Below are 144179 nucleotides of genomic sequence, written 5' to 3'. Positions count from 1 at the left end.
TTTAATGAACACTTTTCATGAAATAAGGAAAGATAATTGCCAAGTCTACTAACATCTCAAACAAATAGAAAAAAAGTTATAAACAATTATTAGGTAACTGAAGAGTCAAAGTACCCTAGGCCAATACGAAGAAGTACAAAAATATAACTGAACAAAGAGAAATACATATTCACTACAGAAGCCAATAATCTCTGTTTAAAACATTTCTCATTTTCTAAGATTTCAATCGTATTACTTTCACACTTAAAAACAATTTTGACATTTTATAATAAGAAAAACAAGGCAGTAATCGAAAGGAAGTGGAAGACTAGAGCAGAAAGAAGTTACTACTCTAGAAATCTCCTAGATTTAACGGAACAATCACAAAACCACTTTGAGTATGGTAATAATTTAAGTATGACAATAATAGAAAGAATATTACTTTTGTGGTTTTAAAAGAGGTATATAGACCTTACTCCTAACAGCTGAAACAATTTACCCAAAAGACATTTTGCTTTCTGTAACACACAATCTCAAAAAGAAGTAAATATATTTATGTCTTGGAAGAATAGATTTTTTGAATAATAAAATTATTCTGCAACTACAATATAAGCCCATACTACTACATAAGAAATGTAATAGGGGGAGTTACATTTACCATTTTGTTCATAGGTAGAAGAATAGAAAAAAAAAAAAACACAAAAATGGGAATAAGCCAGAACTAGAGGTGGGGTAAACATCACCAACAGATCATAGACTTTGAGGTTCAGAAGAGGCTTTAGACATCACCGGTGCCATTACTTTTGAGTGAAACAGTTAAATACCACTTGGCTTTTATCATTTCCTTTCAGAAAGAAAAGAAAAGAACAGGAGAAGAGAAGAGAAGAGAAGAGAAGAGAAGAGAAGAGAAGAGAAGAGAAGAGAAGAGAAGAGAAGAGAAGAGAAGAGAAGGAGGGAGGGAGAGAGGGAGGGAGGCAAGGAAGGAAGGAAGGAAGGAAGGAAGGAAGGAAGGAAGGAAGGAAAGAAAACATCTATCTCTTTTTTGAAGACAATTCCTGTAGCTCCAGCATGGAGCGATTGCTTTCCAAGCCTACCACACAAGTGATTCCCCAAGATTTCTTTCCACTGACCTCCTGGATTAGGTTCACTATTTCTTAGATTTCATAATTACTTTTTCTTTAGCTAAAACTCCTTCTCGCATAACTTTTAAATAAAATGTGCATAAAAAGTAAAATTGCTAAGTCCATACATCCCTAGAAATATCTCTAAACTGCCTCACACTTGATAGTATCAAAGTGTCTGATGATCATTGCCTCTCAGAACCCTGTGGGACTACTCTGTGGTCATTCAACATCCAGTGTACTCGAGGGGCAGTGTGATGCCATTCTGATTCCTGTTCCTTTGTAGGTAACCTGTTCTTTAGAATCTTCTTGTTTTCTTTGGTATCTTAGAATTTCACAGAGATATAGCTCATCAGGTCTCAATCAGCCCCATCTTTTTAATAGAAAGGTTTGTGTCATCTTTAAGGTGCAGCAAAACTTTTGTTTTTACTTATTTTTTTCTGTTCTTTTTCACTGAAAATTCTATTAGATATAACGAATCACTCATGTTGATCATCAATGCCTCACTATTTTTTATCTCATATTTTACTACTTTTTGGCTTTTAGCTCATATTTTGTGATGTTTCCTTGATTGGTTTTTCTCCAGCTCTACTTTTGGATAATTATTTTTATTTCAGAACACATTTTTTTCATTTCAATACTCTTTGTTTTCTGATTATTCCTTTTTTATAGCAGCATCTGAGCTATGATTCAGATCCCTCTGTGAACTTAATTACAACTTTCTAAATTATCTTGTTTCCTGAAGTATCCTGACAGTTACATTTGTTTGATCCCTATTTTTGTTGTTGGCTTGCTGGACACATTGGAAAGATTCTTGATGGCTTTTTGTTAATATTCATCAGTGATGACTAAATTAATTGCTATCAGTGGCTGAAAGGAAACTTCTCAGCCATTATATGAGATAGGTCAAGTATTACCCCTGCATGGAAGAGCTGACTGCAACTTCTGTGATTGTGTCAGGCTATATCCTCCGGCAAGTTCATTTTAGGATGAATAATGAAGATTAAGCATGCCAACCAGATGCTGCCACTCTCCAAGCTAACATAAGGAGAACTCTATTCCACAGCACAAACTAGGAACCCTAGGCCTGGATATACACGTTAATTTTTGTGGTAGAAAGTATATCTGTGTAGTGGTTCCCAGACAGAGATGTGGGAGCAGGAGTCATGTAGTCCAGCAAGTGGTACTCTGTGAGAGAAGGAGGAAGGGAAGTAGGGGTATAGGCACTAAATTAAAAATCTGTTAAATATACCACTATTTTCACCAAATATAAATAAAAGTTAAGAAAAGATAGATTCCTGATAAATGTTTATTATAAGCCACAGAGTAAATACTTTCAAAAATAATCAAAATTTAAGTAAATAACTAATTTTCATAGGGGAAAGGCACAGAGGGTAAGAATAACTATGAAAAGAAGTAGTTAATTATGTTGCTTGGAGAGTAATAAGGGTTGCCTTATTAGAAATAATACGGTAGTTCTAAAGAAACTTTAATACATCCTCCCACTTATCTTCTTGATGTGCTTTTCACAATAAAAAATTATATATCAGAATTTTTCTATCTTAGAGGCCTTCTAGTTCTACTCCCTATTTGTTACATATTTGAACAAGTGGTTAACCAACATTTTGTTCTGGGAAATGTATTATTTTCCAAGGCAGTCTATTCCACCTTTTGACAATTCTATTTATTAAACATTTATCTCTTTTATTGAATCAGTGTATGCTCCCCATTTTTAAAATCCCACCCACTGGTTCTATACCTGGTTTCTGGAATTGCATTAGTAAGCTTCACTGTTTTCCATGTGATAACACACTGAATGTTTGCTGGCATCTAACACGGTACCCTGCCTCTCCAAGCTGTATAGTCTCAGTTAATCCTGCATATAAAGAAACTCTGAAGAAATTGATTATTATGTGCAGATTCTCATCTTCTCTGAGACCGCTAATGCAGTGGAAGAAAACTGGTATCAAGCAAAGAGGAAAAAAATGACAGTAAATAATAGAGATCCATTGTACATTTTATAAAATAGCTTTTAAATGTCAAGTTCCTGAAAACAAAAATTATTAAGTCTTCATTTATAAGAGGATCTCTTTGGTGAATAAAATATGCAATGTGAAAAGATCTTTATTTGTACAAGTAACAGTTATTGAATTATTTTTAAAGTAAATTATCAAAGGGTCTATTTTGTTCTGTATTTTCTAAAAATGTTAGTAGGAGTAATTTAGTGCCAAATATTTTTAAAAGAAAAGGGCAAATAATTTATTTAAAGTTTTCTCTGAATTAAGATCAACTTCTTAGTGGATGAAGAATAGCTAAATTATTATTAAACTCTATGTTTTTAAGTATCTGTTCCCATATAGAATGGGTATACTTTGAATCCAAAATGAACTTCTCTTCTTTGAAGAAAAATGTTAATATAACCGCTACGGTAAATTTTATTCACGAAAAGCCATGGTGTTTAGTTACATACACCATCCCAACAACAAATCCAAGAAATTGAATTTATTTATATCTTTTCAATTACATTTTCTAATAGCACACTGTATACAAGAAAAAAATAGTAAGGAGAATGATCGTTAAAAATACTTCAAAATGTACATGTGGGGCCTTATTCATCCTTCTGTCTCTGGCTTTTGGTCCTGAGCAAAGCAGGGCAACCTGATTGTCAGGTGTCTATGGGCGGAGAAGGCCTGTACCCTTCACCCTTTGAGCATACAATGTAGGGATTGCAGGATTAAAGACCATCCTCTGACTCTTGTACTCCCTCCCTTTATCTTTCTCTTGGTGAGTTATTGAGGTTTATAGTATCTGTATTTAATTTTCTCTGGAATATGAAATAAGAATATTATAAAAGAAGTGAAAGAGGAGTCAATTTGAATGCTACCATGGAGAAAATTGAAAACCATTTAAAGTGTCAAGGAGCAGAGCCAAATCTAAGTATCTATGATACTTGACATTAGCAAAGCAACCAGAGATCCATGGCTCTCTCTTTAATATAAAATTCTTTTTCTTAACATTAATACTCAACTAGACACTGATAAACAGAAGCACCTATTAAAAAACAAATTAAATTATACTGTTCTGTGATAATGAATGGATATTAGTGTCTGTCCAATTTGAAGTCACACAACTTCCCAGTTTCACAGTTTCTCAAGACTAAAGGCAGTTATATTAGTCTATTTTGTATTGCTATAACAGAATACCACAAATTCGACAATTTATAATGGAAAGAAATTTTTTTGGCTTACAGTTCTGAAGGCTGGGCAGTCCAAGAGCATGACACTGGCATCTGAAAACAGCCTTCATGTTGCATCATCCCATGGCAGAAAGCAGAAGGTCAAGAGAGTGCAAGAACAAGAGAGCAAGAGGGTGTTACTGAAACACCAGGAGTTTGGTCTAGTTCCTGCCGCTCACCTCACAGAAAGCCAATCACTGAGACAACAAGTATTGCCAAGGAAGAAGGCTGTAATCAGGTGCTGCAGGCAAGGAGATAGGAGCTCAGTCTCAAATCTATCTTCCTGATTGACTAAAACTAGTGGTTTATGTAGCAGGGAAGAAGTGTCACAATGTGTAAGAAGACAGGAACTAGGGAGGGGCGAGAGGACATCTAGTACCATGATCTGGTGAGTTTCAGATCTTTGGTACTTTTTTTGAGAGGCCTGAAAGTTCTTCCCTGGGAAAGGAACTCAAACAAAACAAATACAAGTTTCAGTCTTTAACAGCAGAATGGCCAATGTCTATGTTTATCCAAAAGAAAAGTGTATGGGACTACTGGGCCTGTTTCAAGGGGACTGAACTATCTTTTTTTTTTTCTTTCTTGAGATAGAGTCTCACTCTTTTGCTCTAGCTGGAGTGCTGTGGTGCAATCTTGGCTCACTGCAACCTCCACCTCCTGGGTTCAAGCGATCCTCCCACCTCAGCCTCCCAGGTAGCTGGGACTATATGTGCATGCCACCATGCCCAGCAAATTTTTGTATTTTTAGTAGAAACAGGGTTTTGCCATGTTGGCCATGCTGGTCTCAAACCCCTGGCCTCAAGTGATCCTCCTGCCTCAGCCTCCCAAAATGCTATGAGTACAGGTGTGAGCCACTGTGCCTGGCCTGAACTAACTTTTATAACAAATCTACTAGCAATAACTAATCCACTCTTGTAATAACAATATTAATCCATTCATGACAGCAGAGTCCTCATCTAATCACCTCTTATTAGGACCCACCTCCCAACACTGCTGCATTGGAGATTAGTTTCTAACACATGAACTTATGGGTGACACATTCAAACCACAGCAGCCGTGTTACAATATACTTTCCATGGAAATCATGCCTGATTCTTCCAATTAATAGATGTGAAGAGACTAAATCAGCATATTTATTGCAGAATGAAACTTGATATGTCTCCAACACATTTTGTAAAAAACAGAGTTTGATTTTTATCCATTTAAGTAATAATTTTTGGACAATTTTTAGTATTTATACTATTCCAAACTTGTTCCCCAGTTGATAGCTTAACAGATGCAAATGCTTAATTTGGACATTAATATTCTACGATATAATGCCTTAAAAGGCAAAATATTGTGGTCAGGGAAGAAGAAAGATTTACATCACTGAACCTCAAAGGGTACTCTCAATTTATTCTCTCCATTTCTCATCTTCTGCTTGAGCTGTTCATTCACAATTCCCAAATCAATAAAATTATAATAGAATCAATTCCCACTTACAATTCTGTGATTGTTCTGTAAGAAATCCTCCTATCATCTTCTTAAAGTAAGTCTTCTTAAGAGTATAACTGAAGAAAACAGGACTATTTCAGCAATGGTACTTAAAAGACACACTGGTTCACAAAACCTTGGAAAATAAGCAATTTTTAATCTCATAGCATTAAATTTTGTTAGGGAGACCCCACACTTCTTCTCTTTGATTTCTTCCTGTTTTTTCTTTATGATGTGACATTGACTTATTTATTCAAGTTCACTTTCTTTCCACAAGCCCTGAAGACAGTGGTTATCACAATACCCTCTTTGCTCTGCCTATTGAACATTGTAGAGAAAGGGTAGAGAAAGGAGAAAATAAATTTACAGTATCTCATTTGATCTCAACAGCAGAACTCTGAGGGAAGAAGGGAAAGAATGAGACCATTATGATCACATCCTTTTCACATGAAGAGGAAAGCTCAGAGATCAAGAGACTTGCCCAGAGCTGGAAAGCTTCTCTGAGAGCCAAGACCAGAGTCAGTATTTTCTGAGCTGTAGTTCTTGCTCTTCCCATATCACTGTGGATCTTGTCTATAAATCTCCAGATGGTTAATGTCCATTACTATATTTCTTATCCTCCTTCTCATCACAAAGGAAGGGGGAAATATTGTTTGAATCAAAATATGCAGAAATTGATATATTTCCTAAAATTTGAGGGCACACACTTTTTTTTTCTTGTTTTTATTATTATGCTCTAAGTTCTACGATACATGTGCAGAATGTGCAGGCTTGTTACATAGGTATACACGTGCCATGGTGGTTTGCTGCACCCATCAACCCGTCATCTACATTAGGTATTTCTAATGCTATCCCTCCCCCAACCCCCAACCCCACGACAGGCCTTGGTGTCTGATGTTCCTCTCCCTGTGTCCATGTGTTCTCATTGTTCAACCCCCACTTATGAGTGAGAATATGCAGTGTTTGGTTTTTCTGTTCCTGTGTCAGTTTGCTGAGAATGATGGTTTCTAGCTTCATCAGTGTCCCTGAAAAGGACATGAACTCATCCTTTTTTATGGCTGCATAGTATTCCATGATGTATATGTGCCACATTTTCTTTATCCAGTCTATCATTGATGGGCATTTCAGTTGCTTCCAAGTCTTTGCTATTGTGAATAGTGCTGCAATTAACATACATGTGCATTTGTCTTTATAGTAGAATGATTTATAATCCTTTGGGCACATACCCAGTAATGACATTGCTGGGTCAAATGGTATTTCTGGTTCTAGATCCTTGAGGAATCGCCACAATGTCTTCCACAACGGTTGAAATAATTTACACTCCCACCAACAGTATAAAGTGTTTCTATTTCTCCACATCCTCTCTAGCACTTGTTGTTTCCTGACTTTTTAATGATTGCCTTTCTAACTGGCGAGAGATGGTATCTCATTATGGTTTTGATTTGCATTTCTCTAATGACCAGTGATGATGAGCTTTTTTTCATATGTTTGTTGGCTGTATAAATGTCTTCTTTTATTTTTATTTTTATTTTATTTTTATTTTTTATTTTTTTTTTGAGACAGAGTCTCGCTCTGTCGCCCAGGCTGGAGTGCAGTGGCGCAATCTCGGCTCACTGCAAGCTCCGCCTCCCGGGTTCACACCATTCTCCTGCCTCAGCCTCTCCGAGTAGCTGGGACTACAGACACCCGCCACCATGCCCAGCTAATTTTTTTGTATTTTTAGTAGAGATGGGGTTTCACCATGGTCTCGATCTCCTGACCTCATGATCCGCCTGCCTCGGCCTCCCAAAGTGCTGGGATTACAAGCGTGAGCCACCGCGCCCGGCCTAAATGTCTTCTTTTGAGAAGTGTGTGTTCATATCCTTTGCCCACTTTTTGATGGGGTGGTTTTTTTCTTGTAAATTCATTTAAGTTCCTTGTAGATTCTGGATATTAGACCTTTGTCAGATGGATAGATTGTGAAAATTTTCTCCTATTCTGTAGGTTGCCTGTTCCCTCTGATGATAGTTTCTTTTGCTGTGCAGAAGCTCTTTAGTTTAATTAGATTAAACTAAAAATGACCCATTTATCAATTTTGGCTTTTTTGCCATCACTTTTGGTGTTTTAGTCATGAAGTTTTTGCCCGTGCCTATGTCCACTTTCTGTAAGTATCCAAAATTAGTTTTGTTAGTATAATTTGCATATGCAAGAGAAGTCAATCTACTTTCACTGTTATTACTTAAATTTGTACAAAATTATTTCTTATTTTCTGCCTAGATATCATTTAAAACATTTGGGTTAATAATATTTGAGTAGTTATGTTGTGTTCTTCACTCCAAACTGGCCATTCCTAACACAACACCACCCAGTTTTATTTATCTTATCACTTATCTCATGATTCTGAACATGCATCATGAGCTAAACCTGGATATAATGTTGTCTTTTATGTTTCACACAAAGTAACTATTACATTTGTGAAGCATCCTTTATTTATGCAACCTTATTCAATAATATTAAAGAGATACACGGTTTATGTGCATACAGGTCTTAATTTGGGTGTACATCAAGTATTTGAAGTACACCTGAAATTTACTTTCTTTTTATTAATGATAAGTATGAACAACCTAGAGCCATGAAATCCTCGAGAAATGTAATCTGCAGCACTAGACAGACACATTTACACGCTGGCACTACCAATAAGCAGAGTCTCAAGCCCATAATATCAAGTATTTCTTCATTTTGTTGTAATTCACAGCTTAATCATTCAGAGAAACATTACTTGCACATTATTATTTAGCACAATCTCATCAACTTTATCATTTATCAGTGGCCTTTGATAAGAAATTAAGCCATTTTGAAATAGCATTTTGTAATTATTCTATTTTCATAAGATTAACATGTCAAATATCACAAGAATACATGTAACAGTCATTTGAAGCTTAAAACCACCTGTTCACATTTCACTTAAAACCATAAAAAGCATTATCATGATGTCACCAGTAGAATAAAAATTGCTAGGTGGCCACTGTGTTTTATGTTCATTCCCTTATTCATTCATTTAACAAATATTTATTAATACGTCCATTTTCCAGGCATTACAGTGACAGGGCTAAAACAACACAGAAATAAGGTTAAGTCCTGGTTCTGAAGGCACTGACAATCTAGAGGGTAAGACAGACTTATTTTTTAAAAAATAAATAAAAGTTACTCTGATAGGCTATAAGACACATGAATAGCATTAGAAGTCTTAAAAGCATAGCATGAGGAACACCACAATAACACACAGAAAACAAGGAAGACTTCAATAGGATAAAACGTGCCCCACACAGAGGCATAAAAAATTATCACATGTTCTAAGAATTATGAGCAATTTAAGTAAAACATGTGAAACACTATCTAACACTTCATCCTTTCTTATAAAGTAATGGCAAAGGTGAGACTTTGTTCAGAATGTTGGCAGAAAAGACGTTAGAAAAGCAGATCTGGCCCAGATCATGTAGGGACTTGTAGCTATGCTAAGAAGTTTTGGAGGAGATTTGGGCTTTATCTAGGTGATGAGAAGACACTCAAAGTGTCTAAGCAGTGAAGGCACATGATCAGTCACATAGTTAGAAAGATGAGCATTGTGACCAGTGTGGAAAATGGACTGTATGAAAAGATACTGGAGCTAGGGAAACTATTAAACTAGCCCTAATAAACACTTAAATAAAAATAGCAGTTGTTGCCAAGGCAGTGTAGGAGGAAAAGTGGGGACAAATTCAAAAGATATTTACAGTATAGATTTCAAAGTAATAATGAGTTAGTGAGTAACTAAGCATAAATAATGAGGGAGAGAGTGATCCCATGCTTTCTGACTTAAACGGCTGCATGAATTAACTACCTTTGAGATGGGGATGCCAAAAGCAAAATTGGGGGGGAAAAAAGTGTATTTTGAAAGAGAAGAATTCTAGGGACATTAGTTGACAAAACATTAGGATATTCAATGAAGGAATTGTAAATTCAGGGGACAGATGTGGAGAGCTGAAAAAATGGAGGGAGTATGGCTAGAAATAGAGATCGTGGAGACCTTAACAAATACATGGCACTTGCAGTTACATAACTGAATAACATTGTCTAGAAAGAGCATTTAAAGGATAAATAAAATATTAAATAATCTTTTAGTTTCTCTTAAAATATCTACGATCCTTGCCATGTGAAAGATTTTAATCAAACAGGAAAATATCCAATATTTAATACCCTCACTTGTCTAAAGCAATGACAAAATTAAGTAAAAATGTATGCAATGCTACAGACCGGGTTGAAGAGGAGATAATTCTAGAAAATATAGAAAGATATGATGCTGTTAATACTTCGATTGTTTTAAGAAGTTATATAGTAGGATAATAATAATAGTAGGTTCCATTTCTTTAATGTTACTAGAGTAACATCAAACACTCTGCTAAACACTTTATATATATTAGTTCACTGAAACCTGTGCGTTAGATATTATTATAATTCGCATATTAGACATGATATAACTAAGGATTATGGCAATAAGTACCTTCTCTTAACCACTGCATTATAATGCACCACTTCTATTCAATATTGTACTAGAAGTTGAAGCCAGGGCAATTAAGCAAATAAAAGAAATCAAAGATACCAGATTTGAAAGGAAGAAGTAAACCTCTTTATTCAAAGACAATACGGTTTGTATATAGAAAATCCTGCCCAAGTGTAATACATGCACTTCTAATCCCAGCTACTTGTAATCCCTCTAGAATAGCATGAGGCCAGGAGTTCAAGACTAGCCTGGGCAACTTAGTGAGACCCAAATATCTTTAAAAAATTTTTAAAAATAACAGGCACGATGGCACACACCTGTAGTTCCAGCTACTTGGGAGGCTCAGGTGGGAAAATCACTTGAGCCAGGAGTTCAGTGCTGCAGTGAGCTACGATTGCACTGTTGCACTCTAGCCTCGATGACAGAGCAAGATCTTATCTCTAAAAAGAGAGAGGAGAGGAGGAGGAGGAAGAAGAAGGAGGAGGAGGAGGAGAAGGAGAAGGAGAAGAATCCTAATGAATTCACTAGAATTAGTAAAAGACTTCATCAAGGTCACAGTACATAACCATACAAAAATCAATTGCATTTCTATACACTGCCAGTGAAGAGTCTGAAAATGAAACTAAGGAAATAATTCCACTCTCAATAGCATCAAAAAGAACATAATTCTTAGTATTAAATTTAACCAAAAATATGTAAGACTTGTATTTCAAAAAAGACAAAACAGCATTGAACAAAAGTTTTAAAATCTTAAAAAAATGGAAAGACAATTTATATCCATGACTCAGGAAACACATATTGTTAAAAATTCAATACTCTCCAAATTAATCTACAAGGTCAACACAATTTATCAAAATCCCTGCTGGGTTACATGCAGATATTGACAAACTCATCCAAAAATTCATGCGGAAATACAAAGAACCCAAAATAAACAATCTTGAAAAAGAAGAATAAAGTTAGAAGGCTCATACTTCTGATTTCAAAACTTACTACATAGTAGCCAAGAAAGCGTGGTACCGGCATAAGGACAGACATATAGATCAATGTAATATAATTGAAAATGCAGAAATAAACCCTTATTTCTATGGTCAATTGTTTTTTAACAAAGGTAGCAAAAAATTCAATGAAAAAAGGATAGTCATTTCAATACATGGTGCTTGGACAACTGGATATGCACATGCAAAATAATAATAATAATAATTTGGACTCATAACTCACACCTTACACAAAAATTAACTCAAAATGAATTGTAGACCTAAATGTAACTGCTAATACTTTATAAGTCTTAGATGAAAACACTGGAGTAAATATTTGTGACCTTGGGTTAGACAATGGTTTCTTAGATATGACAAATGACACAATCATTAAGAAAATGAGAAGACAACCCAAAACACTGGAGAAAATATTGCAAGTCATTCACATATCCAATAAAAGTCTTACACCTAGAATGTAAGAATATATAAAGAACTCTAACAACTCAATAAGAAAAGAAAATGGGCAAACAATTTGAATAACATTTCTCCACATAAGTGATACAACTAACCAAGAAGCAAATTACAAGATGTTCAAGATCATTAGTCATTATGGAAACGCAAATAAAAACTATAAGAGATACTTCACACACAGTAGAAATGAAAACACCCACACAAAGACTTGTACACAGATGTTCATATCAGCATTATTCACAATCAAGAAAAATTAGAAACAACTTAAGTATACATCAACTGGTAAATGGATAAACAAAATATGGCACATTCATATAAACTAAATTATTTAGTCATAAAAAATGAATGAAGTACTGGGGGCTGGAGGGTAGGGCCAAATGCCCTTCCTCAAAAAAAAAAAAAAAGAGGAATAAAGTATTGATTCATGGTACAACATGAATTAATCTTGAAAACATGTTCAGTGAAAGAAGCCAAGCATAAATGGCCACACAGTGAATGATTCCATTTATATGAAGTGTCCAGAATAGGCAAACATGTAGAGATAGAAAGTACATTAGTGGTTGCTGGAGGCTGGAGAAAGAGACAATGGAGACTGATGCTAATGTGTATAGATAAAGGTTCTTTATTTTTTAATTGTAAAAAAACATGAGTATACAAAATGTACCATCTTAACCATTTTTAAGTCTACAGTTCAATGGTATTAAATATATTCACATTATTGTGCAACCATCATCAACATCCACCTCCAGAACTCATTTGGTCTTGAAAAATTAAAACTCTGTACCCATTTAATGCTAACTCCCAACTTCCACCTCCCACCAGCCCGGTCCCTGGCAACCATCATTCAACTTTTTGTCCCTATGAATTTAACTACTCTAGCCATCTCATATAAGTGAGATCATAGTGTATTTTTTTGTGAGATGGCTTATTTCATTTAGCATAATTTCCTCAAAGTTCATCCGTGTTTTAGCATATGTCAGAAATTCCTTCCTTTCTAAGGTGGAATAATATTTTATTGTATCATATACCACATTTAGTTTATCCATTCATCTAATGATGGACACTTGGGTTGCTTCTACCTTTTGGCTCTTGTGAATAATGCTACTGTGAATATGGGCACACAAATATTTCTTCAAGACCCTGCTTTCAGTTCATTTGGATATGACCCGAAGTGGAATTGCTGGAAAATATATGATAGAGTTTCTTTCTAAGGTGATGAAAATGTTCAGCAATTGAATAATGGTAATGGTTGCACAACTCTGAATATACAAAAATCCACCAAACTACACACTCTTTTAAAAAGAGAAATTACATTTCTCTTTTGAGAGAGTCAAATAGGTCTTCATGAATTTGCTGTTTAACTATAATTCAAGTGAGGCAGTTTATCCATTAAATTCAACAAGCAAAAAATGCTTCAGTTTGTAAGTAATAGGATAAAGAGGGAAGGAAAAAATCGAGAAGGAAGAACAGAGCAAGAAATAACAGAGAGGAAGAACAAGAAAAACAATTTGATAGGCAAAAAAAAATAAATAAAATAAAATAAAAATGGACGTGGACCCATATACAAATTTGCATAAATGTGTAAACAATCAAAATTCTCTCAGCCTTTTCTGAATCTTATCTCCCATTAAGATGCCCTTACACTAACCACAGCAACCCTCTTTCTCATCTCAAATTTCCTTCTAACATAAGCATGTAAATATGAGCTAAAGTGCTACTGTTATAATCTCCAAGTCACTTAACTTATGTGGATCAAAGTAAATTATCATCTATTAAGCAGAACTGTTTGCTGGAATGAAACCTGATTTAGGAGTCAGAAAACTTGAGTTCATTTCAATTCATCTATTTTCTAATCTCACATGCTGTCAAGTTGAAGTTCTGAATATAGTACTTACGGTTGAAAACTCTGAATTTCTCATCATATTAGTAGTAATTGATTTAAAGATCTAATAAAATGCACTGAGAATTCAAAATACCCTTTATGGTTCATGTCAAGATGTGCCAACTACAAAATGCTATGAAATCAATACAACCTTGGAAGTAAAACTGTGGTTTGCTAAGTAAATTTCAAGAGATTTCCACAACAGAGGTCACAAATTTAGTGACTTCTTGACATAAAATAAAAGAAATGAACTACTTTTCCTTAATACACAATGGATTTTAAATTTTTTTTTGGAAATATCATGAACACTTCATCTGTATTGATATTTTCATTAAACAAACATGGGACTTCTTGAGTTTTACTGTTTACAGTCTAAGCATATTCTTAAAGGCTGGAAGGTAATGTGAAGGAAATGTTAGCTAAAATAATTTTTTAACATTTATTTAAATATGTCCTGATAATTTAAGATCTTCATATGCTATTGTTGTTGATTCTGTAGAGTTTATGTGATGTTTACACACACCAAAAAAAAAGCAAAAGAAAATAAGAGAGTGAAAATGAATAACTGGCCGGACACCCCAGATTTTACATTCTCTAATAAGTTTTCATTCTTATAATCCTTATCACTCACTATTCACATTTCAACATTTCCAGAGAAACTCTATACAAAAAGCTGACTAGGTTTTCAGATTCAAAAAAGAATTCAAAATCTTACTTTTGAATCTGAAAAGATGATATTGCTTCCCAGAAAGCTCTAATTCATGGCATATACAGTAATTATTAAAGATCATTATTCTCTGAGGAGAGCAGCGGACCTCCCAACACAGCGTTCGAACTCTGCTAAGGGACAGTCTGCCTCCTCAAATGGGTTCCTGACCCCCATGTATACTGACTGGGAGACACCTCCCAGTTGGGGCCAACAGACGTCTCACACAGGAGAGATCTGGCTGGCATCTGGCAGGTGCTCTGCTGGGTCGAAGCTTCCAGAGGAAAGAATAGGCTGCAATCTTTGCTGCTCTGTAGCCTCTGCTGGTGATACCCAGGCAAACACGGTCAGGAGTGGACCTCCAGCAAACTCCAGCACACTGGCAACAGAGGGGCCTGACTGTTAGAAGGAAAAGAAACAAACAGAAAGGATTAGCTTGTCCACTCAAAGACTCCATCCGAAGATCACCAACATCAAAGACCAAAGGTAGATAAATCCACAAAGATGGGGAAAAACCAGCACAAAAAGGCTGAAAATTCCAAAAACCCAAATACCTCTCCTCCTCCAAAAGATTGCAACTCCTTGCCAGCAAGGGAACAAAACTGGACAGAGAATGAGTTTGATGAACTGACAAAAGTAGGCTTCAGAAGGTGGGTAATAACAAACTTCTCCGAGCTAAAGGAGCGTGATGTAACCCAATGCAAGGAAGCTAAGCACTTTGAAAAAATGTTAATCGATTTGCTAACTAGAATAATCAATGTAGAGAAGAACATAAATGACCTGATGATGCTGAAAAACACAGCACGAGAACTTGGTGAAGCATACACAAGTTTCAATAGCCGAATCAATCAAGCAGAAGAAAGAATATCAGTGATTGAAGATCAACTTAATGAAATAAAGACAGCAGACAAGATTAGAGAAAAAAGAATAAAAAGGAATGAACAAAGACTCCAAGAAATATGGGACTACGTGAAAAGACCAAATCTACGTTTGACTGGTGTACCTGAAAGTGACAGGGAGAATGAAACCAAGTTGGAAAACACTCTTCAGGATATTATCCAGGAGAACTTCCCCAACCTACCAAGAGAGGCCAACATTCAAATTCAAGAAATACAGAGAACGCCACAAAGATAATCCTCGAGAAGAGCAACCCCAAGACACATAATCGTCAGATTCACAAAGGTGGAAAGGAAGGAAAAAATGTTAAGGGCAGCCAGAGAGAAAGGTCAGATTATCCACAAAGGGAAGCCCATCAGACCAACAGTGGATCTCTCTGTAGAAACCCTACAAGCCAGAAGGGAGTGGGGGCCAAAATTCAGCGTTTTTAAAGAAAAGAATTTTCAACCCAGAATTTCATATCTAGCCAAACTAAACTTCATAAGTGAAGGAGAAATAAAATCCTTTACAGACAAGCAAACGCTAAGGGATTTTGTCACCACCAGACCTGCCTTACATGAGCTCCTAAAGGAAGCACTAAACATGGAAAGGAACAACGGGTACCAGCCACTGCAAAAACATACCAAATTGTAAAGAACATCAACATTATAATGAAACTGCATTAACTAACAGGCAAAACAACCAGCTAGCAGCATAATGACAGGATCAACTTCACACATAACAATATTAACCTTAAATGTAAACAGGCTAAATGCCCCAATTAAAAGACACAGACTGGCCAATTGGATAAAGAGGCAACACCCATCAGTGTGCTGTATTCAGGAGACCCATCTCACATGCAAAGACACAAATAGGCTCAAAATAAAGGGATGGAGGAATATTTACCAAGCAAATGGAAAGCAAAAAAAAAAAAAAAAAAAAAAAAAAAGGCAGGAGTTGCAATTCTAATCTCTGATAAAACAGACTTTAAACCAACAAATATCAAAAGAGACAAAGAAAGGCATTACATAATGGTAAAGGGAACAATGCAGCAAGAAGAGCTAACTATCCTAAATATATACGCACTCAACACAGGAACACCCAGATTCATAACGCAAGTTCTTAGAGATCTACAAAGAGACTTAGACTCCCACACAATAATAGTGGGAGACTTTAACACCCCACTGTCAATATTAGACAAATCAACAAGGCAGAAAATTAACAAGGATATTCAGGACTTGAACTCAGCTCTGGACCAAGAGGACCTAATAGACCTCTACAGAACTCTTCACCCCAAATCAACAGAATATACATTCTTCTCAGCACCTCATTGCACTTATTCTAAAATTGACCACATAATTGGAAGCAAAACACTCCTCAGCAAATGTAAAAGAACAGAAATTATAACAAACTGTCTCTCAGACCACAGTGCAATCAAACTAGAACTCAGGATTAAGAAACTCATCTCATTAAACTAAAGAGCTTCTGCACAGCAAAAGAAACTATCATCAGAGTGAACAGGCAACCTACACAATGGGAGAAAATTTTTGCAACCTACTCATCTGACAAAGGGCTAATATCCAGAATCTACAATGAACTCAAACAAATTTACAAGAAAAAAACAAACAACCCCATCAAAAAGTGGGCAGAGGACATGAACAGACACTTCTCAAAAGAAGACATTTATGCAGCCAAAAAACACATGAAGAAATGCTCCTCATCACTGGCCATCAGAGAAATGCAAATCAAAACCACAGTGAGATACCATCTCACACCAGTTAGAATGGCCATCATTAAAAAATCAGGAAACAACAGGTGCTGGAGAGGATGTGGAGAAATAGGAACACTTTTACACTGTTGGTGGGACTGTAAACTAGTTCAACCATTGTGGAAGTCAGTGTGGCGATTCCTCAGGGATCTAGAACTAGAAATACCATTTGACCCAGCCATCCCATTACTGGGTATATACCCAAAGGACTATAAATCATGCTGCTATAAAGACACATGCACACGTATGTTTATTGCGGCACTATTCACAATAGCAAAGAGTTGGAACCAACCCAAATGTCCAACAACGATAGACTGGATTAAGAAAATGTGGCACATATACACCATGGAATACTATGCAGCCATAAAAAATGATGAGTTCGTGTCCTTTGTAGGGACATGGATGAAACTGGAAAACATCATTCTCAGTAAACTATCGCAAGGACAAAAAACCAAACACCGCATGTTCTCACTCATAGGTGGGAATTGAACAATGAGAACTCATGGACACAGGAAGGGGAACATCACACTCCAGGGACTGTTGTGGGGTGGGGGGAGGGGGGAGGGACAGCATTAGGAGATACACCTAATGCTAAATGACGAGTTAATGGGTGCAGGAAATCAACATGGCACATGGATACATATGTAACAAAACTGCACATTGTGCACATGTACCCTAAAACCCTAAAGTATAATAAAAAAAAAAAGAAAAAAAAAAAAGAAACTCACTCAAAGCTGCAAAACTACATGGAAACTGAACAACCTGCTCCTGAATGACTACTGGGTACCTAACAGAATGAAGGCAGAAATAAAGATGTTCTTTGAAACCAATGAGAACAAAGACACAACATACCTGAATCTCTGGGACACATTTAAAGCAATATGTAGAGGGAAATTTATAGCACTAAATAACCACAAGAGAAAGCAGGAAAGATCTAAAATTGACACCCTAACATCACAATTAAAAGAACTAGAGAAGCAACTGCAAACAAATTCAAATGCTAGCAGAAGACATGAAATAACTAAGATCAGAGCAGAACTGAAGGAGATAGAGACATGAAAAACCCTTCAAAAAATCAATGATTCCAGGAGCTGGTTTTTTGAAAAGATCAACAAAATAGATAGACTGCTAGCAAGACTAATAAAGAACAAAAAGAGAAAAATCAAATAGACACAATAAAAAATGATATAGGGGATATCACCACTGATCCCACAGAAATACAAACCACCATCAGAGAATACCATAAACACCTCTACACAAATAAACTAGAAAATCTAGAAGAAATGGATAAATTCCTGGATACATACACCCTCCCAAGTCTAAGCCAGGAAGAAGTTGAATCCCTGAATAGACCAATAACAAGTCCTGAAATTTAGGCAGTAATTAATAGCCTAACAACCAAAAAAAGTCCAGGACCAGATGGATTCGCGGTCAAATTCTACCAGAGGTACAAAAAGGAGCTGGTACCACTCCTTCTGAAACTATTCCAATCAATAGAAAAAGAGGGAATCCTCCCTAACACATTTTATGAGGCCAGCATCATCCTGATACCAAAATCTGGTAGAGACACAACAAAAAAAGAAAATTTCAGGCCAATATCCCTGATGAACATCGATGGGAAAATCCTCAATGAAATACTGGTAAACTGAATCCAGCAGCACATCAAAAAGCATATCTACCACGATCAAGTTGGCTTCATCCCTGGGACGGAAGGCTGGTTCAACATACGCAAATCAATAAATGTAATCCATCACATAAACAGAACCAACGACAAAAAACACATGATTGTCTCAATAGATGCAGAAAAGGCCTTCAATAAAATTCAACACCCCTTCACGCTAAAAACTCTCATAAACTAGGCATCGACGGAACACATCTCAAAATAATAAGAGCTATTTATGACAAAGGCACAGCCAATATCATTCTGAACGGGCGAAAATTGGAAGCATTCCTTTTGAAAAACGGCACAAGACAAGGATGCCCTCTCTCACCACTCCTATTCAACATAGTGTTGGAAGTTCTGGCCAGGACAATCAGGCAAGAGAAAGAAATAAAGCGTATTCAAATAGGAAGTGAGGAAGTCAAATTGTCTCTGTCTGCAGATGACATGATTGTATATTAAGAAAACCCCATCGTCTCAGGCCAAGACCTCCTTAAACTGATAAGCAACTTCAGCAAAGTCTCAGGATACAAAATCAACGTGCAAAACTCACAAGCATTCTTATACACCAATAACAGACAAACAGAGAGCCACATCATGAGTGAATTCCCATTCACAATTGCTACTAAGACAATAAAATACCTTGGAATACAACTTATAAGGGATGTAAAGGACCTCTTCAAGGAGAACTACAAACCACTGCTCAAAGAAATAAGACAGGACACAAACAAATGTAAAAACCTCCCATGCTCATAGATAGGAAGAATCAATATTGTGAAAATGGCCATAGTGCCCAAAGTAATTTACAGATTCAATGCTATCCCCATCAAGCTACCACTGACTTTCTTCACAGAATTGGAAAAAACTACTTTAAATTTCATATGGAGCCAAAAAACAAAAAACAGCCTGCATATTCAAGACAATCCTGGGCAAGAAGAACAAAGCTGGAGGCATCATGCTACCTGACTTTGAACTATACTACAAGGCTACAGTAACCAAAACAGCATGGTACTGGTACCAAAACAGACCAATGGAACAGAACGGAGGCCTCAGCAATAACACCAGACAGCTACAACCATCTGATCTTTGACAAACCTGACACACACAAGCAATGGGGAAAATATTCCCTATTTAATAAATGGTGTTGAGAAAACTGGCTAGCCATATGCAGAAAACTGAAACTGGACCCCTTCCTTATACCTTTTAAAAAATCATCAGAGTGAACAGGCAACCTACAGAATGGGAGAAAATTTTTGCAATCTATCCATCAGACAAAGGGCTAATATCCAGAATCTACAAGGAACTTAAACAAATTTACAAGAAAAAACAAACAACCCCATCAAAAAATGGGCAAAGGATATGAACAGACACTTCTCAAAAGAGACATTTATGCAGCCAACAGGCATATGAAAAAAAAAAAAGCCCATCATCTCTGGTCTTTAGAGAGAAATGCAAATTAAAATCACAATGAGATACCATCTCACGCCAGTTAGAATGACAATCATTAAAAAGTCAGGAAACAACAGATGTTGGAGAGGTTGTGGAAAAATAGGAACGCTTTTACACTGTAGCTGGAGTGTAAATTAGTTCAACCATTGTGGAAGACAGTGTAGCCATTCCTCAAGGATCTAGAACTGAAAATACCATTTGACCCAGCAATCCCATTACTGGGCAGAATCCCAAAGGATTATAAACTGTTCTATGATAAAAACATATGCACACGTATGTTTATTGTGGCACTATTCACAATAGCAAAGACTTGGAACCAACTGAAATGCCCATCAATGATAGACTGGATTAAGAAAATGTGGCACATATACACCATGAAATACTATGTAGCCATAAAAAAGGATGAGTTCATGTCCTTTACAGGAACACGGATGAAGCTGGAAAACACCATTCTCAGCAAACTGTCACAAGATCAGAAAACCAAACACCGCATGTTCTCATTCATAAGTGGGAGCTGAACAATGAGAACACATGGACACAGGGAGGAGAACATCACATACCAGAGCCTATCGGGGGCTGGGGGCCTAGGGGAGGGATAACATTAGCAGAAATACCTAATGTAGGTGACAGGTTGATGGGTGCAGCAAACCACCAGGGCACGTGTATACCTATGTAACAAACCTGTACATTCTGCACATGTAACCCAGAACTTAAAGTATAATAAAAAAATATATATTAGCTAGGCGTGGTGGTGCACACCTGTAGTCCCAGCTACTCAGGAGGCTGAGGCAGGAGAATTGCTTGAACCCGGGAAGCAGAGGTTGCAGCGAGCTGAGGTTGCAGTGAGCCAAGACTGTGCCACTGCACTCCAGCCTGGCAACAGAGCGAGACTCCGTCTTAAAAAAAAAAAAAAAAAAAGGAATGAGGAAATTTGACATTTGGAACCTACATTCAAATCCCATTTGCTAGCTGTGAGACCTTGGGTAAGTTCATTAACCTCTCTCTGTGAGTCCTTCATGGAAAAGGGTCATAGATCCACCCATTACTGGGGCCATGAGGTATACATGAAGAATAATGTTTATCTGGAAACTCACAGGGTGAAAGACCACAGACTCCAAAGATCCCCTGTCCTCATGCCACCTATGAGCTGGGTTGGACAGGGGTGGCTCGTGCCACAGTCTGGATATGGCAAAAGCTCATGTTGAAATTGGATCCCAGTGTGGTAGCATTTGGGAGGTGGGGGGCTTTGTGGGAGGTGTTTGGGCTCCAGATCCCTCAGGAATGGCTTGGTGCTGCTCTCAGGGTAGTGAGTTCTGGTTCTCTGAGACTGGATTAGTTCCCATGGGAATGGGATTAGTTCTCACCAGAGTGAGTTGCTATAAAGCCAGGAGACTCCTCAACTTTCCCCCTTCACTCATGTCCACCTCCCTTTGACCTTCTCTGCCATGTTGTGACATGGCACAAAAGCCCTCACCAGAAGCCAGGGCCATGCCCTTAAACTTCTCAGCCAGCAGAATTATGAGCTAAATAAACCTCTTTTCTTCATTAAAAATAAATAAATAAATAAATAAATAAAGATCATTTGCATCTGTGATGGTTGAAATACTTTGTGAAAGAGGTGGTCTTTGGTGGTTAACACTTAAATAAATGGAAAAAATTGGGGAATGAATTCCAAACTGCATGAATAGTATGAGCAAAGGAAAAATTTAACGTGGCATGTCCAGAAGTGACAACAGTTATACCAGTGCATTTAGAGCTGAGATTTCTTACAATGATGTTTCAGGGCATGATCTCACTAGTTTGAGTTCAGCTCAATCTCTGCCATCTTAGGTGATTTCTAACCTTACTGAGCCTCAGAATTCTTATCTATGCTTTCATCAAAGTATAATGAATATTAAACCAGATCACTTAGCAAAATGCCTTGAATAAAATGGGTTCTCAATAAGTATTAACTAGGATTGTCTCATGAGGGAAGTGTGAGCCAAGATTGGAGACGTGGTTAAGAGGCATATTGTAGACGATCTAAAGATCGAAGCATGCCTGCAATTTCTGAGCAAAGTCACCCTCAATAAATCCATACTCACATAACCTGTAATTCCACAGTGTAAATAAACCACCACTGTGGACCCATGGTCTCGTGTATAGCAATTAAATATACAGGTTCCTGTACTCAAACAGAGATTTAACGAATCAGATTCTCCAGAGCTGGGACATGAGAAATTTACCTGTGTTTAAATGATTATAATGGATAGCCAGGTTTGGGAACTACTGTCTCAGACCACAAAGTCGGGTAGCCAAGACATGAAAATGAAGAACTAGAGGGGGAAAGCATTTAATAATAGCTAGATATTTTATTCTACTAAAATTAAGGACATTAATAAAACCAATCTTCCCCAAAGTCACTCCTTGTATCTTGTCATCACAGAAACTTCACTACTTCTGCAATGAAATCAAACATCTCCATTGCTCACAATGACTTCCTCCCATCCATTGTTCATGTTCATCTACTATGACTGTTTGGGAGCTATATTTGTTTGCTGAGGCTATTGTAACAAAATATCACAGTCTGGTTGGCTTAAACAATAGACATTATTTTCTCACAGGTCTACAGTCTTTTCATCCACAATCCCCTCTCTGAACTTATTTCCCTAATTAACCCTTCTCATTTTGGGATCTTGGCTTAAGCACCACATACTCAGTAAGCCTTCAAGACACAGTCTAGGTCTTTGCTGTTGCTCTAATAAAAATATGTGTCTTCACTTAAAAGCCCAACTCAGTTTGTAATTAAATACTTTTTGGAGTGGTTGTGTGATTAACATCTACCTCCTGTGCTAAGCAAAAATTCCATTTATTTAACACTATTAACTCCTTGACAGCAGGGACAATGTATATTTTTGATCACTCTTGATTTCTGTTGTCTAGCTCCTGGCACTCTTAAGGCACTAAGTATTTGTTGAATAAACAAAAGCAAACATAGATTTCTAAATAAAATGGCCTTGCCCATAGCCATTGAGCAAGAGGCAGGCAACCACATTTTGTACCATAATGCCAGCAAAATACTTAGCATGGCTGATTTGACCAAAAGTAGTAGATTAGCACCTTAAAACTTAGTGGTTTTAAACAACAGCCATTAATTTAGCTCATGATTATATGGGGCAGTAATTATTTGTGCTGGACTAACAGGTTGACCTAACTGAGCTGGACCAGGGTCAGCTGATCTTGGTTGGGCTCCCTCATGCATTTTGCAGTCAGCTGCCAGGTGTCTGGGGGCTGCCTAGTCTCAGATGACTCAGCAGGGACTGCTTATCTCTGTTCATCTGGTCTCTCCAAGAAGGCTAGCCCAAGCATATTCACATAGCCTGTTTCCAAGTGCTCAAAGCCTCCAGAGGACCAAGCAACAACTGCACATCACCTCTGCTCCATTATATTGGCCAAAGCGAGTCATTAGGCTGGCCCAGATTCAAGGATAGAGAAATAGACTCCATTTCTTGGTGACAGGAGCTGCAAAGCTACACTGCAAAGGTGTGGCTACAGGGAGGGATGAGGAATTATGACTCTTTGCAATCTACCATACCATGAACTGGAAGGCCAATGACTTATGGCACGATATGGAATACAAAGGTGGGCTAAGACAATAAGATTCATATTCTCGGGAATCTGAAGAATGCAGAAACACAAGGAGATGGAGCAATTTGTAAGACGTGAAGCTAAAAGCAGTCAGGCAGGACAACGTCAATGAGCTCTATGCCAGCCAGAACTATAAAGAAATTAAAGATCCGAATAAGCAAGGGAAATTGGCAAAGAAAGAATGGCTCAGACACAGAACCAATTCAGAGATGCTTTGAGAGAGACCCTGAAAAAGATGGAGAAACAAGCTGGAAATTTGAGCTGTTTTAGCTCCTCTTCACCAATATATAGTTCCTATAATTGATCCCAATTTCATTCAGGCTGAATTCTTCACAACCAAAAGTCTAACAAAATCAATATGTGATAAGTATATATGAAATCTTTTCTTTTTCTTTTTCATTCTTTCTAAATAGAACTATCTCACCCAACCATCCACACACACACACAAAAAAAGGAAAAAAGGCTGCTTCTTTGAATGCATAGATAAATTTTATGACAGAGAGAAGCAGAAGTTTGATAGCACAAGCTTCCAAACAGCACAGTAGAGTAAATAGATGCAAGTGACAAAATAAGATTAATTTTCATGAAAGAAAATATTCAATGGTCACACTGGAAAAGGTCGATGTTCATACATAGGTGTGCCACAGATACCCCTTTTAAGTCCATCTTGCATTTCTCCAATGTTTTCCATTTGAGAATCACTGATACAAAGAAACATGGGTTTCATTACAAGACCTATGAAGAAAATCATATTACAAGCTAAATATTACCCATTTGAATTTGCAGCCAAGCTACAGTCCACTAAATCCTAAGTACTTTTTTTTCCCAACTAAAGCTATATTGCATTTCAACTCTCTTGTTAGAAACTGATGCTAGGAATTGACAAGATAATAGGATGGAGAAAGTTTTCGGATCTCATTTACAGCAGATCGGAGAAGGGTCAGTTTCTCAGGTAATGAAGCATTGTCTGGTTGCCCCTAAATCACTCCATACTATTCCCAGTCCCCAGAGGCTTAGACAGCACCTGCATTATCACTGTCCTTCAGAGCTTTATTCTAATACCTCAAAAAAGAAAAATTATAATAAATGATCTGGGATTTCAGAGACACAAATGCCAAACTTCAGATTTGACTTAAAAAATAATAATCTACAATCTTTCTTATAAGAAAGACACTTAAAACTTATAGAAACAGCTTTTAATTTATATCTGACACTAGATCTTTCTGTCTGATTTGTTCTTTCTCAAACTAATGTGTCTTGAAAGCGCCCCCTGACAACTTGTTGCTAACAAAACGCAGAGGAGAATAAAGGTTCACTACCTCAGCCTCGCATTGCAATTTTTTTCTCATGACTCCAGGCCTCAATCTATACATATTTTCCCTCTACTCTTACCTTACAAAATAGTACCTGACCCTGTGAGGGATGTGTTTGGCTTCCCTGAGAATGCAGGGAACATTATATTGAAGATTAATAAAGGAGAAAAATAGTCCTTAATATTTATTTCAATTTTAGTAACAAATAGCTGCCTTTAGCCTCATGCTTAATTCAATTAATCCCACACACAATCTCCTGACATTTTGAGGGACATAAGGCTTTTATAGAGTACCCAGGGTTTCTAGAATGACATTTGGTATACTATGATAGGCACCTAAATAAGGGACTCACTTGTCAGGCTCACTTGCATTCACAAAAGTAAGGAGAAGCAGTATTTATCTGCAAACATCATTATACTCCAGAAAGAATGTTCTAGTAGAAGCCATTATGAATTAGTCCAGAAACTTCAACTCAGCAAAAATTCATACAAGTTCAAAACTTTTTACTCAGCCTTTCCAGGCCTTTATATCATAAAATCATGATATAAAATCAGGAGCCACCTATTCAACATAGTGCTGGAAGTTCTGGCCAGAGCAATCAGGCAGGAGAAGGAAATAAAGGGTATTTAATTAGGAAAAGAGGAAGTCAAATTGTCCCTGTTTGCAGATGACATGATTGTATATCTAGAAAACCCCATTGTCTCAGCCCAAAATCTCCTTAAGCTGATTAGCAACTTCAGCAAAGTCTCAGGATGCAAAATTAATGTACAAAAATCACAAGCATTCTTGTACACCAATAACAGACAAACAGAGAGCCAAATCATGAGTGAACTCCCATTCACAATTGCTTCAAAGAGAATAAAATACCTAGGAATCCAACTTACAAGGGATGTGAAGGACCTCTTCAAGGAGAACTACAAACCACTGCTCAATGAAATAAAAGAAGATACAAACAAATGGAAGAACATTCCATGCTCATGGGTTGGAAGAATCAATATCGTGAAAATGGCCATACTGCCCAAGGTAATTTATAGATTCAATGCCATCCCCATCAAGCTACCAATGACTTTCTTCACAGAATTGGAAAAAACTACTTTAAAGTTCATATGGAACCAAAAAAGAGCCCGCATCGCCAAGTCAATCCTAAGCCAAAAGAACAAAGCTGGAGGCATCACGCTACCTGACTTTAAACTATACTACAAGGCTACAGTAACCAAAACAGCACGGTACTGGTACCACAACAGAGACATAGATCAATGGAACAGAACAGAGCCCTCAGAAATGATGCCGCATAGCTACAACTATCTGATCTTTGACAAACCTGACAAAAACAAGAAATGGGGAAAGGATTCCCTATTTAATAAATGGTGCTGGGAAAACTGGCTAGCCATATGTAGAAAGCTGCAACTGGATCCCTTCCTTACACCTTATACAAAAATTAATTCAAGATGGATTAAAGACTTAAATGTTAGACCTAAAACCATTAAAATCCTACAAGAAAACCTAGGCAATACCATTCAGGACATAGGCATGGGCAAGGACTTCATGTCTAAAACACCAAAAGCAATGGCAACAAAAGCCAAAATCGACAAATGGGATCTCATTAAACTAAAGAGCTTCTGCACAGCAAAAGAAACTATCATCAGAGTGAACAGGCAACCTACAGAATGGGAGAAAATTTTTGCAACCTACTCATCTGACAAAGGGCTAATATCCAGAATCTACAATGAACTCAAACAAATTTACAAGAAAAAAACAAACAACCCCATCAAAAAGTGGGCAGAGGACATGAACAGACACTTCTCAAAAGAAGACATTTATGCAGCCAAAAAACACATGAAGAAATGCTCATCATCACTGGCCATCAGAGAAATGCAAATCAAAACCACAGTGAGATACCATCTCACACCAGTTAGAATGGCCATCATTAAAAAATCAGGAAACGACAGGTGCTGGAGAGGATGTGGAGAAATAGGAACACTTTTACACTGTTGGTGGGACTATAAACTAGTTCAACCATTGTGGAAGTCAGTGTGGCGATTCCTCAGGGATCTCGAACTAGAAATACCATTTGACCCAGCCATCCCATTACTGGGTATATACCCAAAGGACTATAAATCATGCTGCTATAAAGACACATGCACACGTATGTTTACTGCGGCACTATTCACAATAGCAAAGAGTTGGAACCAACCCAAATGTCCAACAACGATAGACTGGATTAAAAAAATGTGGCACATATACACCATGGAATACTATGCAGCCATAAAAAATGATGAGTTCGTGTCCTTTGTAGGGACATGGATGAAACTGGAAAACATCATTCTCAGTAAACTATCGCAAGGACAAAAAACCCAACACCGCATGTTCTCACTCATAGGTGGGAATTGATCAATGAGAGCTCATGGACACAGGAAGGGGAACATCACACTCCGGGGACTGTTGTGGGGTGGGGGAGGGGGGAGGGACAGCATTAGGAGATACACCTAATGCTAAATGACGAGTTAATGGGTGCAGGAAATCAACATGGCACATGGATACATATGTAACAAACCTGCACATTGTGCACATGTACCCTAAAACCCTAAAGTATAATAAAAAAAAATAAAAAAATAAAAAATTTAAAAAAAATGGAAAAAAAAAAAAGAAAAAGGAGAACTCTGATAGGACAGAAATGGAACTGGGGAGGGGCCAATTACGGAATAAAAGCTGGTCACTCCCCCCACACCCCCACACCTCCACCCACCCCTACCGCCCACCCACACCCACACCCCCCCACCTCCCCACGCCCCCACCTGCAGCGTTAACCCACTCCGCTGTCTTTCCGTGCTGTGGAAGCTTTGTCCTTTTGCTCTTCACAATAAACCTTGCTACCACTTAAAAAAAAAAAAAAAACAGGAGCCAAACAAATACCATACATACTACCATTGCGGACCATATTTTACATTCTATTAAATTCCTCATTGCATCAGCTTGATTTATTTGAGTCCTGGTCTATGAGCCTGTGCTAATTTATAGTAATTAATTCACATCCATGTCCTTATTTATTCCAAAAACCTATCCCCACTTCCTGATACTTTACACCAGTTTGCATGAACCTCTCTTCAGACAAGCATTCTTTTGGATTTCTGTACAGATTTGTGTGCATGACCAGAGGAAAGGAAAATAATTTCAAGACAGAACGACCATGGTAAGGTCACTAAAAAGACATATATATTCATACATACAGGTAAGGTCTCTTAAACAAAGTATTTAGCACACAAGTGAGAATATTCACTCTCTCTTTCTTTCTTAAAAGAAAGACTTTAGGCCAGGACATCGAGCCTCATGCCTGTAATCCCAGCACTTTTGGGAGAACAAGGTGGGAGAATTGCTTGAAGCTGGGAACTTAAGACCAGCCTGAGCAACACAGCAAGACCCAGTCTCTACCTAAAATAATATATAAAAATTAGCCAGTTGTGGTGGCATGCCTGTAGTCCCAGCTATTCTGGAGCCTGAGGTGGGAGGATCCCTTGAGGTTAGGAGTTGGAGGCTGCAGTGAGCTGTCATCAAGCCACTGCACTCCAGCCCAGGCAACTGAGTAAGACCCTGTCTCAAAAAAAAACCAGTGAATCGGACTCAAATTTAACTCTTTAAATTTATTGCTATTTTACAGCATAACAGAAATAGTGGCATTACTATTACCAGGACCACCCAGAGCCTGACCAGGAGGACCCAGCCTGGGGCAGAGAAGGGGCTCTGGGACTAAAATAGGAAGGTCTGTGGAATATTCACTGTATATTTACAACATTCTTTCTACAATTATATTAGAACCAAAAACACTGTCCAGAGGTTCTTCTGAGAAGAAAGCTATAATGAATGTATTCTTAAGATGGACAGTAACAACTAAAATAGTTCAATTGAGCGTTATTTTGTTTAGGTTTTGGTTTTGGCTTAATTTGGTTTGGGCAGCTTTAATTCTGTCCTTCTGCTTCAAATAATGTACAAGCCACTCTATGAATTAGCTTCCAATTTTCCTGCAATCTTATCTATGTTTTTTCTTTTTCTTGAGACAGAGTCTCAATCTGTCACCCAGGCTGGAGTGCAGTGGCTCAATCTCAGCTCACTGGAACCTCCACCTCCCGGATTTAAGGGATTCTCCTGCTTCAGCCTCCCACGTAGCTAAGACTATAGGCATGTGCCACCACACTCTGCTCATTTTTGTATTTTTAGTAGAGACAGGGTTTCACCATGTTGGCGAGGCTGGTCTTGAACTCCGGACCTCAAGTGACCCACCTGCCTCTGCCTCCCAAAGTGCTGGAATTACAGGTGTGAGCCACCGCATCTGGCCTTTCCATTTACTTTTACTTACCTATCCTCTTCAGTAAACTCTTAATACGATTATAAATACACCATACATTAATGTTTCATTTAGTATACAAGAACTCACATATCATATTAAGTCTTATAATAACTCCATGCAATGTATATTACTGTTACTACTCTAAAAATAAAGAAAAAGGGATTAAAATAACCGATTTATTTTTAGTCCTGGTAACAGCTAACATTTATTGAGTACTTGTAATGAGCAAGGCCTTGTGCTAGGTGCCATATCAGCACTGTTTCTTAATTCTCTCAATGACCCAGTGAGGTAGATATTATTAACCTTCCTTATGCTACAGATGAGAAAACATAATTTCTAGGAAGCTTAAGTAACTTGCGCACCATCACATAGCTAGTAATTGGCACAGCCAAGATTTTCCTGAGGTTACATAACCACCAAACAGCAGGCCCAGCACTAGAACCTAGGTTTTCTGATTCTGAATCTGGGGCAAACCTATTACTGTTCTTTTCTTTCCACTTCAAGCTCTGTATTACGGCAAAACACATTTGGTTGCCTTCTTTGGTTCAAACATTCTAAATAAAAAGTGTTGGAAGGCATCCTAATAAACAGAAGTATTTTCTCTAGCAGTTATGCTTCACACACAAGAAGGAAGAGCAGAAAGAATTAAAAGACATCACTGAACTGATTTACCCTGTAATTTATCTGGTGCTATAAAAATGAACGACTTCTTCAGTTTCCTGACGGCTTTGCCGTCTTAAAGGCGAAATGTCCTCTGGGTTCATAAATAGGTTTTGTTCTTTTGGAGTGCTCAATGTTCCCAAGTGTTTTTTATCTTTAAAATATTAAGTAAACACTGCATAGTATTTAAATGGGCTCTGGGGATATTTCTGGTTTGATTCTGGCCCTTCAGCAAAGCTACTCAAGAAGAGTTCTGAAGAACTAATCAAAAGAAAACTAAATCACAGCAGTCTCTACATATTTTATAGCATAACGTTTCAGTGTTTCACCTGCCTGCCGCCTCTGCTGATTTGTGAGCGGCTGCCCTGTGACCGTGGACTATGCTGCCTTCATGGATGCTGTGTCCACAGAAGTCAGACCCAGCAGCTAGAGACTGGCTGAAGAGAGGAAGATGTCAGCACCTGCCTGCTGCAGCCTCCTTTTTCTTTTTTGACTTCCCCTCTGTAGGAAAGCACATTAGGAGCTGCTTGAGATGAACAATAATTTGCCAGGTTTTCGTCATTCCTCTGGCAGCAGTGTCTACAAGGAGCACTTAACACTGCACAGACAAAATGGTTCCCAGCCATTGACTTCCTCCCCGGAAGGAGCCAACCATTTCACAAATGGGGACTTGGAGAGTAGCAGGGATATTCTGGCTCAAACCCTGCCCTGCTGCTGAGAAGAACAAAAACAGCCACTAAACACTTAGTTTGCCAATGGGATGTGTCAGTAGCATCACCATCTATACACGAAGGCCTTTTAATAGCAATTCTAGATGAAACTCCAACACATTTCCCACCTATATGAACTCTCGAAGTTCCAAGAGCAACATCTGTCACGGGATTTATTTTTAAGGCATGTCCTACACTCAATAAAAGAAAAATAAAGCTGGAAACCTTTTTCCAGACTAGCAAGCAGTCATGCCTGTGTGCACACACACACACCTAAAGACAGACATTGTGATTTTTTTTCTGGGCCCCAGCTATACTTGCCATCAATTTAAGCCACTAAAGTGGGTTCTTACAGTGGCTTAGAGCAGCAGTCCCTAACCTTTTTGGCACCAGGGACTGGTTTCATGGAAGGCAATTTTTCCTTGGACTAGGGGTTGGGGGAAGGTTTTGGGATGATTCAAGCACATTACATTTATTGTGCACTTTATTTCTATTATTACTATATTGTAATATATAATTAAATAATTATAAAACTCACCATAATGTATAATCAGTGGGAGCCCTGAGCTAATTTTCATGCAACCAGACGGTCCCATCTGGGGGTGATAGGAGGCAGTGACAGATGATCAGGCACTAGATTCTCATAAGGAGCACGCAACCTAGATCCCTCACGTGCGAGGTTCACAATAGGGTTCACGTTCCTGTGAGCATCTAATGCTGCCACTGATCTGACAGGAGGTGGAGCTCAGGCAGTAATACAAGTGATGGGGAGCAGCTGTAAATACAGATGAAGCTTCGTTTGCTTGCCCGCCACTCACCTCCTGCTGTGCAGTCAGGTTCGTAACAGGCCACTGACCAGTATCAGTCTGTGGCCCAGGGGTTGGGTACCCCTGGTTTACAGAATGTGAACTTCATTTCTCTACCTGTTTCTCCAAAGACCTGAGCTACTGCAGCATAGATAAAGGGAAAAAAACCACAGAGACCTCAAACGCACAACATTACTCCTTTTCTCCAAAATCCATATGTGCACTAAGAGGTTCCCATCTACTCTGGAAACATGAGACTTAAATCCATCTGACATGTGCAGTTGGTCCATACTACCTAGGATCTCTTGACGTCCAGACTCACAGGAAGGTTGAGATGCCTCAGAAGCAAGGAACTCAAATGTGGCCCAGGACTGGAGTTCAGACATAAATGGCATGTGCAACATTAAAAAAGGGATAGAGGGGAGCAGGCAGGCAGGGGTGAGGAGAAGAATGTGGTAAATTGCCTGGGAGCTATGCAGAGTCCCTGGGAAAGAAATCATTCCATGTGAAAAAGGTATCTAACATGATGAACCAGACTCAGCAACAGAGTCTACCGTTGAGGAAAGTGGCAATTGTGAGTACCTAGAAGTGGCTGTTTGGCCCCGCCCCTACCCAGAAGAAAGGTGAGACTTGGCCGCATGGAGTTGCAGCAGAGCATCATGGCCATCTACAGCAGGGTAGATGGTGTGGCACCCAGTAGAGCAGTGCCACCCAGTAGGGCAGTGCCACCAAGTAGGGCAGTGACAGCAGCCACTTACCCATGAGCATGTGTGGACACCTCCTAGGAATGCACTGAGAAGCTAGAGTCTGAGGAAACTCCAGGGAGTACAGTTGTCATCCTGCCTTGAGGTCTCTGTTTTGAGAGCAGCCAGAAAAATCATGGAACTACATATTAGTGGATCATATTTATATCTTCTGGATGCTTCAGGTTACTAAAGCACAATTATTCAATTTTCAGATATGTATTTTTAAGTAGTTATAAGCTAGAGGTATACCAGCTGCTTAAATTCCCAGTATAAATTTTATATGGGAGCCCACCTATATTTTTAGCTTCTCTGTGTTCTTATTGAATCTACAGCCATCATTTCAGACAGGTGGTGTCTGAATATCAATACATACAAATAATATCTGAAGCCCAAGTTCGTATATGCCAAGGCATCTACCCAAACATCTCCACTTAGAGTAATGTGGAGATTTCTAATATACAAAGTGGTCAACAGTTTTGGAACCTGTATTTGCAATTCTGTTAATTTTATCTTCAATGTGACCCTAATTTTCAGAAATAAATGCAAATTCTAAAGAACACATGGTTTTTGCTTTGAATAGAAAGTATATTTGGCCAGGGATGGTGGTTCATGCCTGTAATCTTAACACTTTGGAAGGCCAAGGTGGGTGGATTGCCTAAGTTCAGGAGTTCGAGACCCGCCTGGGCAACATGGTGAAACCCCGTCTCTACTAAAAATACAAAAAATTAGACAGGCACAGTGATGGGTGCCTGTAATCCCAGCTACTCAGGAGGCTGAGGCACGAGAATCACTTGAACCCAGGAGACAGATGTTGCAGTGAGCCAAGATCATGCCACTGCACTCTAACCTGCGTTACAGAGCAAGGCTCTGTCTCAAAAAAACAAAACAAAACAAAAGTGTATTTGAGCTGACTTATTTCTTGACAAAGTCTTTTGAGATGTGATAGTGGAGAATTTTAATGTACCTTGCAGTCCAAATATTTTATTGATATACCTTTCAAATGAATTATTTTTAAAGTAATTGCAAAAAATTTCAAACTTATGTGAAAAAGCAGCAGTCGTCCTATTTTTCTGGCCCTCTTTACAACAAAACTGCTTGAAAGAACTGACTTCACTTTTTCTCCTCTCATTCTTTCCTGAATGCATTCCAATATGTTCTGTCTCTCACGCACTATGTTGACAAATCCAATGTCAATTCTTAGTCTTTTTTTACTCAATCTATGAGCAGCAGTTGACATCTATGTACGTTCCTTTTTTCTTAACTCTTAAATATATTTCTCTGGTATGGACCTCTTTTTTGAACTCCAAACTTATATATCCAACTGCCTATTTCACGTCTTCACTTGATAGCTAAGTTGTTTCAAACTTAACATAGAAAACCTAAGTCTTCATTTCTTCTTACTCTACCTGGTTCTTCCTCCTAATTCAATAAATGTCAACTCCATCCCTTCATAGGCAAAAAACCCTGGAGTCGCCCTTGACTACCCTCTTTCACTCTCACTCCATGATCAAATTTGTCACAAATTCTGTATGATTGACCTTCAAAATATATCCCAGTTCTAACTACTTCTCGCCGCCTCCATCACTGCTACCCTCATGTGAGTTTACATAATGTCTCATCTGGATAATTGTAATGGTCTCCTAACTGGGCTTCCTGTTTCCACCCCCTTGTTCCCTAAAGTCTTTCTGCACACAGCAGTCCATCACAATGTCTCTGTTAAAACATAATCAGATTATGTCTGCTCAAACACCTTGCTCTCTGTCACAGGGTGAAATCTAAATTTCCTACCAGGTCTACAAGACCTGACCTAATTTGGGGCTCACCATCTCTTTAATGTCATCTCCTACTACTCACTCCCTACTACTCACACAGCAAGGCTGACCTACTTGCTCCTCCTTCACCACCTTAAACATGTTTCCATCTGAGAGCCTCTGCACTCACTGTCCCCACTGCCCGGAGTTATCCTCTCCCGTCTTAATAGCTCATTCCTTCCCTTCCCTCTGGTCTCTGCTTAAATATACCCTTACCAGAGAGGCCATTCCTGCTGGCCTGACTACTCCATATAAAGAGAACCCTTCCCACTTACACTTGTCACTCTTCTTCCTCTTTCCTGGTTTTGTTTCCCCTTCAGAGCATTAATGGTTACCTGACATAATCATTTGTCCCCTGCCACTAGAATATGAGCTCCATGAAAAGAGAGAGACATTATCTGCTTTGACCACTGGCACAACCTCCATCACCAGAACATTATCTCACACATCTAATATGTTAGTTCTTCCAATTAGTATTTTTTTATGTTTTAACATCTCTAAATTGGGGCTGCATCTTGTAACATGCAACATTTTGTCTTTCTTAGCAGCCCATAAAACAGTGGTTTGTATCATAAATGACATCTTAGACACAATAAAATATGGTAGTTTGCAATTAAAACATATTTCAAAAGACCAAAGAAATCCCATTTATTATATTTTCAGAAGAAGTATGGGGCTCCGGTTCTTTCCAGAGAGCCCAATGATGATCAATCAATACATTAATTACCCCAGCCAAGACCAAAGGAAACACCCAGTTCTTGCTACTAAACTATAATGCAATATACAACTTAATCTACTGGTTTTGAATGTTTATCTGATTGATACTTAAATAGTGGCTGTAGAACAAAAAGACATAGATTAAAAGTATCAAGAAAAGGATATTGTTAAATGAGACATCTTAGAGTAAGGAAGACCTAATAAAGACAAGAGAATCATCAGAACTTATTTAAAAGTCTAAGGTAATAACTGAAGCAGACCTACATAACTCACTAGCCCCTTTGAGAAACTTTATATTAACATATAAAGCAAAAATTGTTCATAATGATAACCTGAGACCTAGTCATCAAAAAAGGAATAAAATACGTAGTATGCTTAGTTCAAAAGGCAGAAAAGTAGCACATTTGTGTTAGGTTTACTTCAAAGAAATGGTTTAAATATACATAATTAATTTGGCTTTTAAAAGTGATAACATTTAATAATCTGGAACATCCACTTCTGTGGCACACGTATGGCTCTTTTAATAATGTCATGCTCATCACAGTGGTTCTCCAAGAAGTTCTATTGGTATTCACAGTGCATTTGAACCAAATTTCAAGACCAAAGATGATCATATATAAGAAGACAACGTGGGGAATCATAACATTCTGATTTTTACAGGAATTCTAATCTTACTTCTTATTTTGATAGATGCTCTGAATTGAAATGTGTTGGAATATCACTGATCATTTTCTTGTGCTTACATATTTTATGCTTCCACAAATGAACTTACTTTTACCTAACTTGTATACTTCTTGCAAGATGATAGATAAAAACGATTTCATAATTTTCCAATTATAATCTTTCTTTCTACTGTGTTGTTTTTACACACTTTTAAGTTCTGCATATCATCATAAATTTAGAAAATTTTACATCAAAATAAGGAAAATACGAAAATAAAGTCAACAGGCAAACCATGTGGTATAGGGGGATCAGGGATGGGGGTTGCAGTGGGGGCAGAGTTAGAGTGTCTATTTCACCTCCAAATAAGTGCAATCTGTTAATGCAGGCTTGGGTTGCTCATGTGAAGGCATTATCAATAAAGCAAATTTCCCACATCTCAATTATTAAAATGTTACCTTCTTTTAACTTCAGTTCCCCAGCTGTTACATAGGAATAGCAATTTTTAAAAAAGTAATTATGAGGACTAAATAATACCATAATTCTGGTGAAGAAATCTGAATAATGTCTGTTACATAGAAAGAATTTGATAATTATTATTACCACAAATCAATTCATTGTTGTAATTATTAAGGAATTAGAAATTTAGGCTAAAACATCCTAATCAAGGATCAATCTAGGTAACAAATCTAGAATCAACAGAATGTCCCTCTTTGGGCTGTTTCTATGAAGACTGTGGGTTTGAAAACAGGGTGAAAGGTAACGCCTCACTTAAATAATCCAGAAAATGAGGAGAAAAGACTGTGGAGGATTGCTTGCATTAATTCTTCACCCTCTTCTTAGATGCATGCCTTTGTCCTGCAACTTTGTAGTCCTCTCCCTCTCTGGGCATGGCACTCTATCCCACCCCTGGTTTCCTGGCTCAACCAAGTGACTTGCTTCAGCCACTGGGATGTTAGTAAGCCAAAAGCATAAAAAAACACTCACACAATTTCACTTGTTCTTTTACTTGTCTGTCTTTGCCACAAAAATAAGGTCAGACAAGCCTGCTGGGGAATGAGATGTGGAAGACAGTCAACAGACCCCAATCATCCCGGCTAAGGCCTTTCTACACTACGCAACCATGATCCAATACCCAAATATGTGAAAGAGTCCAATCATGATCAATCAATACATTAACTACCCCAGCCAAGACCAAAGGAAACACCCAGCTCTCCTGAAAACTCAAGAGCTAAATAAATTGTCTTTAGCCACTGAGTTTTGGATGGTTTTTACACAGCATTGTTGTGGCAACAGATAACTGATAGGGAACCTGATACGGGGCTGAGTGGAGACAGTGAAAAGAATGATGCATCAGGTCCTTGGTGAAAAAGACTATAGTGATATTCAGTAAAACTGTTATAAATATCAAGGGCTTGGTGCTTGCTTTCCAAGGCAATAAGGAACTAAAAACTCTGTCCCACTCCAAGTTAATCTTCGAAAATCCAAGGGAAGAAGTGAGCAGTGTCAGTTTGAAAGAGGAAAGGAAACCAAGCAGAAGTCCTAAGTGTGCAGTAAGCAGGAAGCAATGGGAGAAACTGGCCTGGCCCTGAGAAGGATTGTGCAACCTAACCACCTTCTCGCTGACTCTTTCCCCCAGGTGAGAGCTCTTTTGTAATAATAATAAGAGAAAGTCATAATTTAGCTGCCACTGGAGGAAAATTGTTGGTGCCCATGTGGCTTGCAACGGGAAGAAGCTTAAAAGAAGACAACTGATTGGATGGAGAGGGCCAACCTACCCCAGTCATGTGAAAGTGACTTACTTAGCACATTCAGGCGCTGTCTGTCTGCACAGACCATATTTTGGTTGCTCCTATTATTGCTCCATGCAAATATTGTAAATTTGAGCATCAACATAGCACCTGAATTCCATTTAAAGATACATCTTAAAACATGATTTCTCAGTGACTTTAATAAAAACCTGTGGTTTCTGATTAGAAAACGAGCAAGTTTCCACAGGAAAAGACTAACCATTCTTTGCCCAGATCACGTCAGCCCCCAAAGGGATAAACTTAAAGGACTGAATGATTGTTATTAGAAGCATTTGGTTCCAGTTTTGTGGGGGAAACTTTGTCTTTCAACTTTGTAGTCTGATCTGTTTGTTTGGTGTGGTTTTTTTAAATTTGATTTATCCATTCATTGTTCCCACCAGACCCACATGGAATTGACCCTAATGCTTTTTGGAAAGGAATTGTACCACACCACTATAATCAGTCAGAAGGACATCGTGTGATTTATTACTCCCTCATCTCCAACACTACATGTGGTCCTGTGAAGCTCAGGCTGCTGCTGTCTGAGCCAACTTTTTGTGCAGCTGCCAACAGTACCTGCTTTGTTAGACGTTTACTGTATATTCTACCTCTAATGGAGGACAGAAGAGATTATTTTTTTCAACTAATCATAGATGGCCTTTGATTTACTTGATTACAGCCCCTTTTTTCCTAAAAGACAGCCCTGCTGTTTAATTTCTACAAAACCTTCTGTGTAAGAACTAACAACACCAAGTTCCCAGGAAGCTGGGCCAAGGGTTGATTCAGGTGATGTTCCCACTGTGTCACACTCTCAACCCTCCTATAGCTGTAAAAGAACTCACTCCTTTAAATCTTCTCCCACCTCAGAGTGGATGAGGTTTGTTTCCCAGGATGCTCCGTCAATATTTAGAGCAACCTCTTTTTTTCCTTTCTCATTAAACAGTTATAAATCTAGTGCCTGGGAGCCAAATCATCAGGTCCAAGGTCCCCACAGCTATCTCCTAGGATTCTTCGGAGCCCTTCAAGAATTGGAACTCCTAATGCCTAACAGAATGCCCCCAGAATTTATGAGATGGTTAGGCAAATTTATGTGCACCTGAACCTCACTGTATAACCATCAGTGTCAAGAATATATCAACAACTAGTCAATCGTAGGTGAATATGATCATACACACACATTTAAAACTATTTTGATACTGTAATGTGTTTAATCTTCTTAGTTCTAAATATTTGACCCAAGTCATCTTTCCCCTTAACTTTTCTTAAGCTAAAACACTTAGTTTTTTACATAGTTTTTTGTACAATTTACAATTTCCTCTAGAACATTCAAGTTACTGTGCTATGTAGGGTACTCCTAACAAAAGAAAAAAAAGGCCTACAACAAGACAATCCTTTATTACTGTAATACAATTCTGATTTCAATCTATTCTTTAAAAAAATCACTGCAGTTTGCCACTAGAAAGCACCAGCGAAACATAACATGTTAACTGTAACTCATAGTGCCCCTAGGCATACATAGCAGTCCTCCTTCCCCATAACAGTGTTGTGAGCCAATTCCTTCCTAACAGACTTCTGAATCATTCTGATGAATAAGAACATCTCCCTGGAAGAGTCTCCCAATGTATTCACGAGACAGCTCTAGTTATCACCTGCGTTGTTCCTGCACCTTGAAAAAAGTAGAGCCAGCTCAACTTCCTCCATGAAAATACTGTGGAAAGAGCTTTACTAATTACTGCTGTGTCACAACCAGAATTAACTTTCATTTTGTATACATAATTTTTTATTTAAAGTATCACTGTTAATACCATAGCATCTCATGGCACTTTTGTGGAAACTTCTGAATATCCTAACGTTTCTAAATTTACCATCATGAATGATATTGTTTGACTATGTCTCCACTCAAATCTCATCTTGAACTCCCATGTGTTGTGGGAGGGGCCCAGTAGGAGGTAATTGAATCACTGGGGCAGGTCTTTCCTGTGCTGTTCTCATGATAGTAAGTCTCATGAGATCTGATGGTTATTAAAAGGGGGGCCTTTTCCTCCACAAGCTCTCTCTTTGCTTGCTGTCTTCTATGAAAGATGTGACTGGCTCCTCCTTGCCTTTCACCATGATTGTACAGCTTCCCCAGCCACATGAAACTGCAAGTACAATTAAACCTCTTTCTTTTGTAAATTGCCCAATTGTGGGTATGTCTTTATTCAGCAGTGTGAAAACAAACTAATACAGTAAATTGGTACCAGGAGTGGGGTGTTACTGAAAAGATACCTGAAAATGTGGAAGTGACTTTGGAACTGGGTAACAGGCAGACGTCGGAACAGTTTGGAGGGCTCAGAAGACAGAAAACTGTGGGAAACTTTGAAACTCCCTAGAGACTTGTTGAATGGCCTTGACCAAAATGCTGATAATGATATGGACAATGAAATTCAGGCTGAGGTGTTCTCAAATGGAGATGAGGAACTTGTTGAGAACTGGAGTAAAGGTGACTCTTCTTATGTTTTAGCAAAGAGACTGGCAGCATTTTGCCCCTGCCCTAGAGATTTGTGGGACTTTGAACTTGAGAGAGATTATTTAGGGTATCTGGTGGAAGAAATTTCTAAGCAGCAAAGCATTCAAGAGGTGACTTGGTGCTGTTAAAGGCATTCTGTTTTATAAGGGAAGCAGAGCATAAAAGTTCAGAAAATCTGCAGCCTGAGAATGTGATAGAAAATAAAAACCCATTTTCTGAGGAGAAATTGAAGCGGGCTGCAGAAATTTGCATATGTAACAAGGGGTCAAATGTTAATCCCCAAGACAATGGGGAAAATGTCTCCAGGGCATGTCAGAGGTCTTCATGCCAGCCCTTCCCGTCAGAGGCCCAGAGGCTTAGGAGAAAATAGTTTCATGGGCCTGTGCCAGAGGTCACCATGTTGTGAGCAGTTTAGGGACTTGGTGCCCTGCATCCCAGCCACTCCAGCCATGACTAAAAGGGACCAAGGTATAGCTTGGGCTATTGCTTCAGAGGGTGGAAGCCCAAGCCTTGGCAGCTTCCACATGGTGTTGAGCCTGCAGGTGCACAGAAGTCAAGAATTGAGGTTTGGGAACTTCCACCTAGATTTCAGAAGATGTACGGAAATGCCTGGATGCCAAGATAGACTTTGCTGCAGGGGCAGGGTCCTTATGGAGAACCTCTGCTAGGGCAGTGCAGAAGGGAAATGTGGGGTTGGAGCCCCCACACAGAGTCCCTACTGGGGCACCACCTAGTGGAGCTGTGAGAAAAGGGCCACTGTCTTCCAGACCCCAAAATGGTAGATCCACTGACAGCTTGCATTGTGTGTCTGAAAAAGCCACAGACACTCAAAACTAGCCTGTGAAAGCAGCTAGGAGGAAGGCTGTACCCTGCAAAGCCACAGGGGTGGAGCTACCCAAGACCATGGGAATCCACCTCTTGCATCAGTGTGACGTGAATGTGAGCCAAAGGAGATCATTTTGGAGCTTTAAGATTTGATTGCCCTGCTGGATTTCAGACTTGCATGGGGCATGTAGCCCCTTTGTTTTGGCCAACGCCTCCATTTGGAATGGCTGTATTTATCCAATGCCTGAACCCTCACTGTATATAGGAAGTAACTAATTTGCTTTTGATTTTACAGGTTTATAGACGGAAGGGACTTGCCTTGTCTCGGATGAGACTTTGTACTGTGGACTTTTGGTTTAATGCTGAAATGAGTTAAGACTTTTAGGGACTGTTGGGAAGGCATGATTGGTTTTGAAATGTGAGGACATGAGATTTAGGAGGGGCCAGGGGTGAAATTATATGGTTTGGATGAATGGGAGCCATATTAGAGGCTGACTACTCCAGTCTGCCCTCTGGCCCGCTATGATTCATGTCTTCCCCACATGCAAAATTTCCTCATCCTCTCTCAAGGCCCAAGAGTTTCAACTCACTATAGCATCAGCTCAAAGTTCAGAATCTTGTCAACTATATTAGGTCAAAGCATTGATGAGGTTTCTCAGATGAAGTTCCTTAAGCACAGCTCCTCAAATACAATTCCTCTTGATCTATAGACCTGAAATTATAAAAACAACTTTTATCTATCCCACCCCTACACACACACACACACACACACACACACATACACACGCTTACACACACTCAACATGCAATGGAGACAGGCATTGGAAAATGGCTGCATACAAACCTGTCAAAAAAAAAAAGAAAATTGAGTATGAAAAGGAGTCACTGATCCATGGCAGTTCTGAAATCCAGCTGGGTTAATGTTGGAAGTTCCTTGATTAGATTTTGGTGTCTTGGAATAATTTTTCCTCATTTAACTCTACCTTATCAAGTTCATGTTTCTACCCTCTGTGTCTTCCTTCCTTGTTGTATAGGATAGCATGTGCTTATGGCTAAACAGCTATCACAGTCTCCTTCCTTAGCAGGTCCAAAGGTCACTGCTAATGCTGTACTGTCTGTTTCCTCAGGTCTAAGGTGGTTGTATTCCTGCATATATAACTCTTTAAAGAACTGTGCAGATCTCCTATAAATCATCCTGGGGTTGACTTCCTTAGACAAATGTCCCACTTGCAAATCACAAGATAAGCTCTTCTCCCTCTCTTGAGCCTTGGCTGAGATATCTGAGAAAGAGCTAGACTCAATCTCTACTGAAACAAACAAACAAAAAAGCTCTAAAGCTTTCTAGAAGCATTATTGTTTCATTCGGAGGATCTGTGAGACACACCATTAATGTTTATAAGGAACCCTTTGTATGACTGAAAGTATCCTGGGGCATGAAGTTGATGTTTCTAAGATCTTAACAGAAGTTTTGATAGTCACATCCTTAGCTTCATCTTTATACTGTCATTCTCCTGTGAGTGCTCTGGATCTGATCTTTAATCAAAAGCGTTTTAAAAAAATGTTGGCACCATTTTCCATCTGGAAAGAATGAAAATTTGCAAAACTATCACATCTTGATGGCTTTTTATTTCACAGTTCTTACCTCAATTCCTTCTTTCCTCTCCTATTTTACTATAAGCAACAAGAAGAAACCAGGCAGCACCTTCAACACTGTGCTTGGAAATCTTCTAAGCTAGATCACTTCATTCATGAAGCACATTTTCTACTTTCCACATTACTATAGGCAAAATGTCACTAAGTTTTTTGCTATTACCAACAAAGACTCCTCCTTCCTTAATTTACTGCCTATATTTACCCTCAGCCTTACAGAAGACCAAGAGGCTTCTATTTACAACTTCTTAAGGACACTATATAGTGTCGATAACACTTTGCTCAAAACCCAGGGCCCAGTTCCAAAGCCATTTCTACATTTTAGGTATTCATCATGACAGCACCCTACTTCCAGACCCTAAAATCTGTATTCGTTACCTTTTGATGCATAACAAATTACAACAAAAATTACCAGTTTAAAACAATAAACACGTATTATCACACTGTTTCTGCGAGTCAGGAATCAAAAGCAGTTTGGCTAGGTAACTTTGGCTCAGGATGTCTTATAAGGTTGTAGTCAAATTGTCAGCTGGGACTGCAACCATCTCAAGGCTCAACAACTCAACCATGAATGACAGATAAACTTCCAAGTTCACATATTTATTAGCAAGTTTTAATTACTTGGGGGCTTTCAGATTGAGGACCTTAGTTTCTCAAAGGCTGTTGGGCTGAGAAACTCAGTTCTTCCCCACACCATGTACGTTTCTGCATATTGCTGCTCAAGACATGGCATCATGCTTCCCCAAACACAGGTGTTCTGAGATAGAGAAATTGCACATGCTCAAGATTGAAGTCACAGTCTTTTTTAACATAATCTCAAAAGTGACATCTCACTACTTCCACCTTTAAAAATGGGTCAGTAAGTCCAGCCAACACTGAGAGCAAGATGATTATATAAGTACATGAATACCAGGAGTGTTTGATCATCATGGACCATCTTAGAAGGTCATCATGGACCATTTTAGAAGACCCTGAGATGACAGGTAAAGATCATGCAGCAAGACAGAAAGAAGAACTACCTGATGAATTTCTAGTCTCATGAGACCTGGCTATTTCCTCAGTTGTATTCTATAATATTGTGAGATTTCTCTGAACAACGAAAATAAATGCACCCACTGTTAATTAAGCTTGAAAGAATTTCTGCTCCTTATGAAAAAAAATTCCCAAAACTATATTCTATTTTCCTCCTGAGTCTGTACTCCACCTTCATGAGACAGAAAGCAACTATAATGCCCCTCTCTGCAACCTAAACAAGACTCAGAATATCTGAGCTGACCTGCCGATATTGTAGATCAAGCATGTTCTGTATTCTGCTGACCCTGTCAGCAAAAAGTTTTCTGCCAGCACATTAAGGACAGCACATTTATATTAGAAGCTGTGCTTAATTTCTGTGACGTGTAATGAAGCAGTCTCACTAGCCAGAATATTTTATTAGGTCATAATGTGTTAAATGTGGTTTAATCAAGAGGTACCATTAGATAGCTTCCAAATGAACTTTAGATGTAAGGTGATCACACAACAACTCATCTATGGAAACCCCCTGAACTAACGTTAACAAAGATGGGTCAGCTCTACAATATAAGTATTTATATCCTCATAAGTAATAATAATAATTAAAATAGCTAACATTTATTAAGTACACACATAAGATTCTCTTAGAACTCAAGATGTCTATACTGGGAATGCCCATAAGTTTTTTTTACTTTCCATACGCCCTTTTTTAGAAAGCTTACAATAAGAAAATAGAGCCTGCCTATATTGTTTATCTGAAATAATACATTTAATATTTACAACTCTAAAAGGCAATTGTCATATTATCTGCATTTCAAAGCTAAGGAAGCTAAAGATTAGCAATATTAAGCAACCAGTCCAAGGTCAAATATCTTGCCACCTAATCCTCATACCCTTGGGTAGTCCCTTCTCACATTATATTAGAGATGGTTTGTGTCATCAATCATCATGGCAAACATGACAGTGTGTGACTTCTGGTGCTACGTCATAAAAACCACTGCAGCTTCTTTTCTTCTCTTGAATCACTCATTCTACGGGAAGCCAGATGCCATACTCTGAAAACATTCAAGAAGTCATAGAAAGAGGGCCACGTGGCAAATAACTAAGACCTCCTACCATCAACTTGCCAGCAATATCAGGGAGCCATTTTGGAAGTGAATTCTCCAACTCCAGTCAACTCGTGAGGTGACAGTATCCCCAGCTAGCATCTTGACTGTACCTCATGAGAGACCCCAAGTCAGAATCATCCAGGCGAAGTACCCCCAAATTTCTGTCACCCAGAAACTGTAAGATAATAAATATTATTGTTTTTTCAAGCCATTAAATTTCTAGGAAATTTATTACTCAGCAATACATAGCTGATGTAGCAATAAAGTTTGGTGCCTCTCCCTTAAGTTCTCTTATAGACTGTACTCAGGATGTTGGCCAAATGCTATAGTTTGTATGTTTGTCCCCCAAAAATCTCATGTTTAAATTTGATCCCCAGTGTTGGAGATGGGGCCTAATTGGGGGTATTTGGGTCATGGAGTTGGATCCCTCATAAATAGTTTGATGATGTCCTTGTGGTAATGAGTGAATTCTCACTTTATTAGTTCTCGCGAGAACTGGTTGTTAAAAAGAGCCTGGCACCTCCCCAACCCTTGCTCCCTCTCTCACCGTGTAATCTCTGTAGATTCTGTCTCTCCTTCACCTTCTGCCATGAATGGAAGCAGTCTGAGGTTTTCACCAGATGCCCAGTGTTCTATCCAGCAGAATAGAAGAGCCAAATAAATCTCCTTTTTTTAACCTAACTTCAGGTATTCCTTTAAAGCAACACGAAACAGACTAAGACCAATTACTCATGTAGCTGTTGGCAGAATTCCGTTACTGGCTGGTTATTTGTCAGAGATCTCCCTCAGTTTCTTGCCTTGTGGGCCTCTCCATAAAGCAACTCAAAACGTGGCAGCTATCTGACTTACTTTAGAGCAAGAAAAAGCGAGCAAATGGGGAGCAGCCAAGAAGAAAGTCATAGTCTTTTTGTAACCTACTCTCAGAAGTAACAGTACATAAAATCTGCCATATTCTATTTCCTAGAAGGAAGTCACTAAATTCAGCCCACACTCAAGGGGAGAAGATTGGACGAGGATATGAATACCAGGAACTGGGGATAATTAGGGACCATCATGAATATTGTATACCACACTGGGATGTGATTCCAGTGGTCTGAATTAATACTCTCCATCATTATACTCTAGGCCTCCCTTGAGTATATCCACACAGGTTATGAATTCCATTTTATATAAATCTAACCCAAGCATTAGTCTTACCTGTAATCAAAGCACACACCTCCAGGATATTTGGGGGGAAGGTGATTAGTCTCAAGACCATTCCTGAGTCATCCCCATGTTACAGCTCTCTCCAGTCATATTTCTACCTTGGGTCACTGTTTGATCTCTGTCCTCAGACTCAATTTCTTTTTTCCTTCTATTTTTGAGACGGAGTCTCACTACGTAGGCCAGGCTGGAGTGCAGTGGCACGATCTCGGCTCACTGCAAGCTCTGCCTGTCAGGTTCACGCCATTCTCCTGTCTCAGCCTCCCAAGTAGCTGGGACTACAGGTGCCCGCTACCACGCCCGGCTAATTTTTTTGTATGTTTAGTGGAGACGGATGTTTAGTGGAGATGGGGTTTCACCATGTTAGCCAGGATGGTCTCGATCTCCCGACCTCGTTATCCGCCTGCCTCGGCCTCTCAAAGTGCTGGGATTACAGGCATAAGCCACAGCGCCCGGCCCAGATTCAATTTCCTTATTCCTCAAAGTATCACCAACTCAAAAATTCTTTCACAGACAACTTTACTGATGGCTCCAGGGAAACTGAAATGATTATCTTGTCTCTCAGCAGATGACTTTAAAATAGGACATTACCCAGTCCTGTCTAAAATTATTCCAGCCCCGTAGGAATTGGCAGCTTCTCAGAGATCATCTTTCCCAAAGGCCCCATCTACTACTTTATTTCTTCCTCCTCAGGGCTGCCACATAGAATTGTGCAGGTTGTTTACTACACATAGGTGTTTGGCTAAATGGGTGAGTGAGAGGCTGAAATTCAGCCCATGCTCTGCTTCATAGCCTTAGGAGGCACATATCCTAGGACAGTTCTATATGGGCTAGTTGAAGCTCTGTACCCTTTTCATACTGCTTTTCAGGGCTCCTTCTCTCATTTCTAAGATATTTTGGAAATTCCTAAGACAAAAAAAGGAAGAAAACCCTCTTATTATTTATAATTTACTCATCTAGGGGAGGAGTCCTACAAGTTAAAGAACTCTTTGCTTATTGAGCACACTATTTTTAATGTAATGACCTACATACTTGAAGATAAAGTTCAGTGAAGAGTGTGAAGATGCAAAATTAGAAAAACCTAGGCAAAGATAAAGTGCTTTACTTAAGAAAATGGATATGGGGGAGATGGCATCATCAAGATGGTAGAATGGGAAGCCCTAGATACTCCTTCCTTCATGAATTAACAATAATACACAGACCAACTGCCTTTGTGAAAAATTCAGAAAGCAGTTGAGGTTCTTATGAAACCCTGAAACCCTGTTTTCTTTTTTTTGAGACAGAGTCTTTCTCTGTCCCCCAGGCTGGAGTGCAGTGGTGCGATCTCGGCTCACTGCAAGCTCCGCCTCCCGGGTTCACGCCATTCTCCTGCCTTAGCCTCCTGAGTAGCTGGGACTACAGGCGCCTGCCAACACGCCTGGCTAATTTTTTGTATTTTTTTTTAGTAGAGACAGGGTTTCACCGTGTTAGCCAGGATGGTCTCGATCTCCTGACCTCATGATCCGCCCGCCTCGGCCTCCCAAAGTGCTGGGATTACAGGCTTGAGCCACCGCGCCCGGCCTGTTTTCTTTCTGGAGAGGGAAGGGAGTAGAATGTACATTCAATGTTCTGACTTTTAAAAGGGATGCTCAAGAGATAGGTCTTGCCTAATACAAGCACTGACAAGAACAGGAACATGGTGACACCAGGTTCAGGGCCTGTGACAAGAAAGGTGATCAACATGCACCCATGTCTGCAGTACCAAAGGTAGAGGATACATCCTTGCAAAAGATTTGAAAGGTCTCTGGCATATCTTGCCAAGATGAGGGGAGAAAATCCTTGCTGTATAAAACCAGACTGTAAAGGATAGGAGAGGTGGCTGATTTTTCAATTGCCAAAATCCCAACAGAAGATAACAAGACACCCAAAGAAAGAGAGAAATAAGGTTCATTTAAAGGGTTAAATTAAATCTTCAGAAACTTACACCAAAGAAACAGGAACATATGAAAAGCTCACAGACAACTTCGTACTGAATGAAAGCTTTTCCTGTAAGATCAGAAACAAGATAGGGATGCCTACCACCACTGCTATTTAACATAGTACGGAAATCTTGGCCAGAACTGTTAGACCAAAAACAAGGGGAAAAGGTGGCATCCGAATTAGAAAAGAAGTAAAATTATCTCTGTTTGCAGATGACATGCTGTTACATGTAGAAAACTCTGAAGACGACACACATGCACACACAATATACAACTAATAAATGATTTCTGCAATGTCAAAGAATACAAAAGCAACAAACAAAAATCATTTGTTTCTATACACTAACAATAACCAATCTGAAAATAAAATTAAGAAAAACATCCCATTTACTATAGCATCATTCTAAAATTCATATGGAATTCCAAGGGACTCTGAAATAGCCAAAACAATCCGGAAAAATAAAGTTTGCGACCTCACACTTTCCTGATTTCAAAACGTTATACAAAGCAACGGTAATTAAGATGCTGTTGTACTAGCATGAAGACAGATATATAGACCAATTGAACAGAAAATGAGCCAAAAAATAAACTCTTGAATATATGACCAAACGATTTTTGACAAAGTTGTCAAGATTACATAATGGTAAAAGGACGGCATCTTCAACAAATTGTCTTGTGAAGACTAGATAACCACATGTAAAAGAATGAAATTGGACTTTTATTTTACACAACATGCAAAAATTAACTCAAAATATATTAAAGACCTAAATGTACGACCTAAAACTATAAAACGCCTAGAAGAAAACATAAAGAAAAAGATTCAGTATTTTAGATTTGGCAGTGATTTCTTGATTATGACACCAAAAGTGCAGGCAACAAAAGGAAAAATAGACAAATGGGACTACATTACATTTTTAAACTCCTGCATATCAAAGCAAACAATCAACAGAGTGAAAAGGTAGCTTACAGAATGGGAGAAAATATTTGCAAATTATATACGTGATAAGGTATTAGTATCACGAATATATAAGGTATTCTAAAACTCAAAGATAAAAAGTAAATAACCTGACTTATACATGGACAAAGAACTTGAATACTCCAAACAGGATATACAGGTGGGCAAGAAGGATATGAAAAGATGCTCAACATCACTCATTAGGAAAATACAAATCAAGACCACCATGAAATATCACTTTATACACAGCAGGATGACCACTATCAAAAGAACAGAAAATAACTGTTGATGAGGATGTAGAGAAATTGGAGCCCTGTACACTCTCAGGGGAAATGTAAAATTGTGCAGTCATTAAGGAAAACAGTGAGACTCCCTACAAAGTGAAAAATAAAATTACCATTTGATTTCACTTCTGCATATATATTCAAAAGAACTCAAAATAGTATCTCAAAGAGATACCTAGACACTTCAGTTCATCATAGATTATTCACAATAGCCGAACGATGGAAGCGCCACCTTATGTCCAGTGACAGACGAATGTTATACAATGGAATAATATGCAGCCTCGAGAAAGAAGAAAATCCAGTCACATGCTGCAACACGGAAGAAACTTGAAAACATTAAACATTATACTAAGCAAAAGAACTCAGTCGCAAAAAAACAATATATGACTTCACTCATATGAAGTATCTAAAGTATCAAAATCTTAAAAACAGAAAGTAGAAAGGTGGTTGCCAAGGCTAAGGGTAGAAAACAGGCAGAATTAGTGTTTAGTGGGTATAGAGTTTCAGTGTTGCAAGATGAGAAGTCAGAGTTCAGAAAGGTCAAGTAACTGCCACAAGGTAATAAAGTAAAAAGTAGAGTAAACAGAAATCATATCCATATCTCTCCGATATTGCAGCCCTGCTTTTGTTCCCTACAGCATATTATCTCCATACAAATAGTTTGGTCTCAGGTACAGCAACATAAATTGCTTAAACTCCTCAAACCAACACATAATGAGCATGCTTTTGATCAATGCACCTATTTTATGTGCTTCAAGATAGATTGAAAGCTTAGCAGAATATTATCAGGAAGCACTCATCGGCATCCAAATTCTTCTATACGGCCTCTTAGGGAAATCAAAAAGACCAAAGTTTTAACACGCTCAATCCCTGTCCCCCATGGCACGCTTAGCACTCACTATGATAATTTACATGAAACAGAATGTTTAATTTGGGAATTTCAGCTAAGGCTCTAAGATAAGATAGACATCAGATACCAAGTGATTTTTGAGAAAAAAGCATATGCTGATTTTTAAGACATTATCCAAAAACCAGATCACAGTCTGAAATTGGTTTGTACCCACAGGGAGGTATAAAAGACTTGAGAAAGTAGATCTAGTAAGCCAGGCGCAGTGCCTCACTCCTGCAATCCCAGCACTTTGGCAGGCTGAGGCGGGCGAATCACCTGAGGTCAGGAGTTCGAGACCAGCCTGGTCAACATGGTGAAACCCTGTCTCTACTAAAAATACAAAAATTAGCCGGGCATGGTGGTGGGTGCCTGCAATCCCAGCTACTTGGGAGGCTGAGACAGGAGAATCACTTGAACCTGGGAGGCAGAGGTTGTAGTGAGCCAAGATCATGCCACAGCACTCCAGCCTGGGCAACAGAATGAGACTGTCTCAAAAAAAAAAAAGAAAAAGAAAGTTGATCTAGGGAGAGGACTTAGTGAGAAATATGAGGATGCTATGTTGTGAGCTCTAACTTATCAGATCACAAAGAAACAAAATGAAAGTTTTCTGCTCTTTCACCTCCAGCCTAGAGGCAGGGTGCTTCACTGGGACAATGTAGAGAGCCAACAACAGTTGGCTATCTCCCCAGGAAAACTGGGGAGCTTCTTTGATGGCAAAGTAAGTATAGGCTGTTGCTGCATGAAAGAAGTAGCTGTATTTGCAGCAAACCATGCATGATGAGAATGGACTGTAGACCAGATGTGGATCTCATAGGAGTCAGCTGAATGCCTGGCTAATTCAACCCCCTGGAGGGGTCAACAGGACTCCAACAGGAAGGAGAAAATTGTATTCAAGATCATCGTGCAACCTGTGCAGTGTCATGGAACCCTGCACTCAGAAGGGCCCTCCCCTTACACCATGCTTGGTTTAACACTCTGTATATTAAAATTCTTAATAATTGTATGAACTTGTGTTTTGTAAGTCCAATAGGACAATGTGTGCCTGCCATTCCTTGCTGCCCCATTTGCATATAGCATTCATGATGTCCCATGACACTGAATTCCAGCAGACCCACAATGCCAAGGAGTTCAGCAAGACTCAAAGTGAGTATGAGGTAAATGCATTAAATCTTTAACCTAGTAAGCAAGAGTAAATGCATTATATCTTTAACCTAGTAAGCACTGCCTGCTTACAGGCCCCACAGGCCACATTATGCATGTGAATCAGAATTTGCTTTCAGTAAAAAGAAGACAATAGCATTCTAAGAAACACAAACAACCAAGGAACTCTATCACATAGGTTGTAGTTGTTCCTTCTTACTCATTTCACTTTTCTGAATCAGCTAACCATTTACACTAAAAATGATAACACAGAAGGAAAGGGAAAGACAGAGAAAGTCATAATTCCTTTTTCTTTCAATCTTTCCTTACTCATTGATAAGCCCAAGGGAGACAGTGTTGGTAGGATGTACATGTATCAGGAAGTGGAATAAAACAGTGGAGTTAGTTTTGGACACTGTTTCCATGGTTCTATACATGTATGTCCCAGCTGCAAAATGCAAGCTGTATAATTTCAGTAACTGTGCATACAAGTTAAGTGCTTTTACATTTGCTTTGAAAATAGGCATTGCAAAATATAAAGACGAACAGTAAAATAACACTAATTTAATTTTTTCTTAGGATGACATTAAAAAGCAAAGAAAAATACCAGGTAAAATTGAGACAGACTGTGATAGACAAGAAAAAGCTTTATATTTGAGTACTTTTAGGGACATATTTTTCCTTCTTTTTGAACAACGGACTCTACATATCATGTTTGTAATGGGCCCTGAAAATTATGTAGCCAGTTCTGACTGCATGTAAAGACTGTATTCCTTCCCCTTAATTCCCTCTGCCCCTGGAAAAGTCAAAACACAGCAAGCTGGGAAAAATGGAGAAATATTATAGGGTGGGAACGACAAGGTCCTTCCCATCGCAGTACAACGGGACCTGATGGGAAAAAAGAGAAAATGTAACATTTATGTTTTGATGGTTGGGAAATCGACATTCTAATGTTTGAATTGAGACTGGTTTTGACCTAAAGTGATATTGGTACAGTCTTTTACCTATATGTGAGCAAAAAATTAATGGAATCAGCTCTCTACCCAGGAGAAAAGGGATTTACTCCACTAAATAAATTTTAAAGGAGCAACAGGGGACAAAAGTGAAGTTGCATTTTCATCATATCTCATGAGTCATGTTTGTTCAATACCCTAGTTACAAATGAAACATAAAGTTCAAGGAAGTCTGATCAGACTTTTGTATCTGAAAACAAAAAACGAAAAAAGGAAAAAAGGCTTCTTTTGGTTTCAAACGCTTCAGTCACAAAAATCACATTGAAAATGATTAGACTCCATAGCTGACTTTACTTCACAAATTACCCATATGTTCCAGCTCATGTTACAATTTCTTTTGGGAGCATTAAAATGACTTTTCAATTTTCTCACTCAGTTTCTTCTGTCTCTCCTGAAAATAAGAAATGACATTGTATGATAAGAGCAAGTCTCTTTAAATTAGACCAACTGGACTTTTGCCTTGCAGTCAAAGAGAGATCAAATGTGTTTTTCCCCAAACCCCCCAAACATGTGAAAAATTCATAAAGCAGTGCTTCTTACATTTTTAGAAACACAAAAGTTTGTTTTCAAATTCCTCTATTTTTAATCTTCTGTCACAGTGATAAGCTGTGAATTTTAATTTATCACTTTACCACTTCTTCAAAACAAGAAAAAAGCCAAGGAATTTATTTCTGAAGGATAAACACAATAAGGTTTCTGTTGTAATACGCATCTTTAAAATGTAGAACTGTAATTATTTCAAACAGTGTACCAAAATTAGCACTTACTGGTCAATAGATTTTGTTTCTGTTAATTTTTTTCTTTAAAGTAGAATTTCATGCAGAACTTACAAATACATGTAGCAAAGCACAAATGCTTTTAAATTATTTCAAGAAAACGAATCAATACAAGAAATTCTATTTTCAACTGAAATTCTAAAAATAAAATTAAATTTTACAAAGTTATAAAACATAAATATTAGGTTTAGAGCAAATAATGAATACAATAAATTATGAACTCAGTGTGTTGAAGGATTTGCTGATGAAGTAAACTGTCATTAATAAACAAATATGAACTTTATGAGACGTGTCTATCAAATCATGCTCTGTTTCTGAAATTACACAGAAGCATGAAATAGTTAGAAATTCTGAGCCCCTCAAGAGTCCCTTACAGCTTCTTGATTGGGATATTTTTCTTAATTTTCCATCACCCTTACAGTGCAGAAGTGTTTTGGATGACATTTCACTGACTACTTAATGAGTGCCTCTTATGTGCCAGATATTGTGCCAGGTGCTAAGAAACACAAATATTAGTGCCTTCAGACTTACATAGGGTTGTCAGAGCGTAGTACTTCCTGTTAAATTTGAATTTCAGGGCCAGACGCGGTGGCTCATGCCTGTAATCTCAGCACTTTGGGAGGCTGAGGCGGGAGGATCACGAAGTCAGGAGATCGAGACCATCCTGGCTAACATGGTGAAACCCCGTCTCTACTAAAAATACAAAAAAAATTAGCCGGGTGTGGTGGCAGGTGCCTGTAGTCCCAGCTACTCGGGAGGCTGAGGCAGGAGAATGGCGTGAACCCGGGAGGTGGAGCTTGCAGTGAGCCGAGATCACGCCACTGCACTCCAGCCTGGGCGACAGAGACTCCATCTCAAAAAAAAAAAAAAAAAAAAAAAATTGAATTTCAGATAAACGATTTTTTGGTGTAAGTATGTCTCAAATATTTTATGGGATATATTTTTATTTGTCAAAGCTGGCAAACCTAGACTAGGGAAATTTTTTTTTTTATACTTTCAGCATTACCAAATCACTACTTGACAATCCGGACATTGACAGCTGAGCTTTGCCCCTGCCAACCCTCTACTGGTGCCCTCCCTTCATCTTTCTCCCGTGTTTTATAAAAAATGTAGCCTATTTTTCCTGAGGCTTATCTCTTCCTCCTTTTTGGAATAACAGCTTTCTTTGATGAAATATATTTTCAAATAACTTCCCTAAGTAATGATGTGTGGGAGGTAAAACTTTCTAAGTTCTTCCAGGTTTGACAGTACCTTTATTCTGCCATCACATTTGATTGATACTTAATCTGAGTACAGAATTCTGGATTAAAAATGATTTTTCCTCAGAACTTGAAAACATTGCTCCGTTGTCTTACAGCACCCAGTATCACTAACGAGAAATCCAAGGTCAGCCTGATTCTCCTTCTTTTGTAGATAATTTGCTTTGTCTTTGTTTTCTGAAAGTATTTATGAATTTCTCTTCATTCTTGGTTGTATTTGTTTGCTAGGGCTGCCATAACAAAATATCACAGACTGGGTGGTTTAAACAGTAGAAATTTATTTTCTCACAATTCTGGACGCCAGAGTGCAAGGGCAAGATGTCACCAGGTTGACAGTTTCTCCTGAGGCCTCTCTCCTTGGCTTGCAGATGGCCACCTTCTCACTGTGTCCTCACATGGTTATCCTTCTGTCTGTGTTGTCTGTGTCCTGATTTCCTCTTCTTTTGAGAACACCAGTCATATTGGATTAGGTCCCAACCCAGTGACCCTATTTTAAATTAATTACGTCTTTAAAAGCCCTTTCTTCAAATACAGTCACATTCTGAGGTACTAGGAGTTAGGACTTCAACATATGAAATTTAGGGGACACAGTTCAGCCCATGACATTGGTATTTTGAAATTTCACAGTGATATCTCTGGGCATTAGCCATATTTTTCATTTATTGCTGTTGGTCTCTCACTAGACTCTCTCAATATAAAGATTTGTGTCTTACAACTCTGGGAAATTCTCTCCTATTATCTATTTTAAAATTCTCCCTGTCTTTTTGTCTATCCTCTCTTTCTGGAACTCATTAATCAGTAGTTGTACTAGCAGGATAGGCTAAACGCTATAGCAAGCAATGCCAAAATCTTAGTCACGCAACACCACAAAGGATGTTTTTCTCACTGATGTAACAATGTAATGTGTATTGGTGGAGGAGAGAGCTAGCATAGTATCTCCTAGCTATCTCCTCCACCAATACACATTACGGGGTTGGGGACGTGGGGTCTGCACCAGTTAGTGACTCAAGGACTATTTTTAATAGCCCTAATAATTTTTAATCCAACCAGTAGTGGTTCCTTTGACCTAGTGGCTTTGTATCACCCAGAGCCTTAGAATCGTTTTACTGTATTCTCTGCACTCACCTACTATATGCGAGAGGATGAAGGATTTCACAGGACATGTTAGGGTTCCATTATAAAAAGGAGCCTTTATCACTTTTACCAGAACTCCGAACTGCAATAAAGGCTAGGAAATGTAGTAGAGCAATGAGCCAAAGGAAGATAAGACTTTACAGATATTGGTGAGCACTGGCAGTCTCTGCCACAGCAAACCATATGGAGCCTTTCTGCCTCTTGTTTCTAATAGTTTCTTCTTCTTTTTTTTTTTTTTTTTTTTTTTTTGAGACTATATCTTGCTCTGTCACCCAGGCTGGATGGAGTGCAATGGCACAATCTCAGCTCACTGCAACCTCCACCTCCCAGGTTCAAGAGATTGTCCCACCTCAGCCTCCCGAGTAGCTGGGACCAGAGGTGCATGCCACCACATCTGCCTAATTTTTTGTATTTTTAGTAGATATGCGGTTTCACCATTTTTGTCAGGCTGGTCTCGATCTCCTGACTTCAGGTGATCCACCTACATCAGCCTTCCAAAGTGCTGGGATTGCAGGCGTGAGCCACCACGCCCAGCCATCTCTAACAGTTTCCATTCCTTTGTTTTTTGTTCCATTATTTAGGAGATTCCTTCCATTTCATATTCTAATTGTATATCTTATGTTTTTATTTTTATGTATAATTTTCAACTTCCAAGGGTTTTTTCCTTATTCTATTGTCTTTTACTAGCATCCTCTTCCTGTTTGATGGGAGTGTTATTTTTCCAAGTCTTCAGCAATACTAGTTGTAGTGCGTTCCATACTCTTTTTAAAAGTTTGTGCCTTGCTCTGTTTCCTCCAACATATGTTGCTATTTATATGCCCTGGTTATTTTCTCTCAGTTTGCCAGCTTCCCATAAATTTCTAGTGATCCTTAGATACCGATAGTTATTTACGAGTGGGTCAAGAGAAAAGCTGGCTGTGAACACTGAGTGGCCAGAGAATGTGAATATGGGGGGCCTTGATAATTGCCTTAATTTTTCTCCAATGTGTTCAATTTCTATAAATAAATAAGGAAGGAAAAAAGATCTCCTTGTGTTTTGCAGTATGTTGGGCAGGTCTCTCTAGTTCTGTGAGCAAATCTTTTCCCTCCTTGGCAGCAATTATTTTTATCTAATGTCTTGGTGGTGCTTCCTCATCTCTGCTCACCAGGCAGTGTGGTCAATCTGCCTTCATTGAATTCTCTGACCACTAATTGCTCCTCCTCTCCTATCCCTTTTGTTTTTGTGACTTGTAGGTTTTCTTCTCTCTTTCCTGTTACTTTAATGGAGTTCCAGGAAGGACTCCAAAAGGAATTCAACAATTTCACTTTAGGATAAAAGAACAATGAAATAATGTCTTGCTAAAGTGCCAGAAAATCCTTAATAATCTTTATTTTGTTTTTGCTGTTGTTGAATTATATATTTGAAGTCAATCTATGGCAGTGAACATTTTGGGGATTATATATAGATTTGGTACCGTAGAAGTTAACTGAAGTTCTTATCAAAGGAAAAACTAGGTAAATAGGAACTAGCTGAATTTTTAAAAATACTGATGTGGCTGCTGAAATGTGTTTTGCATGTAGAAATATGAGTCACAGCAGTGAAAACATGAAAAAAAAGTGTTGATTGTTATGAATGTTTCCACGAGGCATACTGAACCTAACAGCATTTTTCTTTCTTTTCATTTGGCTTCCTCCTTGGATGATTTTCTAGGATTTCTGGTCGTAGGCTCATTCCACTTCAGCAAAACGTAGCAACTTCTTCCAAATCAGTTTTCTCAACCAGAGAGTGCATCAGATCACCAGCGAAGCTCATTCAAAATACACATCCCTGCCACGGCCCGCTCCCAAGGCTTATCAAACTTTCTCAGACGGGGTGCCAAGCAACTGTACTTTGAAAAGGCTCCCAAAGGGATCAGGGTATTCTGTTTTTTATGTCACATCAAGCCCCCACCTCCTACACACCGTACGCACACGTAACTACAAACAACTGTTCTAGAGGGCAGCTTGCTCCCAGTATAATCACCGAAAACATGCATTCTGCATAAAACAGAATAGGGTGATCATTAAAAACTCAGGTTCTGCAGTCGAGTTGGGCTTGCACTCAGGATTTTGTATGTGTGACCTTGCCCAATTCACTCTAATTCTACTGGTAATAGTAGTAGATACAAGTAACACTGAGTGTTTCCTGTGTTCCAGGCACTTTGCTAAACACTAAACATGGATTAATTCACATAATTCTGCAACAAACCTATGAAGTAGGTGCTGTTCAAGGAAATTAAGACTTAGAGAGGGAATAAGTAATTGTTAACCTGCTTAAATTATATAGCCAATGAGCGATGCAGCTGGAATAACACCTAGGTCATCTAACTCTAAAGACTATGCACTTGGCCACTTCATTGTATTGTCTCTGAGAAACAGAAAGGCAAAGAGAAAAATCTACAAAGAAAAAAACAGGAATTAATGAATCTAAGATAGAAATAGTTCAAAATGAAAATCTGTGAATGGTATTAGCCTGAGAATGTGCTAGAACCTAGCAACCAACTGAAAAACAGGAATGGGGATAATGTTCCAAGGAAGACTACAGGGTGGCAGCCCATAAAAGCATTGTGTAGATTCAAAAGGAATTCCCATTGATCAGCTTTTCCCCAACCACCAACTTGATAGATGAAGAATGACAGATGTGATGTCATTGTCATATCTGGTCTTTTAATAAACTTCTCCTGAAAGCACCAAATGGAAGCCTCAGTATGACAGCTGTTCAGCAGGAATAGAAAGTTTCAGGTTCAAAACTGGAACGGAAGACACAGAGCTCTAGAAGGAAAGTTTCCAGAGGGGATGAAACAAAGGAGGACTAACAAAACATCGTATTTTGGAGAATTTTGGGGGAAGATTGAGACAAAAAAATACAGACTAATTTTGAAGACACACACAAAAGAAAGATCTTTTTGGCTTTGTGGTGAACAATATCCAATTATAATTGTGTGAACACTATGATGGCTTTCAGCTTTTTGAATCAACCTATAGACTAACCATAGAAGACCTAACTGTTGTTGCAAAAGAGAATATAACTATTATTATGTAAATTAGATTTGGTTTAACCGTGAAACCAAATAACTTTGGCTTAGTCATGACAGAAGTCTATTGTCCTTTGATGTGAACAGAGTCTGCAGTAAGTGGTCTGGAGCTGGTGTAGTGCCTCTCACCCACAGGCATCTAGGCTGCTTCCCGACAAGACGTCCACCTCAGGACCCACGATGGCTGCTCAAGCACTAGCTAAAATATCCACATTACAGACAGCAGGAAAGATGAAGACGTGGAGAAAAATGTGTCCTCTCCCTTTAAGGAGCATTTTCTGGAATTTATACTCAACACTTTGTTTACATCCTATTGGCCAACCAGAGAGCCAGGTATAGTCAGAGACATTGGAAAAGGTAGGTTCTATTTTGGGCAACTATATGTCCAACTAAAACCAAGATTCTATTACTAAGGAAGAGGGAGGAATGAATGTTGAGTGACAACAATCAGTCTTTGCCACTGTTAACATCCTTGACAATGTAAAATAATAGATAGCAGAAATAGAAGATGAAAATAAGGAAGAGAGCTAAAGAAAAGAGTATAAGTCATTACAAAACAAGGAGTTAAGAAACACTGTTTACAAAAAAAATTAAAGTGCAAGTAAGAAATTTGGTGATATAGCTATTTGGCAGAGACAACGGTGGGGAATTAGTACAAGGAAAGTTTAATTATAACTGTTTTGTTCGCTCTAGAAACAGATCTAGGGAGAGAAGAGAAGGGATGGGAAAGGGGGTATAAAATAAAGATAAAGAGATACAATGAGATTCAACTTACTGAGAGAAAAGAATCCATGTATATAAAATATAAAGGATCAAAAATTAAGAGATAAATTTTCATTTAAGGGTACAGGCAATGTCACTGGTTTCTGACTTAGACACTTGCGCATTTATTCCATTTATGAAACCCCCTCCTCTCACCAAAAAAAAAAAAATTAATCTATCCATGGTTCATATTCATGGAAGAAGTAACAATGATATACATTAAGAAATAAAAATTGAATTATACATAGAAAAGATGAGGTACATTTTACCTCCAAATTCCTTAAAACTGCCAAAAGTCCTTTTCAGAATCTCCTCAAGCTTCTTTATCCATCACTTCATCTTCTAGTCAAACCTCCTTTTCCATAGGCAGTACTATTTGGAAAAAAGTTTAAACTACTTTTTTCCTTTCACATATCTACTTGATTTTTCATTATTAAAAAATGTCATAAGAGTATTGTCTCCATTTAACACATTTTATGTTTATGTACACTCTATGATACTTAAAAAGCGATGTCACAGTGTTGTCTTGTATTTTATTTAATATGTTTGGAATTTCAGCCGCATTACAGGTTAATGCAGCTTGGGAATGTAACTATCATTTATGCTATAGTTTTTCTATGAGAAAACATGTTCTTGGTGCCAAATAACTGACTGATGAATACTTCTGAAACACAAACCTATACTGGAGAGACTGGTTTAACTCTTTAATTCATCTGACCAATGAAATTCTAGGTTTACAAAAGCACCTGAAAAGTTGATGTCACGGTGATGAAAGGGTGAACTGATAAATAAGATAAAAATTAACACCAGATGTGACTGTTTTATTGGATTACTTTGACATACATATATTTCTAAGAAAAATAGCATACATTTCTGGAGCAATGCCATGTCTGAAATCCTTCAGTTTTGTGTAACATCAGCAGAATAGAGCCTAATGTCGGCAGTGTTTTCTTGGGCTAGTCATATCTCATGGAGGGAGGATGTCAGCTTGCCAAAGAGAATATTATATGCCAAGCACTGAAATATAATCTACTGAATATTCCCATTGAACAGTGTGGAACAACATTCAGCCATGAGAGGTGGTGACAAAAGGAAGTTATCAATTTCATGGGCGATTTCACAAAGCTTATCTATTATGAAAGATTGGGTTTCTGTGGAGATAATTTAACAAATAGCTTTTGTCCATCCAACAGACCTCTAAACTTTAAGCATTAATATTGAAATATGTGAAAACAGGCATATACCCTATCACATTGAGTTTCCAAAAAAAAAAAATTAAATTTTTTTCCCAATTAAAATTAGCCCGTGTGACACATGCCTCTAAACTGAGAAGTTTTAGAAAGCCCAAGATTACAGTAGCAAAGCTTTTAGTTGACTCTTGCCTTAGTAATGATTAAGTTTCTTTGTTCGTGTAAAAGGTCAGACTTCTTTAGTAAGTACAGCCATGCAAAGGTGTTTACTTGGGGAAAGGATTAGGATTTGTCTTTTTCTTTTTTGAGACAGGAACTTGCTCTGTCACCCAGGCTAAAGTACAGTGGAGTGATTGTAGCTCACTATAACCTCAAACTCCTGGGCTCAAGCAATCCTCCATCTCTGCCTCCTGAGTATGAGTAGCTGAGACTACAGGCACGTGCCACCATGCCTGGCCAGTTTTTTAATTTTTTGTAGTTGCCGGGCAAGGTGGCTGGCTCACACCTGTAGTCCCAACACTTTAGGAGGCCGAGGTGGGTGGATTGCTTGAGCCCAGGAGTTCAAGACCAGCCTGGGCAACATGGCAAAACCCCTTCTCTACAAAAAATGCAAAAATAAGCCAAGCGTGGTGGCACCCGCTTGTAGTCCCAGCTACTGGGGAAGCTGAGGTGGGAGGACACTTGAGCCAAGGAAATGGAGGTTGCAGTGAGCTTGATAACACCACTGTACCCCAGACTGGGTGACAGAGGCAGATCCTGTCTCAAACAAATAAATAAATTTTTTGTAGAGCTATATTGCCCAGTCTAGCCTTGAACTCTTGATCTCAAAAGATCTTCCCGCCTCAGCTTTCCAAAGTGTTGGGATTACTCTTAGCCACTGTGCCCAGCCAGAAGGATTTTTATCAAACAGCAAAGGACTAAAGAGAATTTTTACAAACAACTCTCCTCAGGAAAATTTTGTTATTCTTTGTTTCTTTTCATTATATATACTTTGTTCCACTATAATAAACAGGAAGAAGTCTGCCCTTCAGAACACCTAGGTTTATTCAGAATTGCTGACTTCAGAATATTTCATGTTATCTCATGATTATTAGAACAAAACATTTTAAGGAGTAAGTTTATTCTGTAGAATTCTCTGAACTTGGACTGTTTCTCTTTGGCATATTTATCCACAGTTTAGATATTTATCTACACTTTAGAATTGTTCTGACTCTATTGGATAAAATTGCTCTCAAAAGAAACATGGTCCTTGAAGAGACTTCAGTGTTTGTATTACACCTCATTCATGCCTTTTTACTTTTTCCTTATTTCTACTTTGCAATTTATAGATCGTATGTGAGGTCACAGTAAGCCCCATATTGTGTATGTACAGTCTCTTCTATAAGAAATCAAAACTGTCTTGTGGTTTTGTTTGCTTGTTTGTTGTTTTTGTTTTTGTTTTTTGAGACCATCTTGGTCTGTTGCCCATGCTGGTGTGCAGTGGCACAATCTCGGCTCATGGCAACCTCCATCCCCTAAGGTTCAAGCAATTCTCATGCCTCAGCCTTCCGAGTAGCTAGGATTACAGACATGCACCACCACTCTGGCTAATTTTTGTATTTTTAGTAGAGACTAGGTTTCACCATGTTTGCCATGCTGGTCTTGAAAACCCGGCCTCATGTGATCGACCCACCTTGGCCTCCCAAAGTGCCAGGATTGCAAGTGTGAGCCACCACGCCCAGCCTGTCTTGTGTTTTTGGATGAAACTTCACTCCTTCATTTCAAGATGACACTTTAAATATTTAGAATACAGTTGGTGAATGATCTCTCAGGCTTCAGTGAGAAAATCTACCTCTGAAAAGCATCTCCCTCAGCTTCCTAAGTTTTAGAGTTGCTGTTGTGTACTTCTCAGTTTCTCATTCTTACTTTAATCAGTCTTGCTGTAAATTGATCTGACATACGTTTGTAATGATATCCTTTATGCAAACAACTCCACAATCTACTCCAGCAACCACATCTCTCCTGAACTCTAGTACCATAAAACTGCCTACTGGGTCGCCTGCCTCAATGTCCCAGAGATTCAAAACTAAACTTATATCTTTCCCTTACATTTTATACCCCCTGCTGTGAGCCTTATATCAGTAAATGACACTCCCATCACCTAAGCTAGAAACCAGATGTAGAAAATTTATCCTAGAGAGTAACTTCCAGGAGGCAGAGCAAGATGGTGGAATAGAAGTTTCCGCCAATCATCTACTCTGCAGGGACACCAATTTAACAACTATCTATACCAAAAAAAGTACCTTCATAAGAACCAAAAATCAGGTGAGCTCTCACAGTAGCTAGTTTCAGCTTCATATCGCTGAAAGAGACACTGAAGAGGTAGAAAAAACAATCTTGAACAGCGGACGTCACCCCTCTCCCATCCCCCTGCAGCTGTGGTCTGGTGTAGAGAGCAATTTGTGTGCAGGGGAGAAGCTGAGCACAGTCATGGTGAAGCACTGAACTCAGTGCTGCCCTGTTATACAGCAGAAAGCAAAACTGGACCAAACTCAACTGATGCCTCCCAATGGAGGGGCATTTAAATCATCCCTAGTCAGAGGAGAATCACCGATCCCAGCAGTCTAACTTCAGTTCCCGCAAGCCTCACCACCATGGGCTAAAGTGTTCTGAGACCTTAAACAAACTTGAATGGCAGTCTAGGCCATGAGGATAGCAATTCCTAGGTGAGTCCTGGTGATGAATTGGGCCCACAGCCATTGGATTGGGGTCGGGGGGGACACATAACCTACTGAGACACTAGGTTGGGTGCCTAACAAGGGGCTGGCATCATCCATCCCCTAACCCCAGGCTGCACAGCTAATGGTTCCTTTCCTCTACTTTAGGAGAGGAAAGAGTAGGGAGGACTTTGTCTTGCAAAGCCTGTGCACAGCTCAGCCACAGCAGAATAGGGCACCGGTCAGAGTTGTAAGGTCTCCTTTCCAGACCCTAGCTCCCAGACAACGTTTCTAGACACACTCTGGGCCAGAAGGAAACCTGCTACCTTGAAGGAAAGGACTCAATCATAGAAGCGTTCATCACCGCTAACTGAAGAGCGCTGGGCCCTGAATAACCAGCACTAATACCCAGATAGAATATCATGGGCCTTGGGTGTGCCTCTGAGATTTGCTGGCTTCAGGTGAGACTCAGCTGTGGTGGTTATAGCATGAGACTCCTGCTTAAGAAAAGCAGAGAGAAAAGTAATGGGGAATTTGTCTTGCACCTTAAGTACCAGCTCAGCCACAATAGGGTAGAGCACCAAGCAGGCTCTTATGGCCCCCGATTCTAGGCCTTGAATCCTGGATGGCATTTCTGAACCTGCCTTGTGCCAGAAGGGAGCCCACTGACTTTAAGGGTGAGTCGTAGGCCAAGCAGCATTCACATCAGTCTGACTGAAGAGTCGGTAGGCCTTAAAGGAATATCCACAGTAGTCTGGTAGTACTCCCCACAGGGCTGTGGTGGTGGTGGCCATGAGGTAAGGCTCCTCTGCCTTTGGCAAAGCGAGCAGAGTGAGGACTGTGTACTGTGGCCTGGGTGCCAGTTCAGCCACAATACAGTAAAAGACCAGGTAAACTGTTAAGGTTTTTTACTCTAGCACCTGGCTCCCAGATGGTACATATGGATCTGCCTGGGGGGAACTCATCTTCCCTGAGGGGAAGGACACAAGCCTAGTTGGCTTTGCTACTTGTTGATTGTATAGCCCCAGGGCCTTGAACAAACATACTGGTAGCTAGGGAGTAGTTATAGCAGGCCTGGGGTAAGACCCAGTGCTGTGCTGGCTTCAGGTCTGACCCAGCACAGTCCTAGTGGTGGTGGCCACAGGGGTGCTTGTGTCACTCCATTTCCAGCTTCAGGTGGCTCAGAATAGAGAGAGAGACTTTGGGAGAAAGCAAAGGAAGAGAACAAGCGTCTCTGCCTGGTAATGCAGAGAACTCTTCTGGATCTTGTCCACACCATCAAGGCAATACCTCTATGAGTCTTAGGTCACAGCTTAGATGAGAACACCAGTCCTTTTGAATTTCTGGAAAGTCTTCCCAAGGATGAGTACAAACAAGCCCTGGCAGCAAAGACTACCATAAATACCTAACTCTTCAATGCCCAGAGAATGAACACATCTACTAGCATCAATACCATCCAGGAAAACATGATCTCACCAAATGAACTAAATTAGGAGGCAGTGATCAATCCTGGAGAAACAAAGATATGTGACTTTTCAGGTAGAAATTTCCTAAACAGATACAACTTAGAAGATTGAGCCAGGAAAAAGTCCAAAACTTGATCAAACCAATAACAAGTAATAAGATCAAGGTTGTAATAAAAAAAATCTCCCCATAAAGAAAAGTCTGGCACCTGATGGCTTCACTGCTGAATTCTACCAAACCTTTAAAGAAGAACTAACACCAATTCTACTCAAACTATTCTAAAAATAGAGGAGAGAATACTCCCAAATCATTATACAAGGCCAGTACCTAACACCAAATACCAAATTTGCTTTGGGTAGTATGGACATTTTAACGACATTGATTTTTCCAGTCCAAGAACATGGAATATCTTTCAATGCTTTTCTGTACTTTTTAATTTCTTTCATCAGTGTTTTATAATTTTCATAACAGAGATATTTCAAATACCTAATACCAAAACCAAAGATACATCATAAAAAGAAAATTGCAGGCCAATATCTCTGATGAATATTGGGGCAAAATCCTGAAAATAATACAAGCAAATTGAATCCAACAATACGTTAAAAATATTATTCATCATGACCAAGTGTCATTTATCCCTGGGATGCAAGAATGGTTCAACATACACAAATCAATGTGACACATTCATATCAAGAGAATGAAGGACAAAAATGATCATTTTCAATCGATGCTGAAAAAGCATTTCATAAAATTCAACATCCTTCATGATAAAAACTCTCAAAAAACTGAGGATAGAAGAAACATGACTCAACCTAATAAAAGCTATATACAACAGACCCACAGCCAGTATCATACTGAATGGGGAAAAGCTGAAAGCCTTTTCTGTAAAATCTGGAACATGACAAGGATGCCCCTTTATTACTCAAAATAGTACTGGAAGTCCTAGCTAGAGAATCAGACAAGAGAAAGAAATAAAGGGCATCCAAATTGAAAAAGAAGAAGCCAAATTGTCCTTATTTGTAGGTGATATATTTGGAAAAACCTAAAGACTCCACAAGAAAATTATTTGAACTTATAAACATATTCAGTACAGTTGCAGGATACAAAATCAACATACAAAACTCAGTTGCATTTCTATATGCCAACAGCGAATAATCTGAAAAAGAAATCAAAAAGTAATCCCATATACAACAGTCACAAATAAAATTAAGTACCTAGGAATTAACTTAACCGAAGAAGTGAAATATCTCTATTATGAAAATTATAAAACACTGATGAAAGAAATTGAAAAGGGCACCAAAGCATTGAAAGATATTCCATGTTCATGGACTGGAAAAATCAATGTTGTTAAAATGTCCATACTAACCAAAGCAAGCTACAGATTCAATGCAATCCCTATCAAAATACCAATGACATTCTTCACAGAAATAGGAAAACAATCCTGAAATTTATGTGGAACTGCAAAAGACCCAGAAGAGCCAAAGCTATCTTGAGCAAAATGAACAAAACAGGAAGAATCACATTACCTGACTTCAAACTATACAACAGAGCTGTAGTAACCAAAATGGCATGGTACTGGCATAAAAACAGACACACAGACCAATGCAATAGAACAGAGAATGCAAAAAACAAACCCACTTACTTACAGTGAACTCATTTTTGACAAAAGTGACAAGAACATACACAGTCTCTTCAATAAATGGTGCTGGGAAAACTGAATATCCATATGCGGAAGACTGAAACTAGACCCCCTATCTCCACCATATACAAAAATCAAATCAAAATCAATTAAAGACTTAAATCTGAGATCTCAAGCTATGAGACTACTACAAGTAAACATTGAAGAAGCTCTCCAAGACATTGGTCTGGGCAAACATTTATTGAGTAATACCCAACAAGTACAGGCAACCAAAGCAAAAATGGACAAATGAGATCACATCAAGTTTAAAAGCTTCTGCACAGCAAAGGAAGCAATCAACAAAGTGAAGAGACAACCCACAGAATGGGAGAAAATATTTGCAAACTATCCATGTGAAAAAAGTAACAAACAGAATATTTAAAGAGCTTAAACAATGTCATAAGAAAAAATCTAACAATCCAATTTTAAAATGGGCAAAAGATGTGAATAGACATTTCTCAAAAGAAGACATACAAATGGCAAACAGGTACACGAAAAGGTTCCCCACACCACTGACCATTAGAGAAATGCAAATTGAAACTTCAATGAGATATCATTTTACCCCAGTTAAAATGGCTTATATCAAAAAGTCAGGCAATAACAATTTCTGGCAAGAATGTGATGAAAGGGAAACACTTGTACGCTATTGGTGGGAATGCAAATTAGTACAACCACTATGGAGAACAGTTTGGAGGTTCCTCAATGAACTAAAAATTGAGCTACCATAGGATCCAGCAATCCCATTACTGGGTATAAACCCAAAAGAAAGGAAATCAGTATACTGAAGAGATATCTGCACACCCATGTTTGTTGCAGCACTGTTCACAATAGCCAAGAATTGGAAGCAACCTAAATGTCCATCAACAGATAAATGGATAAAGGAAATATGGTATTTATACACAATGGAGTACTATTCAGTCATTAAAAAAAGAATGAGATCTTGTCATTTGCCACAACATGGATAGAAATGGAGGTCATTATGTTAAGTGAAATAAGCCAGGCACAGAAAGACAAACATTGCATGTTCGCACTTATTTGTGGCATCTAAAAATCAAAACAATTGAACTCATGGACACAAAGAGTTAGAAGGATGGATACTAGAGACTAAGAAGGGTAGTGGGGGTGGTGGTGTGGGAGTGAGGATGGTTAATCGGTCAACAAAAATTAATTGGAAAGAATAAAACCTAGTATTTGATAGCACAACAGGGTGACTGTAGTCAATAATAATTTAACTGTACATTTTAAAATAACTAAAAGAGTATAACCGGATTGTTTGTAACACAAAGGATAAACGCTTGAGGGGATGGATATCCCATTTTCTATAATGTGATTATTATGTATTGCATGCCTGTATCAAAACATCTCATGTACGCCATAAATATATGCACCTACTATGTACCCAGAGAAACTAAAAACTAAAAAAGAGTAACTTCCAAAGAGAGAAAAAGAGGCTTATGCTAAATTTTTCAGTTTTTCTCATTCCCCAAGCATCCAAGCAGAAAATGAATCCTGTGGATTTGTTATATAAGAATGGCCCCAGCAGAGTCCAGAAGAAATATGATACGAGGAGCTGAAGATGTCTCCAATCCAGTCTCCACTCTCACCTCCTACACATATGAGAATCCATTTTTCTTAAGCTTCGGGGGTAGGGGGCGGATTTCATTGAAAGAGGAAGGACATGGGTCCCAGGACTCAGGAGAGACAGTGAAGTAGTATGGAAATAATGGAAGTGTCTATTTGCCACCCAAAGAGCTAGTCCTGAATCTTGATACAGAATGGGATGCAAGCAAAAGCCAAATGGCAGGTGCTGTTTTGATAAGGGTGATACTAAGACATTCAGTAGTTCTGGTCTCATCACTTCACCCCAGGATAACCTGCATTTGCCTATTACCTGGTTTTTCTCTATCTCATGACACCCCTTCAATTGACCCTCCACAAAGCTACCAGAGTAGTCTTTCCAATGAATTAATTTAATAATTTCATTCTCCTGTTCATGAGACATCAAAAGCTGTCCATATCTTTACTGCCGTATCCAATTTACTATCCTACTCTTCCTGTCAGTCCCAACACTTGGCTACATTAAATCACTGGTAGTTACTTGAATATACGCTACTATTTCATGCCACCATCATTTCACATAGCTATCACCTTTTCTTGGGTCATCCTTTTTCTTCCCCACACAACCAATATGCTAACATTTATTTGTTGTTTAAAATTATTCAGGCATTGCTCTGCAAGGAAAGCCTTTCCTGGTCCCTAGAATGATTTATATACCCATCATCTGTGTCCCCAAAGCACCTGCATTTACCTCCACCACTTATCCACTGTTACTTTGCTCTCACCCCCATGAGAATGTAAGACTGTAAAGGTCTTTGAGAAACTATTAGTCATCTTTCTTTAATCCCTGTACTGCCTGCTACATAATAAATACACAATAAATTTTTCTGCATAAGCAATATAACATTGTTTTCATAGAAACATATTTTCCTAGTTGCAAACAAATTGATATACAAATATATTTTGTGAACTCAATCTGTTCATAAGTTTTATAGGCTCTATTATGGAAAAATGAAAGTCACTTCGTATACTACACATGAATAATCAGTTGTCAAACAGAACACAATCAAATACACCAACTCCAAAACTGAGGCAAATATAATTTAACTTTTATTAATTCGGTACCTTTCTCATATCTTGGGATGCCTCATAGGTATAATCATGAATATCAATTTCCATTGTATTGTACATAAAATATGCTTACGTAATGATAAAGATTTTTAGCCTTGATGCCAGAACATTTGGTGTATTATCATTTATTATTTTGCCAGAATTAATGCTAAGTTGCATGCCACACATTTCACAAAGAACGATCTTAGCAATCTATAGCTGCTACCAAAGCAAACCTTCCAAGAATCTTAAAACAAAATGTATGGTGATATCACAGACACCAATACAAACTCATTGGAACTGCAATGAAAGTCACCTTTCTTTTGTCAAATTTTAATTTAGGTAAATATTTCTCCAATGTGAGAAATCTCTGTGCTGTAAAACACATAGAAATTTCATAAAATGCCCTCCAGAGCTAAACTTTCTAAAAGTGCACAACATATCTACGTGTTGAAGATTACTTGCTCAACTTGCTAATGGCTAATTGTTTAAAAAAATTAATATGCAGGTCCAAAGGACAAGAAGAGTCCTTTCTCTGCCTTGCTAAGCCTCTCCTATTTTCAGAAATATTGGATATATATTTTTCCAAATAGTTGTAAAAGAGTTCTTCCTAAACATTGTGCTAGACACACAACGTCTAGTAATAAATAATTACAATTATAGAAAAATCCTTTATTTCAACAAATTGTGTGTGCCCTGTGCTCAATTAACTGTCTCTTCATATTATGATTTGAAATGCCTTTCACATTGAGGCATGTGTTATTTTATGTATGAAAATGAGGCTATTGAGATGCCAACAGCGTGACTTGCATTTTGCGCTATTTTTCCAAACACTAATAATAGGTTTTCTCTTAGCCACCCATGTTTTGGTCAATGACAAGTATGTGTGAGATGGCTACCTGGAATTCTAGCATTGTTTATAGCCACATAATAGAGATTTATTCTGCATAATATAGTGGATTTGAGAGGACAGAATATTTTAAAGGAACAAATCTCAGGAGAGCTCACTCGCTATCCGAGGACAGTACCAAGGGGAATGGTGCTAAACAATTCAAACTGGATCTCAGGAGATCCAGGAGACCCTTTAAAAGCAGGCTTCAACCAAGATAGCTAGCCTTAAAGATACAGTAACTGTTTCAGTCCATTTGGGCTGTTATAACAAAAATACCATAGACTTGGTGGTTTAAACAACAAACATTTATTTCTTACATTTCTGGAGGCTGTGCTGACAGATTGGGCATCTGGTGAGAGCTCTATTCCTGGTTCATACACAGCAGTCTTCTTGCTGCATCCTCACATAGTGGGAGGATTGAGGGAGCTCTCTGGGGTCTCTTTTATAAGGACACTAATATGGTTTTGATCTGTGTCCCTACCAAATATCATGTCGAATTATAATTCCCAGTGTTGGAGATGGGGCTGGTGGGAGGTGATTGGATCATGAGGGCAGATTTCTCATGAATGATTTAGCACCATCCTCCTTGGTATTGTCCTCAGATAGTGAGTTCTCCTGAGATCTAGTCCTTTAAAAGTATGTAGTGAAAGTATGCATGGTCCTCCGCCCTCTCTTGCTCCTGCTCCGTGCATGTTAAGATGTGCCATGTAAGATCCGCGTGTAAGATGTGCCCCTTCTTCCACCATGATTATAAGTTTCCTGAAGCTTCCCCAGAGCAGAAGCCACTTTGGTTCCTGCAGAACCATAAACAATTAAAACCTCTTTTCTTTGTAAATTACCCAGTCTCAGACATTTTTTTGTAGCAGTGTAAGAACCTACTAATACAGGCACTGATTCCAGTCATGAGGGCTCCACCTTCATGATTTAATCACCTCTAAAGGTCCTACCTCAGGCCGGGCGCGGTGGCTCACGCCCGTAATCCCAGCACTCTGGGAGGCCGAGGCAGGTGGATCACGAGGTCAGGAGATCAAGACCATCCTGGCTAACATGGCGAAATCCCATCTCTGCTAAAAATACAAAAAATTAGCCGGGCGTGGTGGCGGGGGCCTGTAGTCCCAGCTACTCGGGAGGCTGAGGCAGGAGAATGGCGTGAACCCGGGAGGCGGAGCTTGCAGTGAGCCGAGATTGCGCCACTGCACTCCAGCCTGGGCGACAGAGTGAGACTCCGTCTCAAAAAAATAAATAAATAAATAAATAAATAAATAAATAATAAATAAATAAATAATAAATAAATAAATAAAGGCCCTGCCTCCAAATACCATAACACCAGGAATTCAGTTTTAATATATGAATTTTGGGAAGGACACGCACATTTGGTCCAGAGCATTAACCATAACTCAACAAAGCAAATTGTGCATTGAGAATGCACAATTCTGAATGTGATGTGAATGCTCCCATATCCCAGTGATGTCAATATCATAATCATGGTTGTTCCAAAGCTCCAGTCATCAGTAAATGCTGACAACTTCTAAAAGAGCTAAGCCAAAAAGAACCATTAAATTAGCACATACTTCTACAGTGTGAACACTAGTCCTTTGATGCGCATGAAAGTTTGGATGTTATTTGTCACCATTTAACATTATGTCCTCCCTTTTCAGGCTGTTTTTTCCAGATAAGACTTTTTTTTCACACTCCACAATTTTTTTATTAGCACTTCTCCATGAAATGGGCCTTTTTATTTTTAGCTTTGCCTAGATTAAATTCCCTTTGATGTATATTTCAACCTTCCCCCTTTGACTAGCTCAGCATTATAGACCTCACTGAATCCTTATTCAAATGGCAGGCACGACACTGCTCCCTTCTCTAATTACAGCGGCCATCCTCTAACAGAAGCTATTCCAAGGCTCCTGGAAAAAAAAAAAAAAAATCATGTTTAATCTGTGAGGAGAAATTTAAGGTGGCAGGATTTCATTTCTATAATGTACATACGTGTGTATAAGATACAAGAAACACAAAAAAGTGTTGCTTGAAGCTTTTTTGTTTTGTTACAAAAGCAATACATAGGACCCATGTATTGAATTACAATTATTCTGGCTTAATTTGACCACTGTGGGTCATGGAATGTATTGTCTAAGGAACACCTACAAAAAGAAGTCAAATGAAGGACTCAGATCTCAGACAAACACAAATTGGGAGGTAATGAAATAGCAAAATTGATAAGATTACTCCAGCCTTCATCTCTCTATCAATAGAGAGACCTTTATTTACTTAACTTGCTATTTTCAAAGGAAATATTATGAGAGAAAATTAAAGAGCTATAAACCTATAAAAAAAGGGATTTTCATCCAGATAAAGGGAAATAGAAGCACCTAAGCCCTAGGAGTTTGAATAAGTATTTCTTCAAACTTATGCTTTATGCATAGTTGACAATAAAAACTCAGTCTAAGAAATATATATACACCAAAAAAATGGTTTCTTCATCCTCTTCATGTTAGATCTTATTTCCAAGTCAAAAATTAGTATCTCCAATAGGGGCTTAGGTTTTAACTCAGCACATGTCTAATGCATCCAAATTTACTCTTCAATTAAACATTACTCTTCAAATTATAAACTTGGCACCCAGCTATCTCAAGGATTGGCAATAGATGCCCTAGGGAGAATGAGTATGTATAAAATAGTCGTTGCTGACTGTTCTTTAGATCCTATGAATAAGACAGCAGTCACTGATTGAATTTATAGCTTAATGGGTGAATGAGACATGTAAATCAATATACGTCAAGGCAGAAGAATAGGAGCTAGATTGGAGGCATAAAGTACTATAAGAGTCAAAGTTGAAAGAAATTCCAACAGATTAGGGAAATGTTAAGATTTTCCTGAAAAAAAAAAAAAGAGTAATCGAGATGTATCTTAAAAGTTCACTATGAATTGTAAAGACACACATAGGGAATCTGTAAGATATAAGAGAGATGAAGTAAAAAGAAAAGCATGTCAACGGCCTGAGGTACGGAGAGACCAGTAATAGCAATCTGATTTGATTGAACTGTAGAGTTCCGGAGAAAAAAGAGAATGGGAAAATAAGTTAGAAAGAGGTAAGCCAAGGTAATTCCATGGGAAGCAAAAGAACGAATTTGTACTTTCAGAGAAGTACAGAATTTTATAGTTGAAAGGAACTATAGAGCCATCTAGAACAACCTGCTGATTTTTCAGTTGTAAAAGCAGAGGCCCAGACAGATAACGTGAATGACACCACTCGCTAGTGGCAAAGCCAAGATAAGAATAAAGGTCTCCCAGACTCCCAATTCAACGGTCCTTCCACTCCTTTGCTTCTGGATAGAGAGGAGACAGGCTTAGAAACATGTTAGGCAAAGATCACCTCAGCAGCATCTGAAGAATAGATTGAAAATGAGAAAGAAAAAAAGCAGAGATTCTATTTAGAAGACCTAATAGACTAGTCCAGGTGGGAGATAACAAGAGCCTGAGCCAAAGTGAGAGTAATGAAAATAGAAAGGAGTAGACGGATTTGAGTAGCATTTCTCAAGCCGATAATTCTGTAGGGTTAATAAGTAATGGGAGGGGGAAAAAATTGTTCTTGTTCATTTAATTTTGCAAGTGCTAGGTTAAACCAAGACAAATATCTTCACTATAGGATTTCGAAAAGCCTTTACTATGCTAATGTGGACTAAGAACCTCCCACATTGAGACAGAGAAAACAACGTTGCCCAAAGTGTTTTAAAAAGAATTTTTAATAGAATACTATTAACATGAGTTTTCAATGAAAACCCAGTTTGTGAAATACCATTAATATATGATAAACATGGAGGATTTTGTGAATGATTATACCAATGTGGAAAAATTGACTCTTCAGATTCAAAAGCCTAAGTGCAGAAGGAAGCTGGTTTATTTTGACATCTCTATTATTGACTATAAATCAAAGAAATATATCCCATCAGTGTCTATAACAAGAACCCAGTTTGTCTTAGCCAAAATGTCTTGTTGTTATACCATTTCAACCAGTTGGAAGGTAATCTTTCTAAATTGCTTGGGAAAACATAGTTGTTTCCTAAATGGGTGAATGGTTTTAGGTCCCAGGAAGATTTTAATATTAATATTGAAGTATTTAAGAGAACTAAGAGTGTAGTATTAATATTTGTTTGCACATTGGTTTATATACACTTATCATTTAAGAATATTTGGCCTATTTAAATAACAGTTCCAACTTGTAATCCCAATTTAAAATGTTTAAATAATTGCAGACTGGTGGTTTTAGTTGGCATATTACTCTTAAGAGATATTAAATTTCACCACATTAATATGTAGTCTTTTTTTAATTTATAAGCATTAAGAGCCTGAGAAACTTTTTATAGAAATAGATGATTGTAGTGTTTATGAGACAAATTAAAAATATTAAATTTCTAAATACAAGTTGAAATGTTTGAGTTCAATTAAAATTGTAAATGTTCCCAAATATTTAATACTAATTAAAGGCCCCTTTAATAATAGCTAAAATGTGTTGATTTATAAATAGAATAAAACTTATAAGCTGAACCTGAGACCTAAAGGAAGAATTATTGTTTTGTTTGTTGTTTGTATTTTTTATTTGTAACTTCAATAAATTGTATACTAATTTTAAATATCACAGTTCACATTGATGAACTTTGAATAGTGTTTTCTGCAGAGAAACCTCCCTAAAGAAAGTAAACCTCACATTAAACACAATTACAAAGAAGTCAGTGAATTGTTGGCTGATGGGTAGATTACAGACACCTTTGAGAGAGTGGGTTGGGCGCAGTGGTCAGAGCAGAGGGTGGAAGATGCTAGTGGTGAAGATATGGAGACAGTCACAGACCATTGTATTAGTTTCCTATTGGCTGCTACACAAATTACTGCAAACTTAGTGGCTTAAAATGACACAAATTTATTCTCTTACAGTTCTGGAGGTCAGATATCCAAAATGGGCTTATAGGGCTAAAATCAAGGAGACAGAAGGGCTTTGTCTCCTAGTGTGTATAGGCTGCTTTAACAAAATACCATAAACTAGGTGATTGACAACAGAAATTTATTTCTCACGGTTCTGGAGGCTGGGAAGATCAAAGTGATAGCAGATTCAGTGTCTGGTGAAGGACTGCTTCCTCATAGATGGCCAACTTCTCACTGTGTTTAGCCAATATCTTTCTTTGCCCTCTGCCATGGCAATGTTCCACATAGTGGCCGCCCATCAGCCTGGGTCTGAGACAAAGCGATGCAAAGCCCGCAAAGCTGCCCCATGATATACATACACCGTGAGTGGGAAATAAACCTTTGTAATTTTAAGCCACTGAGATTTGGAAGTTGTTTGTTGAAGGAGCATGAACCAGCCTCTTGTGATTAATATAAAGGCACTAAAGAGTTTCTACACTTCCAAAAAACATTTGGCCTGACCTATAGTGCTTAAACTCTGAAGTGCAAGATGCAGATTACGTATTCAGAAGTATTTTCTCAGTGACACAAAAATCACAGAATGTGGTGCCAAGTAAAGCTGTACAATTGTCTTTGCAGGCAGTGTTTCAGAAAAGTGTCTGATCCGGGTTAGGTTTCAAGCTGCCTAATGATAAGGCAGTAGATTATATAACCATTCAAATTTCCTCCAAGCCTTATGGTTTTACACGCTTTAGTATAATGCCATTCTGGAAAGAAGTAGGTTACAGAAAAGAAACAATATGGTTCATATTCTAGGTTACTCAGCAATTTCTATAGAATGTCAGTTATTTTAAGATTCACAGGGACTTCAATGCTATTAAAGTAACATTGATGAACTATAACAATGCCTTATATAAATTACTTGGAAAAATGAAAGACCACAGCAGTGGCCAAAATGTACACAGTCAGAGTAAACTAAACACTTTTTATTTTACTCAAAAACATACATTAATCGCTTCCTAAATTCCAGGCACTAAGCTAGACCCACAGATAGAAAGATAAATAGGAAATAGTCCCTGTCCTTCAGGGCTTACAGAAGCACAGTAAAAAAAAAGTAATCACAGGGCAACGTGTTAAGTACTATAGTCGAGGGATAAATAAAGCTTTAAGTGATCACAGAAGATTAAGTAATAATTAACAAAATGTGTCAGAGAAAGCCTCTAGGAAGAAAAAAACTTCCATGCCATTAATTGTTGCTGAAATTATATATACATACATATACATATATAGTGACAGAGAGTTAGGATATACATACATACATGCATATATATGTATGTACATATACAGATTTTAGCTACTTTAAATGCATAATTTATGTCCTCATTTACCTAAAACGTGAAAATAAATTGAATATTTTGGAAAAGAAATAGTAAGCCATAGAATACTTAGGATTATCCATTTTTAAAAGCCACCCTAAACATAATGACCTCTATCTTTGATGATTCAAAGAGAATTGCAGGATAATAAAAGGCCATGAGTTGTTACCTACAGCAAGTGACCTTAGCCTCCAGCCTCAATTTCTGATCTATGAATGGTGATAAAGCCTTCCCTGCAGGAGTATTCTGAGGATTAGAAATAACACAAAAAAAGCACCTGGCAAATAATCTGTCTTCAATAAATAGTAATTGTTATGGTTACAATGTATTTGTTACCACCAGCATTAGGAGGCTACACAGAACCTGCTCTGACCCTAAAACATGCTGTGGCAGTTATGCTTTTGAAGGCCTATTAAGATTTTGTTATGCATTGTTTTTCTTGTAAAAGTGTAGTATAAACTTAACCTCCCCCCCAAAAAAATTCAGCATCTGGGCTTTTTGATTATTTGAATTCAGAATCAATAGGAGTTCATAGGTTTTGACGAAATGAAGAGAAACAAAAACATTGTAAAGTAGGAAATATATAAGGAAATGAAGGATTCAAAGATATCTGGCAACTCCAGTCATCAAATAAAAATATTCATTGAGCTATGACTACTGCTGGAGGATTCTTTCAGGCGTAAAACATTACAATCATCTTTAACATTTCTTCTCCACTATACAAGGAAAGCAAACTATGACGTAGCTAAATAAATGCCTGGGTGGTAATTATTTTACCTCTTGGTTACATAAATTACTCAAAAACAGTACCCATGTTTAGTAAATATCTATGCAATACTTTAAATAGTAAGGATATAGTATAATATGAAGAAACAAGAGCACATATAATCTCTAACAAATTTTTACATGCATTTCTTTTTGGAGCGTAAAATAAAATAAGAATACAGTCAAATGATAAAAATAACCTTTCTTTAGTGTGTGATCACAGCTGATTAGGAAATGAAGATTTAGCAATTAGATAACTAATGTTATACATAAAATTACATTTATACTTAGAAACTCAAATCTGTATTACATACACATATTGGGAGAAAATTTTCCATGGGTCTCTTATGTTTCTGCATGTCTTACAAGCAGTAGCACTGAGAGTTTTTGTTCCAGACTTTTTTCTTTTACAATGTTTCTTAAAAATGATTTATCTCTTTTGCAGTATTCTCTTTTTCCATCTTTACTGAGGCATAATTAACAAGTAAAAATTATATATACTTGCGGTATACAAGTTAATGTTTTGATATAAATATGAATTGTGAAATAATTCCACAAAATCAAGTTAATTAACGTATCAATAACCTGACATTGTTACCATTTTTTTTGGTAGACGTGGTGAAAACGCTGAAGATCTATACTCTTAGCAAATTTCAAGTATACAATACAGTATTGGTAACTATATTCCCATTGCTGTCCATTAGATTTTCAGAACTTACTCATCTTGTGTAACAACTTCACTTCTGGCATATATCCAAAGGAAATGAAATCATTATCTAAAGGAGATATCTGCATGCCCCTGTTCATCACAATATCATTACAACATTACTCACAATAGTCAAAAGACAGAAACAACCTAAATGCCCACTGATAGATGAAAAGATAAAGCAAATGTGGTATATATACATAATGGAATATTATTCAGTCTTTTTAAAAAAAATTCTGACCTTGGTGACAATGTGAATGAACCTGGAGGGCATTATGCTAAATGAAATAAGCCAGACACAGAAATACAAATACCACATGATCTCACTTATATGTAAAATCTAAAATAGTCAAACATAGAAATGGAAAGTAGAACAGCGGTTGCCAGGGGCTAGGGGGAGGCAGAAATGGGAAGATACCGATCAAGTGGTGCAGTTTTAGTTATGCAGTCTACTTTTTCAAGGCTGTTTTCATTACAGCTTTGAAAAATGGATCTAGAGTCTCCCTTGGGAACAGTGGACAGATTTATTTGCTGTCCAGTATAAGAATGTCTCCTTCCATGATAAAGACTGAGCAGTTTTGTTTGCAATTCATTATGAAAGATTGGAGTACCCTAAGCTCAGAGTTCCTTAGCTGAGATGCACACCGTGATAGTTAATTTTATATATCAACTTGACTGGGATAATGGATGCCCAGATAGCTGGTAAAACAGTATTTCTGGGTATAACTGTGAGGGTGTTTCAGGAAGATATCAGCATTTGAACTGGTAGACTGAGTGAAAAAGATCTGTCTCACCAATGTGCGTAGCCATCATCTAATCCATTAAGGGCCCAAATAGAACAAAGTTATGGAGTAAGGGAAAATTTAATTCTCCTTCCTGAACTGGGACATCCATCTTCTCCTGCCCTTGGACCTCAGCCTTCTCTGGTTCTCAGGCCTTCAAACTCAGATTGGAGCTTACAGTATTGGCTCCCCAGTGCTCAGGTCTTTGGGCTTGGACTGGCGCAGTGCCACCAGCTTTCCTGGTCCTCCAGCTTGCAGATAGAGGATAGTGGAACTTCTCAGCATCCATAATTCCATGAGACAATTGTTTATAATAACTCTCTTTTTATATATTGGTCTATTTCCTACAGGTTCCTATTGTGCCATGAGTAATAGTTGTTGTCTTTTTTCTGGCCCAGAGGTTTCGTGACTTTGGTCAGCATCCCTGAAACTATGACAGGTTAACTTGTTAACTTGTTCGTAAGGTAAACTCTCAAACCCTTCACAGTTCTCGATAAGGCATGGCTTAAAGGTTAATTATTCAGTGACTTAGGAACACAGTTTAGAAAAAGGGTAACTTTCAACTGAACAGATATTTATTGAGAACCTAGTGTGTACAAGGTATGCTGCCTCAATTCTCAAGTTCCAAATTATATTTATGTCAATACGGGCATGGAGCAGGAATGCCGACATTAGGTTCTTTCAAAAAAAATAAAAGTTTTTAAGACTTGAAGAGACTAAAGTAATAATAAATTCCACTGATATGTAGTTGCAGTGCAGTGGCCTAAAGCAGCCCAATTCTAGTGTGTGTCTCAAAAAACTTTAAATTCTGACATGCCTGGATCTTCAAATGTCAGGTCTATAAAAACCTCAAGTCTAAGTTCCCACTGATAGACTTGAACCCTGCCCTCAGGATTCAGAGGGAGGAAATGGCTCAATATTTCATGTCCCTTAGCCAGTACTAAACCTACTAGTATTACATCCAATCCATCCTAAGCTTATCTAAGAACACGTACTTTTTTAAAAAGAGAAATATCTTTAACTTCAAGGTTCACTGTAGTTAACAGGACCATATAACTTACCTTTCAACCAGGGACACTTTTGGGAAGTAAAAAGGGGTGCTATTAATAATTATACTGAGACAACAGACATAAATCAGGACTGACTGAGGCAAACTGAGACATATCATTAGGCTGAATACACCACCTACATTCCAAAGAGTTCAAAAAACCATTCCCTTAGCAAAGCCATTCAGTAAGCTTGGAAGAAAATGTTTTTGTATGCAGCTCTAGATGCTAAGCTTCTCTCACTTTCAGGTTGGTTATAAACTTATAATTAGAGCAAAGCTAACCAAAATCTAACAAATGCAAACAAAAGAGCTTTGCAAGCTATTTTTTAAAGCATTTTCTGTGACTGGCTCAGCACACATTTACTTCTGATAGAGTTATTTTATTTTGAAATGACTTGCAAGATTTCACTCAGTGTCATCCCTGCAGGGGACACAAACTCCAACTAGCATCAAGAAGAGTTGTACTGCTAATTCCCTGAATACCATACTGTTAATTAATCTCAGTGAATAAAAGGATTTCTAATATAAATTATTCTGATGTCATCCATTGCCTAAAGGTATTTCTGATGATCTCTAAAAAATGTCAAAAGATACGCTTTAGTCATCATGTGATAGAGAATTTGGACAAACAAGCAAGAAAATCTGGTTGAACTGAAGTCAGTGGTAGCTAGGTCAACAGAAGCCTGTTAAAGAACTTGAAAGAATTTCATTTTCCCAAGAGTTGTTTTCTCTTCCTAAAGAGCAATTATGATGAAATCAGAACATGAATTTCACTAGGAAGTGACTATGAGGGACAATGAGTAACGTAAAACAACTTGGGCCATTTCTCTTCAAGGCACATTTCCAGAGAGATCTGATGGCTTGTTTCTTAAGCATTGCAGGTAGTTGCTGAGGAATTCATTTTGGTGTTGTCTTTGCCCTTTGAGCATTCTGAAGAAAATGACTTGTACTGTATATAATCAATATTTAACGATCCAAACATTGCTGCTATTGCCTCTCAGTTTTCTCCTTTCTTTCCATGTTGTCCATCATTGCTATATAGAAACTATAAATCAAAAACACAAGGCCGTGGGCAAGATGCTTATATCCTCCTCATCTGGTTGATTCTTCCAGGAAAGAATTCCAAGTTCTTTGACATTCTTCCTTGATTTCTTCAATTCTGAACATCAATTTACTTTAAAAAGTACAGGCTAGAGAGCTACAAAAAACTTTGGTGTCTTTGAAACAGCACACTTGTGATAAAAACTGTTAATTGCCCTTCAATATCCATTATCCCTTTTTTTTTTTTTTTCTGAGACGGAGTCCCTTTCTGTCATCAGACTGGAGTGCAGTGGCACGATCTCAGCTCACTGCAATCTCTGCCTCCTGGGTTCAATTGATTCTCCTGCCTCAGCCTCCCGAGTAGCTGGGACTATAGGCACACATCACCACGCCCAGCTAAACTTTTTTGTATTTTTAGTAGAAACGGGGTTTCACCATGTTGGCCAGAATGGTCTCGATCTCTCGACCTCGTGATCCACCCACCTCATTCTCCCAAAGTGCTAGGATTACAGGCGTGAGTCGCCGCACCCGCCCATCCCTTTCTTTCTTCTAGTATTGCCACTCCTCAAATGTTAGGGGGGTTGTATATTATTACCCAGCTAGAGACTGTGTTCCCAGGACCTTGCAACTAAGTGTAGGCTAAGTTCCCCACCATCCCCTGCAGCCAATAGGATGGCCTAAAGTAATGTGAGAGCCGCTTAAGCCAGTTGCCTTCTACTTCTTCTTTCCCCCTTTCTTAGGTCTGGAACCCAGGTGTGTTAGTGATGAAGCAGCTTAGAACAGGCAGCCAAGATTAACACTAGACTGTGGAGCAGTGAGTGAGATGATGCCTGGGTCCATGAGATGACCTGTGGAGTGGTCCCACCTTGACACACTGGATTGTCTTCCAACTCAGACTTTTATATCAGAGAAAAATTTCCAATTTTATTTAAGCCATTTTTATTTTGATCTAAAAGTAGCCAGCTAACATCCTAATTAACAAAATATTACAAACTAATTTATTTTAGGACTGTCCTGCTTCTTATTTATTTCGGATCACTTAAAATGTCAGCATGTGCCTGGTAAATGTCTCTGTTAAAATGCAAAATCTACTCCAGGGATGCATTAGAGAAAAATTTTGAAAACTCATTTGGTAATTGCATTTCACTGCCCATCAGTTAATCTACTTATATATTCATGCATCCTGAGAGAAAATTTACTGAATTAAATCCTTGGAGCTCAAATTCAGTTACTTAAAAACAAAGTAATTTTTTTTTCCAAACAGCAACTTGAAAGTAAAATTTTAGGCCTCCCAATTTCACTTTTATCTATTTATTGCTAGTGTTACATAAAAATAAAATATGTTACTAACACAATAGTATAGCAAACATACAAGGTATTTATCAGCCATATACACTAATGAAATAGCAAAATGTCTGTCTGTTGGGAATTTTGCTTCAACCACATCAAGAACTCACAGTGCATGCCATCATTCCTTTAGTCTTCATTATTCAAACAGTGTTCACTATAACATCATCAGTGAAGAAAAAACAAGGCTTATAACTCTATACTGGTAAGATTCACTTTATAATTATTAACTGGCTTTTGTTGTTTATTTTTCTCTTGTGTTACTCATTGGGAGTGAAATAAGAAAGAAATTTCACCAGAACGCTTATAATAGAAATGTGGTTACCAGTGTTCAAAGTGGGGTGGGTAGTGAAATAACATGATGTTGGTCAGAGCACAAACTTGCAGATGAAGTAAGTTCTGGAGACTTACTGTACAGCATGATGACTATAGTTAATCATAATGTATTGTATACTTAAGATTTGCTAAGAAAGCAAATCTTAAGTATTCCCAGCACACATAAAAAAGGTAATTATGTGAGGTAATGGGTATGCTAATTAGCTTGATTGTGGTAATCATTTCACAATGTATATGTGTATCAAAACATCTTGTTTGACACCTTGAATATATATAATTTTTATTTGCCAATTATACCTCAATAAATCTGGAGGGAAAAAAACAGAACAGAAAAAGATGATCTTGAATTATGACATAACATTGTTATCTTCCCCGTGGCTTTTCTTTGTTCATTTAGTCTTGCATCCATTTATTGTTTCATTCAACAAACCTTTATTGCGTGATGTGTGAGCCTGGGAGATATAACAATAAATAAGATACATTCCCCCCTCCAAGGATGCTAATAGACTCAGAGAAAAAGGTAAAGGAAATAATGAAAGGAGTGGATGAAGAAAATGCCAATCCCCAGAATTTCTTTGGGGAAGGGCACTGCTTTGTGGGGAAGAAGAACGTTGTTATGCCACATTTGGGTGATGGGTGTGAGTCCCAAATTTCATGTTTCAATTTTTTGGGTTATAAAGAGTATGTGTCCTGCTAACTGATTAAATTAGTAATGTAAATAAGGAACTGCAGCAAGACTGGTTTCTTATGTATAACAGAAAGGACAAGCAAAAAAGAGGTTGCTTTTGACTATCAGATCTCTTTAACAGGCCTTTTCTGGAATATAGTGAGAAGTACAGACTGGAAGGTAGAAATCAAACACAGTGAGGGGCAAGGAGTGGAAAGAAATCAAGAAGTCTTGGTAGGTTGGTCCTAAATTGTGAAGAGTCTTCTGCACTGTGTCCCGCAGTTTAATTTTAGAGAGAATAGAATTTTGAGAACGTTACAGGGTTTTCTGCAGTGACAGCAATCAAAATGAGGTTACGAAGTAGACTGGACATAAGCAGCACACTTTGGATGTCACTGTCTCCCATCACCCTCAGATGGGACCGTCTAGTTGCAGGAAAACAAGCTCAGGGCTCCCACTGAGTCTACATTATGGAGTTGTAAAATTATTTTGTTACATATTACAACGCAATAATAATAATAGAAATACTATGCGCAATAAATGTAATGCGCTTGAATCATCCCGAAACCATTCCCCCCAAACTCCACCCACCCCTGATCTGTGGAAAAATTGTCTTCCATGAAACCGGTCCCTGGTGCCGAAACGGTTGGGGACTGCTGATCTAAATCACTGTGGTGTACCTCATCTATAATACATAAATACAAGCCTTTCCTGAAACTCTTCTATGAACGTTTTACAGTGAAATAACTTAGATATTGGTAAAAGGAAAAATAACAATTATAAATAAACAAATCAAATTGATTTATTTCTCAAAGTCAGATGAGTTTCAATCTTGTTAGCCACAGAACACAGTTTTGTTCTTATCTAGGAAAACCCTTTTCATTTGTCACAGGTTCTAAAATACAAACAATATGCATATATAATTGGGTATTATTATTGCTACCAATATTAATAAATTTTGCTAAAAATACCTTTTACAGATTATTTCTGTCATAATTACAACTTTTTACTATAAAAGAACTTTTTTATAATTACTATAAATTTTGTTTTATGTTGGAAGTTATTTACATATTTGCAATTGTTATATTTTTTATTTATAGAATTTTTTAAATTTTAAAGAACTGGTAGATAGTATGGATATCTTTCAGCAATAAGGATACAATTTCAACTATAAGGTATAAAACAGGAATTTTTAATTGGTGAAAAAAAATTTTCAAGTTAAACTTCTCTGAAATACAGCATGATATTTTTTAGCTGTAGGACTTTATAAACGAGTCATAAAAACCTTGTAAAACAGGAGGATGGATAATGGTTTTTCCAAATCATCTTCAATTATTAGTGAGCTGTTCCAATTTTGTAATTCCAGTCTCAAGGAATGAGCTCATCCAGTTTGGAGTTACCAGGTTAGCTGTATGCACATCCAGCACCTGTGAAAACAGGATTTAATGCAGCTTCCCTGACCATCCAATCTTCCTAAGCAGGGGAGAAAAAAAGCAAACTAACGTGATTCAAGTTATGTTGTTTCAGATTACCTACAGAAAAAAAAATGCTTCACTTTGTTTTGAGAGGCACCTGCTTCAGGCAGATCTCTCAGACTTCTCTACTCCTATTGGTTTTCTCCCCCTTAATTTCTTGTTTTTGCCTTTCTCCCGACTGGCTCATCTCTTTTCATGAGCAAAGGTAGCGGCAAAATCACATCAATAGCATCCACTAACAGCCTGATCTTTGAAGTGCACTGTGCCCCCAGCTTCGGAGATCCAGAGACCTGGTAAATCCATTTCCCTGACATCCTCCTCTTCTAGAGTTGCCAGGTGATAGCTTTTAAGCCCATCTCCTGGCAGAAATCAGTGGGACAGGGCAATCAAGGAGAGTTGAAAATAAAAGAGAGGGAAAGGTCTTTACTCAGGTGAAGGATTACATTTTACCAAATCCCTTTTTGTTAGCTTATCAAGCATTTTTGTCTCACTGAGTGGGAGCCCAGATGCTGTTAAGGCCAACAATATTCCACCTTCTTTCCATGCGCCCTATTCCTCTTGGCAACTACTGTCTTTGATTGTGTCCCCAGGGGCTTTGTTTTAGAGCTGCGGTGCAAAGAAGCACTTGTTGGCTTGGAGGTGGAGAAAGTTGGAAAAGAGGAAAAAATGAAGACCACTGGGAACAGGTAGAGCATTTTTTTCATATGAGATTTGTGAAGATTATGCCTAAGGGGCTTACATGGAGAACTGTTCAAGACAGCATTTCTCGGCCCAGGCAACAAAGTGTGACAGCAGAAAAGAAGAAAGAAGTTAGACTTCCCACCTCAACAGAGCATCCAGGGATTCTCTGGCATGCCAAGGAAGCACTTTGAGACACCACTCTTGACATGGATATTGGCATTCTGAAAATAGGCACAGTCAGTGGGAAGCCTTCCCCAAATGGCGACTGGACTGTGCATGTCTCAGCGTCTCACAGAAGTAACTAGTGGGCATTAGGAAGGGGCTAATTGGGGGCAACTTGTCAGTAAGGCTTCTAACTACCATAATTTGGTTATTAAAAGTAACTGTAATCATATGTTATGGCCACAGACTTTGTGAATCTGGGATATCATGCTATATAACTATATGTGGGCTTATTTCCCAATTAGCATCAGTTGATGTGTTGATGTCATTTAGCAATACTGATAGCTATTTTTTTCTGAGTTCATTCTGGGCTTCATCTTTAAAATCATAATAATTTAATAAAAATTATTGTCTTACAAAATGACTGAATTCCAGGGTTTTCTAGGGCAAGTGGTGGTGAGGCCAAAATAGTGGCCATAGAAAGGTCATTTCCGCAAAATGTCAAACTCAATTTAAGACCAAATGTCAAACTCAATTTAAGAGGTAAGGACGGAATTGAGGAATAAAGCCATATCATTACCCAGGCATCAGAACAGAAGCCTTTGGATGCCCAGAGAAGGATCAGGATACAATAGCCAAAGGCAGTAAATGGCAGAGGCAAATGAGCAGAGGAGACAGGAATTGAAAAGACTCAGCCCTATCCAATCTAACTGCTGGGTACAGCACTTTATAGCCAAGGTGGTTATTAAGAATACACTTTATCAGGCACCTATTAGAATGGCTTAAAACTATTGTCTTTTACCTGAGACTTTGTGTCTCATGACCCTTGTGACTGAGGGCTGTATGCACCCTTGCCTAGTTTTATGAGGATGCTGCTTACTACACTGTATAATTTAAAGACATGCTGAACTTGGTTCCCTGACCCAAAATATCAACCCTATCAAGGAAAAGTAAGTGGTTAGTGATTATCAGCCAAGGCCCTGGTTCTTCGAGATGAGCAGCCACTACTGCTCTCTGAAACAATTAAACTTAATATTTACTGACTCTGGAAGACAGACCAGATCAATATCTTAAAGTTTTGTGGGCAGTGGGCTGTGACTCTGCCCTAGGAGCCAGAGATGTCAGTGGTAGATACCCTCTGTAAAAGGCAGAAGGCCATTCTTTGGACAAAACTATATCAGTAATGAGATATGCAACCAAATATCAAAAGTAAGGGCAAGCGGATCAAGTTCAGAACAGAGCAGAAGCTGCCACTACTGGTTTTGTTGACTCAGCTCTGCAAGGAGGGCCTTTCATCCCCAGGAAGTTGATTGTTATCTGGAAACCAGAGAGAGGGACATGCTGATAGGAAAGGACTATGCTACATCATTTTGCCTAGGGTTGACCCTCAAATTACTTATTTTCTTTAAAAAGGGAGGAGGGCAGGGCCTTAGCCCCTAAATGACACTTATGTCTTTTAAAAGTGATCTAATAAATCATGGCTGGGCTTGGTGGCTCATGCCTGTAATCCCAGCACTTTGGAAGGCAGGCAGATCACTTGAGCTAAGAAGTTTGAGATCAGCTTGGGCAACATGGCAAAACCTCGTCTCTAAAATTTAAAAAAAAAAAAAATTGTGAAACAGAGTCAAAACTAGGTAAACCAAATGCACAAACTTTCCATGCTTAAAATATATCCAAACATATCTGTAGAAGTTAAAAATAAATTCAAAGAAATTATCTGGGATCAATTTTAAAAAAAAAATTGTACTGAACCACTTAAACAGTCAAGGAAGATTTATTCAAGATGATTGCAATAGGAGAGAGAGACTATTATAACAGGAGAAAAATTGAACTCAACTCTACTGAAACAAAAGGCAGGAGGATTTGTAAATACTGGAGCGAGCTAACGGAAAAGTTCTGACAGACATTAGTGGAGCTGTTGGTCAACATGATTAGGCCATCTGTGTTTACTAATTGTTGCTTACAGAAGTTAGGCTCCTACTCTCCCACAGCTAGACAAGAATTCCAGCTTTCTTGATGATTAAATTTCAAAGGGTCCTTGGTCCTTGAGAAAATATTTCTGGATTGTAGAAGATTTACGTCTCAAAGGGACAGGGAAAGAATTTATAAGTTTTCTGAGTAAATGTTTTAAGAAGAGGGAGATCAGGAACCAATGGTCAGTAAGAAGCCTGTTTAAAGTTTAGTCAAGCTGAGGGAATGTTAAGGTAGGGAAAGAATATGCTTAGAACTATTTGCATCTGATGCAATAAAGATCCCCCCTCCTTTTTCCTGGTTCAGATTCTATTTTGCAGGTTAATTGCTTCACTGAAAGATTATTCATAAAGCAAATGGCAATCATACTAAACTGCTCTTTGCAAACGCTATTTTCCACTTTCAACCTAAATCTTCCCTGGGGACTTGCTGCTCCCCAAACATACATTTAAGGTTTAAACTGATAGTACTTTCACACCTAGGTAAATTTTTCAAAAGGTGAAGAGCTCAAGTTTAATCGCCCACAGTTGGCCACTGGAAAATCTTTTCTGCAAAGGATATTATATGTAGGAAGCTTCTGACTCAACTGGCATCTCAACTTAAAACTTACACTTCCTTCACGTGTGTATCAGTCACCTGTCACGCAGTGGGTCTCGAGAGCAGGAATGAAAGATTTCTGACAACTGTTCTAACAAAAACATAATGAAATTCTTCTGATGAATCCCATTTTAACAGGTCATGGCATCAGATTGACGGGTCCAGAAATTCATTTGGTTACTGGAGCTTTGCAGGGGAAAATGAGGTCTGAGAAAACCAGCTAATAAAAAAGCACAGCAAAGGTCGAACAAATCAGAGAAATGATCAGCCAAATGAGCCGCAAAATTATTATTTGCTTGTAAAAAAGGAATTAGCCATACTTTGTCATATATAACCAATACCTGTCTTACTTGATGGAACACACGATTGCCCAGACAAAAAGAAACAAGGTAGGGGTATTCATGTGTGCAGCCTCAGGGGGGACTATTGGATTTTTATCAATTTGAAAACACTGGAGACATACTGAGAGCCAAAATAATTAGGAAATCATTGTTGACTGAATCCAGTATCTTGTCTGATGGGGCTTCCAGCTTGTTAAGGTGGTTACTACACAACAGGGAATGAAAGCACTGAGTCCAAGTTTATTTGGTTATTAGGCTTCTACTTACAGTTCATGTCCATCAGAATGTTCCTATGCTTACCTTGCTACTTCATCCTCCAGCTTTCAAGATAATCTCTTCCCTCTCTAAACGAACATTAAAGACCTGCTTGTTTCTCTTGGCTAACTGTAATCTTACACTATTTTCTTGCATGTTTCTTTCCCCTACAATATGGATTGCCATTAAAACTCTTGTTCTTCATGAGAACACATGGACACAGGGAGGGGAACATCACACACTGGGGCCTGTCGGGGGTGAAGGGCTAAGGGACAGTAGCATTAGGAGAAATACCTAATGTAGATGACGGGTTGATGGGTGCAGCAAACCACCACGGCATGTGTATACCTATGTAACAAACATGCACCTTCTGCACATGTATCCCAGAAATTAAAGTATAATAATTTAAAAAAAAAAGACTCTTGTTCTTTTTCTACGCACAGATCATCATTGTTCTAAACACAGGAAATGCATACTCTATGTGCTGTGTTCCATCCATAGAACAAGAGAGTACATATACCCACTCCTTTGTCCACTAATCCAGTGTGGTACAGATGCGAGATGCAGCTTTATAGAGCCCAGTGAAGAGAGTTGCTTCTCCTCTCCTCAGTGTGGTGCTTACCCTATGTTTCAGTTCAGCATCCTTTTGACAACTTGATTTGGTGCTGACAACCAGTGGCATTTTTCTCACATAATTACGAGTCACTATAATCCTCCAAAAGAGAGCAAAATACATCGTAAATGACCAAAGACATACTAAGTGTGTATACTATAGAGGGAGGGAGATCTTTGACAAGCAGCATTAAAACAGAAACAAACCGGGTGTTGTTTTTTAACTGTTCATTTTTAAAATAACAAAAAGGAAGTTATAAAACTTGTACATAGGCTCCCTTGCACCCTTAAACTAATTTCCCCCAAAAGTGACATCTTATAAAACTGTACTACAATATCAAAACCAGGAAATCGACATTGGTAAAATGCTGTCAGCTACACTATTAACTAGACTACAGAATTTATTTTATTTTCACCATTTTTACATTCATATGTTTATGTGTGTTTGTGTGTGTATGTATAATTCTATATAATTTTTCCCATGTATAGATTCATGAAACCACTGCTACAATCAAAATACAAATCTGCTCTATCAGCACAAAGGAACTGCTTCATGCTACCTATTTATATTTGTACCACCCATCCACCACACACTTTCCCTATCCTATTCCCTGGAACAACTAGTCTGTTCTCCACCTTCATAGTTATATAAATTGTAATCATATCAACCTAACCTTTTGAGATTGACCTTTTTCACTAAGAATAATACCCTTGATATCCATCCAGGTTGTTGCCTGTATCAGTAATCTGGTCCTTTTATTGCTGAGTGGTATTCAATTGTATGGATGTGCCAGAGTTTGTTTAATCATTAAATCTCTGAAGGATATTTGGGTTGTTTCCAGTTTTTACTATTACAAATAAAACTGCTATGGAAATTCATCAATATGTTTTTGTGTAAACATAGGTTTTCATTTCCCTGGGATAAATGCCCAAGAGTGCAATTGCTGGACCATATGGTAAGTGCATGTTTAGCTTTGTTAGAAACTGTCATATTATTTTCCAGAGTGGCTGTACTATTTTACATTCCAACCAGCAACATATGAGAGATGTAGTTTCTCCACATTATTACCTACATTTGCTATTATCACTATTTTTTATTTTAGCTGTTCTAATAGGTTTATAGTGCTATCTCCTGTGGTCAGAATGTATTTTTATACAATATGTTCCCATTAATAAGTTACAGCCTTCTACATTTCCCCATTGCTCATCGTTATGGATGCACTTCACATCCACAAGCCTAGTTTTCTCTTCTCTCTCCTACACAATCTTCTCTCTTCTATAGACACGCAACAAATACTCTGTAAAACAGCCTTCCATTTTGTTCTTATCTTTAATCTAAACTCTAGAATGTTGTAAGACTAGCTAGACAAGTGAAACTGACTTGGCTTGCATTTAGGAATGAGAAAGCAAAGTCAAGTGCCTGAAGACGTCATAAAGTATGCACCTTATGAGTCTGATTTTTTTAATCAAATACAGGATTTCAGAGTCAGAAACTGTAAAGACTGCTTCCCATAGTCAGGCTAGTAGCTATGGATTCCATGTCCTATCAAAAAAGTGAGGGTCATTATATTCCAGGAGCTAATTTGGGACTGAGAAATTGAACTAATTTTATTTGTTCAGATAAAGGACTAATGAACATATGAGATCTAGCTGTGGTGAAATCAAAACAGACACAAAGATTTGATTTTCATGGCTGCTGAGTAACCCACGAAATCAATTACCTGCTGTGCTATCAAGGAGACCTTTGTGGCTATAGCAGCCCCAATTACTGGGACTTGAGCTCATACCATGTATCTTAAATGAAAAGCCTTCAGTACGATCTACCCATTTGTTTTTACTGTCTTAACAATGTATCGCCATGGGATCAGTAAGGTTGCAGAACTAGTTTTGATTGCAAAAATAATTTTGAAGTACAGAAGAACTGGCACCTATTTTCTATATCACATATAAATACTTTTATAATATTCAACATACTGCTAAAAAATCCAGATAAATTTATCCAGTAAAAAAAATTATTTAAAAAAAAAAAATTATTTAAAAACCTGTGTGCTGAAATTCCTCAAGGTTTTACTATTCAGGAAGAAGGCAGGGAAAAGTGTGAGCACATCCATCAGTGGTTTTAAATCAGAAAAATAATGAATCTTATGCTGACTACCACTTTGGCCGAGTTAAAAAGAAAAAAAGTCATGAAGAAAAGGTGAAAAAAAAGGTGATAATGAAGGTACCATTTCAAACTGGAAACAACTAAAAGATTTTTAGATTTGAAAAAACCATAACCGGATCAAAATATTTATATCAAAGAAAAAATCCTAGTCAATGAGTTAATATCTGCTTTTCTAAGAATAGAGCTTAAAACTTAGCAATATGGGTTGTCAATATAGAATTTGCTGTGTAACAAACAACATGATCTCATTTGAAACCTGATACTCAAAATCAATTCAAACAGATTGGGAACAATTTTGTTACTTTTAAAATTATGTGTGCATGTGCATATGCAGTCATTACTGATCTTATAGCCAATCTCAAGCCTCACTTGACACATCACATCTGGCAATTAGGAAACTGGTGAAGTCGTATTACTCTCTATCACTACATTACAAACAGGCAAGGATAAACTTCAGAACTTCAAGAACGTAATTGTTAGAGAAAGAGAAATGTTGGGCATGGGTGGGAGAGTGGGAGATAGCTTCAAAAAAGAAGCAAGAAAAAAAATTGTGTCTTCAAGGAAGATACGTTTTTTTCCTCCAGAATTATAAAATATGCTAATCCCAAGAGGATAAACTCCAAAGGTATCATATGATGCCATCTTAACCAACCACTATCATCCATCTTGCTGTTATTAGACTACCACCATGCTCAAGCTGAGATCTTTTAAATAGCATTTAATAGTCTTAAAATTACAGAATTAAAAATGAAAGCTCAGTTACACTTAAAAATTACGGCTCCACTTTGGGAGGCCAAGGCAGGCGGATCACGAGGTCAGGAGATGCAGACCATCCTGGCTAACACAGTGAAACCCCATCTCCACTAAAAATACAAAAAATTAGCAGGGCGTGGTGGCAGGCACCTGTAGTCCCAGCTACTCGGGAGGCTGAGGCAGGAGAATGGCGTGAACCCGGGAGGCGGAGCTTGCAGTGAGCCGAGATCGCGCCACTGCACTCCAGCCTGGGCGACAGTGCGAGACTCCGTCTCAAAAAAAAAAAAAAAAGTAGAGCTCATTTACATTTTAATACAAATTCTAAACATGTATTTTATATATATATATATATCTTCAGATATTTGGTTGCAATTATAAAGCATGATTTGAGGACTGACATTTTTCCCTAAAGTATAAATTTAGGAAAACTAAATACAAGTTTTCTTTCTGAATTTTGTAGAGAAAGAATAGAAAATTTCCTTCAGTGGCTTGGCTGAATTCTACTATTCATGTGTCTAAGGCAGCATGACACCACTTGGATCGTTTTTCTTCCGGTAGTTGACTTGTGAAAGTTTGAGGATAAAGTAGAGATCCATATAGGCACTCAAGACCCATGTTTCACATTGTTTATTGACAGTGAACTTCAGAGATGCGCAATATCGCTGATAACTCTGAGAACAGAGTACTTCAGTTATCTATTTCTGGTTTGTTTGGGGTTTTTGAGGAATACGCTGAAAGATTCAATGTGATCATGTGCTCAAACTTATTAAAGTGGAAATTCATGCTTCCTATTTCTATGCATTTTGTTACTTTGAAGTGATGGGTTTCTATATTGACTGAAAAGTTTCTTCACATAATTATACTAAACCATAAGTGACACCTTAACCTTTACAGTCAAAATGTTGAGAGATAGATATTGGAAACTTGTACTAAAAGATAGTGCTGGTGAGACAAGTAGAACAGCCTGCAATTAATATAATTTTTCACTCCCTTCAGATAAGATGTTAATAGTAAAATTAAGAGAACCACAAAACTGTTATGATGATGACTTTATTTAAAAAGAAAAATGGCATTATGCTGATATTTAAAGCATTATCATAGAAGACTACTTTATTACAAATATATATACCCCTTTAGGCATTGTTCTTTTAGCTGTCCTAGGCTATTGCTCAGCCAAACTAATAAGTCTGAACTGTTTTCTAATTCCTGTGTAAAGATGAAGGTATTGAAAACTTAGCATGAATACTAAAGAAGAAATATATGCACTAGGGAAAATGCACCTGTGCATTGCTATTCTCTGTCTGACTCTCTAACTGCCACCATTAATATTTTTTGTGTTTCTCACAGCTGTCAGGACGTGCTGGCTTCTGCTTTATTCTCAGCTCTTAAACACATCTTTTCAAGTTACATGGTTTGCATGCTAATATTCAACCAAGGCATATTATTCAGTCTGATTTTGATCTTATCAAACGTAGGACAAGGATTTTAAATGCAAGAACCATTCATACTAATTAGAAAAACTATTTAACAGCCAGTCTTAGGCTTCTGAAAGACTAAGGCAAAAATTTTAAATGAGCCTCAAAATTAAAATAATAGCAATAGCACAGAAATTTTTTAAATGTTCACATTTGTCTTGTTTTAAATCCAATTGAGTGCTATTTTCAAATAATCAGAAATGTGAGACTATTCCATTTATACAAGATATGATCAAAGAGTTTCAAGTCGAATACTATCTTAGAAATCATTTAGCACAACTCCATAACTTCATGAATGAAGAAGCCTGGAGAGCATGGAGAAATTTGCAGTCTTTCCCAAAGTCACACTGCGACCTAACCACAGAGTCAAGACTTAAAATCATACTGCTCTGTCTCCCACCATACAAGATAAGCTGAGATCAAACAGAAAAAAAACGCTAAAGCATTTTTAAAATTAAAGTACTTAAGAGATATTTTTAAATTGCTTGTTTGATGTAGAATTTCTATTCAAGTCAAAATGATCAAATTTCCTTACAAGTCTTTTAGTTCTCCTTTTTAATCAGAAGTGATCACATCGCCTCTACTAGATGCTTTGGTGGGAGTTTTCACATTTACCCTGTCAGAAGAGCTGCAATTGATCAACATGCCACTTTTCAAAATCTCACACTATCCTGGTGTGGCCTTTTTCCACTTTATTTGGAATACTGATTGACTCAATGCTTACAGAGGCATAGCTTTCCAAACCAAACATTCCTCAGGAGACACAACTTGACTCACTCAAATGAATATTTGGACTATTAACTAGCTCACCATTATTTAAATGATTTAGTCTACCTGTAGGCTTACAGCCTACCCATAGGCTATCCACACAAAGTACATATCTAGGCCAGGCACAGTTGCGCATGCCTATAATCTCAGCACTTTGGGAGGCCAAGGTGGGATCACTGAGGTTGGGAGTTCAAGGCCAGCCTGACCAACATGGCGAAACCCCATCTCTACTAAAAATATAAAAATTAGCCAGGCGTGGTGGCCGGTGTCTGTAATCCCAGCTACCAGGGAGGCTGAGGGAGGAGAATTACTTGAACCCAGGAGGCAGAGGCTGCAGTGAGCCGAGATTGTACTGCTGCATTCCAGCCTGGGTGACACAGCAAGACACGTTCTCAAAAAAGAACTCTATAAAGTACACATTTGGGTTTCCAAGTGCACAGCCCTCTACAATCTTGAAACCCATGTTCTCACTTACAAGTGGGAGCTAAATAATGTGTACACATGGACATACAAAGTGTAATAATAGACTCTGGAGATTGGAAAACGTTGGGGGAGGAGGAAAGTGAGGGATGAGAAATTACCAAACGGATACAATGTACATAATTTGGGTGATGGTTATACTAAAAGCCTAGACTTCGCCATTAAGCAATATATCCACATAACAAATATGAACTTGTACCACCTAAATCTACAAAAATGAAAAATATGTAATTTTTTAAATGATCAAATCTGAAGGCCATACTGAGCACACCTGCTACTTTCATCATATGGAAGAGTCCACATGCACAAGAGAAGGAAACAGATCAGGTAGGACTGCTTTGAAAAAGTTCCCAAAGCTGTTCAAATTAGTCATTTTATCTGCTGAATATGCTAAGTAGATTGTTAATAAGATAGGCTGATGAGAACTTGTGAACTTTCCGCAAGATATGGGGAAAATGTATAACTAAGTATTATTAACTAGAAATTTTTTCAGCTATGAAGACAGAGTGAACCTCTCAAACTAATGAGATAAATTTTTAATTACTCATACCTATATTAACTGGAAGTCTGAAGTTAGTAAAGTACCGCCAAACTAGTAGAAGTCAAAAGATGCCTTATGTTAGTAAATTGACACATGATTTTTGAGGCTATGTCACTAACTTCATTATATCGAACTACTTAGAGTTAGTTATATATGAAAATGTAGGAATGTATAAACAAAATAAAACTTGAGGGAAAAATACAGAAAAGAGGAAGGACAGTAAGTAAAATACAATTGAGTAATTGACCATCATATACCTAATACATATGAGAATCAATACATTTTGCGTTTGCCTTTTGGTCTGATCCCTGTGAAGCACGAAGAGAAGTAGAACTTTCACCTGCATTTCAAAGGAAGGGGTATAATTTTCCTGTTCTAAGACTAAATTGTATTCCAGATATCAAGCTTCTTGAGAACCAGAATGAAAATATCTTTTAAGCCTTTTGCATTACACATTCACTCCTATAATCTCTGTTTTTTAATAGTCAATAAACAGTAAAAATCAACACAGTCTCCTGTTTGGGGAAAGAAGGCAATATGTAGATATGTTTAATTGGGAGAGAACCATGGCCTACAAATTCAAAGGTCTTTTGTACATTAATCTCTCCCTTCTTAATCATCACACTAATCTTGTAAAGAATCACAGAGATCCAGAAATGTCAAAACACGTAATTGCTGTATTTTGTAATTGTTGAGGATTATATCCTGAACACAAAGACAGATGGGAAAAGGCTTTTGGCCCCATTTCTACTGTGTGCTTGGGGAACAATCACAAGATAAGCAGAAGCCTGTTTGCAAATAGAGTAGCAAAGAATAACATACCCTTTGAATGAAATGCTCATTTAATGATATGACATTTCCTTTAGTGATCTAGAAATCAATTAGTTTTAACCCATTTCACTGTACTGACTACTAAGATGAACACAAAAGATTCAATGAGACTTCTTTGGCTTACACCAATGTGTCCTCCCTTCAAAATAAATTCACTTGGAGAAACTTAAGATTCTACAATGTGAAGTTTCACAAAAGACTTTTTTTCTCATATAATGGAAATTGTTGTATTATACAGTGCACTTCAAGCTTTCCAAGGCGCATTTCAGTGGTTCTGCTTCACAGCACCCACATCTTCGTTGCAAGCAATGAAGTCTGTGTTTCTGTTATGGCTGTCACTGTTATTTTGACTGCCTTTAACCTGCTTGGCAACTTGAGAATCGTTTTGTCAAGATCTGCACCCATAAAGTGGCCATGGCGTGGCCTTTGTTGATAAACTGCTCTCACTTCACTGACAGATATTTTCTGATGTCTTGAATATAGCAACAGTGATCCCACAGTGACAGCTAACACTGGAAAAATTCTACAATGCAATTTAACTACAAGATGTAGAAGAAAACACACAAGACATAGGTGAATGGAATTGACGGGTCAAAGGGTACAAAGACAAACTCCTTCCAGGAATGTTTGAGAGTTCCTGGTTGTGTACATCCTTGCCGATATTAGGTATTATGATACTTCAAAATCTTTGTCAATTGATTTAATTAAAAATAATATCTCGTTATAATTTGTGTTTTTCTTATGAATACAACTTCATATTTTCATATCTTAATTTCTCACTGCTATTTTTCACTGTTCACTTTCTCTGCCTGTTTTTCTATTGAGGGCATTGTCTTTATTGAATTGGAAGACCACTTTATATACAGAATACCAATACTAAAGTTGAGAATATATTATGGGATAAATGACCAATATCGCTCTGATCTGAAATGCCTGCAACAGGATAGAGAAAATGTTATTCATTGAAATTCCAGAGGAGTTAGTAGGGGGGAAATATATTTCTCTGCAGTCTCTACATGAAGAAAGAGTTGTTTTTGAAGCTTTGATTTTCGGAAGCTTGAGGCATACAATAGGCAAGAGAAAGACAGTGGAAAGTATGGATGTGTGATATGAATGGAAGCAATCTCGATGTCCAGCAATAGAAGATCATTAAGTAAATTATAATATAATACACATAATGAGATGCTATGCATTTGTGGTCGGCAGCTTCTAAAATCATCCACAGTGACACCCAGCCCCTGATATAAATGCCTTTGTATTATCTTCTCCCCTTGAATGGATCTAATGACTTGCTTCTAACAAACAGAATATGGCAAAAGCCATGGGATATTGCCTCTGAGATGAGGTTACAAAAAGATTCTGTTTCTGTCTTGGTCATCCTTTCTTGCTCTCTCACTTCCTCTGATTGTATCCAGCTACTATGCTGTGAACTGCCCTATCAAAAGGCTCATGGGGCAAGGAATTAAGGGAGGCTCAGTCCAGTGACCTATGAGAAATGCAGTTCTCCCGGCACCGTACGTGTGAGCTTGTAAGCAAATCCTTCCCCAGTTGTGCCTTGAGATTTCTACAGCCCCACCCCACATAAAAGTTTATTGTTTTAAGACACTAGTCTTTGGGGTAATTTGCTATGCAGCAATAAATAACGAATGCAGCAGCCATTAAAAATGATAATGCAGATGTGTGGTTTGTATGTACAATGGGCGGACAGATGTGTGGGTATGTGCACATGTCATCTGTCCTGCTGCAACACGCTTCTGTATATATACTTAGTAAATAGGGGAATTATGGCACTATAAGTTGGAGTTGTGCTGGTTCATATATGACTTTTTCTGGATAAGCAAAGCCAAAATAGGAGGACTGGACTTCTAACCATCAGCAGGAAAGGAAAAACCCTCTGCTCAGCAGCTGCATTGACAGCAGGAGCCCACTGGCTATGTTTTAAGAAATTTAAAACAAGTGCTTAAAAATATAAAATATAGACAAGGCTATTTATTAAAGCATGATTTGCAAGATTTATAGTAAGAAAAGACTGAAAAAAACCCACATTCCATCAGTATAAGATTGATTAAGTAAACTATGGTATACCAACCAATGAAGGACTATGCAGATACAATAAGAACCGATGAAAATTCTTCAAGGTAATGTAGAGTAATCTGCAGGATTTAGCTATTAAATGACAGACACCAAGAAACTGAACAGTGAACCTCATAACAGAAGGGAAATATCAATATGTATAATATTTGCTAATATTTTCAAAAAAACTTACAAAGATACCCAAAAACTATTTAAAAACTTAATACCAAATCCAATTAATGGATTTTCCTTGAATTCCGATTTGAAGAAAGGAATGACAAAAAGATTTTTTTTAACTGGAAAAACTTGAACATGGATTTGATATTAGATGGTATCAAAAATTTTGATAAATTTTGTTAGGTGTGAAAGTGACATTATGTTTATAGGTTTTTAAAGTTTTTATCTGGTAGGAATATATACTGAGTTATTAGCAGGTAAAATTATAGATAGCTGCAACAGGATGTAAAAATATTTCTAATTGTTGAAGCTGGATTTTGAATGCATTATTCATATATATATATATATATATATATATATATATATTTTACTTTGGGGTATGCTTAAAATTTTCCATAACAGAAACTTGAAAAACAAATAAATAAATTTTAAAAGAAGGTTTGTTCGCGGACCTTTTTACTCAGAGAGACACAGCCCCAGAGAGGCGAGAGAGGTGCAGCTCTCAGCTCATGGCAGATTTCACCGTTGCCAATGCCTACCTTGACGGTAGCCCCAGTGGCTCAGAAATCTGGTTCCGTCTGTATCGTGCATACTCCTGCTGAGTGTGCTCCCTTCCTATTTTTTTTTTTTTTTTGAGACAAAGTCTCGCTCTTGTCCCCCAGGCTTGAGTGCAGTGGCCTGATCTCTGCTCACTGCAACCTCCACTTCCCAGGTTCAAGCGATTCTCCTGCCTCAGCCTCCTGAGTAGCTAGGATTACAGGCACCTGCCACCATGCCTGGCTAATTTTTGTATTTTTAGTAGAGATGAGGTTTCACCATGTTGACCAGGCTGGTCTGGAACTCCTGACTTCAGCTGATCCACCCACCTCAGACTCCCAAAGTACTGGGATTACAGGTGTGAGCCACTGCGCCTGACCCTTCCTGTTCTAATTAAAGGGTTGATGGCATTACCACTTTATTGTCCTTGCATTTTTTAAATCTCCAAAATACCAGCCTGCAGTCATGTTGAATTGTCTGTCTGGCAGTCTATCTTATCTACCCAGATACTAGCAATTGTTTTTGCTGGTTCTCTGGCTGCAAGTTTGCTTGGACTTTGAATACTCTGCCCTAACCTTATTTTCCAATTTATCCTTGTCATTTTTAGTGTACAATTTTGCCAAATATAAGGTTTTTTGGAAATGCATACACTGCATTTTAGCAGAAATGCCTATACATGCAAAAAATGTACAGATAAGAGCAACTTAGCAAATAATTTTTATATAGCATAATTTGGATTTTGTTAAAACACATATATATGCATAAGAAAAAAAGATTTTTGTAGTTGTTCATATGAGTTCTCTAACTTTTCTACAAGCATTTTTGTGGGTTTATAAAAGAAATGATAAGAGTTTTTAAAATTAAAAAGCAACTGATAGCCCAGCATCTGACCATTTATACAACTAGAAAGGTCAGATTCAAGGGCAAAGAAGTGAAGATGGAGTAAATTCTGTAATTGCCTGTGGCTTAGAGAAGTCTCAACACTGTTCTGAGTGTCTCTGGAAGAGATTACTTCACAAACCCCACACCAGCAGAAGTTAAATTGACCTGTGCCAGGGTGAAAAACAGAGTGGGCTGGGGGATTTGGGAGGGTGGGGTCGACTATTCTGAATCTTATTTTGGCAAAGGCTTCTGAAAAGCCAAAAATCTGGCAGTTATCAAGATGACATCTTAAACTGAAAGATATTTTAAAAACTCACATTTATAAAAAACCGCCTTCTACTGTGATAGCCTCCTTTAATATATCATCTTCACAATATTTTTCATATATGTATAGCTCTCTTCACTTTACAGACAAGGAAACACTCAGATATCTAACTAATTTGATGAGGTTATGAAGATGGTAAGAATAGAGAAGGGAATTCATTCTACCTCTCTCCTTAAAGTTTGTATTTCAGAGAAAATCACACATACTGTTACTAATCAAATTATTTTATAGGCAAGCTAGTGTCTCAAAATTGGACTATCTGGGTGACTTTCAAAAATATCAGTTAATACTATCATGGTAAATTAATGCCTAGCATCATAATTCAGTTCCATCATTCTGATTACAACCAAACATAAACATTTGCCCAGAGATATGTAGTTAATTCTGATTATCTTTACCCCTAGAACTGGAGGAAGGGGAGTTTATGTGAATAAGGAAGCCCACTTGCCCAATGGCACACAGAAAACTGGAAGCCAGGAGTTAACTGTTTCTGTCCCTTCCTGAGAATGGGCACTGGGGCAGTGCCTCTTAGCGCAGGCTCTCTACAGGATCCCATAGAGCATAGCACATATAGTGGTCTGTCTTCTGATCTTTCTCTTTCCCTCTACTTTCTCACCTGGGCCGTAAATATAGTTGACATTTCCTCCTGAATAAATCCATACAAATTATGCCATCAGTCAAATCATTACATTTGCTGTTCAGGTTTAATTTTTTTAACTTGTTAGAAATCTTAATCAAGGCCTTATATGGCGTTGCAAAGTTAGCACCCTAAGGACCTCATAAGAGCCCTTTCTCCAACCTTGTTAGTGTTTTGCTTTCTCTTCCAAATTGCCAACTTTCACACTTGCATAACCTGCTCCTTCGAACACTCCAGTGAATACACCCTGATTTGCTGTAGCTGCTGAACTATTTTCTCCTCTTTTGATTCTGCCGCAAACATTCATTTCCCTCATGTTTGGCCCTTAAAACTCTCCTTGCTGTCCATTCTACCTTCTCCTAAGGTCAGTCTTGAGCACTGAAGAAAGGTAAGGGGCACTGAAAACACTAGAATTCTGTCCACCAGGCCTTTCACATACCTATAACACAGATCACTGGCATTCCTGATGGAAGCTCTGAAGTCCCTGCATCACTCAATGCCTACTAGATTACAAAAAAAAATCAGTTATGGAAATATTAATATTAATATTGAGTAATGTGATTCTATTCTGGTATTTAAAAATTAATAATATCCACCTGAGTCCAGGAGTTCGAGACCAGTCTGGGCAACATAGCAAGACCCTATCTCTACAAAAGATTTAAAAAATTAGCCAGGCATGGTGGCACACACCTGTAGTTCCAGCTACTTGGAAGACTGAGTCAGGAGGACACTTAAGCCCAGGAGTTCAAGGCTACAGTGAGCTATGATCGCCACTGCCCTCCAGCCTGGCCAGCAGATACTGGCATAAGTGTTAAATCTTGGCTCTTCATAATTACATAATCCATTTCCCCAGCAGGCCATCTAGCACAGTGGTCTTCATTGTGCTGAGTTGAAAATATGCTTATGGAACAACACAGCCAACCTCTATCCCCTGCAGAGTCTGTGTGTAAGATTTCAAGGTAGCCAAAAAGGCTTCACATGGAGCCAAAAAGCATTTAACTTGTTAAACGCATTCCTGGGAAAGAAAAAATTCTCATCCTGTGGAATTAGTCAGATCACTTTAACACCTGCTTCTCATATTCTTATTTCCCATGATCTTGGCTATTTCCCCAGTTTCCAGGCTCTCTTGCAACCCTGGCTCGACTGTTCAGCTCTTCTTATTTTCTGATGACTCATGTCTTCAACCTTGACTGCTCCCACAATCATATCTATTGGCACCCAGCTTCAATCTGATGCCCACTTGGTGCTTTATGGTTTTGACCCATGTTTGAGCTCCCATCCCTAGGTAGTAAGGGTGTCATACTAGACATATAGAAAGCTGTCTAATTAATGAACCTCTTGGAATATTATTAGGAACAGTCATATTAAGGCCCTGTTAAAGACAAACAATTATTCTGGCACTTGTTGAAACGGCAAAGAAGACTTTATTCAAGCCTATTGCAATCGGTGTCAATACTATTACAACAGGAGAGAGAAATTCCACTCAACTCCAAACAGTAAAGTAGTTGGGAATTTATAGCCAAGGAGTAGGAAGTAAGGGGTGTCAATGGATAGAAAATTACTAAGAAGAGGCATCAAATGTAGGGGAATTCTTGCTAAACCATCTTAACATGATTCCTGCTGAAGTTAGTTCAGGATGATCAGATATCAAGGGTGTGGGATGAGAAATACGATCAGATATCAAGAGTGATCAGATACCAAGAGTGGAGAGACATTCTGTAAACTGACTTAACAGGACTCTTGCTAAAACCAGACTCAGTAGGCTGGAAGACAGAGCCCTAGGTGAAAGAGGTTTCACAGAAGCCTGTCTAAAGTTTGGTCAAGGAGAGAGTCTTTGTCAACCCACAACAGCATTTGTAAACAAAAGAAGGAAAGGGAGAAGGAAATTAACACACTTTTAATGACTGTTTGATTGTGACCCTGTGCCACTTCATGGCACTGCATATACATATTATATTATTTAATCATAAGTATTACGAGGAAGATATCATTATCCTCACTTTACATGTAAAGAAACTAAGGGTCAAAGAAATTAAATAATTGACTGTGATATCAGAAGACCTGATTAGATGTTGACTTTTTACCCTGATATCTCTAGTGACCTTAAACAAGTCACTAACCTCTGTCAGTCTCAGTTAATTGCAAAATTGAGATAAGACACCTTCCTCCCAGAGCTTTAACAATTATCTTTGTGAGGATGACACCAGAATCTCTCTCTCTCAACTCTTATTTCCAAATTCATATCACCAACTGTCTCCAACACAGATATTTTAAAAAACTAACAACCCAAATTGAACTTATTATCTTGCTTCAAAATACCTTGCATTTCTTTCTAAATTCTTAAACTCATTAGATAAGACCTATATCATTTTGCAAGCTAGAAACATCAGAGTTATACTCAGCTCCAAGTACTCATGACCCCTGCACCCAAACACACATACTTCCACAAGCAAATGCCTAGTTCTAAGAGAAATATTTCCCAAAGCCACCTTCTCAATTATGTCCTTATGATTACTCCTTCTGCTCATGCTCTGATCATCCCACCTGGGCTGCTATGAAAGCCTCCCGGTGGTCTCCTTACCAACAATCATATCTGTCCAAGTCCATCCTCTTAATTGTCATTGCAGTTATATCCATGAAAGCAGAATTTAGTTATATCACTGTGCTGCCTAAAAACTCTGTAAGTCCTTCACTGCCTACCAGTAAGATCCAAAATCCTTAGCGAGACATACAAGGCCCTTCACAGTCACCCTCAACTTTTTGTCAAGCACCACCTTTAACTGTCCCTCCCCACTGAGGGTCCATTCAGGGAACTCTCCCTCTCTATCACCTGTTCCCTCTCTGAATGTCCATCCCTAATCTCTCATCTGGTAAAATTCCTTCAAGCTCCATGTCAAATGTCATCTTCTTCCCTCAATCTCTTTGGCACCATCCACCCTCCTCCAGACCCCCACGGCTCTTTGTTCACACCTCTAGCATAAACCCTATGGTCTGAATGTTTATGTCCCCCTAAAATGTATATGTTAAAAATCTTAATCCCCAAAGTGATGGTTTTAGGAGGTGAGACTTTTGGGATGTGATTAGGGCTCTGGCCTCATAAATGGGATCAATGTCCTCATAAAAGAGACCCCAGAGAACTCCCTTGCTCCTTCTGCCATGCAAGGACACAGCAAGATCATGGTGGTCTATGAATCAGGAAGTGAGCCCTCGCTAGACACAGAATCTACCAGCACCCTGATCTTGGACTTCTCACCCTCCAGAACTGTGAGAAATGAATGTTTGTGGTTTACAAGCTACCCAGTTTATAATATTCTGTAGAGCGTCCAGAAAGGACAAAGACAGCCCTTAGCTACAAAGGAAGTAAATGTCTCAGACATGTTTCTCCTATCAGACTAGAAGCTTCTTGAACACAATAACTATGTGTGAGTCACACTTATGTCCCCTGAGCCTTACTTAATCTGAAACATCATTATACCTACAATTCATTTTCTAAACCACAAAATCATAGAAAATAAAACAGCTCTCTTTATCCATCATTTAAAATAAACAAAAATGAAGACAACTGCAACTCAATGTGCAATGTTAATTTAAACTCAATAAGGTTCCCATTCATTTAAAATTAAGGAAGAATAAGATCCAAAATACTTTTCCCCTAGGATTAAAACACATTATTGTATAATTATAGAGAACATTTGAAAAACTGAAGTGTGTTGCTTCTTTAGGGACCTGATTTCTTTCATTCCATTTACTATTTTTATGGCATTATGATAAGCACCCTAAAGTCATTTCCTAAGTAGTTACAAGAATAAAAGAAACTTTAAATTAAATACCTTAAAGTTTTTCCTTAGGAATAATAATTCATCCCTGCTGATGACTTCCCAACAAATTTCCCGGGTTACTACAATTTTAAATTAAAGAATTAAATTCTGAAATAAAAAAATTAAAATTACTCTGCATTTAAGTAATTCTAAATGAATCAATAACAACTTAAAGGCATACAAACTCAGTATTTCAGGTATTTTTATCTGTTTTAGTTATCAGATGAGCTACAAATATTCTAAATTGTTAATGTTTACAAAATATAATTGTTTTAATTATTACATAATCTACCCTGCCAAATATTAATTATAAATATTAAATAATAGACCTTAAATTATATAATCTAAATAATTATTATATAATTTATCACCATATTTTATAGTCTATACAATCCACACTGACCTATCTAGAATCACTATGAATTATAACTTAAATCTTACAGTTAGAACTGTTTCTGGGCAATGTCAACAGACACAACCACGTGGATGTTATATAAATTGTTCTTTGGTGTAGAATTTAAGCTGTCTTCTTTGCTCTAGTCTACATTTGCACAATATTAGAAAGAGTATTTTACTTCCATGCTTTCTAAAAACTTGAAACATAATTTCCTGTAGATAATTTTCCAAACACTTCCTCCAGGTGACGTGGCCTGGTCAATTTCATTTCTAAAAAAGGCAGATAAAAATGTTATTTACCTTTTAGGTATATTTTACTCTGTCAGAGACTGCTGGTTGCCTACTCTGTATCCATTCTCCCCTTCTTCACTAACGGAATTCCAATGTTGTTGGCTCCGAAGAAAGAAAAAGCAACCCCCTTGGCAGATGGGGGTGGCCATGGGATATAGAGCAGGCCAGTGCTTGGACGTGAAAGTTGGGTGTTTGGAGAAGCTTCAGAAAAAGGGAATATGACTCATCTGACAGTCATTTTTGTCCTTTTTTCCCCTCCATTTTCCTTCTTTAAATCTTAAGGGCTGAAAGAATTGCAGACATTGCAGCCCCGACACCCTCAGCCACTAAGCTAATACCAGCATCATTCATTACATAAGAAAAATAAGCCCCTATCTTGTTTAAGCCACCGTTATTTCGGTTTTCTGTTTCATGCAGCAGAACTGAGTGCCTAACATAAATTTGTACCAACACAGCAGTGTCTTTTACTACGATCACTCAGTGCACCTATCCACACAAAAGAACAGCACTGCTTTTCACACATGGATTTTGTTAAATTTTAAATTACAGCACCTTATTAAAAGTCATTAGACAAATTCAATTTTACCTATATATGAAAACCTTTTGAGAGACTGGGTCCCAAACGAAGAGCTGAGTATAAAATAAAAAGCAAGACAATGACGGAAAAGAAGGTCAGCATCCTCAAAGACAGATTCCTTTACAATAGAGCTCTGAACAAAAATTAGGCAGAGTCCAACAGAGCTGTTTCTGAAAATAATGGCTATGTTAGAAAAAAAAAAAAAGAAAGAAAGCCTGAAGAAGGAAAAGACCAGAACAGCATAGCCTCTGAAATGCATAGAATGTTACAAAAATAATGATTTGTTCTATATATCTGTTCTTTAAATGGTAGCTTCATTATTTTTTTCTGAAATGCCTTTATTTCCAGGACATCAGACATACCCATAAGTACAAAGTCATATATAAAAGATTTTGGACTCATTTTCTCATTCACTGAATATTTGTTAAATGCCTACTATGTGTCAGACATTATTCTAGGCCCTATGGAGATGGCTGTAAACTCGATCTTCAAAGCTTCTGTCCTGAAGGCGCTCACAGTGTGAAGGGGAGGAAGACCAATGTAAACCAGTGTAAGAGTGACAAGCAGTGAAGAAGAGAAGGAGGGAAAGAGTGTGAGGTGGAAGGAACAGGTGCAATTTTAGAAAGGAGAGCGAGGAAGCCTCGGAAGCCTCGCTGAGATGATGACATTTAGTAAAGATCTAAAGGAGGGAAGAAAACAACTATGTTGATATTTAGGGAAAGAACATGCCAGATAGGTGGGGGTGGGGTAGCAGGAGGGAGATGACAAAGTATTGTTGTGGGGCTGCAGCACTTACCTGGCGTGCTCAGATCCCACACAGTTAGAGTGATTTGGAACAATGTGATGTTGTCACAGTTTAGGCACCATTTATCCATTTATTCAACATTCATCTATAACGTAAAAAACTTACATTTGACCCTCATAGTTTCTAATCACATTTGGGGAGTAGAGTGAAAATTGTTCCAAACAGAATATAAACATCCAATTTTCTTGCATAATGACTGAAAGACTAAAGTTCTCAGCTACGTATGTTTTTTTAGACAAAAATTATTTATTGAATAATAGTCTGATTATCAGAGTCGGTTACAATGGATCGTTTACATTAAGTGTTGTTACTCAGCATAAACTCTTCTTACAATGCTCAGTTACATTTTAAAACCTATACTTACCAAGCTTTTAAATGGGCAGTGTAACAATATTTTTAGAAGGGAGTTTCCTATATGTAATGTTTTATAAAACAATAACAACAATAGAATTCTTGATATAGCATAAGAAAATTTGCTTTTATGACAAATGGGATCTCATTAAACTAAAGAGCTTCTGCACAGCAAAAGAAACTACCATCAGAGTGAAGAGGCAACCTACAGAATGGGAGAAAATTTTTGCAACCTACTCATCTGACAAAGGGCTAATATCCAGAATCTACAATGAACTCAAACAAATTTACAAGAAAAAAACAAACAACTCCATCAAAAAGTGGGCGGAGGACATGAACAGACACTTCTCAAAAGAAGACATTTATGCAGCCAAAAAACACATGAAGAAATGCTCATCATCACTGGCCATCAGAGAAATGCAAATCAAAACCACAGTGAGATACCATCTCACACCAGTGAGAATGGCCATCATTAAAAAATCAGGAAACAACAGGTGCTGGAGAGGATGTGGAGAAATAGGAACACTTTTACACTGTTGGTGGGACTGTAAACTAGTTCAACCATTGTGGAAGTCAGTGTGGCGATTCCTCAGGGATCTCGAACTAGAAATACCATTTGACCCAGCCATCCCATTACTGGGTATATACCCAAAGGACTATAAATCATGCTGCTATAAAGACACATGCACACGTATGTTTATTGCGGCACTATTCACAATAGCAAAGAGTTGGAACCAACCCAAATGTCCAACAACAATAGACTGGATTAAGAAAATGTGGCACATATACACCATGGAATACTATGCAGCCATAAAAAATGATGAGTTCGTGTCCTTTGTAGGGACATGGATGAAACTGGAAAACATCATTCTCAGTAAACTATCGCAAGGACAAAAAACCAAACACCGCATGTTCTCACTCATAGGTGGGGATTGAACAATGAGAACTCATGGACACAGGACGGGGAACATCACACTCCGGGGACTGTTGTGGGGTGGGTGGAGGGGGGAGGGACAGCATTAGGAGATACACCTAATGCTAAATGACGAGTTAATGGGTGCAGGAAATCAACATGGCACATGGATACATATGTAACAAACCTGCACATTGTGCACATGTACCCTAAAACCCTAAAGTATAATAAAAAATAAAAAATAAAAAAAAAATAAAAAATAAAAAATAAAGAAAATTTGCTTTTAAATAACTGATTGTAAGGAACTGTATTTTTATATTGTCACTAATTTTTTAAAGTGATACCAGTCATGTACTTCTAGCACTTTTTAAATCTCAGATTTTCAAAAATGTGCTACACATACTAAGTACCAGTTTTAACCTTTAGAAGATTTTTATTCTGTAATACAAGTAATTTTCTGAAAGAGTATTGCTTTTGTGAAGAAAATTAAGCACCTGTCTCAATTTCAGAGTATGTCTGAAAGAGTATACCTTAAAAGGGTTATGTTCTTAGGGGTCAGAAATAGTGGATTGAGGTTTGTAATGTGTATCAAAATGCAAATTTTATTTTGATAGACTTTATGTCACTCCAATTGCCCCACTGGAATTTCTATATGAAAATACTAAAATCTACTGCATCAAAATGTTAAAATGTTGCTCTAAAACGAATATATCTTGACGGCCTATGAGCTTGGGGTGAGTCATTTATCCTATTATTCTCCCACAGGGAATCTGATTGCATTCAAACTACCCAGTTGGAGAATTCAGCTACCTTTGGAAAAGCTGCTATCAAAGAAGGAAGAGGAGCTCTCCTATTCTGCAAAGGAGTTTGAATATGGCCTGCGGTGGCCATCGTCACCTCTTCACAGCTAAGAATGCCAGAGTAGGTGTGGTGCCACCTTCTTCAGATACTTTTAGCATTTGTGAATTCACTATTGCAGAAGATGAGAGAATGGATTTTAGCACGTTCATGCTTTTCAAAGTAAAACCATTTGATTTAGCCTACTTTATAGGTCCACAGTATTTTAAATAAATAAATGATGACAATTGTCTCTTTTATAGATCTTTATCTAAAAAACTTATAACATATGCTTCTATAATACTTACATAGCAGATATTGTTTCAAATACCCTAAAACTATTAATTCATTCAATCTACCTGCCAATCCTAGCAGGTAACTGTCATTATCACTTTACAAGAAAACTAAGCAACATGAAGCTAAGTAATCTGCCCAGCATCACACAACTGGTAAGTAGTAAAACCAAGATTCAGACCTGACAGTGTGGGCTCCAGACCCTGGACTTTTAACCATGATATTATGCTGTTTAACGCAAGTTCTCAGTGCTATGATCTCTTCAAATGAAGCACGGCTAAAAATGTGAATCTGTTATTCTACAGATATGTAACTGTGCATAAGCAAGGCACTGCCAATGACAGGTAGCCAAGGCACTTACCCGGTGATAGGAAATGAAAGACATAAATCCACAGAGGCATATTTGGCACTACTGACTTGTAAACAATAGTCAAATAAGCCAAATGTGTAGAACAAAAACTCCATGAGTTAAGAAGAAAAACTTCTAAACCAAGGTTATTAGCAAACGATTCAAAGTGAGAGGGGGATTTGAGGTGTCCTTGAAAAAAATGAATAGGATTTGAGAAAAAGAAAGGCATAGAAAGGTCAGCTTGAACCAAGCACATGAAGAAAGAAAGCAAAGTTCTGTTAACAGAACAGCAAGTCACATCAACTGCTGGAGAAGCAGATTCACCAGTATCAACAGATGGTCCAAGCATTTATTTCTCTAAATATATAATGTTCTTTGAGTATCTTGGAAAAAGTATTTAAATTAAGCCTGAAAACAGAGTAAAATGCAAATCCATCCTACTTTTATTTTTCATTTGACTCATTGGATATCAAGGCCTTTCCTGGGCCTTTTAATTCTGTAATCTCCAAAATTCTACACAAGCAGTTTCTGTGTAACAAAGGATATCTGCATCATTCTTTTGGTTCCTTTTATGTATTTCAACATCAAAATGCAAGCTTATGGTTTTAATCCCCAGTTTTGTTTTATAAGCGATTATACAAGTGTCATTTTCAGATGTGTACTAGGCTTATTCTGTCAGAAGTGGCTTAGGGAGTATCAAAATGTAGTTATCCCTAACTTTTTAATTTACCGTAACAACAAATAAAACTAAATGAACTTAGATTGCTAAGAAGTTTTTGCCTATGAACAAACTGTGCAATCACATGCTACAGACCAAAATCTGTAATATTTTGTGGCAAACTCCCTCTTCTCACATATGTATAGATATTATAATCCCTGTGCAGGAAATGGCAGTAACTGTAGATGTGAGTTTTAGATGTGCTAATATCCATGCTGAGTGAGAATACTATCTATTAGATGGGCACATGTCAAGCATTTGGGACCCTGATGTGTGTGAACTGAGTGGTAGATAGGCTATAAAAGGAAGAGAAGTCTTAAGAAAGGCTGAAAGTTGAGAAAAATAAAAATATTAAGGTCTACAAAACTATTTTGCAAAAGACTTCATGAAAGCAAAGAAAATACTTTAGAAGCACTGGGTTCCTTCAGCATGTGCTTTGAGTCACTTTTGTCTGTATCCACCTGGGCACCTTAATTAGGGACGAGCAAAAGTGCTATGCTAAACTTTATGTACTACACACAGAATTCGGAAGTCAAACAGTCCTGGCTCTGTCACTTAGCTGTGTGATCTGGCAGGTTATTTAACTGCCTTACTCTCTATTTCCTAATCTATAAGAAATTGAAGGATATATCCCAGATTAAAAAGGCAACTAAGTGCCCAATGTTAGGAACAAGCCACACATACACACAAACACACACACACACACCCCAAGACTCGACACTGAAATTCAGAACACTGATAAGCTCATAAAAGGATCCAGAAATATATACACATACATCTATATATATGTGTGTATATATATATATCACAGGAGAGACGACAGCTCCTTGCATGTTATTGTCCCTGAAGACCTTCCAGTGGGACAAGATGTGGAGGTGGAAAACATGGATATTGATGATTCTGATCCTCCGTATTTGTATTAGTCCATTTTCATATTGCTATGAAGAAGTACCTGAGGTTTGGTAATTTATAAAGAAAAAGAGATTTAATGGACTCACAATTCCACATAGCTGGGGAGGCCTCACAATCATGGCAGAAGGTGAAGGAGAAGCAAAAGCACGTCTTATATGGCGGCAGGCAAGGGAGCATGTGCAGGGGAACTGCCCTTTATAAAACCATCAGATCTCATGAGCCTTATTCACTATCACAAGAACAGCATGGGGAAAACATGCCCCCATGATTCAGTTACCTCCCACCAGGTCCCTCCCATGATATCTGGGGATTACGGGAGCTACAATTCAAGATGAGATTGGGGTGGGGACACAGCCAAACCATATCAGTATGCCCAGGCTAATGTGTGTGTTTGTGTTATTTTTGTTTTTTTAACAAAAAAGTTTTTAAAAAAATAATAGTAAACAAATAAATAATTTTAAAATGGAAAAGGCTTATGAATAAGGATATAAAGAAAATATTTTTGTATAGCTGCACAATATTTCTGTATACCTGTACAATGTGTTTTAAACTGTTTTTACAAAACAGTCAAAAAGTTTTAAAATATTTTAAAACTTTATAAGGTAAAAAAAAGTTATAGTAAGCTAAGGTTAATTTATTACTGAAGAAAAATATTTTTTACAAATTTAGTATAGCCTAACTGTACAGTGTTTATAAATTCTACAGTAGTGTACAGTAACATCCTGGTCCGTCACATTCACTCATCACTCACTAACTCACCCAGAGCAACTTCTAATCCCGCAAGCACATTCATAAGTGTCCTATACAGAGGTACCATTTTTTATCTTTTATACCGTATGTTTACTATACATTTCCTACGTTTACATGTACAGATACCATTGTCTTCCAATTGCTTACAGTATTCAGTATAGTAACATGCCATATAGGTTTGTAGCCTAGAAGTGCTAGGCTATACCATATTGTCTACATGTGTAGTAGGCTATGCCATCTAGGTTTATGTACTATGTATACTCTATGACGTTCACACATGACAAAATCATCTAACGATTAATTTCTCATAAGGCATTCTTCCCATTAAGCAATGCATGACTGTACGTATATGTCACATACAAGGCATAGGAAACAGAATGGCATGTCTTAATACCAATGATGGAACTATAAGGAATCAACGTTTTCAATATTCTGAGGCAGATACCTTTTTAATACAAAATGTTATATTGAACAAAGCTATTAACCAAATTGAGGGTGAAAGAAATTTTCAGATGTGCAAAAAAGCATAAAAACTTATTTCTCAAATATCCTTTCTTAAGCAGCTACCGAAGAAGTTTTTTTCTTCAGAGATACAAACAATTCCACCAAAGGAAGTCAGGGGACACAGAAACATCAGACTGCCAGCAACAGAAAGTTATTTCCAAGCCATAATTCAGAAATTTTAATTTAAAAATAGAAAAAAATACACTAAGTATAAAATAATTTATTCAAAAAAAGTCTTTTGACAAATCAATTTACCTATTTCTTATACTGTATTTCCTCCACTAAAATCACCTCTTTGTTGTGTCAACTCTTCTTGAAGCCAGTTGAATAACAGACAATACAAAATGTCTTTTCAAATACGAAAAAATCTTGGAATTTCTCACCCAGGAAATATTGATGGTTTATTGTTTTCTCCAATAATTTGAACTTTTTAAAATTCATTTTTCACATGTTTTCTGACTTGTAAAATTGGTATGTGAGACCAGGGATTATAACTCATTATTCACTGTAACTTCAAAAGTCCTCAACATATGGTAAGTGCTCAATAAATAGCTGTATAACCCAAATGATATTACATGCATAATAATTAAAGTGTAATTAATCTACATGAACTGCCATTTCAGGTATGAAGATGCTTAATGGTGCTACAGAAGAAGCTATCAAAAAACTGCACAATAAAGACACAGCAAGAGTAAATGAATTAAGTAGAGCACCAGCATTTTGAAGAAAGTAGACCCTCCCTAAATATGAAGTGACAGAGACTTATTACTATACTGTGAGCAAATACTAAGCAAAGACTATGAAATTTCTGTGATTCTTATTAGGGTTTTAAAACAAAAAGCTGACAACCCAGAACAGGTGGCATGAGAAATGTAGAAGTGTGTCCCTGGAATGAACAGAATAAGGTAAAATGGTAAGAAAGGAGGTCATTTGGAGAGAGGAAAGGAAAGACAGTTGAAAAGGAAAAGGAAGGGAAAGGGAGAAAAGGGAAGGGGAGGGGGAGGGGAAGGGGAGGGGGAGGGGAAGGGGAGGGGGAGGGGAGGGGAAGGGGAGGGGGAGGGGAGGGGAAGGGGAGGGGGAGGGGAGGGGAAGGGGAGGGGGAGGGGAGGGGAAGGGGAGGGGGAGGGGTGGGGGAGGGGAGGGGAAGGGGTGGGGGAGGGGAGGGGAAGGGGTGGGGGAGGGGAGGGGGAGGAGAAGGGGAGGGGATGGGAAGGGGAGGAGAAGGGGAGGGGAAGGGGAGGGGGAGGGGAGGGGAAGGGGAGGGGGAGGGGAGGGGAAGGGGAGGGGGAGGGGTGGGGGAGGGGAGGGGAAGGGGTGGGGGAGGGGAGGGGAAGGGGAGGGGAAGGGGAGGAGAAGGGGAGGGGATGGGAAGGGGAGGAGAAGGGGAGGGGGAGGGGGAGGGGAGGGAAAGGGGAAGGAGAGAGGGAGACAGAACGGGAGGGAGGGGCAGGGAGAGGAGAGGGAAATTCTAATGGAATAAACTTCTCAAAATTATTCTCTTACTGGTACTAAATAAAAGTAATTATTAGTACCCACAGAAATTATCAGACTTCACTTTTTCATGCATTTATTTAACAAACATATACTGTGACCCTGTGTCAAGTACTGTGCTAAGAATTAAGGATTCAACAATAAACATTATACCATGATAACTCATCCTGTGGAGGTTATAATTTGTATATAGACATATGTATACCAATAAAATGTATACTTTCTCATGGTATTGTCTTTCTAACTTTCAACATATCCTTTCATGTTTTCATTAAAATTCAGAATAAATAAACCGTTATGCCCTAACTGGATTGGTCTCATCTAACTACAGTCAGGATTTGGGGGCGAGGAAGATGTCAAAGGTATAAATAAGCAACACTCTACAGAATCATATTTTACTGAGACATTTTTTCTGGATATACAACATATTAGCTGATTTGTTTGTATTGCAGCTGTTGATGCTAAAGGGGACATTTAGAAACTAGGGATTAAAAGTTTTCAGCTCCACACAAGCTCAGGGTTATAGCCCCAGACCTTACACAAGTAACCTAATCAGTTTTGCTAAGATTCTCATTAATAGAGTCTGTAGGATCAAGACAGGTGTGTCAAGGGTATCTTGTACCAAGATATATTTTTAAAGCGGCAGTCTTTTGGCATTCTGTTCTCCCCTGCAGCCCACTAAACCACTGGAATACATTGAAGCAGGATTTCAATAAACAGTACCCTTATATTTTACATGTAGAATTGGAACCAGACAGAAAAAGCCTTGAATTCAGTCATAAGCAAGTGTTCAGACAAGTTACTTTATGCAACTTTTCTACACACAGACTAGAATCTGTATCTCTACAACTGATCCCACTGGGACCTGAGGCAAAACATTTTGCAGGATGAATACATTATGCTAATTGCTTTACTCTATCCATTTGTTCCTCATCCTTTCCTGGTTTCCACTTTTCTTCTTACCCTTGCCCTTTAATAATCTCTCATGAGAGGGAAGTTATCTTTTTTTTCCCTTTACAGAATGCAAAGGAAATACTCATAAGCAAGGAGTCATCTGAAGTAAGAACTAAGACAAAGAATACATTCAAGAACAGAATCCTTTTTTAAAAAATGCTTTGTATTGGGGTATGCTTTCATTCACCAGCTTATGCAACTGAATGCTTGCAGGGGATCAGAAAAAGTACCCCAATCCTTTTACGGAATACCAAGCATGAATAAGGCCATTCACCCCTTTGGCTCTCTCTCTGTTACTTAAGCCATCCTAATAAAAAAGTGAATTTCCCTTTCCTCTTTCTATTTTCACTGTGTGTGTCAAAGCCTCAGATGCACATTTTGTTATTTTGTAGTCCTTGTGGAAAAAGATATTTGAAATGTGAGGGGCATGTTAAGAAACCATTTATAGCTTTTACAACAGAGTTTTAAAAAGCCCAGGGTCAGCACAGCAGTGTCCATTTCACCTAAAGCCAAATTTTTAAGCTAAGGGAAAAAGAAATAGTGCTTTGAGTTTTATTTACTACATACTGATAATTCAGACAAACAAAAAAAAAAAAAAACGAAAATAGCATTAACTAAGTGCACTACTATTGACTCATTAATACAAAACTAAATGATTTCTGAATATACAAAATGAAAAACTTAAAAATTATAATGCTTAGAAATCGTTGTTTGACAATAATTTTGTGTCCTGGCCTCAGTTTAGAAACATCTCTGGAGCCAGAACTTTTCCAACATAATATAAACTTCTTTATCCTGAAGAACCTGGTTTCTAAACATCTTAATGATTATTATAAAAATTTACTTTCAAAAAACGTAATTTTTACCAAAAGACAACAGAATGAAAAAAAACAGTATTTGGTTGTTACTAACTTGAAGCGTAACTGTGATACTCAATCTTTGATACTCAGCTTTTGAGAGATTGAAACAGCAGTTTAAGGACTTAAAAACATTCTCTTAAATTCTATTAATCCTTACCTTAAAAGAATCTGTTTACTGTCTGCCTTTGGGCAAACTAGGAACCCTAAGGTATCCAATTGTAAACGTTTCCATGAAATCCCTCAGAATCACATTCAGAAATAGATAGCTAAGTAAGGGGTGTGCCAGGGTATGGGATCTGGGTGGGAACTAATGCATAAACAGGTTTGCAGAAGGAAGACAAAAAATCAGTGGGAGAGGGGAACTGATGGGTACTTAGGAGAAGAAGGATGAGTCCAAGTGGGATAGGTATATTTCTAGGAGGTGACTGAGTGACTGACAGAGCCACTTCTGTAACCTGTAAATACAGCTTCAATCACTTTTCAATGAAGCATTCTGTGCCTTCAAAGGAAACTGGGGTCAGGAAAAGAGAGAAAACACACCACACATGAAAGATTGCCACCTGTTTTGTTCACGTCTTTAACTTCCACTCCTCCATCCATTTTAGAAGAAATTCTCCCCACCCTGCTCCAAAGACATAAAGAGTTATTTTATTGAATTAACCCAAAAAGATCATCTTCTTAGAAGAGCTGCTGACCACAGTGGCCATTAGGTTTGGGAGGGCAGTTATACTATTTTTGCAACCTCTGAGCCAAGTCTAGTGAGCAGCACCTCTAGGCTCCTCCCACTCCAACTAGGGGCTCTGACAACAGTAACCTGTACTAGGGAGGCAAAGGGATTGCTGGTGGACATGAGTCACCTGCTGGGCTTGAATTCCAGCTCTGCTAACTACTAGCTATTTTTTCAACACAAGCAACTACTCATCTGTAGAATGGGGTTGCTGATGATAGTATCAGTATTTATAGTGTTATTTATGAGGTTTAAGTAAGTGAATATTCATAAAATGCCAAACTGCTTAATCACTGCTTGGCTCACAGGCGATGTTAAATAGCTTGTCGAATAAAGTTTAGCTAGTTAAATAAAGTTAAATAGCTAGTCAAATAAAGTTAAATACCTTGTTAAATAAAGTCAATTCAAACAAATGAATTCATTTTAAAATTGTGATTGTAACTTATGTATCACTCCCATTTGTGATTAAAATAGAGTCACCTTCATTACTTTACCTTTTTGATTTTTACATTTCTGGAACTGAAATCCCTGGGCCCTTATTCTTCTACTTCATACAATGTAAAATAAAACTCAAAATTGTGCTTTATGCAAGCATCTTGTCTCTCTCTCTTTTTTTTTTTCCTAAACACTATGGTACCTATCAATAGAACTTAAACTTGAGCGAATTATTACAAAAATCAACACTTTCTTAACATCCTCTCTTGTTCTCAATGATATAGGGAAGCCTATATAGTATAGGTTATTCACCTACGGTTTTGTCATTTGCAGGCAGTGCTTCCAAGCATGAATACAACAAAGCAGAAAAAGAAAGAAGAAAAAAATACATTTCAGTCACTGAACCCTGCAAGTCACTACAAAAAGATGCAGTTAAAGGTGCCATTTTCCATCCAAATAGGTATCTTGAATGCAGTTCTTTGTGGTATTTTCAGTTTTGGATGGTATTTTAATGGAAGAAAATGGAAAATAAGGCCAGTCTGAGCAACTATATCATACACTACGGCCATGAGCTCAGTGTAATTTGATTTACCCAGGTTCAATACTAGCTTCACAATGCATTCAATCATGAACTTCAGATTTTTCTTTGCAGTAAAACCCTTCTGAACCTTGATTTCCAGCCAACATTCACATCACTTGTTGTTATTCTTAATTAAAGCAGTGTTGACAAAAATACTAAGGGCCAAAATTTTATACCCATTCAGAAGAAAGTCAGTCCAGTGCCCTCACTTAGGGAGGAAGTACAGAGAAAGCACTCAAAAGGAAAATAAATGTGGATTATTTACTGATACCAAAAATGAAGACTCCCGGAAACATGATATTTAAATTTTTCAGCCCAATATGAGTTTAGAGTCAGAGTTGCAAACCTGAGGACAATAACTAATCAATTTAGCCACAATTGTCACCAATAGCATTTGTAAGGTTGAGGCCAGAAGATCATAGGTCTGCTACAACAGATTTATCACTTCTTAAATCACGTTTCTGTCCATCATCCTCTGCTCAGGTTCAAGCTGTGATCAATGAAAGGATGTCCACCTACAGCCCTGAGATTTGATATACGGATGTTCCATAAAATTCAGCACTTTAAAAACATGTATTGATATAATTCTAATATAAAAGAATAATTTGATGGTAGAGCCTTCATATCACAAAACTAGAAAGCTATTTAAAAGGCAGATGAATATATTTATGAAGAAATTGCCAAGTAAAATTCCCAAAAGAAAAGTTTGAGACCATAACGTAGGAATAGTTTAATTGGGCATTCGCTGTCTAATTAGAATTATGTGATTTCAATAATGTTTAACATTCATAAAATAAACCAGAATCCTTGGACTATGCAAACTCACATTAAAAAAAAAAGATAAACAACTCTAAAAGAATCAATCAAAATAGTAAAGATGTAGAATTAAAAGCAGCAGTAGATTCTACAATATCCCATATACCACTTTGCTTTCATGGTTAACAAGAAAACAGACTAAATATGAACGAGACGTGACAAGCTGTTTTCAACAATGAAGAGGGTAAAGACAGTGCCTTCAAATATGTTGACCCACACAAAACTCAATGCCCTTAATTAGAAACACTAAGTCGGAACTTTGTTGAGAAACACTTGGCCAAAGCCTCATTGATCACCCTCAAGTTGCCTAAGACAGTAACCAAGATTTTTTTTTAAATCTTACCTTTCCTTTGGAGATAAAACTGCATCTTTTCAGCTCCCTCCTGCCTCCGACACAGAAACACACGCCATGAATTGTTAACAACACTGAAGATGTGTGAAAACAGATGGCAATAATCAGATTTTCTAAATAAACATAAGCATTGAACCTAGTTTAAAAAATAACGCGTAAAATTCTTAAAAATATAAATAGCTTGTGAGATTTTTTCTAATTTATAAACAATATACATTACTTATATGTTAAAAAAAGAAAAATAAATAAAAGCACAAAGAAAACAAAAGTCAACTATTACCCTATCACCTAAAAAAGAAACTACTAACTTTTCGGTGTATTCTTCAGGCATATATAACAAAAGAATTAATTACAGTTAGTTGTTATAAAAGATTTGTTTTATAATGCAATTCTTCTAAACAAAATGTGGTATATTGATTATTTTTAGATGTTAAAAAATAAAACAGAACTACCTATCCAGAAATCTCATTATGAGAGGTGACAGCATGCTGGCGGCCCTCGCAGCCCTCGCTCTCGGTGCCTCCTCGGCCTTGGCGCCCACTCTGGCCGCGCTTGATGAGCCCTTCAGCCCGCCCCTGCACTGTGGGAGCCCATTCCTGGGCCGGCCAAGGCAGGAGCCGGCTCCCTCAGCTTGCCGGGAGGTGTGGAGGGAGAGCCGCGGTCGGGAACCGGGGCTGCGCGCGGGCGCTTGCGGGCTAGCGCGAGTTCCGGGTGGGCGTGCGCTCGGCAGGCCCCGCACTCCGAGCAGCCGGCCGGCCCTGCCAGCCCCGGGCAGTGAGGGGCACCTGGGCCAGCAGCTGCTGTGCTCGATTTCTCGGGCCTCAGCTGCCTCCCCGCGGGGCAGGGCTCGGGACCTGCAGACCGCCAGGCCTGAGCCTCCGCCTCCCGCTCCCGCCCCCGCCCCCGGCTCCTGCGCGCTGGATCCTCCCCTACGTGCACCGCCCCCTGCTCCACTGCGCCCAGTCCCATCGACCGCCCAAGGGCTGAGGAGCGCGGGCGCACGGCGCGGGACTGGCAGGCAGCTCCGCCTGCACCCTTGCGGGATCCACTGGGTGAAACCAGCTGGGCTCCTGAGTCTGGTGGGGACTTAGGGAATCTTTATGTCTAGCTAAGGGATTGTAAATACACCAATCAGCACTCTGTATCTAGCTCAAGTTTTGTAAACACACCAATCAGCACTCTGTGTCTATCTCAGGGTTTGTGAATGCACCGATGGACACTCTGTATCTAGTTAATCTGGTGGGGACTGGAGAACTTTTACGTCTAGCTAAGGGATTGTGAATGCACCAATCGGCACTCTGTATCTAGCCCAAGGTTTGTAAATGCACCAATCAGCACTCTGTGTCTAGCTCAGGGTTTGTAAATACACCAATTGACACTTTGTATCTAGCTAATCTAGTGGGGACTTGGAGAACTTTTGTGTCGAGTCAGGGCTTGTAAATGCACCAATCAGCACCCTGTCAAAACAGACCAATCATCTCTCTGTAAAACAGACCAATCGGCTCTCTGTAAAATGGACCAATCAGCAGGATGTGGGTGGGGCCAGATAGGAGAATAAAAGCAGCCTGCCTGAACCAGCAGTGGTAACCCAGGTCACCTTCCACACTGTGGGAGGTTTGTTCTTTTACTCTTTGCAATAAATCTTGCTACTGCTCACTCTTTGGGTCCACACTGCTTTTATGAGCTGTAACACTCACCGTGAAGGTCTGCAGCTTCACTCCTGAAACTAGTGAGACCGTGAACCCACCAGAAGGAACGAACAACTCCAGACTCGCCCCCTTAAGAGCTGTAACACTCACCACGAAGGTCTGCAGCTCCACTCCTAAGTCAGCGAGACCACAAACCCACCAGAAGGAACAAACTGCCGACACATCCGAACATCAGAAGGAACAAACTCCAGACACGCCACCTTTAAGAACTGTAACACTCACCGCGAGGGTCTGTGGCTTCATTCTTGAAGTCAGTGAGATGAAGAACCCACCGATTCTGGACACAATTACACGATATATATCCAAAAGAAAATAAACCATTCCACCAAAAAGACAGATGTACTCCTATATTCATTAAAGCACTATTTACAATAGTGAATGTAATGCAAAGATGTGGAATAACCTAGGTTCCCATCAACAATAGATTAAAGAAAATGTGGTATATATACACTATGGAACACTATATAGCCATTAAAAAGAATGAAATCGTCCTGTACAGCAACATGAATGCATCTAGAGGCCATTATCCTCAGTGAATTAGTGCAAGAACAGAAGTCAAATACCACATGTTCTCAATTATAGGTGAGAACTAAACATTGGGTTCTCAGAGAAAGGTGGCAATAATCGATAATGTGAACCACTAGAGTGGGGAGAGAGGGAAGGGGGCAAGGGTTGAAAAATTAACTATTGGGTACTACGCTCACTATCTGGGTGATGGAATCATGCATATCCCAAACCTCAACATCACACAATGTACCCATATAACAAGAAATGTACCCCTGAATCTAAAAGAAAAGTTGAATTATTTTTTAAAAGGTTCATGGAAACACATGAAAAAACTACGCATGGAGTTAAAATTTCTTTGCACCAAAATAAACTTATACCAACTTGTTATAACATGTATGAACAGGAGCTAGTTTGGGGCACTAAGAAGGATAAGACATCAGAATAGAGTTCCTATCAGAGCAACATGAATTCTGCTAAAATTAAAGCAAGAACAGACATCAAATTTATGGTGAAGTTTGTGTGGGAAAAAAGTGAAATCACTGATGCTTTGTAAAAACTTTATAGGGATAATGCCCCTAAAGAAATCAGCAGTTTACAAATGGATAATTCATTTTAAAATGGGATGAGACCGTGTTGAAGATAAAGCCCACAGTCACAGACCATCCACATCAATTTGTGAGAAAAGAATTAATCTTGTTCATGTCTTTTTTTTTTTTTTTTTTTTTTTTGAGGCAAGTTCTCGCTCTGTCACCCAGGCTAGAGTGCAATGGTGTTATCCTACTCACTGCATCCTCAGTCTCCCAGGCTCAAGCAATCCTCCCACCTTAGCCTTCTGAGTAGCTGGGACTCCTGGCTGATTTTTGTTTGTTTGTTTAAGTAGAGATTAGGTCTCCCTATGTTGCCCAGGCTCTTGTTTGTCTCTTAATTGAAGAAGACTGATGATGAAAAGCAGAAACGATAGCCGATGCTATAAACATTTCGCCTGGTCCAGCTTATATAATTCTGACTAAAAAATTAAAGTTGAGCAAATTTTCTACTCGATTGGTGCCAAAACGCCCAGATCAGCTGCAGACAATACCAGAGCTTTCAAAGGAAATTTTAAATAAGTGGGATCAAGACCCTGAAGCATTTCTTGGAAGAACTGTAATGGGAGATGAAACATAGCTTTACCAGTACAATCCTGGAGACAAAATATAATCTAAGCAATGGCTACAAAGAGGTAGAAGTGATCCAGACAAAGCAGAAACAGACAAGCCAAGAGCAAAGGTTATGGCAACAATTTTTAAGGTTGCTTAAGGTATTTTGTTGTTGACTTTCTGGAGGGCCAATGAATGATAATATCTGCTTAGTATAAGAATGTTATAGAAAGTTAGGCAGTGGTATAAGAATGTTATAGAAAGTTAGCCAGTGGTATAAGAATGTTATAGAAAGTTAGCCAGTGGTATAAGAATGTTATAGAAAGTTAGCCCATGGTATAAGAATGTTATAGAAAGTTAGCCAGTGGTATAAGAATGTTATAGAAAGTTAGCCAGTGGTATAAGAATGTTATAGAAAGTTAGCCCATGGTATAAGAATGTTATAGAAAGTTAGCCAGTGGTATAAGAATGTTATAGAAAGTTAGCCAGTGGTATAAGAATGTTATAGAAAGTTAGCCAGTGGTATAAGAATGTTATAGAAAGTTATCCAGTGGTATAAGAATGTTATAGAAAGTTAGCCCATGGTATAAGAATGTTATAGAAAGTTAGCCAGTGGTATAAGAATGTTATAGAAAGTTAGCCAGTGGTATAAGAATGTTATAGAAAGTTAGCCAGTGGTATAAGAATGTTATAGAAAGTTAGCCAGTGGTATAAGAATGTTATAGAAAGTTAGCCAGTGGTATAAGAATGTTATAGAAAGTTAGCCCATGGTATAAGAATGTTATAGAAAGTTAGCCAGTGGTATAAGAATGTTATAGAAAGTTAGCCAGTGGTATAAGAATGTTATAGAAAGTTAGCCAGTGGTATAAGAATGTTATAGAAAGTTAGCCCGTGGTATAAGAATGTTATAGAAAGTTAGCCAGTGGTATAAGAATGTTATAGAAAGTTAGCCAGTGGTATAAGAATGTTATAGAAAGTTAGCCAGTGGTATAAGAATGTTATAGAAAGTTAGCCCGTGGTATAAGAATGTTATAGAAAGTTAGCCAGTGGTATAAGAATGTTATAGAAAGTTAGCCAGTGGTATAAGAATGTTATAGAAAGTTAGCCCGTGGTATAAGAATGTTATAGAAAGTTAGCCAGTGGTATAAGAATGTTATAGAATGTTAGCCAGTGGTATAAGAATATTATAGAAAGTTAGCCAGTGATATAAGAATGTTACAGAAAGTTAGCCAGTGGTATAAGAATGTTATAGAAAGTTAGCCAAAGCTTTAGCAGAAAAACAGCCAAGAAATCTTCACCAGAGAGTTCTTCTCCACCATGACAATATTCCTGCTCATCCTTCTCATCAAACAGGGTAATTTTGGAAGAGTTTTCATGAGAAATCACTAGGCATTCACCTTATAGTCTTGATTTGACTCTTTCTGATGTCTTTTTGTTTCATAATCCTAAAAAGTCTTAAATGGCATGCATTTTCCTTCAGTTAGTAATGTAAAAAAACTGCATTGACATGGTTAAATTCCTAGGACTCAGTTCTTTAGGGATGCTCTAAATGGCTGGTATCATCACTTACAAAAGTAGCTTGAACTTAATATAGCATATGTTGAGAAATATAGTTTATAATTTTTATGTTTATCTTTTATTCTATTTTTCCATGAACTTTTTGAAATCTCTGCATATATATATTTTTTACAAAATTGGGATCCTACCAAAAATAGTTTTGCAAACTTAACCTTTTTTAAACTTAACAATACATTATAAACTTTTTATATCATTAAATATTCTACTAATTACTTTAGTAACTACATTTTATTTAGCCATTTTTTCCCTCTACATTTTATTTCCTCAATTTGAAATTACAAGTGGTTTAATTTTTTCATTATTATAAATGTTGCTTTGATAAACACACAAGTTGATAAATCTAAAAGTTTTCCTGAGAAATATTTCTAGAAGCGAATTGTTATGTTAAATTATACTTTTTTATGTTTTGATTCATATTGCCAGATTACCTTCTAGGAGGAACTTTTTAAAATGTTCTATGTTTTATTTAATTGACTATGCCACTAGTTAGATAAACAAAAAAAATCATAGTCACCTAGAATCTTTCCTTGGTTCATTCAGTGGGGTTTTATGATCCTGGCCTCCATTATACCAAAGAGGCATCAATTAGAGCTCCACCATCACTGCCTATAGCTACGGAGGTCACAACGAAGGAAAGTCTGCGCAAACATCTCTAACTAACATCACCCACAACTTCCTCGAGGGGTCGTTTAATTAACATCATCTCTTTGTGATTGGGTGGCAGTAAAAAAGAAAATAACAGTGCCTACACTTTTGCAAAATGTTCAGAAATTAGGATCTCATATTTCAGGGAATTTTATACTAATAAGTCACAATATACAATGTATACCCATAGTAATTCCTAAATGAGTTTCAAAATAACTATTTTATGCAGTTTTTAGCAAAGATTCTTCCTCGTTGTGATTAAAGGATGAGGCCACATAGTACTGTACTATAGTTAAAGGCAAAGTTAAGTTCATCAATTAGCTTCCTTGTGTTTGAATCATTTTTTCATTACTTGCTGGTTCTGTAGTCCTGAGCAAATTATTTAACCTCTCTAAACCTCAATTTCTTCACATATGAAATGTGAATATAATAAGAGTAAAATTTTTTCTGCAGTTAGTCTAAGCAAGCATTAACTAAGAGGATCTGTGTAAAATACTTAGTGCCATGCCTCGCACACAGTGAGCATTCAGTATGACTTGATAGTTGTTATTGTTAAGCAAAAATTGCCTTTGGCTCTTTGAAATTTGTTGCCCTTCATTCTTCATTTGCCTAATAAAATAATATACATTCTGGGCAGCCTGTGCAGAAGTAAGGTCTCTTTCAGCTCTGTGATGCTAAAAGAACTTCGGTGAGCTTTAGAAGGCAGCTAGTAAGAGTGCAGAGTGTTGATTAGGTAGTCACACAAAATCCTCTTGGCCTCCTCTGGAGCCACAACCTCTGTGTTTGCAATGAAACAACACTGACATCTAGTGATCACAAAGATGAACTACATATTTTGGCCAGTATAAAAGCCCGTATTCTTGGCCCAATGAGTTTTCCTATGGTTTTTAGGGAAAATGAGTTAAATCCTAGGTAGATTTATGCATATATTTTTAAGCTGGCTATATCTAATCCTTTGGTTGCTTGAACAACTGATGTCCATATTATCATGTGTATCATATCAACCTTCACTTTTAATTGATTTATATACCTTAAAAATGTGAAAAAGAGAAATGTGGTTGGAGAGAAATATTAAAGTATGTTCACTTCACTTTCAAGACAACAGTAAAAGTCTAGGGAAGTAATGCAAATTATTACAACATGACGTAGCAGGCATAAAATACATTAACGGGCCTTGAACATTATATATTAATTTATGAACTTCATTTTACACAATTCTATAATAAAGATCACAGAATTGAAATGACAGTGTTAGATAAAATGTAACCAGTCAGGAGTTTTTCTGTTTTGTGTATTTTTTATAACAAAAAGGAGTTGAAAAATTAATATTTCAGAAACGAGCTTACACACTCAATCATAAAACATGCTTCAAGAGAATTTCTTTTTTTGAGACAGAATCTCGCTCAGTTGCCCAGGTTGGAGTGCAGTGACACAATCTCAGCTCCCTGCAACTGCTGCCTCCCAGGTTCAAGCGATTCTCCTGTCTCAGCCTACAAAGTAGCTGGGATTACAGGTGTGCACAACCACACCCAGCTAATGTTTGTATTTTTAGTAGAGACGGAGTTTCACTGTGTTGGCCAGGCTGGTCTCAAACTCCTGACCTCAGGTGAACTTTCTGCCTCAGCCTCCCAATTTGCTGGGATTACAGGGTGAGCCACCGCGCCTGGCCCAATCAAGAGAATTTCTTACATGGAAGTTAAACAGTCACAGAAAGTCCACAATTATCAGTCTATATTTACTGAAGCTGTGCTAGTACTGGTTTGCCTTACGTTCAATGATTAAACCAATTCAAGAAAACCTGAAGATTCAAATCAGCTGCAGGACTTCAGAAGTAAATGCTAATAGCAGCAACTGCATCATGAGAACAATATTGAGAGAGATCCCTGAGTCAGCTGAACCATCTGTTTATCATCATCATTATTAATAGCATCTAACATTTGCAGAACATTTATTATGTATCACACTCTGCTAGGCTCTTCTAATTCTTAATTGTTCGTTTACTCAACAGACTGTCTGCAGTACTGCCAGATCATGTAATAACAATGGTGGTTCATGCCAGACAAAATCTCTATCCTTGTTGAGATTATAAGCTACTGGAGAAGACAGTAATAATTACAAAACAGAATAAAAACTATAAGTGTATGTTATGGACTGAATTGTATTCTCCCACTCCACTGCAAAAAAAAAAAAAAATTCTATGTTGGAGCCCCCAGTATCTCAGAATGCAACTGTATTTGGGGATACAACATTTAGAGAGGTAATTAAGTTAACGGAGGCCATTAGGATGGGCCCTAATGCAAGCTGACTATTGTCCTGATAAAAAGAGGAAATGTGGACAAAGAAACACCAGGGATGCATGCACACAAAGAAAAGATCACGCGATGAGGTAGCAAGAAGGCAGCCACCTGCAAGCCAAGGAGGAGAGGCCTTAGGAAAAAGCAAACCTGCCAACACCTTGACCTTGGACTTCCAGCTTCCAATTTTTGAGAAGTAAATTTCTGATGCTTAAGCCACCTAGTCTGTGGTGTTTTGTTATGGCAGACGTAGCAAACTAATACACTGTGATAAAATGACAAAAGAGGGTTCACAGAACTAGGAGCACATATAAAAGAGCATTAGGCCTAATCAAAGCATTAAAGAAGAATGAACTCTGAAGAATGAGTAGAAGATACGTCAGAAAGGGAGAAGCAGCGTGTTTCAGGCTGAAGGGAGAGTTTATGCAGAGCCCTGTAGGAGGAGGAAGCAGGGCGTATTTCCAGGAACTGAAGGAAAATCGATATGGCTGGAACACAGACTGTGAGGGGGAGCATGGTATGAAACAAAGCTGGAGGAGGAAGCAGACATGAAATCATGCAGATACTTGCAGACCAAGAGTTAAATATTTAGGTCTTTATCCTGAGAAAATTGGACGTCATTGGTGTGTTTTAAGCGGGAAATAATATATTTGAATTTTAAGAGCGTTTCAGCTGAAGTAGGGAGAACAGATTGGAGGGCAGGAAGAAAGTAAATGGGAGACCAGTTAGGAAGCTATTTCAGTTGTCTAGGGTAAAAAAGTGATATCCTAAATGAGGGTGATAGCAGTGAAGATGGAAAGATGCAGATATTTAAGAGTTTGAGTATAATAGTTTCCTCATACAAATGGAATCATGCAGCATTTGTCCTTCCGTGAGAGGATTATTTTGCTTGGCATAATATCCTCCAGGTTTATCTATGTTGTCATAAATTATAGAATTTCCTTTTTTAAGGATGAATAATATTCTATTACACGTATATATATACCGCATTTCCTTTAACCATTCATCTATCAATAGCAGTTAGCCATATCTTGGCTATCGTGAATAATACTTCAAGGCACATGGGAGTGCAGATATCCCTTTGAGATACTGATTTCAGTTCTTTTAAATATATTCCATAATACAATAGTGGATATCATGAGCTAGAGGGGTGGGTAAAATGAGGCACTGTTGTTCAATGGGGATAAAGTTTCTGTTTTGCTAGATGAATAAATTCTAGATATCTACTGTGCAACATAGTGTCTATAGTTAAAAATAAGATATTGTGCATGTCAAAATTTGTTAACAGGGTGGAACTTGTGTTATGTGCTCCTACCACACACATACACACACACACAAAGGAGCACAAGAAAAGTTTGGGAGCTGTTAGATATATCCAATACCTTGATTGTAGTGATGGTATCACAGATGTTTTCATCTGTCCAAACTCATCCAATTGTATACATTAAACGTGTAGCTGTCAATTATACTTCAAAAAAGTTGTTTTTAAAAGAGAGATTTCAGAGATAAGGATACAGAGACATGGCAGTGGTTTGGCTATGTGGAGTGACAAAGAAAGCTCCTTCCAGATTTCTGCCTTGTAAAATGGATAAAAGCACTACCATGGCCAGGCATGGTGGCTCCAGCCTGTAATCCCAGCACTTTGGGAGGCCGAGGTGGGTGGATCATTTGAAGTCAGGAGTTCAATACCAGCCTGGCCAACATGCTGAAACCCCGTCCCTGCTAAAAATACAAAAATTAGCTGGGCATGGTCGCGGGTGCCTGTAATCCCAGGTACTCGGGAGGCTGAGGCAGGAGAATTGCTTGAGCCTGGGAGGCTAAGGTGCGGTGAGCTGAGATGGTGCCAGTACACTGTGGTCTGGACAACAGAGTGAGACCTTGTTGGAAGAAAAGAAGAAAAGAAAGAAGGAAGGAAAGAAAGAAAGAAAGAAAGAAAAGAAAGAAAAGAAAAGAAAAGAAAAGAAAAGAAAAGAAAAGAAAAGAAAAGAAAAGAAAAAAGAAAAGAAAAGAAAAGAAAAGAGGGAGGGAGGGGGAGGAAGGGGAAGGGGAGGGAAGGGAAGGGAAGAAGGTGAGAAGGATGGAAGGAGGGAAGGAAGGAAGGAGAGAGGAAAGAAAGAAAAAGAAAAAGAGAAAGAAAAAAGAAAGAGAAAGAAAGAGAGAGAAAGAGGAAGGAAAAAGAAGAAAAAAAGAAAAGAAAAACACTACTGTACTCTAAGAGAGGGAAATAAATGAGAGTAAAATTTGGGGAAGAAAAGATTTTAGCTCTATTTTGAATTCTTTTAGTCTGATGTTGAGTCTGAATTTGCCTTTTAAGACCTTTAAGAAGAAATGTCAGCAAGTTTGTTAGACAAGTGTGAAGCCCAGATAAAAGACCTGGGCTACAGGTAAATTTGGGGTCATTCTCACATCAGTGGGAAATGAAGCCAAGGATATAAGTGAGAAGATCTAGGGGATAAATGCAAAGTGACAAGAGGACAGCCTAGGACTAAGTCTTAGAAACTCCAAAGACAAAGGAATGAACAGAGAGGCAGGATGAAACCTAGGGGCGTGCAGTGTCACAGAGTCTCGGAAAGGGGGGGATTACCACCAAATTAGAATGCTGCTGAGACGTTAGCATCAAGTTAGGAATATGTGAGAGTTGTTTCAAGATTGAGCTGAGAAGTCAGTGGAAGGTGAGAAAATGGAAGCAGTGGAAATAAGTATTTTGAGATAGTTCTCTAGGAGACAAATACCTGTGAGGTTGACAAAAAGTTTGGGAGGTAGATTTGGGGATTTTGTGGGTATTATAGACTGAATATTTGCATATCCCTAAAATTTATAAAAAGTCCTAACCCCCAATTTGATGGTATTATGAGATTGTATTGGCAGATAGAGTTCTCCAATAAGACATATCCCCCTGAGAATCCCCCGATGCCTGGGAAGTAATTAGGTTTGGAGAAGGTCATTGAGGGTGGAGACCGCATGATAGGATTAGTTCTCTTATAGGAAGAGGAACAGACAGCACATCCTCTCTGCCATGTGAGGATACCGTGAGGAAGCCATATGCAAGCCAGAAAAAGGGCCTTCATCCAGAACCAAAAATGCACATACCTTGATCTTGTACTTCCCAGCCTCCAGAATTGCAAGAAATAATTGTTGTTTCAGCCACCAGGTTTATAGTATTTGTTATGGTAGCCCTATCAGAATAAAACCATTGCAGGGTCGGAGGAGAGGTTGTTATGTTTTATTGTGTTTGGTTTGGTTTGGTTTAGTGGGAGATAAGAGGAATATGTTTTAAAGCTGATGGGAATCACACCATCTTTGAAAGAAAGATATTTTGGTGCATATGTTATAGCTCAGAAACCCAAGGATCATAAGAATTAAATAGTTAGTCCTAAATAATGTAACTAAGAAGTGGTTGAACCAGGTCCCAAATGTAGGTCTGTCTGACTCCACTTAGCCATGTTGCTTCCAATAAATATTTACTGCACACCCACTATATACAAGGTCAGATGACATAAATTCAAATTCAACTAGGACTGGGGACAGATTCAGTACATAACGTGATGATCACACTCCATAGAAAAAGAATCTGTTCTCAAGTCTAGTACATACCAGAAAGACTCTCTCTCACCCTTAGAACTGCTAACTTTTTATAGTGACAACATGAAATTTAGAGTTGTCTAAAACCTTAGAGCTGCCTAGAACAACTAGAAATTAAGGAAAAGGATGAAAAGATGGTGTGTGAGAGAGTAGAAAAGAGGGAATAAAGGCATGATTTGAGCGTGAGTTATATAATTATGCCATTCTTGGCGATCCATGAAGGAAAAACATGGGATCACTAATTTATGTATTATCATTAATACTTCTATAGTTCTGATGGTATCATCTCATCTCATTCCTAATGCACCTATTCCTCTCTTCTGGGGATTTTTAACAGGCTGGCGTGAGTGATTATCAAGATCAAATACACTATCTTTGTTGGAGTGGGAATCCCTAACTGCTGGCCAAATTCCAAAGAAATATCCCCCTGAGAATCCTAACCACCAACCATTCTAAAGACCTAGCACCACGGGATATTTGCTCAGTGTTTCTTGTACTTCCCCAGGGAGTATTTTTACAATGAAAAGAATTGGGAAATTTCTATTGCAATGACTCTCAACCTTGGCTGCACACTGTAATTACATGAAAACCTTTTAAAATTCTGCTTTTGAAATCACCGATGCCTGGGTTCTTACTCCCAAAGATTCAGATACAACGGGTCTTGAGTGTGGCGTATGTAATGAAATTTTTAGATTTCCCCCAAGTGAACCAAATGGGTAGCCCAGGACCCTGTCACCCATACAAGTGTTCGCTGGGAAAGTTCATCCTTGCAACAGCCAATATTCACTTCAAAGTAGATACCACACAGGGGCACAAAGATAAGTAAGACAAGATCCCTGTCCTAAAGGAGTTTGCTTCCTCATGGAGGGGTCAGATATAAAACAATTGCAATATCTTTAATACATCCTCAGACACCAACCGCACCACCACCCCTCTACTTTGGAGAATTTCATTTGTTAATTGGCAGAGTATTCCAAACATGTGTTCCAATTTTCTCCATAGCGGGGGAATTTTTCTTCAGGACCTCCAGAGTTGTGGTTCTCTAGACTATGCTGCCACTAAAAGCAAACAGGGACTCTCCTTTACAGTCCATTCTAAAGGTGAATGCCCCCTTCCTTCCGGGGGTGAGGGAGGAAAAGAGGAATAGCAAAATATCCTGTAGTAGATATTGTTCTTTACCTATCATAGACATACTCCCACCGACCATCACCATTTCTTCCCTCTGTGCAATGAGAATATCAATTTTATGTTCAGTCAGATAGGGAAGCTGAGCTTTCCCTAAGGTTCAGGAATTGATCAGGATCAACTGGAAACAGTTGGCAATGCCTTTCCACTTTGCCAGATAAGTTCTTTCCCAGGCCGCTTTGCCACTAAAGGTGCCATAAAACAATTTCAGCCAATAAAGTAAAAGGAGAAGTTTGAAAATGAGCTTCAGGGAACATTTCTCCACAATAGGAGAAAGCTTCTGGCCTTTCTTTTCTTTTTCCTGTATTCAAACAGATTTAATGCCTGATGGTGGAACAGACATCTCGAAACCATGAAGCAACAAGCACAGCACAAAAAGGCAACCTGCTGAGAACCAGTAGTCATAAAGAGCAAAGGAACCTGAGTCCTGTATGAGCTTATTGAGCCCCTGCTCCAGCCTCAGACAGACTTCATGCAGACTTCTTACCCTGTGCAAAAAGTTAAACCCTATTTGTTCAAGTTACTCTTGGTCAGGTTTTCTGCTACTGTCAACGTCATAACTAATATACAGCCCTTCTTCCTGCTACTTTGTCCACCTAGCCTCCAGAAGACTAACATATTAGATGGCAAAGTAATGATGAAGTTATTTTGGAGGGAAGTTCAGAAGAGAAATATAGCGTGAGATGGACAAAGTTAACATTCTGGCTAATCTAGACTTTTCTATGCTTTTAAGCACAGCATCTCCAGACTTTGTTCTTCATCCTTTACAATAAAAGTGACCACTTCAAAGCTTCTTCTGCTTTGAATCAGACCCATTGACCTCCAGTTCACAGCTGTGCTGTAGGGGTTTTCACTGTCAAACTAGGGACCCACATTTCCTAGGATCTCCTTCCCTGGATGGTCTGAAGTAGGTTGGCCAAAAGAAGAATTTGCATGAGATTTGAAAGACAGAAGTAAAGCAGTGACCATTATTCTCTGGAGTTCATTGTTGACAGACATAGAGATGGACAGATGCAGAAATAACCGGTAGGTTTCATTTCATCATCAATTTCCTCCATTCTGCATCCAACTCTTCTTCCCAAATGCTGACCTTGTTGACCCCAGGCCCACCACAGGTAGTAACCATATAGAGGCAAGAACTTGCCACAGATCTTTCCATGTGCTTCGCCTTTGCAGTGCCATTTTAATGGCTGGACATGCTTAGCTTCTCAGATGGACTGTTAGTACAGCCATTATGGAAAATAATATGGAGGTTCCTCAAAAAGTCCTATATTTTCTGATCCTGCAACTCCCCTTTCAGATCATCACTTTCCCAGCACCTCAACTGTGTAAGATCTAATTCCTATAATAAATGCCTTATCTCATAACACTCATGTATATTCTGTTCCCCTGACTGATGCACCTGCTCACCCACTCTCTTCCCTCCTATATTCCGCACCACAGGTGAAAAGACCCTATTCTCAATTTCTTCCTCAGATCAGATGGCGAGCAGTGATGTTATCCCCACTCTATTGCAGTTTATTAACCAGAGTGAACATGTGTCCCCTAATTCTAGTTCCAGCTTTCCTCCTGTGATAGTGACCAGCCTGCTGATTCTTTTACTAGGAGACCAATTAAATAAGCACTTTTCTCAGTGACAAACATTAGCTTTCCTTGGAGACAAATGAGTCTCCACGTAGAAGAAGGAACATTTCCCTAGTAACAGGGCTGTGTCTTGCCATGGAGAAATAATGGGCAACCAGTTTTATCTCAGAAACACTGGGGTTTCATTCAATTAAGCAGAGACCAGACAACAACACAAGAGAACTGCACAGCTACACAAGATAATCACACAGCCACATATGAGAATCGCACAGTGGCATGGTGTTTAGCAGGTAATGGCCCCCACTCAGGTCGTATCATTTTGAGTTTTATCTCTCTTTGATGAAAAAGTTAGGGAATGGGGGGTTATTTGGCAATTCCTCCCACCATAGAGTGTGAAGTAAGAGCTATGAAAACACCAAATATGAAGTGATAAACGTAGCTGGAGAACATAGAGGTTTCCATCTCAGCTGGAACCTCTTTTGTTAGAAAAGTGGGAAAATATTTTTCCAAGTTGAGTATCCCTCACTATCTGAATATATTCTATTCCCAGGTCCACACATTAAGAGCTTGAATAAGAAAGAGAGCATTATCAGAGCCTATTCCAATTCCTCAAACAAACTGAGACACTTTAGCACCTCCTTGCAAGGAAAGGGGAGGGAGAAAACTTTTCACAGCATTTCAGTAAAATATCACCCTTGTTTTATTAGCAATATTTCTAGTTACAGGTTTTTAAACACAGAATCCAATGAATCATAACCCATAATCATTTTCCTAAAATAGCAAATGTTAGCACAGAAATCTCTTTACAACCATTTTTTCTGAGAGAGAGACAAGAATTGTCATTTCGACCTTTCTTTCTCAGATTTCAAAGCTGCCAAAAAATGAGTATACCTTGATCTCCTAAAATAAAAAATGTCGTCAGTAGCACTCTATCTCTCCACAGTCTTTTCAAAAGAAGCAGTAATTGCTTAAAAGTTAAGCCTTAAATTTAGGTTTCCTTAAAGACAGGTAGCACTTTAACATGTAAAATAGATCATAAAGTTCAGCTGTAAAATTAACTTTTACCCCAGTGAACTTTTCTTAAGCTGCTGAAATATTGCCATAAAAGGTCAAATCCTTGGTAAACTTCAGAGAGCAAGATTGTTCAAATAATATTCAGGTTGAAACAGGCAAATAAATGTGCTAATCATTTGAGCAGGATGAGACTGGGGTTTGTAGAAGCAGATGATATGCAGCTTGGAAAAGTCTTTTAAATATAGCCAGTATGAATTTCAGTCAACAAACTCACCTATGAAATAAAAATCGCTTTTATAGACTATAAATCAGTACTTTGGGCAAGCAGAAAATTCAACCTGAGGCATTCTTGGTGCTCCCACATACCCTCCCACGGTTAAACCAGGATTCCAGGGTTTGCCTAACAACAATTCAAATGGAAAACCACTCTGGCCACTGGTCTGCCCAAACAGGTCATGCCTGTGAGCTGGTCTTCATAGTGTACTTCAAAGGCAACAGCCCTCTACAGCTTCCTTGCCACCAATGGGACGTGAGAGTCTGCCAAGGTAGGAAACCCAGCATTTGGGATACTGCCTTCCTGCTCAAAGAAACTCCCCTCAGGAATCTGGCTGCTTCTTCGGGATGCAGCCACAGGCAGTACACCTACTTGTAGTGCCCACAGATCTCCTTCTCCTTTCAGTCCTGGATGGTGCCTGCATACTCCTCCCAGCTTCCCCAGAACTCTGCCTGTAATCTCAAATCCTGTCATCCTTCTTTTTTAACAAAACCCTTTGGTGGCTGAGTAAACCCATTATCTCAAATAGTCTCCCCCTCCTCCCAGAAACCTTTATTTCCTTACTCGTTTAATTTTTCTCATAGCACTTTTTTGAAATCAAATACTTGTATTTTTAATTGTATGCTCTACCTATATAAGCATTTCTCCCTCTACATCTCCCTATACATTTACATAAAAAGTAAACTAGTACCCAGAATAATGGGTACTAGTGATAGATGCTCAATAAAGCATTATTGAATAAGTGTTGAACACAAAATTTAGCCACCAACTAGTTACCCTGTCCTCATGAGCAGGGAGTGTTTTATTATCAAACCCTCCTAGGAAGCAGGCGAAAATGTTTGTTTCACATCCATCTAGTACACTGAACAAAAGAATAAAAAACAGTTTTGTTACTATGTTTCAACTAGTCTGAATGTTCTTACCTTGCCACATATGTTTTCAAATTAAATGATTATTATGCTGCCTTGGGTCTCCATGAAGCACCCATGTTTTCCTGAAGCTAAATTGTGCTGGGACTGATGACCTACAGTTTTCTCCCCATGCAGCGCAATGAGAGAAACCTGTGAAACCTGAGAGGAAGAAAGAGGAGGGCAGAAAGGACTCCTGATCTTACTGTTTGTGCTCTGCTTCTGTTACATTTCAATCATTACATTATATCATGGGGTTCTAGGAAATTGTATGAAAAGCTTTTTATTCAGAACAATGAAAACTAGTCACCTAAAGGAAGAAAGTGTGTAGGAATTAAATAAAACATTGTAACCGGCTAATGAGCAAGAAATTGCTGCGAGGAAGATGTCTGTTAAAAATACAGCCTCGTCAGGTTAGTGTTATCTAACTACAGAAGAAAAAAGCAAAAATCAATTTCACAAAAAAAAGCCAGGTGTCATATCTGTTTATCACTGTGCAATTGCACTTATAATGCATTCATAGGACCTATTGACTCAAGTTATTACATTCTAATATAGATTAGCTAAATTGTTGAAACACAGATACACACTCAAAGACTACATGAATTTTTAAATCCAATTTTATATTACATTTCTTGAGAAGTTTTAGTGTGGTTTGAAATCCATCCTGGAAGAGTATAATAGAATATTCTGCCCATTTGTATTTTACATGAGAAAACCAATAGGTTCACCATTTATTTCTAACTAAAATTGAATTGTCTGCGAATTGCAATAACTGTCAGCCTCTAAAGAGCTTATCTCACGTCTCACAGTTTAATTGGATTGTTTTCTGAGGCAGCCTTTCCTTTTCAATTTCATAAAGACCATAAATGCTTCTATTATTGTTCTTTTGTTCTCTTCCTTCAGAATTTTGCTCATTTTAATTTTTAGTTACAGTGGCCTAAAATGACCCTGTTTTCCCTTCTAACCCAAAATTCAAGTGAACTGCAGCTATGGGACCATTTGACATCTTTCATCTATAATTACATTGATAAGATAAGTAGGAGCTTAATAAGGAAGGCAATGAGTGAGTCATTTATATTTGCATGTGATCAAAATCCTGAAGGAGCAATGCAATTTCCTTCTACAAATGGATAATTTTTAAGTCATGTGCCTGGACCTAGTCCAGTTATCAAGAAATCAAACCAGAAAATGACAGAAGACTTTATTTTGTCATGCCAAATTTCCAGCTGTAAGTTCTCTAACAAGAGATAGACCTTGGGTAACAATAAGGTACTCAACAAAACTTACTACAAAGAAAATCTGTATACCAATATAAAAATTTTTTGGCATTAAAAACTAAAATAGAGGCCAGGCATGGTGGTGCACACCTATAATCCTTTAGGAAGCTGAGGTAGGAGGATTGCTCAAGCCCAGGGGTTGGAGACCAGGCTGGACAATATAAGGAGACCCCACCTTGACAAAAAATAAAAAATTAGCCAGGCATGGTGGCACACACCTGTATTCCCAGCTACTTGGGAGGCTGAGGTGAGAGGATCAATTGAGCCCAGGAGGCAGACAGTGCAGTGAGCTAAGATCATGCCACTGTACTCCAGCCCAGAAAACAGAGTGAGATACCCTCTTAAAAAAAAAAAAAAAAAACTTACTAAAATAGGATTATACTGGAAAAATGTCAACCATAAATACATCTCAATGTATTGAACTCCTAACCAAGCTTAGCACTCTATTAGGCACTATGGTAATACAAAACTTTTAATCTCAGTTTAAAATATCATTACAGCACAAATGTAAAAATAAAGCAAAATGGCAAGAAACTTTTAAAAAATCATTTTATTATTTTTTAAAAAGTAAAATAAAGAAGAGAATCTAGGCAGTACTCCACAGCCTCTTCTAGACACACACATAGTTACAAATATGATTTCAATTATATATACACACACACACGCACCACGCACCACCCCACACCACCATACACATACACACATTAATAGCAGCTATCTCTTGGTGGTGGATTAATAATTTTTTTCTTACTTAGATATTTGAAACATTTTAATAATAGCTAACTGTATATTACCTTGGTAATCAAATACTGAACTACCTTGGTAATCACACATGCATATTTGAAGTCATCTTGACTCCCTAAATGATACCTACTTACTCCAATATACTTATATTTTAAGTACCAAAGGATGCTCTCTGTATATTGAATAAATACTGAATCAGGGACATGAACAATATAACCCTATCATAGCATCTTGGGAAATATACTCTATCCCCTACTCTATTGTAGTAGTCTGTTTTCACACTGCTATAAAGATACTACCCAAGATTGGGTAATTTATAAAAGAAAGAGGTTTGATTGACCCACAGCTCTGCATGGCTGGTGAAGCCTCAGGAAACTTACAATCATGGCGGAAGGCAAAGGGGAAGCAAGGCACCTTCTTCATAAGGCTGCAGGAGAGAGAGAAGCAACAGTGCAGGACAACGGCCCTTTGTAAAACCATCAGATCTCATGAGACTTACTCACTTTCACGAAAATACTATGGGAAAATTGCCCCCATGATCCAATGACCTCCCACTAGTTTCCTCCCTTAACATGTGGAGATTATGGAGATTACAATTCAAGATGAGATTTGGGTGGGGACATAGAGCCAAATCATATCATCTGTTCATTTTTCTCATAAGAATCAGAACCTCCCCTCCCAATCTCTCATCCCCTCCTCCACACACACACCAGAATCATGATATATAAGTGATCCACTTCTTACTTACATGTCACAGAGAATTTTGAAAGACAATATCTGAGTGTGAAAGTCTTTATGAGATATTTTTAGAAAGGATACCGTTGAGATCCCTTCAAATTTCATTATGTGGGACTACATCAATGAATGAAGGGCCAGATTAGGCTCTTTAGAGGCCTAAACACTGAAAAGGTTAAACCCTTCACATGGAATTTTTCAAAGTGACACCAAAAAATCACACACATACTAAAATTAAAATAGCCTCTGTCTAACTGTTCTACCTTCAAAGTTCAGGTTTAGAATTCTCTTTTCAGTAGTGGAGGCAGGTGGTTCTTTACTGGTCTCCCAAGCTTGCCAATAGTCCATTCACTGCCTAATCCAGGCATGCACCTAGACAGGCGACAACTCTGCTCGCCTGCTCAGTTCTGCAGTAAATTTTTGACTGCAGATTAGGGAATTGAAATACCAGCACATACTCTATTTGTATAAATTTCCCACTTCACAAAGTCAAGAAGTTTCCAAATTAGTGATAATAACATAATTTCTAAACTGCTGCTTTCTGTCTTTTGAGTTTATTTCTTTTTCTTCCTGTCTGAAGCACACAAAGCCATGCCTACAAGATCAGATATCCATTCATATATCACTCCTCTCATTTCCATCTGTTACAAAACCATTCTTCTCATCACAAAGCAAGCTAACGGAAAGACTAATTTGAGTGCAGTTGGAATAATTTATTCCTATCTACCTTTATAAACACATAAGTGATGAAAATTCAAATATACATGTATGTACGCATTTTAGATATTTTAAGATGGATGACTTTGAATCAAGAAAGATGCTATCCAAAGAGAGCTTGTGTATTGCAGGAAGCAGTTTGGTCAATACTCAAACTCTACAGAATGAAAATGAAGACTGAATCCAGCTGTCTAAGTTATCAATTACCAACAGCTACAGGTGGGTTTGTATTTTGCTCAGAGTTTAAGTGCTAGCAATTATAAATTCACAAGTGTCACTAGCATCTAAAGTGAAGAAGAGAGTTTTCAATGCTACTATTTAAGCTTAGTTGACAATAAAGAAAAAAGAGAAAAGAAGCTTCGTTTGTAATCTGAAAAACCACACATGCACAAAAGAATACATTTCTACCATTACTCTTCCACAGTAGCAGTAACCAAAGAATTTAGAAGCAAATGATTCAGGAATTTAAGAGTCCATTAAATAGAGGGAAGAATTAGATCTCCAGTGCACTGGCTTCCCTTTCATTTGAAGTGGGTGTCTGTTACATGTTCTATTTAATATGAAGTGACTAAGACCCACTAATGCTTCAGTTCATCCAGGGAGGGTGCCCATCTGACACTCTCATTGTCACCTTAGCAATGAGGCAGGACTGCCAGGCAATTTCTACTTTATAGCTCTAAGATCTCTAAGCTGTACCTCCAAAAGGAACTGATAGGTAAATTGCCTCTAACCCAATCCTCTTTCATCACCAAATGCATTTCAAAATATAGTTCAGGCTTTTTTTTTCATTTAATCAAACAAAAATACTTGCAGAAACACATTAGTATACAATACAGATGCTGACTTATAATGTATAGCTGTGATAGCCCAGCCTTTCATGCATATGTTTACATTGTTGCTATCAGATTGAGTCTATAAAGAGGCTGATTTTATATGTGAGTAAAAAACCACGATCACCTCCTGGTACAAAGTTAGGTGTATGCTAAACAGCTCAGCCTTTCAAAATTACTCCTCTTGCCATGAGAGTTGGAAATTTCCACAATTTAAAACTCGCTGATTCTAGGAACCTCTTTGGAATACCCTTGGATGCTATCATAATTACTCAATGATGAATTCACAAGAATTAGTAATTAAACAATATAAAGTCAGTCATTTATAAAAATAATGTCCCATGTAGAATAAAAGTTCTAAAATTTTTTATTTGATTATGTCATTAAACCATAACAGACTATATCTTAGCGGGTTACTGCTTGGTTTGAATGTTTGTGTCCCCTCCAAATTTATGTGGAAACTTAATCTCCAACGCAACAGTATTAAGAGGTGAGGCCTTTGGAAGGTGATTACACCATGAGGGCTCTGCCCTCTGGATTTGAGCATTATAAAAGGGCTTGAGGGACTGAGTTTGCCCCTTTCATTAAGTGAGGCAGAGGTTGCACAACTGGTTCACAGTCCCTTTTTTCTGGCCCTGGCTGCTGGCATCCCCACTGACCTGGCTTCTGGTGCTGGTGCATCCAGCTGCTGTTTCCATTTTATGGAAAGTTTCGTAGTCTTCGAGCATTCTGTTGGTCAGTCTTTCCATAACGTCTTTGTGCCAGGAGAAAAATGGGTTTGTCACAACTCCCAGGTAGTGGTCTATTCCATAGCGTCTGTGTGAGGTCTCAAAGCCTTGGGGGTAGCAAACCAGTCTATAAGCACAGATACTTTCTAAAGCCTGCTCTATACCTTAAGGAAACATAATATCAACTACAACAGGCTCTGCTCCACAGGACACTAGAGTATATCTTTGCCTTCTTCTGACAGGTTATGCACTCTGCCCATTTTCTGCTGCCCTCCTACCAGTTCCTGGGATTGATTATGCCTCTAAGTTCTGCCTTTCAGAGAGCTCCAAACAAGAAACTAGCATGAGGGCCTATATTAAATACCTCCAATTCCAAAAGAGAATTTCTTTGCGACCCTAACTTCAGGATAGGATGAGGCACATAGAACATTCCACTCTCCCTACATCAGGTGGTGGGAAGGCACAAAGCACCTAAAACTATATTCCATAAACTCTTCTGCCCCACAGAAATTTCCCTCTTCCATCCAGCTTGCCTTATATATCCCCTTTTTATTTACTCTGCCATACTTTCTCACACTTGGCAAGGTCTATATGCCACCTAGACATTGCTAATCTACTGCCTTTGTCCTCGGGCATGCTAAGTGGAAAATGATTCTAAAGAAAGAAGAACAATCTCTTATTTTAATGTCTAAAGTTACTGTCTTGAGTAAATACTTTATGCCTTCCTCATCCTACAATCTTTCAGTGATCCTGTGAGTGCACTTGTCTCATGTCCCCTCTCAAAGATTGAGACCACACTTGAAATCTGAAACGGAAAACACAAAGAATCTGATACTTAAGTAATAAAGAGCTATGCTGGTCGGGGAGAGCAAACTTCTGATCTAATAGAGCATTCTTGGGAAATGTTTATTGATTACAGAGGTGAGAAAGGGTTGAGATCAGCTTGAAGAGCACGTTTTGTATTGATTACACAGGCAGACATTTAATGTCAGCCTGAGAAGTGTGTTCATTGGAGTGAGACCACTCCTGATTATTGATCATTATCACGAATTAGACAATTGGACAAGTTTAAAATCAGTTCTAACCCTAACACTAACCATGGCTGTGCAATTGTCAATCTATTTCTAGGAGTCTGAAGACTATTATTCTTTACCCTCAATCCTGTTTTTTATTTTTCTCTCAGCCAAAGCTGCGGGAAAGATCATCACTATTGTCCAGATCTTCACCACTAATTCTATTGGAAACTCATTGATTCTCATGGAAGCTCATTTGCAGAGGCCTAATTTCAACTCTGAGGGCTACTCAGCATAATTTTACCTCTCTTATTTTGGATCATCTGTTAGGAGAGTGGTATGTAGAAGCATTTAAGACTGTTGATAATAAACATGATATGACTGAAGAAAACAGGAACAACTAAGGTACTAAAAAAGGCACTGCAGGGGAGGGGCCAAGATGGCCAGCTAGAAACAGCTATTGTCAGAGGCTCGCACTGAGAAGAATGAAAATGGCAAGTGAATCCTGCACTGGCAACTGAGGTATCCAGGTTCTCTCACTGGGACTGACTAGGCAGTTGGTGTTTCCCATGGAGAGCAAAGAAAAGTAGGGTGGTTCAACAGCGCACCTGAGAGCCACACGGGGCAAGGGGAGCTCCCACCTTCAGGCAAGGAGGAGTGAGTGATGGCGCTATGCTGCTTAGGAAACTACACTTTTGATATGAATCTGTGCAACCTGCAGATCAGGAGATCCCCTTCGTGAGCCCACACCACTGTGTCTTGGGTCCCAAGCACACAGCTGTGCAGATTCTCAGCTGGAGACTGCATAAGACTGCTGAGTTCCCGGGGGGAGGGACAGCCACTATTATCAGGACTGCCTGCTGCCTAAGACAACTGAGCTCCTCAGGGAAGGGGAGGCAGCCAACACTGCAGCTCCAGTTTGCCACTTTTCTCCTGCCAGTGCCAGGGAGATTGGATGGTTTGGATCCAGAAGGAATTCCCCACAGCGCAGCACAGCAGCTACGGCAGATTGTGGCCAGACTGCCTCTTTAGGCCAGACCCCGACCCATCCCTCCTCACTGGGCAGGACCTCTCTGCAAGAATGTCAGCAACTCCAGCTAGGGGTTTAGGGACAGAACTCTGACCTCCCTGGAACTGAGCCGCTGTGGGGAGGGGCAGCCACAGTCTCTGTAGATCAGCAGACTTAGTCTTTCCCCCTGCTGGCTCTGAGGAATCCAGGCAGCGAAAACAAGTGGGATTCCCCCCAGCACAGCACACCCTGTCTGCCACAGAGATCCCAGAGGAAAGAGCAGGCAGCCATCTTTACTGTTCTGCAGCCTCCACTGGTGACACCTCCAGCTGCAGGAGGAACCCAGGCGAATACAGTCTGGAGTGGACCCCCAGAAAACCACAGCAGCCCTTAGGAAGGGGGGCCTGACTGTTAAAAGATAAACAAACAGAAAACAACAACAACAGCATCAACTAAAAATGTCCCCACAAAAACCCCACGCAAAGGTCAGCAGCCTCAAAGATCAAAGCTAGATAAACTCACAAAGATGAGAAAGAATCAATGAAAAAATGATGAAAATTCCAAAAGCCAGAGTGCCTCTTCTCCTCCGAACGATCACAACACCTCTCCTGCAAGGGCACAGAAATGGATGGAGGCTAAGATGGATGAATTGACAGAAATAGGCTGCAGAAGGTGGGTAATAACAAACTTCCCTGAGCTAAAGGAGCACATTCTAACCCAATTCAAAGAAGCAAAGAACCATGCTAAATCATTACAGGATCTGTTAAACAGAATAGCCAGTTTAGAGAGGAACACAAATCACCTGATGGAGCAGAAAAGCACAAGCCAGGAACTTCACAACGCAACTACAAGTATCAATAACCAAACAGACCAAGCAGAGGAAATAACTTCAGAGTTTGAAGACTATCTTGCTGAAATAGGACAGGCAGACAAGATTAGAGAAAAAGGAATGAAAAGGAATAAACAAAATCTCCTAGAACTTGGGGATTATGTAAAAAGACCGAACCTATCACTGATTCAGGTACCTGAAAGATATGAGGAGAATGGGACCAACTTGGAAGACATACTTCAGGATATCACCCAGGAGAATGTCCCCAACCTAGCAAGACAGGCCAACATTCAAATTCAGGAACTCCAGAGAGCCCCAGTAAGATACTCCATGAGAAGATCAGCCCCAAGACACATAATCATCAGTTTCTCCAAGGACAAAATAAAGGAAAAAATGTGAAGGGCAGCCAGAGAGAAAGAACAGGTCACCTACAAAGGAAAGCCCATCACACTAACAGTGGACCTCTAGGCAGAAACCCTGCCAGCCAGAAGAGATTGGGGACCAATATTCAACGTTGTTAAAAATAATAATAATAATAATTTTTCAGTTTGGCCAGGAGCGGTGGCTCATGCCTATAATCCCAGCACTTTGGGAGGCCGAGGTGGACGGATCACAAGGTCAGGAGTTCAAGACCAGCCTGGCCAATATGGCAAAACTCCATCTCTACTAAAAATACAAAAAAATTAGCTAGGCATGGTGGTGGGCGCCTGCAGTCCCAGCTACTTGGGAGGCTGAGGCAGGAGAATCGCTTGAACCCAGGAGGCAGGGGTTGCAGTGAGCAAAGATCACGCCACTGCACTCCAGCCCGGGTGAAAAAAAAAAAAAAAAAACAGAAGAATTTTCAACCCAGAATTTTATATCCAGCCAAACTAAGCTTCATAAGTGAAAGAGAAATAAAATCCTTTTCAGACAACCAAATGCTGAGGGAATTTGTCACCACCAAGCCTGCCTTGCAAGAACTCCTGAAGGAAGCACTAAACATGGAAAGGAAAAACCATTACCAGCTACTGCAAAAACACACTGAAGTACAAAGACCAATGACACTATGAAGCAACTACATCAAGAAGTCTGCAAAAATAACCAGCTAGCATCACGATGACAGGATCAAATTCACATATAATAATATTAACCTTAAATGTAAATTGGTTAGATGCCCCAATTAAAAGGCACAGAATGGCAAGCCGGATAGAGTCAAGACCCATTGGTGTGCTATATTCAAGAGACCTATCTCACATGCAAAGACACACATAGACTCAAAATAAAGGAGTGGAGAAAAATTTACCAAGCAAATGGAAAACAGAAAAAAAGCAGTGTTGCAATCCTAGTTTCTGACAAAACAGACTTTAAATCAACAAGGATCAAAAAACACAAAAGAGCATTACGTAAAAGTAAAGGGATCATCAATTCAACAAGAAGAGCTAACTATCCTAAATATATACATGCGCTCAACTCGGGAGCACCCAGATTCATAAAACAAGTTCTTAGAGACCTACAGAGAGACTTAGACTCCCATACAATAATAGTGGGAGACTTTAACACCCCACTGTCAATATCAGACCGACCTTTGAGACAGAAAATTAACAAGGATATTCAGGACTTGAACTCAGCTCTGGATCAAGTGAACCTAATAGATAATCTACAAAACTCTGCACCCAAAAACAACAGAATATACATTCTTCTCGGCACCAAATGGCACTTACTCTAAAATCAATCACATAATTGGAAGTAAAACTCTCCTCAGCAAATGCAAAAGAACTGAAGCCATAACAAACAGTATCTCATCAATCATAACAAACACAATGCAATGAAATTAGAACTCAGGATTAAGAAACTCACTTAAAACCACAAAACTACATAAAAATTGAACAACCTGCTCTTGAATGACTCCTGGATAAATAATGAAATTAAGGCAGAATTCAAGAAGTTTTTCGAAGCCAATAAGAACGAAGAGACAATGTACCAGAATCTCTGGGATGCAGTAAACCAGTGTTAAGAGGGAAATTAATAGCACTAAATGCCCACATCAAAAAGCTAG

General features: G+C 38.3%; 1 long non-coding RNA gene across 1 annotated transcript; it reads right to left on the bottom strand.

The window, feature by feature from the left end:
* Window positions 1-71199: 71199 nt before the first annotated feature.
* On the bottom strand, window positions 71200-139393 carry LOC129489170 (uncharacterized). Its single transcript, XR_008659923.1, has 4 exons — window positions 139225-139393; window positions 117835-117878; window positions 115494-115555; window positions 71200-71319 (listed from the first exon to the last, which is right to left on the bottom strand). It is a non-coding gene; the product is annotated as an uncharacterized lncRNA (long non-coding RNA).
* Between the last annotated feature and the right edge of the window lie 4786 nt (window positions 139394-144179).

Source organism: Symphalangus syndactylus, chromosome 9 (assembly GCF_028878055.3).
Source record: "Symphalangus syndactylus isolate Jambi chromosome 9, NHGRI_mSymSyn1-v2.1_pri, whole genome shotgun sequence".
NCBI classification, from domain to species: Eukaryota; Metazoa; Chordata; class Mammalia; order Primates; family Hylobatidae; genus Symphalangus; species Symphalangus syndactylus.
Note: the sequence above shows the minus strand (reverse complement) of the source record. Positions and strands in the feature narration are given on the sequence as shown.